At 44.6% G+C, this 144179-nt stretch overlaps 1 long non-coding RNA gene across 1 annotated transcript; it reads right to left on the bottom strand.

Annotated features, from left to right (window-relative positions):
• Positions 1 to 21272: 21272 nt before the first annotated feature.
• On the bottom strand, positions 21273 to 93493 carry LOC141132657 (uncharacterized). Its single transcript, XR_012242948.1, has 3 exons — positions 91658 to 93493; positions 67643 to 67683; positions 21273 to 23180 (listed from the first exon to the last, which is right to left on the bottom strand). It is a non-coding gene; the product is annotated as an uncharacterized lncRNA (long non-coding RNA).
• Between the last annotated feature and the right edge of the window lie 50686 nt (positions 93494 to 144179).

Below are 144179 nucleotides of genomic sequence, written 5' to 3' on the forward strand. Positions count from 1 at the left end.
GTTAGCCGACTCATCAGGAGCGGATATTGAATATCTGTAAATAATGGAGATGTTCTAAATCAAAAAATGGGGCCCATGATATGGAAAGTATTATATGTAAAAAGATATATATAGAGCATAGAGATGGTCAAATCCACAAACTTACATCCCATTGGAACACTGAACTCCGAATAATCCCGGTGTGCAGGGGTCACCATATCAAGCCTCCCTGGGAGCTGAGGTATAGAAGTCCGCCCATAAGTAACAGGCCCACACTGAAAACGTCCCCAACCAGGAAACAAATGTAGTATATTGGGTATTGTGCCAATAGTGGCCAGTAAATCTGTAAGATAATTAAAAATATTGTATATGATACACCCGGCAGCACTGTCAAGCATAGAGAAAATAGGGATACATGGAGGAAAAAAGGTAAAAATAGGGTGACAAAAGTGCAGGATGGGGTGTAGGTAGTGATATACCTGCTGGATAGTGTGCAAAGCAGAGATAAAGGTGGGATGTAAAAGGGACCAGTGAGAATTCTGAAAGAATAAGTAAGCAAACACTGGGAGCGTGCTTACAGAGAAGAAACCTATTAGGTGATGTTCATGAGACAACGATACAAGTGTAGAGTGAAAAAAAGGTGAAAAAGTAGAATATAAACAAGCTGTGACATATAGAATTTATCTCTGCTTTGCACACTATCCAGCAGGTATATCACTACCTACACCCCATCCTGCACTTTTGTCACCCTATTTTTACCTTTTTTCCTCCATGTATCCCTATTTTCTCTATGCTTGACAGTGCTGCCGGGTGTATCATATACAATATTTTTAATTATCTTACAGATTTACTGGCCACTATTGGCACAATACCCAATATACTACATTTGTTTCCTGGTTGGGGACGTTTTCAGTGTGGGCCTGTTACTTATGGGCGGACTTCTATACCTCAGCTCCCGGGGAGGCTTGATATGGTGACCCCTGCACACCGGGATTATTCGGAGTTCAGTGTTCCAATGGGATGTAAGTTTGTGGATTTGACCATCTCTATGCTCTATATATATCTTTTTACATATAATACTTTCCATATCATGGGCCCCATTTTTTGATTTAGAACATCTCCATTATTTACAGATATTCAATATCCGCTCCTGATGAGTCGGCTAACCGACGAAACGCGTCGAGCTGTTGAGGATGTAACCCCTCACATTTCCACCAAGATTTTTATGAATTTTACTGTATATTACAAGTTATACTCATGAAATATGTATTATTGTCCCCTTGTTATGGCAATTATGTTTTACACTCTGTTTATATGTATGCAATTTACTTCCCAAGATGTCTGCATATGCACTGAGCAATTTTTTGTTATATATAACGTTACGCAACTTGATACTCATGTACATTAAAAGTATTTATTTTTACTCTCAAATTTGTGTTTGAACCTGCCTCATTTAAAGTCCCATACTCTTTTATTATTTTTTGAATTCTCTTCATTTGCAGGGATTTCCTCTCACTTCCTGTTTTGGATACAGGACAGGAAGTGAAGGGAAATCTCACCAATGGGACAAAGATGGCAAAAAATAAACCTTACATGAGTTATAACCCTCCCTTAGGCCCCTTTCACACTGTCGGACCTTTCAGGTCCGCCAACAAAACTGACATGTTAGTCTATGGTGCAATGGATGTCAGTGGTGACATGTCCATTGACATCTGACCCAGTCCGATCCGCTAAAATCAGACGGATGGCCCTACGTTCAGTGCAGAGAGGCACCTGTCATCCGCCCGCTCAGCGGGGATCAACGGAGAGATCTCCTGCTGAGCTGGCGGACTCTGGTGGACTCCGTGGCAGCGGATCCGCCTGGTGGAAATGAAGCCTTACACTATCCAAAATGAAAAAAAAAGGTTTTGCCTATAGTTCTACTATAACCACTTAAGGACCGGAAGGATTTGCCCCCTTAATGACCATGCAATTTTTTGCAATAGAGCACTGTGTCGCTTTAACTGACAATTGCACGGTCAATCGACATTGTACACAAACAAACAAAATTAATGTCCTTTTTCCCCACAAATAGAGCTTTCTTTTGGTGGTATTTGATCACTTCTGCGGTTATTTTTTGTGCTATAAACAAAAAAAGAGCGACAATTTTGAAGAAAAAAACCCCATTTTTTTTACTTTTTGCTATAATAAATATCCAAAAAAATAAATAAAAAATAACAAACGTCTTCATCAGTTTAGGCCAATATGTATTCTTCTACATATTTTTGGTAAAAAAAAAAAAAAAAAATCGCAAAAAGCGTATATTGATTGGTTTGCACAAAAGATATAGCGTTTACAAAATATGGCATTTATATTATTAATTCTTTTTTAACTAGTAATGGCGGTGATCAGCGATTTTTAGCGGCACTATGACATTGCGGCGGACAGGTCAGACACTTTTGACACTTTTTTGGGACCGTTGACATTTATACAGCGATCAGAGCTAAAAATAGCCACTGATTACTGTATAAATGTCACTTGCAGGGAAGGGGTTAACACTAGGGGGCAATCAAGGGGTTAAGTGTTCCCTAGGGAGGTGTTTCTAACTGTGGGGGCAGTGTAGTGACAGGGAATATAGAGAGATCTAAAGCTCTGAAGAAGAAGGGACACCTTCGAAACGCGTTAGCCAGCAGCGGTTCGTACGTCCTTTTCCTAGGACCTGGAAACTGCTACCAGTGGATTAATCGCCTTGAGACTGTACACAGTGCGATAATTTCTTTCTACCTTTGTGAGTAGATTTTAATCTTGTTTTTAATAAATGTTTCTTAAGGATAATGCACTAGGCCGGTGTGCTCTTTGTCTTTCTTATTGTTTACTACTAGGATAATCCCATCCTGGAGAGCAGCAAGGCCAAAGTTCACTGTCCTTTCTGAACCCTTGAGATCATCCAGCCTACACACCTGTGCGCAAGAGTATTTGCTTCTATAGAGAGAGATCGCTCTTCCTGATCACTTGGAACAGCAGATCTCTCACTACTTCCCTGACAGAATGGGGATCTGTCTGTTTACATTGACAGATCCCAGTTCTGGCTCTCTGAGGAGCGATCGCGGGTCGCCACCGGACATCGCGGCTGCCGGACAATCGCATCGGCTCCGGCATCGCGGCGCATGTGCCCCCTAGAGCTCTTAAAGCAGCCGATGTACACCTACGGCGATTCGTGCAGCCCTGCCAACTTGACGAAGTATAATGATGGTGGCTGGTCAGCAAGCGGTTAAAGAACATCTAAACCCAAGAGCGAAAGTGCAATATTGCATCTTACCAGCCCCTAAATGTGGTGGCTGCATTTGTTTTCTTTTCCCTTTATTTTCACCTGGTGATTCTGACAGTAACACACTTTCTGTCCTAGGATGACAACAATTACTCATTGTACAAAAAACAGGACTGGACTATCATCCCCCCGACCCTTTCTGATGTTCATAATGTAACTGATAGGAGTGCAGCACAGGGAGTTAGTAGTACACAAGATTTATGGTAGGATCAATTGATATTGTATGCATTTGTCCCAATTCAGGTAGGGAGAATCGGTAGTCTCAGTAATCTTTAGTAAAGGTAACTAAGTGAACACATGCAACGGAGTAAAGTGAAAAATTCTTTGGCACAAGCGGCGTCAGATGTTATTGTGCCCGCACTAGTGGGTCCCCACTGGGCAAATCCCTGGAGCCAAGTGCCTGAACTTGTTCCAGCACTGGGCTCCGCTCTGGGACTCAGCCTTGATTCGCCATGACATAATAATGAAAAAAAGAAATCGCATAGCACACTGGCATAAGTGCAGAAATTCTGATGGACCAGTATGCTTACTAAAGGCCCTAACATCATGCCCATGGGCACCTGGGGCCATACAATGTAAAATTTAGACATAAATTTCCCCTTCCAGGAGCCACAGGTGCTGCTTACAGCTGCCCACCCATAGAAATCAATGTATGACAATATCAATGTCCCTAGATGCAGACAGTATGCATCCAGTGTCTTACATTTGTAAGCATGTGTGTGTTTCCACAAGTACCAATGTATACCCACGTGCAGCCATTGATTTCTATGGGCAGCTGTACACAGTCCCCGTGGCTCCAAGCTGGGGAAATATGCCCGAATTTTACATTGCATTGCTCCAGGCACTTTTCTGCATTAGGTAGCTGTTGCTAAATTGCACAGGAATATTGCAGATCAGATTGTAGGATATGTACCTCTGCCGGGTTAGCCCCCCCCCCCATATCAAAATTTTTGAAAAAATCTTATGCAGTTTGTTAGATCTTTGTTAGATCAGGTTAGATCAACCGTTGTTTGCGTTAGATCTCACACAGAAGAAGCGATATTAACAGTTATTTGCTGGGGAGGGGGCTAACCCGTCATCAGCCCCCCCTTATCAAAAAATTGACCAAACAGTTAGCTATTTTGGAAGCAATTTGTTAGATCCGGTATGATCAAGTGTTTTTAACGTTAGATCTCACATAATTAGAGACTTATTAGGTGATTAATGAGGGGGGGCTGGCCCCCCCTTATCAAATTTTCGGGCCAAAAATCATTCAGGCTAATAGATATTCGTTAGATCCGGTAAGATCAAGTGGTTTTAACGTTAGATCTCACATCATTTCAGAGATATTCCACATCAAAATAGAGATATTAGGTGGTACATATGGACGGGTTAGCCCCCCCTTATCAAATTTTCGGGCCAAAAATCATTCAGGCTAATAGATATTGTTAGATCCGGTAAGATCAAGTGGTTTTAACATTAGATCTCACATCATTTCAGAGATATTCCACATCAAAATAGAGATATTAGGTGGTACATATGGATGGGCTGGCCCCCCCTTATCAAATTTTCTGGCCAAATATCATTCAGGCTAATAGATATTCGTTAGATCCGGTAAGATCAAGTGGTTTTAACGTTAGATCTCACATCATTTCAGAGATATTCCACATCAAAATAGAGATATTAGGTGGTACATATGGACGGGCTGGCCCCCCCTTATATTCAGCGCAATGAAAATCACACCCAACTTTTGCTGCGGCGCAAAAACTTTTCCTCAGCTGCGGGGGCCCAACTTATGATCCTGCACACAGGCCCACTGCTTTCAGAAAATGCCCCTGACCTGAGCTCATCATTGCACATCCATTCCAGATGCTCGTATGTGACATCACATACATCCCACGCATCACATACATCACATACAAGCACGTGGGCTGGATGCGAGAGGTGAATCAGCAGGATGAGTGTGCCAGGACAAGTAGATGTGTCTCATCTCTGCTTCCTTTTACCACTCTGCATATCACACATATCATAGATGAGAAGAGGGTACAGTGGTGGGAAAAATGAGCAGGAGGGGTTTAGATGTGGGACAGAAGAACAGGAGGGTACAGCCGTGGGGCAGATGTTCAGGGGGGGTTCAGTTTTGGTGCAGATGAGAAGGAGGTTCAGTGGTGGGACAGAAAAGCAGGGGGGGTAGAACAGTGGGGCAAATGTGAAAGGAGGTGTATTGGTGGAACAGATGAGCAGGAGGTTACAGTGGTGGGGCAGAAGAGCAGGGGGTACAGAGGTGGGGCAGAAGAGCAGGGGGTACAGAGGTGGGGCAGAAGAGCAGGGGGTACAGAGGTGAAACAGATGTGCAGGAGGTACATTAGTAAGGCAGATGAAAAAGCGGATTACAGTGCTAGGGCAGATGAGAAGGTGATTCAGTAGTAGACAGAAGAGCATGGGAATATGGCGGTGGAGCAAATGTGCAGAGAGGTACAGTGGTGGGGCAGATGAGAAAAATGGTACATTGATGGGGTAGATGAGCAGGGGGGTTACAGTGGTGGGGCAGAAGAGCAAGGGGGTACAGTGGTGGTGCAGATGTGCAGAAGGTGCAGTGGTGGGAGGGATGCGAAGGGGGTTCAGCAGTGGGACAGAAAAGCAGGGGGGTACAGTGATGGGGCAGATGAGCGGGGGGGGGGTTTAGTGTTGGGCCAGATGAGAAGGGGGTTACAGTGGTGGGAAAATGAGCAGGAGGGGTTCAGTGTTGGGGCAGATGAGAAGGGGGTTTAGCGGTGGGACAGAAGAGCAGGGGGGTACAGCGGTGGGGCAGATGTGAAAGGAGGTGCATTGGTGGACAGATGAGCAGGGGGTTACAGTGGTTGGGGAGAAGAGCAGGGGGAACAGAGGTGGGGCAGATGTACAGGGGGGTACAGTGGCGGGGAAGAGGAGAAAGGAGGTACATTAATGGTACAGATGAGCAGGGGGTTACAGCGGTGGGGCAGAAGAGCAGGGGGAACAGAGGTGAGACAGATGTGCAGGAGGTACAGTGATGGGGCAGAAGAGAAAGGGGGTTACAGTAGTGGGGCAGATGAGAAAGGGGGTTACAGAGGTGGGGCAGATGAGAAAGGGGGTTACAGTGGTGGGGCAGATGAGAAAGGGGGTTACAGAGGTGGGGAAGATGAGCAGGGGGAACAGAGGTGGGACAGATGTGCGGGAGGTACAGTGGTGGGGCAGATGAGAAAGGGGTTTAGAGTGGTGGGGCAGATGAGAAAGGGGGTTAGAGAGGTGGGACAGATGAGCAGATAAGTTCAGTGTTAGGACAGATGAGAAGATGGTTCAGCAGTGAGACAGAAGAGCATGGGGGTACGGTGGTGGGGCAGATGTGCAGGGGGTTACAGTGGTGGGGCAGATGTGCAGGGGGTTACAGTGGTGGGGCAGTTGAGCAGGGGGGTACAGTGGTGGGGCAGATTTGTAGGTGATACAGTGATCTGAGGTGTGAAGGTGTATGAATTGGGGTTGATCTGAGGCGTGAGAGTGCAGGATGTTAATTTCTCACTACTAAAGTAGTTTACAGCATTTACTTTATAAAAAATCCTTTTCGTGATTGAGAATGTGAAGTTGACTTTTTTGTTATAAAATCGGCACGCTCAATTTCTTTGAAAACATTTTTCGGCACACTGCTCAAAAGGCTGCTTACCTCCTGGCCTATCAGTTTTTATTAAAGATGGAAAATGGGCTGTGGAGCAAGACCCGCTGTCGCCCAAAACTATTTTCTCATTTTCAATAATCAAAGAAGGTAAGGAAAAAAGGATGGAAAAGGTAAGAGGAGAGAAGGGGGGGGAGGAGTAAGGCTGGGGGGGGGTGAAATGGCATTGGTTCAGGATAACTATGGTGAACGGGCTCCGGAACTTGTCTGTGACATTAAGTCCCAAGAAGGGCAGTACCCTCTGCGGAAACGACAAACTGGTTCCATAGTCCCCAAGTTTTAGAGTATTTTTCCTGTTGGTGTTGTGCAGTGAGTACTAGATCTTCCATCTCATTTGGAATGGAGTTTTTATAGAGTTTGGCTCAGATGGAGGAGACATGTAGCAGGAAAAAGCTGGATCACCAGGAACCTTGTATTCCGTAAATTTTTGCGTGGTTTATCTGTCTCGACCAAAATATGTGAAGTAGTGTTCCTCCATCCCCCTGGCATCTCCAACATTGGTCAGTAGTTGCAGGGTGAGGTACCACCTTGTTAACAGTTTATAGCTGGTCTCTTTAATTTTCGTACAAACCGATGATTTCAACGAAAATCTGAGGACATGTTGTATCTGAGCAGATGTAAATGTACGCCCCAGCTTGCTTTCCCATTTGTTCAAGAACGGTAAGGCCCCTTTCACACTGGGGCGGTGGGGGCGTCGGCGGTACAACAGCGCTATTTTTAGCGCTGCTGTACCATCGTTCTTGTAGCTGTATTCGGCCGCTAGCGGTGCGATTTTAACCCCTGCTGGCGGCCGAAAAAGGGGTAGCCTCCCTGGCGGTTTTCCCGAGTGTGGCTCGGGGTTAAAATTCAGGACCATTAGCGGTAACCCCGAGCCATGCTCGGGATTGCATCGCAGGATCCTGGTGCCTCCTTACTTACCTTGTCCCCGGGATTCTGCGATGTCCCCCGCAGTGTCCGCGGGCTGTGTCCTGTTCCGAAGCCTCTCTGTGCCAGGCTCCGTTCCCTGCGAGCGTCGCGACGCACGGGGGCGGAGCCTGGCAGCAAATTCAAAAAAATGTAAAAAGCATAACACATACAGTACTGTAATCTTACAGATTACAGTACTGTATGAAATCATTTCACATCCCATTTGTCCCCAGTGCTCTGGCCCATGCCCTGCATGCAGTTTTATATTGCATATACTGTTCTTTCTGCCTGGAAACTGGAGATTGTCCATAGCAACCAAAAAGTGTCCCTTTACGTCAAAAATGGCTTTAGACCAGCTAGAAAACAGCGATAGTAAATTAGAACACTTGCAGAATTGAGCGATAGTGAATCGTATTTTTAGCGCAATACCGCCTGCAAACCGCCCCAGTGTGAAAGGGGTCTAAGTGTGGTTGTTCAGCCGGACAGTTCAAGAGGGCGTATGTTTTGGATAGAGCCTGTGGAAGGGAACCCTCTTTGGAACAGTATGCTTCAAAAGACGTCAGGGGACGATTAAATCCCTGTGGATTAGGCAAAGTATTGAGAAAGTGTTGTAATTGTAGCGCTGTCCACAAGGAAGTTTGAAGAGCTCATTAGCACTACTGTGGAAGGCCATTGGCCTCCCGTTAGGAAGTGGGATGCCTGGACCCTACCTGTTTGGCTTAGGGTCCGAAACATTTGGGGTTCCAGACCAGGGAGGAACCACGGTTTTTCTATGATAGGGAGCAATGGGGAATCAGGGAAGAAAGCCGGTTCTGTGTGCTGACCTGGGAGCATATGCGGAGTGTTGTACCCATTATGGGGTGTGACTTCAGCACAGGCGGTAGTTGGTCATAGCACCACAGAGCCCCTGGCAGCAGAATGTCAGTCTGGGCCTGTTCCAGTTGTGCCCACAATTTAGAGCAGCGATGCCAAAATTTATTAATTTTAAGCTACTGCCACAGGGGCCTAACTTCTCATATAAAATAACGAACTGTTATGTATTTATCATAGATTGAATAAAACATCTCACTGATCAAACTGCAACAAGCTTTTATCCCTACTTACATTGCAATTATTACTGATTTCTGCCATGTGCATGCTAGGTTTAATGCAATAATAACTTCATCTAACAATTATCTACTAACTTGGATGTTGTTATTGGCAAAGAATATGAAATCTCTGAAATGATGTGAGATCTAACGTTAAAACCACTTGATCTTACCGGATTTAACGAATATCTATTAGCCTGAATGATTTTTGGCCCGAAAATTTGATAAGGGGGGGCCAGCCCGTCCATATGTACCACCTAATATCTCTATTTTGATTTGTAATATCTCTGAAATGATGTGAGATCTAACGTTAAAACCACTTAATCTTACCGAATCTAACGAATATCTATTAGCCTGAATGATTTTTGGCCAGAAAATTTGATAAGGGGGGGCCAGCCCGTCCATATGTACCTATTTTAATGTGGAATATCTCTGAAATTATGTGAGATCTAACGTTAAAACCACTTGATCTTACCGGATCTAAGGAATATCTATTAGCCTGAATGATTTTTGGCCCGAAAATTTGATAAGGGGGGGCTAACCCGTCCATATGTACCACCTAATATCTCTATTTTGATGTGGAATATCTCTGAAATGATGTGAGATCTAACGTTAAAACCACTTGATCTTACCGGATCTAACGAATATCTATTAGCCTGAATGATTTTTGGGCCGAAAATTTGATAAGGCCTCATTAATCACTTAATAAGTCTCTAATTATGTGAGATCTAATATTAAAAACACTTGATCATACCGGATCTAACAAATTGCTTCCAAAATAGCTAACTGTTTGGTCAATTTTTTGATAAGGGGGGGGCTGATGACGGGTTAGCCCCCCCAGCAAATAACTGTTAATATCGCTTCTTCTGTGTGAGATCTAACGCAAACAACGGTTGATCTAACCTGATCTAACAAAGATCTAACAAACTGCATAAGATTTTTTCAAAAATTTTGATATGGGGGGGGGGCTAACCCGGCAGAGGTGGATATGTAGCCAGTCTTAGAGCGCATACACATTTGAATATTTTGTGCAATATGTTTGAGTCATTTGATTATGTTGGAACACTTCTAAAAATGCTTTTATGTTTCTAGTTCACACAAGAATAATTCAGCATGTTTCCAGTGTCCTGTGGTGTGTTTCCAGGCTTATTTCTGTGTGGTCAGCACATGTGACCGAAGCTAATAATACTCTATGGAAACCTTGTAAACGTATCCAAACACATGTAGACTGAAATGTATAACAAATGCACTGCTGGAAATTATTGAAGGACTCCAGTATGCACTAATAACATCTAAACAGCCAGAATAACACTTAGCCACTTTAAAAAGCTTGTTCTAAAAACAAAAAAAACCCTAAATTTTATGAGGTCCCCATGCTTCTAACAACCCATGGGAAAGGTTAAAGTTCTAAGTCTTCTCTGTGGTTCTCTAATACTTAGTGTGCTTGATCCATAGTAAAGTGTAACAACTGGTGTTTTCCGAAATACAGCACCCTTGACACTTCTTTAGATGTGCACTGAGCTACTAAAGTGGTAGTAAAATCAAAACTTTGACTTTGCCCTACAGTAAAACTATAAAAAGTCTTACCTGTAAGTGACTTTGAAATGGCTTGAATGTGTGCCGTTTAGTAGATACTGTCATCGGTTTTAGCTGGTGATGTAATTGGCATAGGTGCAGTGCTCTCTGCATGCACAGAACACTGAGGGTGCCGTGGATGCAGATAGCTCTGTGCCACTATGGTGACTCTCGTGCATATGTGCAGGAGTGACATCATCATGGCCTGTCCATTCACATGGCCAGAGTACATGAACCTGGAAGGAAGCAGTGACAGTATGCCGCTATAGGGCCCCATTTGTAAGGTAAGTCTGTCATAATGTACTAGTATGTGGTGCATACTAGCACCTTATGGCATTACCCTGCAGGGGACATTTACTTTTTCCTAAGTTTGCTACTGCTTTAAAGGGGTTGTAAAGGTAAAAATTTTTTCACCTTAATGCATTCTATGCATTAAGGTGAAAAAACTTTTGACAGTACCGCCGCCCCCAGGCCCCCCGTTTTACTTACCTGACGCCTTGAATCTTCGCTGCTCATCCTCGTCATCTTCATTGCAGCTCAGCCTGGTCGCTGATTGGCTGCAGTGGATGGATTGAAAGCAGCGCAGCCATTGGCTCGCGCTGCTGTCAATCACATCCGATGACGCGGCGTGCCGGGGGGCGGGGCCGAGTGATACAGCGAGCGGCTATAGCCGCCGGCTGTATCACGGGAGCGCGCCCGCAAGCACTCACCACCGTGCGAGGGAGCTCGCATTAAGGTGGTAAATGCTTGCGGGGAGGAGCTGAAACAGCCACCGAGGGACCCCAGAAGACCAGGTTCGGGGCCACTCTGTGCAGAACGAGCTGCACAGTGAAGGTAAGTATAACATGTTTGTTATTTAAAAAAAAAAAAAAAATTAACTTTACAACCCCTTTAAGCTGTTTAAAGTGACTGGGGCCTACTGAAGGTGAAGGGCATTTGTCATGAAATATATAATGTTAGTGGCTTGTCTGTGCTGGTTTCATTACTTTGTGGGTCATTGACCTGGAACAAGCATACAGAAAGTGATGTCAAAGAAAAGTCGGGACTCCTGATGTGTGTTTTTTTATCCAGGTCTTAGGATAATTCTAATATCCAGGCAAGTAGCATTTTCATAAGAAAGAACTCTGGGGGGGAGGATCGAGGATTGCCTAGTACAAAATCTCATATCGCTTGAAGGTCTTTGTGAAATGTTGATTGGTTAAGAGCATCAAGTAGAGCCAACATATTTTGAGGGTAAGGCTCCACTCTTCTTCAGGGCTTGGGGGCATTGGCTGTTATTGGAATCACAATAAGATGCAATAGGCCCAAACTTTATAAAGAAAGGGCCAGTTTACTTTCCTTCAGACTTTAGGGTGGGGGGGGGGGGCAGACTGTGCTCAGTGGGCATAAGCAATGTCTGATCTTTGGTATTAGGGGGAGAAATAGTTTGTATCAGTGAGAGGAATAGTGCCCTATCATTGGTGTTAGCGAAAGGAATAGTGCCCCATTGTTGGTGTCGGTGGCAGGAATTATGCTCCATTGTTGGTGTCAGTGGCATTAACATACCTTCCAACATTTTGAGATGGGAATGAGGGACACCTACTTGCAAACATATGTAGGCATAGGATACGCCCCCCCTAACACGCCGCCTTAAAGGAGAATTAACCAAAAAAAGGTTAATTAAATCCACAAGGACTTTTTTTTACCATTCCTATTCCTTTGTATTGGCTTTAAAATTTACAAATGCAGCAATTTAGAAATTGGATGAAAGGTTTAGCATTGGGAAACAATTTTGAAAGATAAAAAATGCAATTTAGATGCAACTATATGGATCAGACCAAAATGAGGGACAAATGAGGGGCAAAGATGGACAGAGGGACATTGCTCCAAATCAGGGACAGTCCCTCCAAATCAGGGACAGTTGGGAGCTATGCATTAATAATGCTTCAAGGGCTGGATAAAGACAAGCAAAGAGCCACACACGGCCCCAGGGCCACAGTTTGGAGACTAGCAGACTAGTAAAAGACTGCCAGATCTTATTGACACCATGAACTCTGCCGGCATTAGGATTTGACATTTTTTTTATCAAGCCCGAACATACAGCAGGTCTCCTATAACATCGCATGGTGATTCTAATGACCTCAACTGCTCAAGCCTTAAGGAGGCCCTTCCCCCAAAACACGTTGGCTCAATTTGATTCCCCTTAACCAAAAAACATTTCACGAAGACCTCTGAAGTATATAAACATTTGTACTACACAGCGCTCTTTTTCTTGAACATGAGATCCAAAGCTTTTATTAAGACAATTCTCTTCAAAGCCTTTTCTATTGATATTATAGTATATATTGCCATGGTGTTAACTTTGCCTAAATGTTTAAGCACATCTTCATATTTTCGAAAACAGCTTCCCTCCTGCAGCTGGTGGTAAAATGTCTCCTCATGCATACCTTTATTCTCCATGTCTTTCGGCCAGTCACATGATGTCATGGGGTATCCTTGCTCATCATCTTGGGGTGGGCAGTGGAAGGCCTTCAATACAACAGGGAATGGCAATGATACCAGTGCATCCCTCTGCAGTATTGTACTGTGAGCCCAGGCCTATATGGTGATGCATTTCCCAGTGGGTGTGTCCATGACAGCCTGGGCTCTCAGGAAGTTGGTTGGATGATACTGGCCATTATTCAGCTTTCAAGGGGACAGGTGGCTGGCAACAGAGCGGTGTTACTGCGAGGGACAGTGCAGGAGATAAGGAACGTGTTGCAACATGAACTGCAGTTTTGTTTTTTTGGTTTTTTTACAGATCTTGGGCAATTTAGTAAAAAAATAAATATATATATAAATATGAAAATGCACTTTAACTAAAGTAGTCGGGAGAAAGTTCAGAGAAAGGTTAGTTTGTGGTTAAGTTTATAATTAATTTTATACTTAATTTTACGTTGGCCACAACATATTGATATGATTGTTCAGTACTATGATCAGTTTGATTTTTTGGTCTACAATGTCAGAAATCGACCAGTTCCCAATTTTCCTTGCATAAGTGATTATACTGAAATCAGATCAGGCTGAATTTTTTTTTATCTCATTGGCAAGGTTTGCTGCAACCTAACAAATGATTTTAAACAACTTCAAGTAACTGTAATTAAAAAATTGATTATAAGGCACATATTGAGCAGGAGCTATCTGTTAAGTACAACCAAGTTAAACACTATAGTATGCCTTGCGGGCCACTGTCTCTTTACTTCAAAATTTTAAACAAATAATCGATATAGCAAATGAGCCCTTGGAGGCGAAGGTGAGTGTACGCCAACCCCCGACTCAGAGGCATATTGGTGTGGGGCCCGCAACAGGTTCTAAGACAAGATAGGAACAATTACCGTACATCATGGGATACGGTTCCATTTTCCAAAAATAGACATATCAACTCTGTAACAGCTACATAAAAAACCTAAGAAAGTGCCTTCAAAGTATAATAGTCAGCACACATCAGAGGAGGAAGTAATGGAACAAAGAAAAGGGAAGAGAAAGAAAAAGAGCAAGAGGGTAAGAAAGAGATGAGTAGACTGGACCCACTTAATCTGACCACCAACCACCGCCGCCCCCAAGAAAGCCCACCTCAAGATGGTAGCTGGAGGTAATTAATCTAGGTGCCTGTTTGTTGCCTAGGATGTTGCCTAATGTTTTGTGAACCATATTCCAAGAGATATTTTGTGAACATATACCGACTTTAGGGTCTCCGCTCCAGCATGTCCCCCATTCGGTATGTTCCACTGAAGGCTAGGAGTTCGCCCTGACTCCATGTAATCCACAGAACAAATAGAGAAAAATCTCAGCCACTGCACACCATATAAGCCCAGGGTGTATTAAGTGATAGCAACCTTAGCCTAACTCCATCCTGGCCACGCCTCATGAGATGTTTCGCTCCATGGGGCTTAGTCATTGAGGTCAACAGATTTGCGTTTGCTGTCATGCTAGCATGCACGACAATGGAAATTACCTTATTCTCTATGGTGCCTGTTCACATCAATGCAGCATGGTGCACAATGTTTTTTGGAAAGGTACAGGTGTTTCTTTTAGTGCAATAGTGTGTTTTTGGTCCCATAGACTTAAATGGGAGCGCATGGAGAGTGCATGGAGAGCGCATGTAAAATGCATGTACATGTTTTTGGCATAATTTTGGGGTATAAAATCTATTTCCCCCTCCTACAAGAAAAACCCATGAAGCATGAAAACACATCAAAAACACATGTAATGGTGCGCCACAAAAACACCCTGAAAATCACATGATTATCAGGTGGCACAGTGGTGTAGTGGGTAGCACTCTCGCCTAGCAGTAAGAAGGGTCACTGGTTCGAATCCCGACCACGACACTACCTGCCTGGAGTTTGCATGTTCTCCCTGTGTCTGCGTGGGTTTCCTCCGGGTACTCCGGTTTCCTCCCACACTCCAAAGACATGCTGGTAGGTCCTGTCTAAATTGGCCCTAGTATGTATGAATGTGAGTTAGGGACCTTAGATTGTAAGCCCCTTGAGGGTGTAGGGACTGTAGGGAATGTGAATGTATAATGTATATGTAAAGCACTGCGTAAATTGACAGCGCTATATAAGTACCTGAAATAAAATAAAACGATTATGCAGCAGCACTAGTTTAAGCCTAAGCTAAAACACAGGTATACCTATGGATATTAACAGCTCATTCATTGCAGTCTGCACACAGATAATTATTTAGATTCAAGTTTTTACATTACCTGGCGAGAGGCAGACACTGGGGTTTATTTACTAAAGGCAAATTCACTTTGCACTACAAGTGTACTTGGAAGTGCAGTCGCTGCAGATCTGAGGGGGACATGCAAGAAAAAAAAAAAACAGCATTTTTGCTTGTACATGATTGGATGATAAAATCAGCAGAGCTTCCCCTCATTTCAGATCTTTCCCTCTGAGGGAAAGATCTGAAATGAGGGGAAGCTCTGTTGATTTTATCATCCAATCATGTACAAGCAAAAATGCTGTTTTTTTTTTTCTGAACTTCTAAGTGCACTTGAAGTGCAAAGTGGATTTGCCTTCAGTAAATAATAATTTTTCTGAACTTCTAAGTGCACTTGAAATGCAAAATGGATTTGCCTTCAGTAAATAACCCCCTATGCTCTCCAATAATTGCAGAAGTGACTAAACCACAAAGGAAATACATTGTGAGAGATAGAAATTATTGTGAAATCATGCTGAAGACTAGGCATGAGCCTAACACCCCCCGTTCGGTTCGCATCCAGAACATGCGAACAGGCAAAAACTTTGTTCGAACACGCAAACATCGTTAAAGTCTTTGGGACACGAACATGAAAAATCAAAAGTGCTAATTTTAAAGGATTATATGCAAGTTATTGTCATAAAAAGTGTTTGGGGACCTGGGTCCTGCCCCAGGGGACATGTATCAATGCAAAAAAAAGTTTTAAAAACGGATGTTTTTTCGGGAGCAGTGATTTTAATAATGCTTACAGTAAAACAATAAAAGTGTAATATTCCTTTAAATTTCGTACTTGGGGGGTGTTTATAGTATGCTTGTAAAGTGGCGCATGTTTCCAGTGTTTAGAACAGTCCGAGTGCAAAATGACATTTCTAAAGGAAAAAAAAGTTTTAATTTAAAACTACTATCGCTAGCGCCGGCTATAATGGATTGTCGGTCCGGCAATACACATAAAAGTTCATTGATAAAAACGGCATAAAATTTCCCCACAAAGGAACCCCGAACCAAAATAAAAAAAAAAAAAAATGTGTGGGGGTCCCCCTAAATTCTATACCAGGCCCTTCAGGTCTGGTATGGATATTAAGGGGAACCCCGCGCCAAAATAAAAAAAAATGGTGTGGGGGGTCCCCCTCAGGATTTTAAGGGGAACCCCGCGCCAAAATTTTTTTTTAAATGGTGTGGGTTCCCCCAAAAAATCCATACCAGACCCTTATCCAAGCACGCAACCTGGCAGGCCGCAGGAAAAGAAGGGGGGACGAGAGAGCGCCCCCCCTCCAGGCCACATGCCCTCAACATTGGGAGAGTGCTTTGTGGTAGCGGCTCCCCCAAAGCACCTTGTCCCCATGTTGATGGGGAAAAGGGCCTCATCCCCACACCCCTTGCCCGGTGGTTGTGGGGGTCCGCGGGCGGGGAGCTTATCTGAATCTGGAAGCCCCCTTTAACAAGGGGACCCCCAGATCCCACCCTCCCTTGTGTGAATTGGTAATGGGGTACAAATGTACCCCTACCATTTCACAAAAAAAGTGTCAAGAATGTTAAAAAAGACAAGAGACCTTTTTTGACAATTCCTTTATTAATGTCTTCTTCTTTCCCAGCTTCTTCTTCCATCTTCTTTCTTCTGGTCTTCCTTCGGTGTTCTTCTTCTTCCTCCCCCGCTTCTTCCTCCGCTGCTTCCTCCGGTCTCTTCTTCCTCCGGCTTGTTCCCCGCTTCGTCCTCCGCACGATCCGCCTCAGTGGGAGTCTTGTATGGTGTGCTGTGGCTGTGTGACGCTTCTGTTGAGGTGACAGTTCTTATATAGCGGAGGGCGGGGCCACCCGGTGACCCCGTCCCCCTCTGACACACGGGGACTTCCCTATGGCTTTCCCCATGTTGTCAGAGGGGGGCAGGATCACCCGTTTACGTAAATAGGGTGACCCCCCCCCTGACAACACGAAGAAAGCCATAGGGGAGTCCCCGTGCGTCAGAGGGGGCGAGGTCACTGGGTGGCCCCGCCCACCATTATATAAGAACTGTCACACAGCGGAAGACTCCCACTGAGGCGGATCGTGCGGAGGAGGAAGCAAGAAGAAGAAGCCGAAGGAAGATGCCTGACGAGAAAACCAGGGGAAGAAGCGGAGGAAGAAGCGGGGGAAGAAGAAGATGGAGGAAGAAGAACGACAACGAAGGAAGACCAGAAGAAAGAAGATGGAAGAAGAAGCCGGGAAAGAAGAAGAAATTAATAAAGGCATTGTCAAAAACCGTCTCTTGTCTTTTTTAACATTTTTGACACTTTTTTTGTGAAATGGTAGGGGTACATTTGTACCCCATTACCAATTCACATGGGGGGTGGGATCTGGGGGTCCCCTTGTTAAAGGGGGCTTCCAGATTCCAATAAGCCCCCGACCGCAGACCCCCACAACCACCGAGCAAGGGTTATGGGGATGAGGCCCTTCTCCCCATCAACATGGGGGCAAGGTGCTTTGGGGGGGCCGCTACCCCAAAGCACCCTCCCAATGTCAAGGGCATGTGGCCTGGTACGGTTCAGGAGGGGGGGCGCTCTCTCGTTCCCCCCTCTTTTCCTGCGGCCTGCCAGGTTGCGTGCTCAGATAAGAGTCTGGTATGGATTTTTGGGGGGACCCCACACCATTTTTTTTTATTTTGGCGCGGGGTTCCCCTTAAAATCGGTCTGGTATGGATTTTGAGGGGGACCCCACGACATTTTTTTTTTAATTTTGGCACGGGGTTCCCCTTAATATCCAAACCAGACCAAAAGGGCCTGGTATAGAATTTAGGGGGATCCCCACGCATTTTTTTTTATTTTGGTTCGGGGTTCCCCTGTGGGGAAATTCCATGCCATTTTTATCAATGAACTTTTATGTGTATTGCCGGACCAACAATTCATTGTAGCCGGCGCTAGCCATAGTAGTTTTGAATGATTTTTTTCCTTTAGAAATTTCATTTTGTACTCGGACTGTACTAAACACAGGAAACATGCGCCACTTTACAGGCATACTATAGACACCCCCAGGTACGAAATTTAAAGGAATATTACACTTTTATTGTTTCACTTTAAGCATTATTAAAATCACTGCTCCCGAAAAAACGTCAGTTTTTAAAACTTTTTTTTGCATTGATTCATGTCCCCTGGGGCAGGACCCAGGTCCCCAAACACTTTTTATAACAATAACTTGCATATAAGCCTTTAAAATGAGCACTTTTGATTTCTCCCATAGACTTTTAAAGGGTGTTCCACGGCTTTCGAATTTGCCGCGAACACCCCAAATTGTTTGCTATTCGGCAAATGGGCGAACAGCCAATGTTCGAGTCGAACTCATGTTTGACCCGAACATAAAGCCCATCTCTACTGAAGACACTTGTATTCTTTCTAGAATAAAAGTAAGCATATCATTTTAACCTTTCCCTACTCCAACCAAAATGAAAAAAATAAAAAGTTTTGGTTTTAGATACACTTTAAAGCAGAACTAATCTGTATCTGAGCACCACAAACTGAAAAAGCTATTTAATTAATTTTTAATATTCAAAGTAAGCTTACCCATAGCTAACCATATCCCCATGCCTTATTTTGTTGAGAAATCACTTTGAAAAGCATTCCCTAGCATTTCTGGCTGTTGCCATCTTGAGTGAGGACAGATAATTCATGTAGTATTTACTTCCTGGAATCCGTTTGCCTTTAGCTCGGGCATGCAGGCAGGAGGGTGTGTTGGGAGGAAAGTGCACCCCTGTGCCTTTAATGAGGGGTGGTTCTCCCTCCAGACTTACCTGTCCTCTATCTATCTATCCATTATTATGCATGTGCTTCCACTGTGAAGGCTCTCAAAAATGTATAGAGTTAGGACTGCAGATAATACTGGGGTGCCGTGAAGTGGCTCTGCAGCTTAGCTTACATGTATATTTGCAAATGTGTGCAAACTAAACCCCTGTTATTAATGCAAACTGTTAGACAGGACAATTTGGTTGTTTGCAGGCTGGTCGGTGAGTTGAGCTGGGAATTTTTTGGGGTTTTGTTTTACGTGCGTTGCCCTTTTATGTGCTCTTTGCTGCAAAAGCCAGTTATAGGTGGGGCAGTGGCCATTTGTTTGTACAGGATGGTGTTCTTAGCTGAGAAAACCCTCCTGTCATCCTGCACTGGGCGCTTGTTCAGCTCATCTGAATGCCTTTAATCCTGGCAGGAAAAAGGCTGCTTAACCACTTGCCGACCGCTGTCAGCATATATACAGTACGTCGGCAGAATGGCACGGCTGGGCAAAGTAACGTAAAGTAACATAACTGCCACAAGCTCCGTGACCATGCCCGTGGGACCCGCGGACTCGATCGGTCGCTGGGATACCCGCGATCGTGTCACGGAGCTAAAGAATGGGGAGATGCCGATGTAAACAGCATCTCCCCGTTCTGCCTAGTGACAGGACACCAATCGTCTGCTCCCTGTAATCGGAAGCAGCGATCAGTGTCATGTCACTGCTAGCCCATCCCCCCCACAGTTATAATCCCTGCCCAGGACACACTTAACCCCTCCCCGCCCCCTAGTGGTTAACCCCTTCACTGCCAGTGACATTTTTACAGTAATCAATGCAATTTTATAGCATTGATCGCTGTATTAATGCCAATGGTCCCAAAAAAGTGTATTAGAATTATCCGATGTGTCCGCAATAATGTAGCAGTCACAATAAAAATTGCTGATCGCCGCCATTACTAGTAAAAAAAAAATTATTAATAAAAATGCCATAAAACTATCCCCTATTTAGCAGACGCTATAACTTTTGCGCAAACCAATCAATAAATGCTTATTGCGATTTTTTTTTTACCAAAAATATGTCAAAGAATACGTATCGGCCTAAACAGAGGAGAATTTTTTTTTAATATATTTATGGGGGATATTTATTATAGCAAAAAGTAAAAAAAAAAAAAGTAAAGAAAAAAAAAAGTAAAAAAAAAAAAAAGTTTTTTTTCAAAATTGTCGCTTTTTTTTGTAAAAACCGCAGAGGTGAACAAATAACACCAAAAGAAAGCTCTATTTGTGGGGAAAAAAGGACGTCAATATTGTTTGGGAGCCACTTCGCACGACCGCGCAATTGTCAGTTAAAGCGACACAGTGCCGAGTCGCAAAAAAAAAGGGCTCTGGTCAGGAAGGGGGTAAATTCTTCCGGGGCTGAAGTGGTTAACTACTTGCCAACAGTATATGTACTGCAGTGGGGCGGCTCATACAGGCACTGTACCTGTACATACCTGTACATAGCGGCTTTCTTCCGGGTTCCCCCGCCCACTGGCTCTGCTGTGATTGAACACAGAGGGACTTAGCACATCCCAGCCAATGATTCATGGTCAGGACCTGCTGATAGGCTGTGTCCAATCACACCCCAGAGCCCTGTGTTGACAATCAGCACAATATTAGCACCGATCATTGTATTAGTGTCACTGGTAATGTCAGTGTCAGTTAGCCAGTTCCCACAAAGTGCCAGTTATGCCGCGTACACACGGTCGGACTTTTCGTCTACAAAAGTCCGACAGCCTGTCCGACAGACTTCCGACGTACCTTCGGCGGACTTGCGGCAGACTTTGTTACGAACGGACTTGCCTACACACGACCACACAAAAGTCCGACGGATTCGTACGTGATGACGTACACCGGACTAAAATAAGGAAGTTCATAGCCAGTAGCCAATAGCTGCCCTAGCATGGGTTTTTGTCCGTCGGACTAGCACACAGACGAGCGGATTTCGGGGTCCGTCGTACTTACGACGTAAAGATTTGAAGCATGTTTCAAATCTAAAGTCCGTCGGATTAGAGGCTAAAAAAGTCCGTTGAAAGTCCGGAGAAGCCCACACACGATCGGATTACCAGCCACCTTTAGTCCGTCAGCGTCCGTTGGACTTTTGTAGACGAAAAGTCCGACCGTGTGTACGCGGCATTAGTGTCAGATTTTCCACCTAACTATCACAGTCCCACTTTAAGTCACTGATTTCCACCATTACTATTATAAAAAAAAATCCATTATATATACCATAGTTTATAGATGCTATAAGTTGAGGTATACGAACTCAGCGTTCGTTGGATTGACGCCCACACTCATTTTACAAAAGTGAGTGCATCCCCCTTCTGTGTCCTGTCCCTTTTTCCACTCTGGCCGCCACGGAGTTATACTATATACTGTCTGCTTATGTTTTTTATATACCATCCTGCACACCCACCACCCAAATCGCCTGAACTACTGGATGGGACTCTTGCCTGCTGGTGATTTGTTATTGGATTACAAGCTGTTGTCTTGCAGCAGTAAGGTGAGCTGCTTGTGAGCACAGAGGTGTCCCCACTGAAGACTTTTTTCCCCTTTCCTGTTGCTTGTGGACTTGCCTTTTTGGAACTGATGACTCATTGTTTGAGCACTTTGTACTACAAGGTGGTGGGACTGTTCACCATTTATTTATTTACTTGGAGTCACTAATAAGAATTTGCTGAGTTAGCACATATGTGCTAGTATGATACTAGCCCTTTTGCACTGAGATTCCTTTTTTTTTCGTTTCAGTATTTACAATATTTTTTATGTGCTAGTATGATATTAGCCCTCATGCACATGGACTTTTTTTGATTTATATTTTTATTTGGTTCAATATATATATATATATATTTTTTTTTTTTTTGTACCCACACTGTATTTGTCACTCATTTTATAGCTTTTTATACGTTTTAGGCAATTTTGTTTCCTCAGTCTATTCGGATTTAGTGCCCATGTGACCGCACTTTATTACATTTCATTATACTGTTATATTTTGTATAATTTTTTCATTTTGCCTTTTTGGAACTGATGACTCATTGTTTGAGCACTTTGTACTACTAGGTGGTGGGATTGTTCACCATTTATTTACTTGGAGTCACCAATAAGTATCTGCTGAGTTACCACATATGTGCTAGTATGATACTAGCCCTTTTGCACTGAGAATTTTCTTTTCTTTTGTTTCAGTATTTACAATATTTTTCATGTGCTAGTATGATACTAGCCCTCATGCTTATTATACTTTTTTAAATAAATTTTTTTATTTTTTCACTCACCTCTCTATACATTTGAGCTAGCCCCTTCCCCTTCCCCTTTTTAGCACAGCGCAATCACCACTCACTTTATTCATACCACTTCTGTCTGTTTGGATCAGCCATTTAGGTGTTGCAGCAGTGCCCCTTAGCATAGGTATTTCTGACAGCGCAGGAGTTTCTTCATCATTTATTAATTTATTCTGGTTATTAGAATGCAATAACACACAAATGCGCCTAGTGTTTAGATATATTTACTTACATTTTAAAATGCCTGTAAACACCAATGTTGCATCTATACATAGGCTAAAATAGAGGCTGAAAAATAGACATGCCAAACACCTAAAAAAGCAGTGTTTTTTAATAATGAGGCAGTTTCTAGCCACATTTCAAGAACATACTAGTTAATAAATTGCCCTGTGCAATAGGGCGAGTAGATGGTGTGAGTGCAAGCTGTGGGGTTCAGAAACAAACGTGAAGTGCTGCGTAATATGATGGTGATATATAAATAATGGAAACAAATAATACCTCTAAACTGTACACACAACTAAAACTCCATTAGGAGTGGACCAACACCCATTAGCGCCGGCTTTTATGATGGGAAGAAAGGTCTTCTTTCAGAAGGCTTTGTACATCTTTGAGTGTGAATAATGCAGTTCCCGTACTTGTTTTGTCTGCTTATCACCCTTAGCACTCACATACCATGTGAACAGTTTATGATGTTATTCTTGAGAAATAAGGAAACACATTTTCATCTGTGGACAGCAAGAGAGAGGCCGAGCAATAATTTACTGGAATTCTCTTGCCTTTATTGACTCCTGCTAAGACTTAGATCTCTTCCTCTTTGTCCTGGTGGGCTGTAAGAGAATTTTGGGAATTCTCTTGACGTCTAGCAGAACAATGTATTGTCAAGAAGTTTTAGAGCTGCAGGGAGAGGAAGTTGTAGAAATGTGTTTACAAGTTTTTATTAGCATCATACATAGCAGAGCCAGGAAATAAAACAGGACACTTTATGGATTTGCATAGAAGTAAAAAAAAAAAAAAACAGATGACAAGCTTGTTTTCTGCAGGATCATTTCATTAGATATGCATCTTACTACTTTCTTTTGGAACAATTAATTGGACAGGTTAGAATTTGTGTTCTAGTCATAATCATCCCAGTTCACCTAAGAATAAAAGGTACTGGCAGAGTCTGGTCACCTCCTTCTTCTTCTGTGGAAAACCAAGTATTTATGTTTGTTTGAGCAAGCAAAAAAAAAAAAAAAAGGGCTTACTATGCTGATTGGTTCATGGGAACACAAATTTTCATGGTATTGGGTTAATTCAAACAAGTAGGTATTGAGCCAGTACAATGGCTAAGTGGTTAGAACTTCCATCTAGCAGCACTAGCCTCATCAGTTCAAATCCCTGCCATGGCACTACCAGCCTGGAATTTCCATTAATGCAAATAAGGAATTGGGAATGCAATAAGAAGTGTTAAAATAGACCACAAAAGGCAGAGGAGAATGAAAAAAAATCCCAAGAAATTTTTTAAACATATTAACAGTAATGCTGCATACACGCGATCGGAATTTCCGACAAGAAATGTTCGATGTGAGCTTGTTGTCGGAAACTCGACCATGTGTAGGCTCCATCGGACATTTTGTTTCGGAATTTCCAACAAACAAAATTTGAGAGCTGGTTCTCAAATTTTCCGACAACAAAATCCGTTGTCGTAAATTCCGAGCGTGTGTACACAATTCCGACGCACAAAATTCCACACATGCTCTGAATCAAGTACGAGACGGAAGCGCTCGATCAGGTAAAACTAGTGTTCCTAATGGAGATAGCACATTCGTCACGCTGTAAAGTTTTTCATCTTTTAATGCAGCGCATTCTCTTCGTCTTTATAATGCTAGAATAATGAAGTTGTTTTGCTGCTGATATTTACACAGAGTTCTGACAAACTTATTTCTTTATTATTTCTCGTGATCTCATGAATAATCTTTTTTTTTTTTTTTTTTTTTTTTTGCCAGATCTCCAGAATAATGTTTTATTTTTTTTTTTATCAAGATCTGTGTTTTTTTTTATTTTTTATAGTGATCTCCATAATATTTTTTTTGTGTGTCAAGTTACCACAACACCATTATTATCTTGTATTTTTTAACCTCAGAGATTGGTTGGTGTTGGTGTGCCTTGTTTTTTTTTTTTTTTTTTTTTTTTATTTAATATATTTTTATTAAAGTGAAATATAACAAAGATATACATATATCTCAGAATGATTGCATTCTTGAAAACACAGCAACAAGAGTTTCAGCACTCACAGATTTCAATGAGTATTTATAGGTTAACCCTCCAATAATTGGTTCGGAAGCGTAACAAAGTGTTGGTATAGCATAGGGTTAATACTTTGTGAGCACTTGAAATAAACCAAGATAAGTGTAAACAGGAAAAAACCTTACTTTGGTATATTAAAAACTAAGAGATAAATAATAACAGAAAAAGATAAAATTAAGAGAAATTTTATGAAAGAGGAGAGAGTAGGAGAATAAGAAAGGTAAGAGAACAGAGGGTAGGAGGGGGGGTATGGGGGGGGGGGTTGTAGCTGGTATGCATGTCTACACACCAAAAGGGAGTTGGCTAAGCTTAGACTAGAGGTTTAAGAGGTTTGCGTTATAAGTTCCTTATAAGCAGATGTGGATTGAAATTTTTTCCAAGAATCCCAGGTTAGAGAATGTTTCTTAGAGGTACCTCTAATGTCGTGGGTGATGCTCTCCATAAGATGTACCTTATCGACCATTTGTAACCAATCTCTTGTAGAAGGGATTGTTGGTTGACCCCATAAAGTAGGGATTAAAGCTTTGGCCGTGTTTAGTAAATGAGGAATAATTGAACGTTTATATATTCTTATGGGAGTTTTGGTGGAATGAAAAAGAATAGTCCACGGGTCGTTGGGTATATTGACATCTGAGATCTGTAATATTAGATTGCGGATAGTGTCCCAATAAGGTCGGATGAGTGGGCAAGACCACCAGATGTGTGCGTGAGTGGCTTTGTTCCCACAGTTCCTCCAGCATAATGGGGAGCTGGCGGGGAACATTTGTTGTAATCTGACTGGGGTATAGTGCCATCTCGTAAGCAATTTATAATTGACCTCTGACATTTTTGAGGCCAATGAGGAGGTGTGGGCTAATTGGAGGATCTTTTCCTTTTGGTTATCTGTAAGGGAAGAATCTAGGTCATGCTCCCATTTGGCCAAGAATGGTGGGAAGTTGGGGTTTTGAAGTGTAATGAGAGCTTTGTAAAATAGAGAAATTCCATGTAAAGGGGGATCTTTTGGATAGAATATTTCTTCTATGGTATTTAATTCACTCAGACCTCTGAGCGGGTTGGGTAGGGATCTTAAGAAATGTTGTAATTGGTGATATCTCCATTTATCTAGAAATGTGGTGGGTTTAGGGGCAAGTATCACGTGTAATGGTTTGAGTATGTTGTCACGGAGGACATGGTGTAATAGAAGAGGTTCTTCCGTTCCCCATGATTTAAAGCCTGGATCTAATAAACCTGGTAAGAAATATTTATGATTGAGGAGAGGTAGTAGAGGAGAATCATACTTCCATGAGAATTTTTTGTGTAGGGCGTCCCAAATATCTAGGGAGGATATAGTGAGAGTCGAGGTAGATCGAGCTAGGTTCCTACAAGAACGGGGTATCCAGGGGGCTACCGAGAGATCCACACCACTTAAAAAGTGTTCAATTTGTACCCATAGTTTCGATCTAAGAGCGTATTTCCAATCAGCCAGTCTGGACAAGATAACTGCTTGATAGTATGCCTTAAAATTAGGAAGTGCCAGACCGCCTGAGCATTTGGAGCGAAATAGTAGCTCTCTCGATATCCTGGAGTGACCGCCCTTCCAGATATATCTGGAAATCAGAGTTTGTAATATAGTGAAGAACCCCACTGGTACTCCCATTGGAAGCATTTGAAAGAGAAAAAGGATGCGGGGTAGTATGTTCATTTTGATTATGTTCACTTTCCCCAACCATGTGTGTGATAAGTTGGACCATTTTCGTAGATCCTCCCTGATCCTATTTAGCAAGGGAATATAATTATGTCGAAATAAAGAATGGAGATTGGGAGTCAGATATATACCTAGGTATTTCATGCTTTTTAATACCCATTTAAAGGGAAATAGGGGCTTAAGGGAGAGAGCTTCGGACTTGGAGATATTGATGTTTAAAATTTCAGATTTGGATAAATTTATTTTGAAGTTAGAGATGGATTGAAAGGTAGAGAATTCAGACATTAAGTTGGGAATTGAGATGCGTGGTTGCTGGATAAAAAATAGTACGTCATCCGCATATGCCGCGTATTTATGGGATCTTTTGCCTATTTGTATGCCTTTGATATTAATATTATGCCTAATTGTAGCTAGGAAGGGTTCTAAGGTGATAGCAAAGAGGAGAGGGGAGAGAGGGCAACCTTGTCTGGTTCCATTATGTAAGACAAAGGGGTCACTCAACGTCCCATTAATTCTAATTTGTGCTGAGGGGTTTGAATAAAGGGATGAAATTCGGTGGAACATCCTAGGTCCCAGCCCAAAGTGGCGTAAGGTCATCTTAAGATATTCCCAGTCCACCCTATCGAAAGCTTTTTCAGCATCAGTGGATAGGAGTAGGGCGGGCTGGGCGTATCTCCCAACGTATTGGATTAGGGATATTGCACGAAGTGAGTTGTCTTTTGCTTCTCTATTGGGTATGAATCCTGATTGGTCTGCTGATATCCAGCTGGGCAAAAGAGGGAGCAGCCGGTTTGCGATTACTTTAGCAAAAAGTTTGATGTCAACGTTAATTAGTGATATTGGCCTAAAACTGTTACATAGAGTGGGGTCCTTATCGGGTTTAGGGATGACAGTGATGTGAGTTGATAGAGATTCTGGGCGTAGACCTGAAGAGTGAGATATAGAGTTTGCATAAGCGGTGAGACGAGGGAGCAGGATGTCGCTGAATGTTTTATAATATGAAATGGTGAACCCATCCGGTCCAGGAGCTTTGCCGGATGGGGATGATTTCAATGCTACCAGGAACTCCTCTACCGAGAAATCCTCTTCCATTTCTTTGAGGGCAGATATGGGCAATTTGGGTAGGTTAGCTGCTCTCAAGTAGGAAAGCAGGCGGCTTCTTCTCTCTTTTTGTGGTAGAGAAGACAGGTCATTTTTAACATTATATAGGCCTTCGTAGTACTCTCTAAAGGCCTTAGCAATATCTGGGGTTGCATGGGCTAAATCCCCTGTTGGAAGTTTGATTTTGGGAATAAAGGACTGTGATTGTTTAGTCTTTAAAGACCTGGCTAGCAGCTTGCTTGGTTTGTTACCCCATTCATAAAATTTCTGTGATAGACGTTGGAATTTTCTTTTAGTATCTAAATTGAGAAGGGATTTTAGTTCTTCACGTTTGAGTGTGAGGGATTGAAGGTGCTCATTATGCATGGAGAGTTTGTGTTGTTTGTCTAGAGCCGCTATTTGCTGTAGAACCTGATCAATTTGTTGACCATGCTCCCTCTTTTTCCTAGCCCCGAGCTCAATAAGACGACCCCTAATAGTAGCCTTGTGGGCTTCCCATACAACAGAGGGAGAGGTGTCAGAGGGTTTATTTTCCTTAAAATATTGTGAGAGATGAGAGGCTAACATGGAAACTTCAGCTTCATCAGAGAGAAGGGAATCATTGAGTTTCCAATTGTTAATGCGTCGTGGTAAGGAAGGCACGGTCAACGTCAGTGATACAGGTGCGTGGTCTGATATAGATGCGGTGCCAATGTGAGCAGATTGCAGGAGGGGAAGATGAAAATGATCTAGGAATATATTATCTATTCTGGAATAGGATTGATGTGTTGTGGAAAAGTGTGAATAATCCTTCTCCTTAGGGTGGAGAAGGCGCCAGACATCCATCAATTGAAGATCCAGGAGCTTTTTTTTAACAAGTTTCAGTTGTTTGAAGGAAATATTAGAGCGGCCTTGGGATGTATCAATTGTTGGATCCAGTGGCATGTTAATGTCGCCCGCTAGGATAGTAAGGCCTTTGGCGAAGTTTGAAAGTTTAGTTAGTGTTTGTGAGAGGAAGGTTGACTGATTTTGATTAGGACAGTACACGTTTGCAAGAGTACATTGAGTGTTACCTATGAAGCCCTTTAAGAAAAGGAAGCGACCATGGTCATCTGCCAACATGTCAGATAACCTAAAGGATACATTTCTGCAGAATCCAATGGCCACTCCTTTAGCTTTATTAGTGTCTGATAAACTATAATACCACTGTGGAAAGTGGGATGAGGTTAGCTTAACGGGCGTTGTGTGAGTTAAATGCGTCTCTTGGAGAAAAGCAATAGAACATGTGGCTCTTTTAAGTTCACGTACTAATTGGTGTCTTTTAGCAGCAACATTAAGACCCCTAACATTATACGATATAACCTTTAATGTAGCCATTGTTAAAGCATAGTACGTACCTTCAGCCTATATTTCCATGCATACCAGCTAAAGGGGGGGGGTAGAAAGGGAAAAAGGAGAGGGTTTTTTTGGAAAGAAAGAGAGAGAAAAGAAAAACAAGAAGAACACATGTGAGAATCACATATATAAGTTAAACAACTTGTGGGAAACACATATTTATCACGCAGAAATCTGCAGTGTTCCCATTGGGGAGAGAGAGAACTAGAGGCCAGCCCAATCCCTAAATGAGAACTGGATAGGGCAAATATAAGGCCAATCGTTCTCGCCAACCCCAGAAGGAAAGGGGGTGTCAGGGTTGCGCTGTAGTGGAGGAGGGCAAGCAGAGGAAGTGTGTCCCCACAGCGCGCGACCTATGAGAAAACGAATAACTTATAACTATAAGTAAATAATTAGTTCCATTTAGGAATGTAAATATTACCAATTTGTAACCTGGATCAGTTTGATCAAAACATAACCCCTAGGCAATAAAGTGCAAACTAAGTCGGTACTTAAACTACGTACCCAAGAGTAAAAGGTAACAAAGCACGTTGGTCATTACCACTGTATGATGGCTTCGGCCATATTTAGACAGGCACAGTAACAAAAAAAAAAAAAAAAAAAAAAAACCCAACTGCGGCCGAAACCTGACTTAGTATTAACAACCTGTAGGTAAAAGATTATCCATGATAAGAAAATTAGTATGTGTAAAAAGTTACATATTTCAACCGTGCTTTTGTGCTGAGCCTGGAAGAGAGGTACGCCTTTTCTTTGAGGGGGTCTTTCTCCAGGGTGGGTCCGGTAGGCTCAGAAATTTAGGGATTGGGTCTTGCCAGCCTGGGAGTTCCATGGATGGAAGATTAAGATCTTGCAAGAAGGTTGGGAGTTCCTCCGGAAATCTCAGCGTGTGTGACCGACCATTTTTTGTGGCAATTAGGCAGGCTGGGAATCCCCATCTGTAGGTGATCCCGTCTGAACGCAGGTGGTCAAGGAGCGGTTTCAGAGCTCTGCGGCGGTCTAGGGTTTCCTTAGAAAGGTCTGGAAATATGGTGATGACTGCTCCGTCAAAGTCTACGTTAGGCAAGCCCCGCATCTTCATCATAATAGCATTTTTGTCTTCAAAATAATGCAAGCGACAAATAACGTCTCTGGGCTGATCTGACTTAGCATTACGGGGTCTTAGGGCACGGTGTACTCGGTCAAAGCGTAGCGGTGCAGTGGCTGAATTGCCTAAGATGGTATTAAAGATGCCTCTTATAGATGGTTCTAGGTCATTATCACCCGTTGCTTCTGGCAGACCTCTGACACGAATGTTATTTCTACGGTTACGGTTCTCGAGGTCTTCGAGTTTATACAGGGAGGCACGGTGGGCAGAGGCCAACTGGGTAACAGTGTCCTGTAGTTCTTTAATAGCTAAATCATGTGTGTCTTGTCGCTGTTCCGTTTCCTCAACTCTGGCCAGGATATGTGTCATGTCGGATCTGACAGCAGATATCTCCTTTTTTATGGATTTCTCCAGACTGTGAAACATTCCTGCAAGTTCTTTTTTGAGGCCGCTCATTAGCGTGTTCATTTCGGAACCCACAGGGGATCCTGGATCATCCATGAGGTCTGAGCAGTATGAGGAGGTCGGGGAGCTGTCTCGCACAGATGCAGCGTGAGATGATGGAGAGACGCTGGTCCGTGAGGTTCGGACCTGCTCGTCTCTTGCGTTAGCCAAGTACTGTTGAATAGAGCCAGTGGAGACTGGAGCGGGCAGAGATCTTTTACCTGGACGTTTACCCTTGGCAGACCGGGGTTTAGGTGTTTTGGCGGGCATTACTGGAACTATACGGTCGATCGCCGTGGGGGACGCCCCCTACTCACATCTGTTTAGAGACATGTTTCCATCATAGTATGCAAGCAGTGTTAGAAGTGCTTCAACAGTCACATGGAAAAGCGATGATAGTTGTACTGATGGAGGTTTATGGGAGCAGAAGCTATGTGTAAGATATAGTAGTAAGGAATTGGTTTAGGAGTACTTGGAGCACCAAGATGGCCGCCAGCCTCCAGAGGTAGGCCAGAAGGAAGACTTTGTTTGCGGAAATAAAGTATGCGGTCTGTCACTGTATGAGGGGGTAAGTTGATGGAGTGAATGTTCAGCAGTTCAACAGTTATATTATTAGCTGGGTAAGGCTAGCAGGGGAGATGATTTGGAGTACCAAGATGGCCGCCGTCTTCCATAGGTAGGCCGAAGCCGCGGTCTTTCCTGAGATTCGCGGCCGGCCAAGTAAGCACCGTTCGCTGTGGGCCTAAGACAGCGCCGCGGGGCACCAAAACTGAGGCCCTGGCGGAGTGGGAGCGTGCTGATTCGGGCCAGTGGGACTCTGCAGAGGGATGGGAAGGCAGATGCCTCTATACTCACTGCGCCCGTATGTAGGAGAGGCCGTTCCCATAGGCCGCAAGATGGCGTCCGGCGGGGAGCAGTCCGAGGCAGAGAAGGAAACCCCCAGGTAGCTCCCCTCAGGCATCCAAGGCTCCCCCGACTGCCGACGGCGGCACGATCAGGCAACCAGGCACAGGCTCCTCTGGTCTGCTTGGCTGTAGGATCAATGGGCGGCACGTACGGAGCCCTCAGCAGGCCTCAAGATGGCGGCGGGCACACAGGGCTCAAGTCCAGCTGGAGGCCCGGGGTCAGACCAAACGCGGCACTGGTGGCCAATTTCCCCTGCCAGCCACAGCGGAGGTAGGCTAGGCGCTTCTGAGGGTGGAAAGGTGCTCCACGGATTGAGGATGGGCTAGGATGGCGTTGGATGGGAGTATGTTGAGCGGAGCTCAGCTTCCACACGTCCTTCTCCTAGCTCGTCCGGACACGCCCCCTCTTGGTGTGCCTTGTTAATTTGACATTGTCTTTTTGAAATGTACCTGCCTACTCACAAACTGTCCTTTTTGAACTAAAACACATAGCCAAGTATTTGTGAAAATAAACTTGGCATTTATTAGGGGTCATAACAAAATAAAGAGGAAGGCAACGCTGGATAAACTGGTGAAATTGGCGAAGCCTTTGTACCCCAGGGCACACATCAATTATTTGACAGGCAAAATTGGTAGCTTGAGGAGTCCATTTAATAGGGAGCACAATCTGGTCCAGGACTCCGAGAGATGGGGAGCAGCAGCAGATGACATGTATGTCCTGAGGCTGTGGTCTTACAACAGCCTGAGTCTTTTGTCAGATCAGACTGAACCCAGGCCATCACTCTCTTGTCTTTCTTCCATGCTTCCTTCCACACTTGCTTCCGGGCTGTGGCTCAGGTTGGAGCTGTGGCAGGAGTTGGAGGAGGAGGAGAATTGTCCAACTCACACAAGTGGGTTTAGCTTGTGATTTTGCCCCTCAACCCCTTATTTAGGGCCAGATAGATCACTTCCTTACAAAAGAGGTGTTGGCCCACCTCTATTTCCTGCATTTTGCTGGCTATCATGCAGGCATAGGCCTCTTGAAGATTGGGGGTGGTTCTGAGGGCAGCAGTAGCCTCCCGAATCAAAGAAAGCGCTGACTCCTGCACGTTCCTCCCCTTCCTGGTACTTTTTGTTGGACGGCAGAGGGGAGGAACCTGTGATTCGGTCAGGCCCAGCCACCTTTTGGGTACCACTTTCCCCCGCCACCTCCTGGCTGCCACTTTCCCCTGCCACCTCCTGGCTGCCACTTTCCACAGCCTCCTTCTGGCTGAGGCTTTCCTGTGTATGAAAATGGGACATAGTTTTAGTTTATTGTTCATCAATCAAACACAATTTTGAGAAATATGTTAAACAATGCTATACCTGACTCAATCTGGGCTCCTCCACATCTTCTTCCTGGGTGGAAGGCCCAGGTTGGACTTTTGAAGCCTCATCTGAGGTGGAAGGAAGAGTGGAAGGAAATGTTGAAGGAAGGGTTGAGAGTGATGACCTGATTCAGTCTGGTCTGACAGAAATCGCAGTCGTAGTACCACAGCCTGGGAACATAAACGTCATCTGCTGCTGCTCCTGATCTCATGGAATCCTGGACCTTCTTGCGCTCCCTATTATATGTGCTCCTCAGGCCACCAATTTTGGCCTTCAAATAGTTGATGTTTGCCGTGGGGATCTGTGGCTTCACCAATTCCAGCAATAGATCCAGCGCTGCCTTCCTCTTTCTTTTATTAGTATAAAAGGGGTGTTTTACCTGCCACAGACAGGGCAGCTCTCTGCACATATCAATGAATTGGGGGAGGAAGTCGTGATCATTGAATCTATCCATTTTATCTGCAAGACACAACACAAGACAAACCCTAATGTCAGGCTAAACTCTCCTAATCTTGTCCTAATATAGGCCTCAATCTAGAAGCAGTATAGACCACTGATGCCCCAAGTTAAAATTGTACCTTCGCTATCACGATAGGCGCTTCTGCTACTCCGTCCTCCGCCCACAGATCGTACGTACAACGCATGCGTGTTACGCTTTATACACACTGTGCATGCGTGAAACTCCGCCCACCCCTGGCCTTCTTTCTAGTATATTCCCTGCCCCTTCTCTTTCAGCACAGTGGGAGAGCACATGTCGAAGAAAGAGCAGGTGCATGCAGAAGAGAGCAGCAATGAGGAGGACGATGAAAGCCCGGAGCCACAAACGTCCCAATCCAGGAGATTTAAGGCCTCAAATATGTCCTTTGTAGAGATGGTGGAGATGGTGGACATCTTGAAGAGGGTCGACTATGACGGGAAGCATGGACCTTACCCAAACCCAAATGTGAGAAAGACCAAGATCAAGGCTAAAGTTGTGAAAAGCCTGCAGAAAAATTTTGAGGTACAGCGATCCAAGGATCAACTGAGGAAACAATGGTCAGACCTCAAATTGAGGTAGCAGGATCAGTACAGAAGGATCAAGAGAGTGCTGCAAAAAAGTACGTTTTTGCCATGTGTTCCTATTATTATTATTACGTTCGTGCTGCTCCATGTGCTTTTCTTTACTGTTGTACAGTTTAAAATGGCAAGTTTCAGGTTCGTGGGCACAGTAATCGTTCCTAGTAAACATCGTTCGTTTGCCCACTAATACAATGTTTTTGGCAGATGCACGTTAACTACATTTGTTCATGCCTATTTGTATTAAAAGAAGTTTATTACATTGTTGTCTAGATGGGTTTGTACCTAGAATGAAATGCAAACTTGATTCAGTGTAAGGAGAGGACACTTAGCAGCTGTTTACACATCTGGACGCACTAGTGTGGGACACCAGAACACCCTTTTTAGGGTGTCCCACACAGGTGCTCCAGTGGATACTAGGGGTGTCTCCATGTGTGAAACTTGCACTAAGAAAAGGTAATTATTCTAGCTTTAAGAAAGGGAAAAAAATCATGTTTTCAGCTTGGAACTCTGCCAAAACAGACAATTGTACGACACTTCAAGCAATGTTTCATATTCATATTTCTGGCCTCGAATATCTGTGTGCTAAGTATACCTATTTTTTAATTCAAATAGGGAGAAAAGACTCGGGACATCTGAGGTCACCAAGGACCCCCAACCTCCAAAAGAAGGGGAACTCACAACACAACAACCTCAGGATGTGGAGGAAGGAGAGTTTTATGAAGTGGACGAAATAGTGACCACAACAGGTGAGTGTCTGAGACCACAGCTTCAGGTAATAGATGGATGCCTGCATATTTATAATACATGGTGTGTTTTTTTAATTTTAGGTGATGTGGATGTTGTGGAAGAAGAATCTCATTTCACAAGTGCAAGTGCACACATCCTCATCGTGGATATCATGGTGTGCAATCATGATTTACAGAAGATCAAGGAAGACATCAATGATGTGGAAAAAAGACTCAAAAACATCATTGATGTTTTAGGCAGAATCTAAAACACACCAAAATCATTCTAGTTTGTTTGTATTTTTCTTATTTTCACTCATTTTAAATATTTTTTAGAAAGCCAAATTTTAAAGATGAACACAGTTTGTCAACATGTGCTATCTGCCATCACGGGATATCAAGGTATGCGTTTTGTGGGTGCTACCCCTTCTTTGCAACTAAAGTAGATGAGAGGAAGGGGTTGCACCCCCGAAACACGTCCATTGATCTCCCATGATGGGAGATAGCACATGTTGACATTAGGCATGGGATCAGGAGGGAAATCCACATTTTGACTCCCAATTTGTGTGCATCTTCAAAATTTGGCTTTCACAGGGGTGACATCACCCCATCTGATGAAGGCAATATCAACACAGTTTGGACATACTAATGTATGATATTGCCTTCACTTTGTCAAAGTTGAACTTTGTAAGTTCCTGAGTTGTGTATGTTTATGGTTTTAAACATGCCTGTTTAACCCAAAAAAGGCTATTTGTACTGTCAAACCTAAAAATGTTCTACAACAAATATGTTGGTTTGTTCAAAAACCCTTTTCTAACGCACATGTCAATGTGCTTTGAGTAAAATGTTTTCTAGTGTGTCTTCTTCTTTCAATACTCAATACCAGTTTTTGGAACAATTTGGTGTTTACAGTGACAATGGAGGTTATTTACTAAAGGCAAATCCAGTTTGCACTACAAGTGCACTTTCAGTGCTGTTTCAGTGCACTTTTAAGTGCACTTGCAGTGCACTTTCAGTGCAAAGTGGATGTGCCTTTAGTAAATAACCCCCACAGTGCTCTAAAATTTGCCACAATCAGGCCAGTTTGAGGACTCAAAACAATTAATGGTGCTGAGAAGGATGTGTTTTTTATCATTAATGCATTACATACATTAACAACAAAAACATTGTGTGTGTAGCAGACCCACAACATAATAATTATCTGAAGAAGAGATTGTCACCTCATGTGTCAACTAAATTATGTTTGCACTATTGAAGAAAATGGCCAAAAAGAAAAGCCCAATGGAGAACCTAGGAGACAGCTAAAAGAAACACAAACAGTAAATCAAATGAAATATTATTTAATTTTAACTAAATTAAATGGACGTGTTTCCCATCAATTGCCCCTCCTCAGTTGGGAAAGTCCCACCGCTGGGCAAATTGGGAAGCCACAGTCTGGCATTCCTGTGGGTTTGAAGGAAACTGTGGAGTCAAACAAGAAAAAAAAAATAGTACTTTTGCACATAACATTGCAAGCAGATTGGACACAAACATTCTTGGCCAACATAAGTAGAAAACATTTATTTTAAGGAGTATTTAAAGACAAAAATATAAGGTCCACTTATCAGATTCCTCACCCTCTCTGATGGCCCATTTCAAAATTAAAGGGGGGAGATGTTTTGGACAGGTAACCCTCTCCACTTCATTGAGAGCTGAATGCATAAATAATTTGTGTTACTTTAGCCAGCCCCTCCTTACTTACACTATTGGCAGCCCACTGGACAAGTCGGAAGTGTCATAATCCAAAAATATGAATACACACTGTACAAATGGAAGCACATTTTTACATTCTGCTAGTACCTATCTAGATAATAGGAGAACAAAACTTTAAACAATACCATTTGAAAGTATTCAGGCAGGCCCTTTCACTACATGCTTTGGTGAATTCATCCATAAATATGACCACAAAAGAGGTAGGTATAGTGTGTATGGGTTTGGCAAAGTCAGCAGATAGAGTATTGTTATCGGTTGACTTAGCGGTTGGGGGGGTGGGAGGGTTCCAAATGAGTTTGGGCCCCCCAAAAAAATTCTTGCACTCTGCCTGAATTTAAAGACAAAAATAACATGTGTACACATTCAAGGGGGTGTTTAGGGTAAAGCACTGAAATGGAGCTGACAAAATACATTGTTAAGTGATTAGGCTAGGTGTGTATGGGCCCAGGATAGCATGCTGGGGAGGTTAGTGAAGGCAAATATGCATGAAGGACAAAAAAGGAGCATTAAAAAATTCAAGCATGCATGAGGATAAAGAGGACATTCACAGCATATTACAATCATGGTCATTATGGAATGATAAAAGAAATACAATACATTAGAAAACATTAAATACATAGAATGTGATGTTAAAGGAGGAAACTTACCCTAATATAGTCCTTCTGCAGGACCTGAATGATGGCAGAACAGGTGTCTGGAATAATGATCCCCAGAGCCTGGGGGGAGATGCCTGTGGAGAACTTGATGTCCTGCAGACTTCTCCCCGTCGCCGAGTACCGCAAGGTGGTGATGAGCCTTTGCTTGGGAGTGATGGCTTGCCGCATGCAGGTGTCCTGCTTTGTAATATAAAGGGACAGCAAAGCCAACAGTCGGTGAAAAAGGGGGTCCATCATCTGGAGATAATTCCTAAAATCATCAGGATTATTCTCACGGATCACCCGCAACAAAGGCATGTGCAATGTGCACGCTGGAGCAACCAATTCTTCATCCATGAACTCCTCCCTGCCCTGTTCATGGACTGGACTTGGGTCAAAGTAAGAACCCCAACACCAAGCCCCCATATAGCACGAACTCTATGACGAGTACGTAACCACAACATGGCTTCAAAACGGTCGGCTGGTCAGAACGAACTAACAGAACGCACTGAAAATCAGAAAGAACCTGACAAGAACGCACTGAAAATCAAATATGTACTAGAAATAGCACGTACTGAAAACCAGATACGAACCCACAAGCACAAACTGAAGAGCAGTAACGATCAGAAAAGCACGAGGCTGAAAAGCGCAAATCATCTCTCACCAAACTTCTAATAACACGAGATTATCAGAAGGAGCCCAAAGCATGGTGCACTGGCTATTGAACTTCCTTTTTCTAGTCCCGTTGTACGTGTTGTACGTCAGCGTTTTCTAGCCGATCGGAATTTCCGACAACATTTGTGCGACCATGTGTATGCAAGACAAGTTTCAGTCAACATCCATCGGAAATAAATCCACAGTTTGGTTGTCAGAAATTCCGAACGTCTGTACGTGGCATAAGAAAGTGAGGAAAGAGCATATTGGCCCCATAAGAGATGATGAAGGGACTTTAGTTACAAAAGACAAGGAGAAGGCAAAAGTTTTAAATACATTCTTCTCCTCAGTTTTCACAAAGGAAAAGGGGGAATATAGTAACCAAGACTGTAATGTTAATAACACGTCACAGAATGTATCCTTGTGGCTAAAAGAAGCCAGGGTCAGAAATAGACTTGAAAAACTTAACATAAATAAATCAACAGGACCAGATTGCTTACACCCAAGAGTCCTTAAAGCAGAGTTCCACCCAAAAGTGTAATTTCCGCTTTAAGGCCTCCTCCCCAGCTCCTGTTTGTGACACTGAGCTTTTGGGGAGGAGGGAGGGAGCAGATACCTTAATTTGACAGGTACCTGCTCCCACTTCTGTTCCGGTCACCTAGGCGATTGGAAGCAGAAGTTCTCCTTCCCGAAGTCTTCTGGGACATGTGACAGGTCCTAGAAGACTTCAGAGCCAGTCACAGACCGCAGCGCCGCTCGCGTATGCGCAGTGGGCACCCGGCTGTGAAGCCGCAAGCTGTCACAGCTGGGTGCCCATAGTAGAGATGCCGGAGCCGCCGAAGGAGGACACAGAGAGAACACGGCTGAGGTAAGTGCGCCGCTGGACCGTGAGACAGGTGGCTGTTTATTAAAAGTCAGCAGCTACACTTTTTGTAGTTGCTGACTATTGATAAACAAACAAATGACTGGAACTCTGCTTTAAGCAACTCAGTCAGGTGATAGCTAGACCATCCTTCCTAATTTTTATGGACAGTTTACTCATTGGAATGGTACCAGCTGATTGGAGAAAAGCCAACATGGAACTTATATTTAAAAAAGGGCCGAGATATATCCCTGGAAACTACAGACCAGTCATTCTAACATCGATAGTTTGTAAACTTTTGGAGGGGATGACAAAGGACTATATCAAAGAATTTGCTGATGAAAACGGTAACATTAGTAGTACTAATCAGCATGAATTCACGAAGGATCGTTCTTGCCAGACAAATCTGTTAACATTCCATGAGGAAGTGAGCTGCCATCTAGATAAAGGTAGGCTTGTGGATGCGGTGTATCTGGGTTTTTTAAAGGCATTAGATACAGTTCCCCATAAACCTTTACTTTACAAACTAAGGTCTGTAGGCATGGACCATAAGGTATGTACCTGGATAGAAAACGAGGTGTGTCAAAAGGGTGGTGATAAATAATGAGTGCTCAGAATGGTCTGGTGTGGTAAGTGGGGTACCCCAAGGATCTGTCCTGGGACCAATTCTGTTTAATTTATTCATAAATGATATAGAGGTTGGTATAAAAAACTCAATATCAGTGATTGTTTATGATACAAAGCTAAGCAGGGCAAAAACTTCACAACAAGAGGTGGAAACCTTACAAGAGGACCTCAACAATAAAATGGGGAGGGCAACTACATGGCAAATGAGGTTTAATGTTGAAAAATGAGTGATGCATTTGGGTGCTAAAAATATGAATGCAAGTTACTCGCTAGGGGGAGAACCACTGAGGGAATCCAGGATGGAAAAAAGACCTGGGGGTCCTAATAGATGACAGGATCAGAAATGGCATGCAAAGCCAGCAAAATATTAGCATGCATCAAAAAGGGGATTTGCTCCAGAGATAAAACAATAATTCTGCCACTCTACAAGACTCTAGACCTGCCGCATCTTGAGTATGCCATGCAGTTCTGGGCAACAGTCCTCAAGAAGGATGTGCTGGAACTGGAGAGAGTCAGGAGAAGAGCCAATAAAGGGACTAGAGGACCTCAGCTATGCGAAACGACTACAAGCATTAAACTTATTCTCTCTGGAGAAGAGACGCTTGAGGGGAGATATGATAGCAATATACAAACACCTTACTGGTGACCTTAGCATAGGGAAAAAACGTTTCAGTGGAAGGGAGGTTAAAAAGACACGCAGCTTTTCATTGAAACTGGAAGAGAAGCGGTTTAACTTTAAACTGCGTAGAGGGGTCTTTACTGTCAGAGCGGTTAAGATGTGGAATTCCCTTCCACAAGCAATGGTATCAGCAGGGAGCGTCCATAGTTTAAAGTGACACTAAAGGTATTTTTTTTTAAAATAACAAACATGTCATACTTGCCTTCACTGTGCAGCTTGTTTTGCACAGAGTGGCCCTGATCCTGGTCTTCTGGGGTCCCTCGGCGGCTCTCTTGGCTCCCCCCCACATCAGATAACCCCCTAGGTAAAGCGAATTTGAGTTAGGGACCTTAGACTGTAAGCTCCTTGAGGGCAGGGACTGATGTGAATGTATAATTTATGTAAAGCGCTGTGTAAACTGATGGCACTATATAAGTACAAAATAAAATATTTGCCATAGACCACTAATTTGCCCTGATGGATGAACTAATCCACTCTGCAGATTGTCCACTTGTACTGATTACAGGAACCTTTCTTTGGGCATTTATTTATTACAGGCAAATATATAGCACTGAAAAAACCACACAGTGCTTTTTACATTCTGTACATTCATATTCCAATCTGACATGCATACATACATACATACCTCCCAACTTTTTCAGATGAGATTGGGGGAGACCTATTAGCAAAAGAATTGTAGGCATAGGATACCAGTGGTGGCTGGTGGTATATATTTGGGGGGGGACCCTGAGCTCACCCTTTTTTGAAGCCAATTAGAGTCTCAGGCTCTAATCATGTGCTGCAAAAAAAAAAAAAAAAACTCTCCATTGGAATTCATGCTTCCATTGCCATGTATGTAAATTAGGGGGCGGGGCATAGCTTAGGGGGGCATCACCCTGCTTCCCTTATGGACGGGCCGCCGCTGATACACCCTCTGCCATGCCCCCCTAAAGGAGAATTCTACAAACGAAAGTTTTGCTAAACCACACATGCTTTTTTTTTAACCACTACTATTCCTTTATATGGCTTTTGAAATTTACAAATGCAGCAATTTAGAAATTGGATGAAAGGTTTAGCACTGGGAAACACTTTTTGAAAGATAAATAGTGCATTTTACATACAACTATATAGATCAGAACACAGTGAGGGACAAATGAGGAGGAAAGAGGGATAGAGGGACTTTGTTCTAAATCAGGGACAATCCCTTGAAATCAGGGACAGTTGGGGAGATATGATACATAGACTAGGGCCAGTTTAGACAGAAGCTAATTAATCTACCAGCATGTCTTTGGAGTGTCGGAGGAAAATCAAGCAAGCAGAGGGAGAAAATGCCAACTTCTTGAAGGTAGTGTACTAGCTTGAATTCAAAACGATGACCCTGTAGGCAAGTGCAGCTAGCTAGTCTGCTACTAGGTGACTCTGTCCCAGAATATGGTCTGGTTATAGAAGTTAGGTCATCAGGTGCTAGGCCCCTTTTATTTAGAGCCCTCCTGCAGTGATGTCATGGGTGAGTCAGTGCCCACATATTAGCCAGGTTGGGAAGAGCTCTAGTGTGGGTGGGGGCATGGGAACCAAACACCCCAAATGTAAGCAGATGTAGCCAGCAAGTGCAGGTCCTGGACAGGGCTGGAGGCTGGCGAGTGGAAGTCCTGCACCCAGGAGTGCCGGCTGTGGACTTCCTGATTCTTATGGAGGTGGGGGCTAGGGCAGATTGCAAAAGGCCTTTTAAATCTGGCCAAGAGTTCCCTGAGTGAGGCTATTACCCTGGAGGGTCCCAGGAAAGGTGTACCTATGGAGGAGGCGACTAAATAGATCCCATTCCAGTGAGTACTAATGACCCAGGGTGGAGGGAGAGACTGTCAGAGGGAGGGTGGCTTACTTTGATGGTTGTACGATGCTTTCACGTGTGACTGCTCCTGGACCATCCACTAAACATGATTGACTATGTACTGTCAAGCAACCCCGAATAGTATGTCAGTGTGATGTGAAAGTTGTGTCATTTTCCAGGTACCATCAGTAAAGTGCAGCAACCCTGTTTATGTGTGGACTTTCTTTTCTTGGGAATATAAACGTCAAGGGATGGGAATGTTGTATGGAGGCCTCTGGCACGGAGTGGGGCACAATATAGCAGAGAGACTAATCTATACATATATATATATATTACCCCTGCCCTAAACCAATATATAACAAAAAATAATATAATATAGTTAATCAATAATAAAATAATGAATACAACTAGCTCAAAACACAGTGATTAATCTGAAAAAGAGCCGCTGAACACCAATATGTGTAATAATTTCACATAAATCATAAAATGAACCAGAGAGTATGGTGCAGTGCTCTCTTTAAGCAATAAATAACAAACTTCTGACTAAACCAAACATAAATAATACCGTGTCATGCGTTTTGAAACCATATACAAGTGATAAGTGAATCAGTATAAACTTTCAATATCTAAATAGAGAAAGTCCCAAGATGAAAACACTGTGACTGTGTCTTTAAGAGTTATCCACCATGCCTTCTATAATCTTCATATGCTTGTGAAACACCACCACTGTGATACACCAGATGGAATCTTACCTTTTGAGATGAACCCCACTACACATATAAATAGGAGGTCAAACAGAGCTTTATGATATAGATAATTCACCCTTTGGAGAGTTTGCAGACTCTTCAGCAATCCATCAAACAAGAGTTACAATGGCTCCCACTATACATGACTCCAATGCAGGCCATTACATAGGTAAAGAGAAAACTCCACAGTGTAAAACCATAAAAAAATGTATTCAACAAGTTAAAAATGCACTCACAATATGATAGGAGATGAGGGGCATTTAATGACACAGACTTCTAAGCAAACAAGATGGCACCCCGGGTACTTCCTGTGCGATGGTGTCATGTACGTTTCTCCCATCTGATGTGTTGCGTCCCCCTGGACTTCTTGCAGATTGAAAGAGTTTGGTTCCGCTTTAAAGCAGAACTACACTGCATCTGATGTATACAAACACTATTTAAGGTGGTTCTAAAGGATATTTTTTTTCTAAAATAAAGAACATATATTTAACTGCTTTGTGCAATGATATTGCATAGAGTGGCCCCAGTCATCCTCTTTTGGGGTCTCCTGCCTGTGCTCTCCACTGCAAATTATGAAATAAAACAAATGCTCCAATTGAAATGGATAAATTCCCCAATAGTCTATCAGGACAAATCCACATGAAATTCAAATGACAGGAAAAAGGTCTTGCATGCAGTATCCAATTGCGCTTACCAGAAATAGTGGACCTCTGCAAAGCAGGGGTCAAACTCACATGTATCCCTGCAGGGATGATGATAGTTCCTGGTGGTGTCACTGAAAAGGATCACTGCAGTATGGAAATCCAAATATCCAGATGAATGAGCCAGCCTTCCAACAGGGAGATCCCAAGGATGTAAACCTCCGGATTGGAGGTGTAGAAAAGGACCGCAGGTATTCACGCCTTCATTCCGCCAGCAGTTGTCACCTCCCACCTCCCTACCTCCCTACTTCCTAGTGGAAGTAGGGAGGTGACAACTGCTGGCGGAGCGAAGACTTGAATACCTGCGGTCCTTTTCTACATCTCCAATCCGGAGGTTTACATCCCTGGGATCTCCCTGTTGGAAGGCTGGCTCATTCCTCTGGATATTTGGCTTTCCATACTGCAGTGATCCTTTTCAGTGACACCACCAGGAACTATCATCATCCCTGCAGGGATACATGTGAGTTTGACCCCTGCTTTGCAGAGGTCCACTGTTTCTGGTAAGCGCAATTGGATACTGCATGCAAGACCTTTTTCCTTTTATTTGAATTTCATGTGGATTCGCCCTGATAGACTATTGGGGAGTTTATCCATTTCAATTGGAGCATTTGTTTTATTTCATAATTTGCGCTGCACTTATACTTTAATACTTTTGTTACTTCTCAGGCATATGTGATTACCTGTAGTGTTCAGCTTGCATTTTTTGCGATTTTCTATATGTGTTTGCGCTGATTGTTACCCCTTGCATTTCATGTGCTCTCCACTGCTCCTCCTCCTCCCCCTCGGCAAGCTGTGTCCTAAGGGGGCACTCCTGGCTCGTTTTCTATTGTCATTGATATTGTATGATCATACAATATATTATTTACAGCTATTTTGAGTTGTTTTATATCCCAGTTAATAATATTGCTGCTATTATGAATTTAGCATGCTAAGTCATTTTTTTCTAATATGTACTTCTTATTATCTATAGAACATAATTTTATTTTACTGCTATATCATGTTTTTAAATTTTTCGATGGAAATGTTTGTATGTCTAACGTGAGACAAAACATTACATTTATCTATATATCCTTTGTATTGTAATCCTCAGCCCTGATGAAGGCAGCAAGTTTTGGACCCTGAAACACATTGGCTTCCTCGCATATACAGTATCTCACAAAAGTGAGTATGCCCCTCACATTTTTGTAAATATTTTATTATATCTTTTCATGTGACAACAGTGAAGAAATGACACTTTGCTACAATGTAAAGTAGTGAGTGTACAGCTTGTATAACAGTGTAAATTTGCTGTCCCCTCAAAGTAACCAAACACACAGCCATTAATGTCTAAACTGCTGGCAACAAAAGTGAGTGCACCCATAAGTGAAAATATCCAAATTGGGCCCAAAGTCTCAATATTTTGTGTGGCCACCATTATTTTCCAGCACTGCCTTAAACCTCTTGGGCATGGAGTTCACCAGAGCTCCACAGGTTGCCACTGGAGTCCTCTTCCACTCCTCCATGATGACATCACAGAGCTGGTGGATGTTAGAGACCTTGCGCTCCTCCACCTTCCGTTTGAGGATGCCCCATAGATGCTCAATTGGGTTTAGGTCTGGAGACATGTTTGGCCAGTCCATCACCTTTACCCTCAGCTTCTTTAGCAAGGCAGTGGTCGTCTTGGAGGTGTGCTTGGGGTTGTTTTCATGTTGGAATACTGCCCTGCGGCCAAGTCTCCTAAAGGGAGGGGATCATGCTCTGCTTCAGTATGTCACAGTACATGTTGGCATTCATGGTTCCCTCAACTGTAGCCCTCCCAGTGCCGGCAGCACTCATGCAGCCCCAGACCATGACACTCCCATCACCATGCTTGACTGTAGGCAAGACACACTTGTCTTTGTACTCCTTACCTGGTTGCCTCCACACACGCTTGACACCATCTCAACCAAATAAGTTTATCTTGGTCTCATCAGACCACAGGACATAGTTCTAGTAATCCATGTCCTTAGTCTGCTTGTCTTTAGCAAACTGTTTGCTGGCTTTCTTGTGCATCATCTTTAGAAGAGGCTTCCTTCTGGGATGACAGCCATGCAGACCAGTTTGATGCAGTGTGCGGCATATGGTCTGAGCACTGACAGGCTGACCCCCCTTTCAACCTCTGCAGCAATGCTTGCAGCACCCATACGTCTATTTCTCAAAGGCAACCTCTGGATATGACTGAATATGCCACCGAGCACGTGCATTCAACTTCTTTGGTCGACCATGGCGAGGCCTGTTCTGAGTGGAACCTGTCCTGTTAAACCACTGTATGGTCTTGGCCACTGTACTGCAGCTCAGTTTCAGGGTATTGGAAATCTTCTTATAGCCTACGCCATCTTTATATAAAGCAACAATTTTTTTTTCAGATCCTCAGAGAGTTCTTTGCCATGAGGTGCCATGTTGAACTTCCAGTGACCAGTATGAGAGAGTGAGAGGGATAAAATCAAATTTAACATTCCTGATCCCCATTCACATCTGGGACCTTGTAACACTAACGAGTCACATGATACCGGGGGAGCGAAAATGGCTAATTAGTCCCAATTTGGACATTTTCACTTAGGGGTGTACTCGCTTTTGTTGCCAGTGGTTTAGACATGAATGGCTGTGTGAGTTATTTTGAGGGGACAGCAAATTTACACTGTTATACAAGCTGTACACTCACTACTTTACATTGTAGCAAAGTGTCATTTCTTCAGTGTTGTCACATAAAAATATATAATAAAATATTTACAAAAACGAGAGGGGTGTACTCACTTTTGTGAGATACTGTACTTCCACCCAATTTGTATTGGAATAAATTGGAATATGGACCACAAATGTATGGCATGGTGCTTCAATTTCAGAGCCACTTATTTAAATATAAAAAATATAAATATAAAGGGCCAGTTGTGAAACAATTGGGACAGGCAATGTGAATCCAAGAAGGATAGTTGGGATTTCCATTGTTTGCGCCAAGTGCATTGTGGATTCAGTTCTCAGAGTATCTGCAACAAATTGAATTAACTCCACCAACACTGCCAGGTACCAGCTGAATCTCTTTGTGCAGAATAGATCTAATCAGCAACTACGGCAACAAAAGCGCCTTTAATTGCTTCCTCAGTTTTACAAGACACTTCCACAAATTCTTTGCCTCAGATCTCCAGTGTTTTAGAATTTTGGCTCCGAGGACCTGAGCACAATAGAACAATAAGAGTACAAAGTGTGTGTCTCATTCCTGAAGCCCTACTAAAGGAGAAATTGTACAGCTCCGCATTTTGGCAACAACAGAGCCAAGGCCCAGACATGTTTTACATTTGGTACCTTTCCACGAGCAGGCCTGACATCAGGCATCCCCTTTAGGAGGCTGACATAGCACTAGGGAAGGAATATTTAGCATTAGCAATAAGGGCACTTTCACACTGAGGCGCAGGGACGTCAGCAGTAAAGCGCCGCTAGTTTTAGAGGCGATTTTCAGCCGCTAGCAGTGCACTTTTAACCCCAGCTAGCGGCCGACTAAAGGGTTAAAAGCGCCGCTACCGCGGGGCTTTGCAAGTGCTTCGGTGGCGCTGCCCATTGATTTCAATAGGCAGGGGTGCTTTAGGAGCAGTGTATACACCGCTCCTAAAGCGCCTCAAAGATGCTTTCGCACCACTCCAGTGTGAAAGCCCTCGAGCTCTCACATTGCAGTGACAGGAGAGGCGCCTTGCAGGCACTATTTTTAGCTCTATAGCACCCGTAAAGCGCCTCAGTGTGAAAGTAGCCTTAAGGGAACATATCAGGATAGTAATATGACTGGTGGCAAATGTCACCTTGTCTTTAAAGTGATCTTTTTTTAACATGTTTTATTGGAAGTTAAGTAAAAAAAACAGAGGGAAACTTCACATTACAAGAATAGGCATAAGCAAATTCATGTACATCAACACATCAGATAATATTCTCAATTAACAAACGCCAACTAAACCTGGTCTTAACCTTTGTGTAAAGTATATGAATTTGAATTCACAAATACTGTAGCTATGCACAGAATGTGGCATATCTCCTACAGACAGTGTTTCCCAACTCTGAGAGTTTATTGTTTAATGGTAATAAAGAGATTAGAATTATATTAGACATCCTACACCTTGTTATATTTCCGTGGGCAACCCCTGTGTTCATACAAGACTTTCATATACGGTATATGAAATGTGATTAATTGCACAAAGTCATTGAGAGAAAAAAGGGGGAGTCCATTTGAGGGCAATTTGTTTACGAGCTAGAAACAACGTTTTTCTCAAAAGTGTCATCACATACCTAGGGCATTGCTTATCGTCCAATAACCCAAGAAGACATATTTCTAGTGTAAGTGCTACAGTAGGGTAGAGTAGACTATAGAGTAGTACAGTAGACAATAAGGCTACAACCTGTAACCAATAGCGCACTATTGACGGACAGGACCGTATCATATGATTAATGTCTGCCCCTGTTTAACTACATCTTAGGCAGTTAGAAGTAGCAAGTATGCGCTCGGGGATGAAGTAGGTTTGGTGAATAATATAAAGTTGAGTAAGTTTAATACTAACAACAGGGGAGCCCGTGAGATGAGAAGAGCAAGACTCTTTCTATCCTCGTCTATCAGGCCCGGAAAGAGGACCTGCCAGCGCGTCGTAGCAGGGAGCAGTGCAACATGGATTTTAGGGCTCAATAAATGACAGAGATTAATCCATTAGGGTCTTGTGGTCCTCTATAGAAATAAGTGGAGCTGGGAAAAAGCAGGTTTTTCCACAAAGGCAATACCAAAAGCACATCCGTGTATGGGGCCAATTTTTTAGCTTCTTTCTATGCTGACCTAGCTAAGCTAACCAAGTTAGGGATGGGTACCTTCCAGTGGCAGCCGCTCATGCAGGACGCAGGGGCGCCACCCCCCTAATCCATGCGTCTCTGGCCCCTAATTTACATGCAGACAACAGACTTGGGGGGCACACCCTAAAAATGCATTTACATTCAAGATGGTGCTGTTATAATGCCCTGTACACACGATTGGACATTGATCGGACATTCCGACCAGGGCTGGTACAAGGGGGGGGGCGGAAGGGGCGGATGCCCTGGGCGGAAATATTTACTGAAGGAAAGGGGGCGCATGTGAAGTGCTGGCTGTGGGCTTCTAAAACTGTCTGGACACATCAGCCGCTAATACCTACGCCTGCAAAGATGTGCTGAGTGCGCTCCTGCACCCAGCACAAGCCTAGAACAGATAAGCGCTTCACCTATTTACTCCCCTGTCAGTGGAGATACTCCCCCGGACAGGCACTTGGTATTCCCTGCCCAGCGTCACACACTGAGAGGCTGGCCGGAGGCGGGATGGGAGCAGTGGCGTGGCGTTGCTATGGGGATGGGGGGGGGGCGACCGCACCTGGGTGACGCCATAAAGAAAGCTGGCAGGTGTAGTGGGTGCTGTCAAGCCCCCCTCCCTCCACCCCCATCAGTGAAGCTCTGATAGCGGCGGTGTGACAGGGTAGAGGCGAGCTGCGGGATGTCAGAATGTTTCCCCCACTCGCCCCCCTCCTTTCTCCTGTCAGCAGTGCGGGAGGAGAGATAGTGGCTCTCTCATTAGGTTTGCCACCCAGCTTCCTGCCCGCTCTTTTCCCCTCCCCATTGGCCACAACGCAGGGCCAATCACAGTGACCCATTGCTCTCCACAGGGAAGAGACTACAGCTCCCAGCATGCACTCTGCTGGGGGAAAAAAGAGAGAGAGCCCGGAACCCAGAAAAAAGCTGGGGGAATGAGTGCTATACTTTAACTGCTCCAAAAGACAGAAACAGAGAGAGAGGAGTGTACCTGGGGAAGCCAAACAGAGAGCCATGCTGCTAACCAGAGGAAGCCACGCTGCTAACCAGCGTCACCAGAGAGAGCCACGCTGCCAAACAGCGCCACCAGAGTGAGCCACGCTGCTAATCAGAGAGAGCCACGCTGAAAACCAGCATCACCAGAGAGAGCCACGCTGCTAACTAGCGCCACCAGAGAGAGCCACGCTGCCAAACAGCGCCACCTGAGTGAGCCATGCTGCTAACCAGCCCCACCAGAGATTGCCACGCTGCTAACCAACCCCACCAGAGAGAGCCACTCTACTAACCAACGCCACCAGAGAGAGCCACGCTGCAAACCAGTGCCACCAGAGAGAGCCACGCTGCTAACCAGCGCCAACAGAGAGAGCCACGCTGCCAACCAGCACCACCAGAGTGAGCCACGCTGCTAACCAGCACCACCAGAGAGAGCCACGCTGCTAACCAGCGCCACCAGAGAGAGCCACGCTGCCAACCAGCACCACCAGAGAAAGCCACGCTGCTAACCAGAACCACCAGAGAGAGCCACGCTGCCAACCAGCGCCACCAGAGAGAGCCACGCTGCTAACCAGCGCCACCAGAGAGAGCCACGCTGCCAACCAGCGCCACCAGAGAGAGCCACGCTGCCAACCAGTGCTACCAGAGAGAGCCACGCTGCTAACCAGCGCCACCAGAGAGAGCCACGCTGCTAACCAGCGCCACCAGAGAGAGCCATGCTGCTAACCAGCGCCACCAGAGAGAGCCACACTGCTAACCAGCGCCACCAGAGAGCCACACTGCTAACCAGCTCCACCAGAGAGAGCCACGCTGCTAACCAGTGCCACCAGAGAGAGCCACGCTGCTAACCAGCGCCACCAGAGAGAGCCACGCTGCTAACCAGAACCACCAGAGAGAGCCACGCTGCTAACCACAACCACCAGAGAGAGCCACGCTGAGCCACTACCAGGGTACAGACGTGCTACACTACTGACCAGAGTCGCCCAGGGCAACACAGAGTGAGCAAACATCTAGCTGGAGGGATCACTGCGGCAGTTTCCCTGGGTCTGGTAAGAGGGCCTGTCGGCCATTATCTTTTACTGATCCTAGGGACTGAGCCATTAGGAACTGCCTAACCTGCTATCCTCTAGCCCTAATACTGCCTCTGCAGGCTAGAGGATAGCAGGTTAAGCAATTACTGACTACCACAATGAGCTCCAATGCTGTGTTGCTGGCTCGAAAATATTGTGTGTGTGTGTTTGGGGGGGGGGGCGCCGTTTGCCATCTTCGCCCTGGGCACCTTGTCCCGGCACTGGTTCCGACAACAAAATTCATCAGATTTTTTCTGATGGATGTTGGCTCAAACTTGTCTTGCATACACATGGTCGCACAAAGTTGTCGGAATTTCCAAACATCAAGAACGCGGTGACGTACACCACGTACGACGGGACTATAAAAGGGCAGTTCAATACCAAGCACAGCACCCTTTGGGCTCCTTTTTCTAATCTCGTGTTAGTAAAAGTTTGGTGAGAGATGATTCACGCTTTTTCAGACTCGTGGTTTTCAGTTCGTTTTTCTGCTGTTCAGTTTGTGCTTGTGGGTTTGTATCTGGTCTTCAGTGCATGCAGTGAGTTCCCATTGGTTTATTCAGTGTGTTCTTGTCCATTCGTTACTGATTTTCAGGTTGCTCTTCACAGGCCTTGCTGTTCTTCAGTGCGTTCTGTTACTTCGTTCTGACCAGCCGACTGTTTTGAAGCAATGTTGCGTGTCCATACTCATCGCAGAGTTCGTGCTGTGCAGGGGCTTGGTGTTGGGGTTCTTACTTTGACACAAGCCCAGTGGACCAAGAATTTGTTGCTCCAGCGTGACCAATTCTGTCACATGCCTTTGCTCTGTGAGATCCGTGAGAATAATCCTGACAATTTCAGGAACTTTCTCAGGATGACGGACCGCATTTTTCACCGTTTGTTGGCTTTGCTGACCCCTTATATCAGCAGGCAGGATACCTGCATGAGGCAAGCCATCACTCTGGAGCAGAGGCTAGTCGCCACGCTGCGGTACTTGGCGACGGGGAGAAGCCTGCAGGACCTCAAGTTCTCGACAGGCATCTCCCCCCAGGCTCTGGGGATCATTATTCCAGAGACCTGTTCTGCCATCATCCAGGTCCTGCAAGGTAAGATTTTTATCCTTTAACATCACATTCTGTGTATTTAATGTTTGCTAATATATTGTATTTCTTTCATCATTCCCTAATTACCATGATTGTAATATGCTGTGAATGTCTTCTTTGTCCTCATGCATGCTGGAATGTTTAATGTTTTTTTTTTTTTTCCTTCATGCATATTTGCCTTCACTTACCGCCCCAGCATGCTCTCCTGGGCCCATATCCACCTCGCCTAGTCACTTAACAATGTATTTTGTCAGCTCCATTGTAGTGCTTTACCCTAAACACCCCCTAAAATGTGTAAAAATCTTATTTGTGTCCTTAAATTCTGGCAGAGTGCCGGAGGCATTTTTTTGGGGTCCCAAACTCATTTGGAACCTTCCCTCCCCCCAACCGCTAGGTCAGCCGATACCAATCCTCTATCTGCTGACTTTGCCAAACCCATATACATTATACCTACCTCTTTTGTGGTCAGATTTATGGATGAATCCCCCAAAGCATGTAGTGCAAGGGCCTGCCTGAATACTTTCAAATGGTACTGTTTAAAGTTTATCTATCCTATTATTATCTTGATAGGTAATTGCAGAATGTTAAAATTGTGCTCCAATTTGTACAGTGTGTATTTATATATTTGTATTATGACACTTCTTACCTGTCCAGCCAATAGTGTAAGTAAGGAGGGGCTGGCCAAAGTAAAACACATTATGTATGCATTCAGCTCTCAATGAAGTGGAGAGGGTTACCTGTTCAAAACATCTCCCCCCACCTAAAATTTTTACAATGGGCCATCAGAGGGGGTGAGGAATCTGAAAGGTGGACCTTATATTTTTGTCTTTAAATACTCCCTAAAATAAATCTTATACTGAAGTTGGCCAAGAATGTTTGTGGCTAATCTGCTTTCAATGTTTATGTGTAAAATGACAAATTTTTTTTTTTCTTGTTTGACTCCACAGTTTCCTTCCACGCCACAGGAATGGCAGACTGTGGCCTCCCACTTTGCCCAGCGGTGGGACTTTCCCAACTGAATAGGGGCAATTGATGGGAAACACGTCCACATAGTCCCACCCCCCAACTGGGGGTCATACTATTATAACTACAAGGGGTTCAATAGTATTGTGATGTTGGCGGTGGTGTCGGCTACTTACGAGTTACTGTATGTGGACGTGGGGAAGAATGGCCAGATGTCGGATGGTGGAGTCATCGCCCAGACCGAGTTCTACAGGCGCCTCCAGAATGGCAGCTTGGGCTTGCCACCTCCAGAAGACAATGTGGAAGGACTCCCATTCGTCTTCGTTGCGGATGAAGCGTTTGCACTGGGGGACCATCTTATGCGGCCATTTCCTATGGGGACCCTAACCCCGGACCAGAGGGTTTTTAATTACTGGCTGGCCAGAGTCAGAAGAGTGGTGGAGAATACGTTTGGAATAATGGCCAGCCGGTTCCGCCTATTTCTTACACCGATACACATGGTGGAATATAAACTCAATCACATCATCCTGTGTTGCTGTGTTCTCCACAAATTTTTAAGGAGAAATTCTTTCAACTATGCTGCCTCAGTTGGGCCTGAGGCCCTAAATCATATTAATGAACCAACCCTAACGGCGCTTGAAACCGGCCGTCCTGGCTTGCCCCCCCCAGAGTGCCTGCGAGGTCCGTATAAGATACATGGAATACTTTGCGGGTAGGGGGGCCATCGATATGCCAGACATCGTCTGAGACATTTTTTAAATAAAAATATATTTGAAACTGAAAAAATATTTGCTTTGATTTACTGCTTGTCTTTCTTTTAGCTGTCTCCTCGGTTATCTTTTATTAATGTTCTACTTTTTTGGCCTTTTTCTTCAACAGTGCAAATGACATTTCGTTGACACATGAGGTGACAATCTCTTCTTCGGCTAACTATTATTATTATGTTGTGGGTCTGCTACACACACACCTTGTTTTTTTTGTTAAAGTATGTAATGCATTACTGACAAAAATAATAATCATTTGCAACACCATGACCGAAATTTGGGGAGTCATGAAAATGTGTAAAATTGTGTAAAATTTGTGTAAAATTAGAAAGCACTGTTGGGTGTTATTGACTAAAGGAAACTACACTTTGCACTACAAGTACACTTGAGACTGCACTGAAACTGCACTTGTATTTCAAAGTGGATTTGCCTTTAGTAAATAACCCCCATTGTCACTGAAAACAACAACTTTACTAAAAAAAAATGCTTTTGAGCATTGAAAGAAGAAGCCACACATTGTTGATTATCAATCTTCTTAATCCAAGCACAATCACATGTGCGTTTATAAAAGGGTTTTTGAACAAACCAACATGTTTGTTTTGTAACATTTTTTTAGGTCACAGTAATGATAAATGGCCTTTTATAGGTAAAACAGGCATGTTTAAAACCATAAAACAATACACAACTCTGGAACTTACAAAGTTCAACTTTTATAAAGTGAAGGCAATATCAGACATGAGTATGTACAAACTGTGTTTGATAGTGCGTTCAGCAGATGGGGTGATGTCACCCCTGTAAAAGCCAAATTTAGAAGATGCACACAAATTGCCTAATGTCAACATGTGCTAGCTGCCATCATGGGGGATCAATGGATGTGTTTTGTGGGTGCAACCCCTTCCTCTCAGCTACTTTATTATTGAGGAAGGGGTTGCACCCACAAAACGCGTACATTGATCTCCCGTGATAGCAGATAACACATGTTGACACACTGTGTGCATCTTCTAAATTTGGCTTTTAACATACATAAAAAATTTTTGTCACAAAAAACAGAAGAAATTTAGGGATTTCTGGGTGTTTTAGATTCTCCCTAAAACATCAATGGTGTTCTTCATTTTGTTTTGAGCATCATTGATGTTTTGCTTTATGTTTTCTAAATCTCTATTACACCTCATTATCTCCCCGATGAGGATCTGGGCACTTTCACTGGTGAAATGACATTCCTCTTCCACAACATCACGATCACCTACAAAAAAACAAAAAAAACAGACCATGTATTATAAAGATGCAGGCATCCATCTCTTACCTGAGGCTGTGGTCGCAGACACTCACCCATTGTGGTGACAATTTCTACAATGTCTCCCTCCTCCTCCTCTGGTTGGGTTTGGGGGATTTCCCCTTCTTCCTGAGGTGGGGGGTCCCTGGTCTCCTCTGATGAGTGGTGTCCTCCGAGTCTACTTAGCACACAGATATTTGATGGCAGAAATAGGAATATGAAACATTGTTTGGAAGTGGGGTACAATTGTGTGTTTTGGCAAAGTTACAAGCTAAAGATTTTTTTTTGTCCTTTGTAAAGCTTGAATACTTACCTGTTTTGTGCAAGCTTCACAGATGGAGACACCCCTATAGTATACACTGGAGCACCTGTGTGGGCCCCCTAATAAAAAGGGTGCTCTTTTGTCCCATACTAGTGCTCCAGCGTCCAGATGTGTAAACAGCTGCTGAGTGTCCTCTCCTTACACAGAATCTAGTTTGCATTTCATTCTAGTTACAAACCCATCTAGACAACAAACTTTTATTAACAGAAGTAGGCCAGAAAAACCGTATTGAACTGCATCTGGCCAAAACATCGTATTTTAGTGGCCGAACGAACAATGTTTCCTACGAACGATTAATGTGCCCATGAACATGAAAGTTGCCATTTTAAAATGTATAACATTAAAGAAAAACACATGGAGCAGCACGAACGTAATAAAAAGAAAGAATAGGAACACAGGACAACTACTTACTTTTTTGCAGCACTCTCCTGATTCTTCTATACTGATCGTGCTCCCTTAATTTGAGGTCTGACCACCATTTCCTCAGTTGATCCTTGGATCGCCGTACCCCAAAATTCCTGTGCAGACTCTTCACAACTTTAGCCATGATCTTGGTCTTTCTCACATTTGGGTTGGGGTAAGGTCCATGCTTCCCTTCATAGTCGGCCCTCTTCAATATGTCCACCATCTCCACCATCTCTACAAAGGCCATATTTGAGGCCTTAAATCGTCTACGGGATCGTGACATTTCTAGCTCCAGGCTTTCCTCCTCATTGCTGCTATCATGCACCTGTTGTCTCTCCGCCATGTGCTCTCCCCCACTGCGCTGAAAGAGCAGGGGCGGAGAATAGACTAGAAAGAACGTCAAGGGCTGGTGGAGTTTCACGCATGCACAGTGTATATAAAGCATAACACGCGTGCGTCCTACGTACTATCTGTGAACGGAGGAAGCCGTGCTGGAAGCGCCGATCGTGATAACGAAGGTACAAGTTTAACTTGGGCCTATACTGCTTATAGATCGGGGCCTATGTTGGGACAAGATTAGGAGAGTTTAGCCTGACATTAGGGTTTGTCTTGTGTTGTGTCTTGCAGAGAATATGGATGGCTTCAATGATCAAAACTTCCTCCCCCTGTTCATAGACAAATACAGGGAGCTACCCTGTCTGTGGCAGGTGAAACATCTGCAAAAAGAGACAGGCAGCGCTGGAGAAACTGCTGGAGTTGGTGAAGCCGGTGATCCCCACGGCAACCATCCCCTATTTAAAAGCCAAAATTGGTGGCCTGAGGAGCACTTATCTAAGGGAGCGCAAGAAGGTCCAAGATTCCCAGAGATCAGGAGCTGCAGCAGATGACATTTATGTCCCCAGGCTGTGGTACTATGAGAGACTTTGTTTTCTGTCAGAGCAGACTGAAGTCAGGGAATCCCTCTCAACCCTTCCTTTCACCCTATCTTCCAGCCCAGCTGAGGCTTCCAATGTCCAACCTGGGACTTCCAGCCAGGAAGGAGTGGAGGAGCCCAGCTTGAGCCAGGTATAGCACTGTTCTACAGATTTCTTGGCAAAACATAAAGGATTTTTAATAGATGTTATTATTGATCACTAATTGCTGATTTAATAAAGGCGTTTACATATCACTAGACAGTAGTGGGCAAAAATAATTGGAACAAGAATGAAAAATGCTGGGCTCAGAATGATAGTCTTTTCTATTTATTAACATTCAATTTGCAACAGTCATGAGATGAAAATTGTGTGTTATTGATGAAGAAAAAACTAAAACTATGTCCCTTTTTCATACACAGGAAGACCTAAGCCAGGAGGAGGCTGTGGAATGTGGCACACAGGAGGCGGCTGTGGAATGTAGCAGCAAGGAGGAGGTGGGGGTTAGTGACAGCCAGGAGGTGGCCGGGCCCAGTAGGAGCCTCACAGAATCGCAGGTTCCTCCCCTCCGCCTTCCAAACAAAAGACCCAGGAAGAGGAGTAACGTGGAGGAGTCAGCGCTCAGGCTGATTCAGGAGGCTTCTGTGTCCCTCAGAGCCACCCCCACTTGTGAAGAGGCCTTTGCCTCCATGGCTGCCACCAAACTGCAAGACATGCAGGAGGGCCAACGCCTCATGTGTGAGGAAATCATTTATAAAACATTAAATAAGGGGTTGAGGGCCCAAATCACACCCAACACCCACCTGTGTGAGTTGCATCATCCTCCTCCTCCTGCCACAACTCCAACACCACAGACACAGCCTGGAAGGAAGAGTGGAAGGAAGACAAGAAAGTGATGGCCTGGGTTCAGTCTGGTCTGACAAAAGATGCAGGCTCTTGTATGACCACACCCTGGGGACATACATGTCATCTGCTGCTGTTCATGATCTCTTGTACTTCTGGACCAGATTGTATATAAATATGGACTCCTCAGGCCACCAATTTTGCCTGAAAATAGTTGATGTGTGCCCTGAGGGCGAAGGCTTCGACATTTTCTGCTGTTTCTACAGCGTTGCCTCCCTCTTTATTTGGTTAGGACCACTTAATAAAGGTATTTTTGGGAACGAATACTCGCCTATGTGTGTTTTCCTTCAAAAAGGACAGTTTGTGAGGAGGCAGGTACATTTCCAAAATACAATGTGAAGTTAACAAGGGACACCAACACCAACCAACCTCCTTGAGATTAAAAAAGACAAGATAATAATGGTGTTGTGGTAACTTGACACACAAAACACACCCAAAACTATTCTGGAGATCACCAAAAAACAAAAAACAAAAAAACAAAAAAAACACAGGAGGAGATCTGTATTTTAAAAAAGTACAACGAATACCAAAAAAAAAAAAAATAATAATAAAAAATAAAGAAATTTTCGGTAGATGTGAAAAATAAAAATATTATATTCATGAAATCACGAGAAATAAAAAGAAAGAAGTTTGTGAGAACTCTGTGTGAATATCAGCAGCAAAACAACTTCATTCTTCAACAATTTAAAACATTGCAGCGTGATGAAAGTGCTATATCTATTACGAACGCTAATTTTACCAGACCGAGCAGTCCCATCTCCGAATTTATTCTAAGCATGCATGGCACTTTGTGCGTCGGAATTGTCCACACACGATCGGAATTTACGCGAACGGATTTTGTTGTCGGAAAACTTTATAGCCTGCTCTCAAACTTTGTGTGTCGCAAATTCCGATGGAAAAAGTCCGATTGAGCCCACACACGGTCGGAATTTCCGGCAACAAGCTCCGATCGCACATATTCCGTCGGAAAGTCCAACCGTGTGTACAGGGCATAAGACCGACAAACAGAAAAATAGATTACAGCGCACACATACAAAAATGACATTTAAATCCTGCAAGCCTATTTAAAACTCCTAAACATATTCAAAAATATGAGGATTTGGTCACACCATATGGCCATATTGTGCTAAGCCCACTACTACGTCAAAGTATCCCATTATCAGTGGCTCTTACACTATTCATAGAATGAAAGATCCTGCACCTCAACCATGGGAGACAAACTCTTCTTTATGGGAGAACTGAAAGGACTCCTCCTGTAACACAGGTAGAAACTAATAAGAGGTAATGGCGAGGGGTGTGTGCCCCCCAAATCTGTTATTTGTATATTGTAAGGGTCCTGACCAGATCCCTTGTGCTGGAGCATCCCACCCCCCGCCATTACCTCTTATTAGTGTCCATCTGTGTTATAGGAGGAGTCCTTTCAGTTCTCCCATACAGAGTAGTTTGTCTCCCATGGATGAGATGCAGTAACTTTTATGACTGAGGGACCTGCAGAATGGAGAAGCTCTGATTATCTATAAAACATTAAACACTTGACCAATCCCCCCTTCCAAAATGACCAGACATATTTTATTTGGAGTTGAATGGCCATAGCAGCCTATTATTACAAACCTTTAAATACAACATTTCACACCCGCAATCGCTTGTGACAGTGCAAGAACCAGGATCTGTGTGTAAACACGCAAATCCCGGTTCTCTCAGGGGAGAGGAGACAGATCGTGTGCTCCTACTAAGATATACGCTCCTTCACTTCCAGTTTTAGATGCGCACCCAAAGGACCTTCAAAACACACATACACATTGTATTTTTGCAGCATTTACCAGAAGTAACCCCTCAATTCCTTTGTCAACCGCTTCTTCTGAAGCCTTACTGGCTGTAGTTACCGCACACGCCGCCAGATGTTGACTGGAGGAATCCAACGGTCCCGCACCCGATCCCTGCTGAGCTGTCAACTAACCCCCCGAAGCCCCCTTGAATAGAGAGAAAATAAGAACAAGAAAGAGGACATGAAACAAAAGGCTCACCTCGCTGCCTCTGTCCTTCAGGACATCCAGCTGCAGATCCGGATCCCCATGCAGCTAGCGGCAGTTCACCATCTTCAGAGCTGCTGCGCACCCCTTCAGAACGGCTCTGTTCACCAAGTCATGCTGTCACTCTCTCCCCTCAGCAGGCTCCAGGGTGCAGTTGCCGGCCCCAGAGTCCGGCGGGTGCCTGCTGATGATGTCATCAGCCGCCGCTGCCACAGCGTAACCCCCGGGCACTCCCTCTCCTACTTCCATGCTGGGCTCTGTGAGGGGTGAAGGAAGCCTCACCACACCCGGCTCCTTCCATCCGCGGCGCACGCTCTGCGATGCCTGAACACAGGGGAAAGCTGGCACTGTCGCTGGAGGCCCTGGCCGCTCCGGGGACCTGGTTAGCACCTGGATAGACAAACATCCTGGTATATCATAGATAACATAGATACACTATAACACTACAGCGCCACCTGCTGCTTAGACAGGCATAATGCATATGCAGTATATCGTCAGTTTATAAGCAACTTTGCTGTTGTACTTTTCCAACTCCCCCCCTCTCTACCCACTACAAGACACACCCTCTGCCTTGAACTCTTCAATCTGCTAAGCAGCCTGCATCATATCAAAATCACCCACTAATACTCCGCCTCTATTGCAGGCTCCAATTATGCTGGCCCCCCTCCTAGTTTCACTCACTCGCTCCAGGCCATATACTTTCTATGAATAGTGTAGGACCCACTGATAATGGGGTACTTTGACGCAGTAGTGGGCTTAGACCTATATGGCCATATGGTGTGACCAAATCCCCAAATGTTTTAATATGTTTAGGTGTTTTAAATAGCCTTGCAGAATTTAAATGTCATTTTTGTATGTGTGCGCTGTAATCTATTGTTCTAATTTACATGCAGGGTGCAGGGTGAATTTCTATGGGGTTTTTTTTCATTTGAAGCACATGATTAGAGCCTGAGGCTCTAATTGGCTTCAAATAAGGGTGGACTTGGGCGCAGAGCAATATTTGCTAATGTCTTCCTGCTTCTCCTCCCGGCCAATCAGGAAGCCAGTCCTGAGACCCGATCCCTGGCCAATCGGGTGTCAGGACCCACTTCCTGTTCGGCCAGGAGGAGAAGCAACGCCTGTTATGCCAGGAGCCTGGAGCGAGGAGCAGCCCCCTAAGGTAAGGCCAGACTGATCGCCGCCTTACCATCCGATTGCCGCTTTCCCGTCCGATAACCTCCTGGGGGGGGTGGTGTTGGTTGTGTGAGTGAGGGAGACAGGTTTGCTTGCTGCCCCCCCCAAAAAATTATTGAGCCCCAGCCGCCACTGCTTCCCCTTACTTTATGTGAGGATGCAATAGGGGCCTCTAAACCAACTTTTAAATCTGAAAGAAGTAGGATAGGAAGAAAGTGGGCTTCTGCCCCTTATGGTGGAAAAGAAGAAACCCAGGGTTGAAGATGTTTCAGCTGTCTTGCCAAGTAAAACAAATACACATCTGGTAATGCCATTTCAGCCTTAGAAGCTGATTGGCTACCATGCACAGCTGTACCAGATTTTGCACTCCCCAGTTTTAGTAAATCAACCTCTCATTTAGGGCTCCTCCAGAAGTTGCTATAAGTTTCTTGAGCTGTGGCTCAAAGGCTTCAGCTCCCATCTGATGGTGCTTGCATAGTTCTGGGGCCAACACCACAGCGGCATAACATCAAGGATTTTTATAACTGTCTGAAAGGGGAACATTTTTCCCACTGGCACCAAAATTCTTTGGTTCCCAGAAGTTTGAAGATTATTTCAAGATTTCCTTTGAGTGACAGCTCTGAGTCTGCTGGGGCCTGCTGACATCATATCCAAGATGGCAGCGCATAGCAGCAGTCTCAGGACTTTTGAATGTCTATGCTGTAAATCTGTTCTGTGCGAATTGGCTAAAAAAAACAAATATTATTAGGTTAATTCTGTGCTATGACTAAGCAACTAGCCATGATGTGAAACGCGTTAGTTGGTTTTCCCTGTCTTCTATGCACAAGATTTGACTGTTTTTGGATTTTAATCGTTTAAATAAAGATGCCTTTAGCGGTGTGCGGCCGTCCAAGAATTTTTCCTTTCTTCTTAATTCCTGTGCTGATTGAATGTTATAAATTGATTAAAAATTGAAAATACTGTATTTGGCCACTACTTGGTACTGAGTATGATACTTGGCACCATCTAGTGACTAAACATTATATTTTCCATTTTAAATCAATAAAAACATTTGGCCAACACAGGAAATAGCCTAATAACATTTGTTTTGCCCCATTTGAACAGAGAGCGAATGTACATGCACTTTTTCTGGGCTTTTTGCTATGCAATTTTTTAATATAAATACATGTCTGTGTGTATGGGATAAAACTATGAGTTTTCTTTCAGTGAAGAGTGTTAATAGCTGGAGCGTTGCCTGAAGCCTGGACTAACAGCTATTTTTTTTTCTATTTTTTCATATAATTCTGGTTTTCTGAAGCAAGGCAGCTTTGAGGCGCTTGTATTGGTAGTGCTAAATATATTTAAAACACATCATTAGTGAAAAAAAGTTTCTTTAGTGATACCGATGCTGCTTGCCAAGTTTCACTTGCTAACTTGCCAAACATTGACAAGTAAGTAAACAGACAAAGGAGCATAATCATTTTTTTTTTATATTTTGCCCTACAAAATAGATCAGTTAATTTAACCACTTGACCCCTGGAAGATTTACCCCCCTTCATGACCAGGCCCTTTTTTGCTTTCTGGCACTGCGTTACTTTAACTGACAATTGCGCGGTCATCAACACTGTACCCAAATGAAATTTATATAATTTTTTTCACACAAATAAAGCTTTCTTTTGGTGCTATGTCATCACCTCTGCATTTTTTATTTTTTGCGCTACAAACAAATACCAAACATTTTGAAGAAAAAAGCTATTTTTTTTTACTTTCTGCTATAAAACCTATCCAATAAAAAAATTAGAAAAATCAAATTTCTTCATAAATTTAGGTCAATATGTATTTTTTGGGTAAAAAAATCACAATAAGCGTATATTGATTATTGGATATATACTGGAATTTTTATTTATTACATTTTTCTACACTAGTAATAACGGTGATCAGCGACTTATAGCAGGATTGTGATAGTCATGCTGGCAGTCTGACACTAACTGACACTTTGTGGGGACCAGTGACACTAATACAGGAATCAGTGCTAAAAATATGCACTGTCTCTGTACTAATGACATTGGCTGGGAAGGGATTAATATCTAGGGCAATCAACGGGTTAAATGTGTGCCTAACAATGCTTGATGCATTCACTGAGAGGTGCTTTTACTAAGGGATGTGCTGGGTTTTTACTCCCTGCTTTGCAGGGAAACAAAAAACCGGCACATCCCTATTGACAGGACAGAGCTGTGTATTGTTACATTCACAGAGCACTGTCCTGTCATCCTCTTCGACGATCAGCAAGTGCCGGCAGTCAATCATTGGCCGGGGCCTGCTGATCGGCTTGTGCTGTGACTAATCACAGCACAGCCAGCGTGGCCCCCTACCCAGGAGTGCTTGATCATGTATCTAGCATGTTATCCAGTGCAGGAAAGCCACTCTACTGACGCACTTTTACCTGAGGCCGTGGGCAAGTGGTTAAAGTGGACCTAACCTCAAATCAGAACCCCCTACCCCCCCACATGCACACATACCTTTCCATCTCACACATTGTAAAAGCACCAGCCTCGTGCGTTAACCAAAATGCCATTTATTTAGAAGATAAAAATAGGTAATTGTACTCACAAAGGGATATTAAAGAAAGGCTCATCATAAATATTCACAACAATGACAACCAAAACCACTGTGTATGTCTCCAAATGGACTGGGAAGATGCCACAAAAGTCTGCAGATTCTAACACATTTTGACTGTGGCACCTCTTCTTCAGAGCTCTGAAGAAGAGCGACCAGCCTCGAAACACGTTACCTGTCCTGCGCCTCACCATTGTGCATGAGTGAGATCACACTGCACTTTAAGACTGGTCTCATGGGTTGTGGGTGGGGAGTGGGCCAAACTTCTGTAATTCTTGTCTTTCTTTGAGAAATGCAGAAGTGAGAGCAGGTACCTGTCAGAAAAAGGTACCTGCTCCCCGGGGGGGGAGCGCCAATAGTGTTACAGTGGGGGGGAGGAGTTGCGGAATGTTCGTGTTTGTAAGTGAAGTTTTGCTTCAACGTCTGCCTGGATTTCACCTTTAAATATGTGTGCAAAGCTATAATGCTTTTGACATTGAACACATGCAAAGAAAATAGAGTGAAAAGCAGTCTGGGCTACCCATAATTACACCAGATAATAATCCGACTGGTCCATTGATTGCAACATCTAAAAATTGTTTTTACATTGATGCTGAATTTGCAGTGGCCGGTCAGTGTCGGAGTAAGTAGGGTCACCCCCTCCCCCATACTCCACTGCTGCTGAGAAAGAGAAAATAAATCATGTTTTATGTCAGCATGTTACCAGATCTCCCTTCCCTGGGTGTAATCAGAAGGAACACATGTAGACAAAGCTTTTTCCTGTTTTCTAAAAAATCTCATACATGCGGTCATTCTACGCCAAACACCAACTGACAATTGTACAGGGAGGAAGAACAAGATTTATACATTTACTGTTCATGGGCCTCATTTAAAGCCACACTCCAGCCAAATATTTCAAATATTTTGTAGTTGTATATTATTTTTTAATAAATTATGAAGTGTTTTGTCATGCGCAGCTTGCATAAATACCAGAATGAGTATCGAAATCAGAGGTGGCATGTGGAAGCACTAAAAGCCAATCAGATTCTGCTGCATGTACATGCGCTGATAGAAGGAGAGAGCAGAGCGAGCAATGTTTCTGACTTATCAGTGTGTTGCTTTACTATCCTTTCAGCAGGCTTTGATCAAAGAGGTGACACCACTGCAACCCTTAACTCCGAGAGAGAGAACATGTCATTCTCCTGGCTGTGCGGTCTGGCCGGGGTCTATGAGTCTCCCGAATGTGGCCCTTTGCTGGCCTTTATCCGACCTTGGGGGCACTATTCCTTCCATTGAGACCAAATACGGAGCACTTTTCCTCCCACTGACAACAATGGGGTACTATTCCTTCCACTGACACCAGAGATAGGGAACTAATTCTCCCACTGACACCAATAATGGTGCACTATTTTTCACACTGACACTAATGATGTCATTTTTTTTTACTCCCACTGACCACCATGCCTATGGCATTGTTTACTCCCATCAATGCCAGGGCCTTTTCTACTCACAGTCTGGCCCCCCTAAAGTTCGAAGGGCAGTAAACTGGCCCTTTGTTTCGAAATTTTGGAGACCTCTGTCCTGTAATGAGATACCAGCTTAGGGATGACACAATCTTAAAAAATCTGGGGCCTATGCAGCCCAGCGGGTCAGGCGAAAAACAAACACCTGACAAATCAAGCGACACAAGCGATGTGGATGCAGGAAACTTTCCCGCTGTGCTATTGTTCTCTGACAGGGGGAACCCCCCCCTGCCAAAATACACTGATCAGCACTTGCAGCTATTGGCTGCAGGTGCTGATCGAATTCTGGTTTTCCAGCATGCTCGCTCAACAGAAGCCCATCATTAGACCTGCTTCTGTTGAACAGACAATGATACACAAGCATCTAAACGTTTTGGTACGTGTGTATCCGGCTTAAGATATATTGTTTAACCTCAATGTAGAAAAGCAAGGTCACTGACCAGCATATGCTACCTATCAGGTGGATTACAAGATTAGCTATGAATAATTACTCCTGTTTCACCAGATAAGATGTTAAAAATTAATACATTTAAAAATAAATAAAGTAAAAAAATATATATCTATTTTATTATTATAAAGGGTTTATATAGCGCAGACGGTTTGCGCAAATATATATATATATATATATATATATATATATATATATATATATATATATATATATATATATATATGTATATATATATATATATATATATATGTAGCACTGCTTCCCCCTGTTTCACCGGCACCGGGTCTAGGGTTCCGTTGAGTTTACTCCTGGACAACACATGCACCAACACTGGAGTACGTTTTCAATGCTTTATTAAACAAAGACTTAGGAAGTAGCAGGAAAGAGGTAGAAAGGAAACTTGTAGAAGAAACTCAAATATTCTCTGGTAGGGTTCTCTTGACAAAATGTCCTGGTAGAATTCAAATACTATTTGAAATGCGCTCCCCTCGTGGGACACACTTCTTGCTCGTCTGGATAGGCCTCTCTCACCGGTCTAGTAGCCAGTACGCAGCATGAATCAAAGTCTCTGCCACAGACTTGTTTGGGAACAAAATCCGTACAATCCTCTGCCACAGGATGTATAGGTTTCTCTATAGTGAAAGTCAGTCACAGTGCTTGAACCTTTAAGCCGAGCCGGCAACACTATGCTGTATAATTACTTTTTGGATACGTCCTCCAACCGAGTCACCAGGCCCCTCTATAGACCAGCGCACCGCATTATCTCTCCAAGACGGGTCCTCCCCTGGGATCTCCTCGGCTGTCCAGCTTCGTCACACAGGACCGACAGCTCAGGACCATTCCTCGGCCCCGGTGGTAGGCTCCAGACAAGCCTCTGGACCCACCCCTGCGCCCTTGTATCGTGGGCCTCCCGAACGGAGGACCACTAGGTAGCTCCTTAACGCATATCTGTCGGCCAGGAGGGCCAGCAGGTGGCTGTAAAACGAACCCCAAAATATGGCGTCTGTCCCATAAATACCCTTGCCCAGCATGCAACTTGGAGGACCACCTCCACCGAGCATGCCTCCGGGACAGAGGAGCATCCATTCGCTTCAACACGTTGCCTTTCCAACCCTGACCAATGGCAACAGCGACACCCACCGGTCAGCACGGAAATACACACGTCAGTCAAGCTGGAACAGAGGCAAACTTTAACCTTCCTAACGCACAATTCACTAAATTTACCTTACATGCGGTCGATTGCAAATCTACCAGCGCTACATATATATATACAGTATCTCACAAAGGTGAGTATGCCCCTCATATTTTGGTAAATATTTTATTATATCTTTTCATGTGACAACACTGAAGAAATTACACTTTGCTACAATGTAAAGTAGTGAGTGTACAGCTTGTATAACAGTGTAAATTTGCTGTCCCCTCAAAATAACTCAACACACAGCCATTAATGTCTAAACCGCTGGCAACAAAAGTGAGTACACCCCTAAGTGAAAATGTCCAAAGTTGGCCCAATTAGCCATTTTCTCTCCCCGGTATCATGTGAAACGTTAGTGTTACAAGGTCTCAGGTGTGAATGGGGAACAGGTGTGTTAAATTCTGTGTTATCACTCTCACTCTCTCATACTGGTCACTGGAAGTTCAACATGGCACCTCGTGGCAAAGAACCCTCCGAGGATCTGAAAAAAAGAATTGTTGCTCTACATAAAAATGGCCTAGGCCAGTGATGGCGAACCTTGGCACCCCAGATGTTTTGGAACTACATTTCCCATGATGCTCATGCAATCTGCAATGTAGTGGAGCATCATGGGAAATGTAGTTCCAAAACATCTGGGGTGCCAAGGTTCGCCATCACTGGCCTAGGCTATAAGAAGACTGTCAAGACCCTGAAACTGAGCTGCAGCATGGTGGCCAAGACCATACTGCGGTTTAACAGGACAGGTTCCACTCAGAACAGGCCTCGCTATGGTTGACCAAAGAGGTTGAGTGCACGTGGTCAGCGTCATATCCAGAAGTTGTCTTTGGGAAATAGACGTATGAGTACTGACAGCATTGCTGCAGAGGTTAAAGGGGTGGGGGTCAGCCTGTCAGTGCTCAGACCATACGTCGCACACTGCATAAAATTGGTCTGCATGGCTGTCATCCCAGAAAGAAGCCTCTTCTAAAGATGATGCACAAGAAAGCCCGCAAACAGTTTGCTGAAGACAAGCAGACTAAGGACATGGCTTACTGGAACCATGTCCTGTGGTCTGATGAGACCAAGATAAACTTATTTGGTTCAGATGGTGTCAAGCGCGTGGTGCAGCAACTAGGTGAGTAGTACAAAGACAAGTGTGTCTTGCCTACAGTCAAGTATTATTATGGTGGGAGTGTCATGAGCTGGGCCTGCATGAGTGCTGCCGGCACTGGGGAGCTACAGTTCATTGAGGGATCCATGAATGCCAATATGTACTGTGACATACTGAAGCAGAGCATGATCCCTTCGGAGACTGGGCCGCAGGGCAGAATTCCAACATGATAATGATCCCAAACACGACCACTGCCTTGCTAAAGAAACTAAGGGTAAAGGTGATGAACTGGCCAAGCATGTCTCCAGACTTAAACCCTATTGAGCATCTGTGGGGCATCCTCAAACGGAAGGTGGAGGAGCGCAAGGTCTCTAACATCCACCAGCTCTGTGATGTCATCATGGAAGTGTGGAAGAGGAAGAGGACCCCAGTGGCAACCTGTGAAGCTCTGGTGAACTCCATGTCCAAGAGGGTTAAGGCAGTGCTGGAAAATAATGGTGGCCACACAAAATATTGACACTTTGGGCCCAATTTGGACATTTTCACTCACTTTTGTTTCCAGCGGTTTAGACATTAATATATATATATATATATATATATATATATATATATATATATATATATACACTATCTTGTTCACGTTTAGGCTGAACGCTTTCAAATGTACAATTAAAAAAATAAATAAATAAAAAATGTATTAAATTTAATTAAAAATTTACTTCAATTTTTTTTAAAAGACCACACACAAACTTACCTCTCTCACCAGCAGGTGTCACTAGTTAATTTACAGAATGTCCATATGTTAGGTTTCTATTTTTCGAGGGTTTCAAACAGGATTCTCACTGCTTTCTCCTAAGACGCATGAATTTTTCTAATTGGATGCAATCGGAAAAATGTAAAAATCCTGGAAAAAAGTTGTATGAAAACATTTGTAAATAGACCTTTTTGTGAAAACTATACTGAAAGGCAGTAGTGCCTACTAACCTCCATTGGCATAAAATGCCAGTCTGTTCTGATTTGTTTTGTATCTGCAGATATGACTGTAAGTTTACTATCATTCACCAAACTGTTACTGCAAAAAAACTTTAAAAGTCTAAGTTTATTTTATTTATTTTTTAGCTGATGTTAGTTGATATTGTGCTGCTGGATCAGGTTTGAATTGACAAAAGTTATAACCAATTAGTTTTTTAGGGGTTAGATTAGGCTGGATGGGATAGCCTAACCAGAGAAGGGTCTTTATAAATCCGTGTAAGTGAAGGTGTAAGAGCACCAAAATGCAAAGATCTGAAGGCAAACTGTTCCAATATTACCTGTTTTTTGAGCACAATAATGCTCAATACTAACCAATGCGATTTGGTGGTCTCTGAGTTCCTCCTTCTTCGGGGCTACAACAAAAATCAAAACATAAAGTATACATAAGTCTCAGTTTGTATTAATGGATCTAAAAACTGTGTAGAATGATAAATCTCCATAAAAATACAAAAATGCATAAAAATGATACATGTACAAATTTAATTTTACCTTGAGGCTCCATGCACACTGGAGCTCATAAACGGCCATTTTTTGGAGTTTGGACATTTTTTTTAACAGCCCATAAACTCCACTCTATGTTATCCTATGTATTCATTCACACATGGAAGTTTTTTAGCTTTTATCAGCAGTGGAGTTTATGGGCTGTTCTCTGAACGCCATAGGCTCCATGCACACTGGACGTTAAAATAACGTTATACAAAAATGCCAGTAGCTTTGCAGTGAGTCTTTCACCGTTTTTTTATGTTTTTGCAATAGCGTTTTTTAGCGTTTTTTTTTATCCAATGGATCAAAAACGTTAAAAAACGATGGTGAGCCACGTTTTTTAGCGTTTATTGACGTTCATCAGTGTTTATAAGCATTTGGCGTTTTTTGTGGTCATGGTCAGAAAAACGACTCCTGAACGTGATTTTATGGCGTTCAGAAAACAGCCCATAAATGCCACTGCTGATAAAAGTTCAAAAACGTCCAAGTGTGCATGGACACATAGGATAACATAGAGTGGAGTTTATGGGCTGTTAAAAAACACCCAAACTCCAAAAAACGGCAGTTTATGAGCTCCAGTGTGCATGGAGCCATAAAATCACATTCAAAGTGCCATTTTTCTGTCCACAAAAAACGCTAAACGCCGATAGACGCGCATAAACGCACATAAACGTGCGTTAATTAGCATTCGGCGTTCTATTTTTTCAATGCATTGTGGGAGTTTGGGAATGCATTGTGGGATTTTTGGAGTGTCCTCCATCAAAAACGCCCATAAACGCTAACGTTAAAAAACGCTCATAAACGTGCATAAACACTAGTACAAAACACTGTTAAAAGAGTGTTTTTCAACCAGCATTTTCTGGCAGCAATCTGGCGTCCAGAAAAAGCTTTTTTGAGCTCCAGTGTGCATGGAGCCTAAATGCACCTGCTTGGCGATCAGTTGTGAGAACACCAGCAGAGGTTCCAATGCAAGTAGGCAGCCCCATTGAAAGCAATGGGAGGCTGCAGGCTCCCGCAGCTAATAGTGCCCACTCGCTCATGCAGCGATCACATGCGATTAATCGGCCCTGGACGCAGGTAGGCTTTCAATGGGGCTACCTACTTGCAGCTAACCACGGGAATCCCCACTGGGTTTCTCGCAGTTAATCACCAAGCAAGTGCATTCGCAAATGTGAATGCACCCTTAAAGAATATGTTACCGCAACATTTCATATTCCTGATATGTGCCCACTGTACCATGTACTTGTATGAAAAAGTATCCTGTTATCTTTGTATTGCTTCCTTTGTGTGAAATACCTGGTGTTCCTGCCAGTCCCTCCGGCACTAGGCATGAGAACACAGCATGGCCAGTTTTCCAGCTGTGCTGAGAACTCAGCCTGCTCTACTCCAATGATCAGACTTGTACTGACACCCCCTCCCCCCTGCATAGTCATTCACTGGGAAGACCAATGTGAAGCTGTCTCACCCCAGCTCTCTGAGCTCCTTATGCAGCAGAAAACAGAGAATATGTTTTCACTATAAAAAAGGAGAAAAAATGTATTAATAATTATGATTATACAGGATTTATATAGCGCCAACAGTTTACGCAACGCTTTACAATATAAAAGGGAGACAATACAGTTATAATACAATAAGATACAAGAGGATTAAGAGGGCCCTGCTCAGAAGAGCTTACAATCTAATAGTATAATGTTTATATCTGTACACAAATGTTTTGCCTTTCATTCCTATTTTAAACTGAACGGGTTGTTTTACAAGGTGAGGGTTTACATATACTATAACCCTTGCAATGTAAAGAGGGGAGGTAAAGTTTGCCTCAGCTCCATGTACAGGAGAAGACGCTGCATTGTACAATGCTGTTGGAATATTCTCAAACAGGGCGTTTTACTACCCACTGCAATATGCTTCAACGTTATATAATATATCAGAATTTAAAGCATATATGAAAGTAGTCTACTGCTGCAGTACATGTACATTTCCCCATGTTTTATCCCTTTAAAGCCTCTGCAAGTACAGAAAAATAACTTAAAACAAACAAGGCAGCGCTACATAGCAAAACACAGTCCGATTATTCCAGGTGTGCTATCATACAAAAGTGCAACACAATCCAATTATTCCAGGTGTGCTATCATACAAAAGTGCAACACATTCCAATTAATCCAGGTGTGCTATCATACAAAAGTGCATACATATAAAAAAATCAAAGATGAACTGAAAACGTATGCTATATCAGCTCCACAAAATATGTATTGAAAAAGTCCAAGCGGTGTTTGATTCCCACAATGAGATGAAAAGCTGTCACCAACACCTCCACACGTGAAAAAATGGGGGATAAGCATGTCCCCCTTTGAATCAGACTCTTACCAGAAATAACTGGATAAAAAGCATAAACACCAGAACTTTACTTGAACGCTCTCTCTGGAGGGTTTTCTTCCCAGATCCTGTTGCAGCCGGGAGGGTGGATCACACGCTAATGAGCTCACTCCAAAACAAAAGAAGAACTCCATAGTGTAATCCCGTTTAAAATAATTTTTTGTATTCAAACTTCCCCCCCTTTTAGGACGCATCGGTTTTTATCCCCGGAAAGCCAATCGCTGGCTCTAAAAAACGGTACCGGGATGATGCCTGCAGCTGCGAGCATCATCCTGGTATAATCCCCAAAAGTCGAGGCCACACATCTGTGTACGTTCGGTGGGAAGGGGTCTATACTGATGGATAGGGGTCTGTACTGAGGGGGTTCTTTACTGATGAGGGGGGTCTTCACTGGGGGAGTGTCTATACTGATGAGGGGGGGTCTGCACTGGAGGGGGTCTACACTGATGGGGGTTATACTGATGGAGGGGGGTCTGCACTGAGGGGGGTCTGCACTGGAGGGGGGTCTGCACTTAGGGGGTGTCTATACTGATGAATGGGGGGTCTGCACTGAGGGGGGTCTATACTGATGAAGGAGGGTCTGCATTGAGGGGAGTCTATACTGATGGAGGGGGGTCTGCACAGAGGGGGTGTCTATACTGATGGAAGGGGGTCTCCACTGAGGGGGGGGGCTATACTGATGGAGGGGGGTCTGCACTGAGGGGGTCTATACTGATGGAGGGGGGTCTTCACTGAGGGAGTGTCTATACAGATGAGGGGGGTCTGCACTGGAGGGGGTCTGCACTGAGGGGGGTTTATACTGATGAATGGGGGGGTCTATACTGATGGAGGGGGGTCTGTACTTAGTAGAGGGGGTCTATACTGAGAGAGGGGGGTCTGAACTTAATGGAGGGGGGTCTGTACTGAGGGAGGGGGGTCTGTACTGAGTGGGCACTATAGTTGGTGTTAGGGGGGGTGACACCATTTGTTTCCACACTGGGTGCCACCAACCTTAGTGACACCACTGGATAACACAGGAAGTGTGCACTTGACAGCTCTGAATTTCTTACAAGGTCAATGGGTACTTTTTTGCACTTGTCAAACAGATATAACAAAATGCTTTCAATGGTAAATTTAACATCGAGCAAATGCTGGACTATATCATATGATGTTGGGGGAGGGGGGGTTATATTATTGAAATGGTGGTGGAGTGTGATATGTGACCATGGATAGGGTTGGAAGTTTCTATAGCAGGGGTGTTCAACCTGTGGTCCACAGCGCCCTCTAATGTGGCCTGTGATCTCAAACCAGGAAGTGCATGGTTGAGCACCCCTGGCCTAAAGGCTCCTGAGATATATATACTGCATATATACTGTATATATGTATAAACAACAATAATCAGAGAACTTTTTGTCACTAAAGCCTCGTACACACGATCGGATTTTCTGCAAACAAAACCTCAGACTTTTGTCCGAAGGCGTGTGCCTGGATTTTGTCTTGCATACAAACGGCAAGGAATTGTCAGCCAACAAACACGAACGTAGTGACGTACTATGTTGTTTTTCGGCTCTTTAGCGCCACCCTTTGGGCTCCTTCTGCTAATTTCGCGTTAGTAGAAGTTTGGTGAGTGTTGATTCACGCTTTCATTTCGTGCTTTTCAGTTGGCGCTTTTCAGTTTGTTTCTGAACGGCCGTTCGTCAACCAGATGTTGCGGAATCGGAGGAGATAACGTGTTATTTATTGTTGGCCTTGGAGTTATTGCTTTGACCCAAGTCCAGTCCAGGAACAGGAGGAGGAGGAGGAGTTCTTGGACCAAAAATTGGTTGCTTTATTAATCGTGACCAATTATGTCATATGCCTTTGCTGCGGGAGCTCCAGGAGAATAATCCGGATGAATTTCAGAATTATCTCCAGATGACGGACCCCGGCTTTCACCAACTCTTAGCATTGCTGACCCCCTATATTAAGAAGCAGGACACATGCATGAGGCTTTTATTTTATTTTTTGGTTGAATAATAATGATTTGATTTGTTATATTTTCTATATTTTTGGATTCATAGAATGCACTTTTTGGTTAAGTTCTATTGGCAGATAGCATGTCTAATTTTATTTGTTTTCTTTTTTTAATGCACAATAAAAAAAATTGTGTAGAATAATACTTGGCTATGTGTTTTACTTCAAATGACAGTTTGGGAGTAGGCAGTTACATTTAAAAAAAATACAATGTAAAATTAACAAGGGACACCAATATAGTTGTATTTTTGATCTTAAAAACTACAGGATAATGGTGTTGTGGTAACTTGCCCAAAAAAAAAAAAAAAAAAAAAAAAAAAAAAAAAAAAAAGCATAATAATATTATTCTTGATATCACTAGAAAAAAAAAAGGCATTGAAAATTAGTTTGCAAGTTTGCAGTATCACCAGCAAAGCAGCTTCATTAGTATCCCATTAAAAAGTAAGAGAATGTGCGCTGCATTTGGAGATTTCATAATTTGCCACGTCATGAATGTTACTTCTCCATTATGAATGCTAGTTTACAAGACCGACCGCTTCTGGCTCGTCCTTGCTTCCGAGCATGCGTGTTTGTACTTTGGACTTTTCTATGACGGACTTGTGTACACACGCTCGGAAAATTTTAAAGCCTGCCATCCAACATTTGTTTGCGGAAAATCCGACAATTGTTCGATGGAGCGTACAAACAGTCGGATTTTCCACCAACAGCCTGTCATCACACATTTCCCATCGGAAAAACCGATCGTGTGTACGGGGCTTTAAGCAGGCAGTTAAGTAAAGGAAATCTTAGAGCCAAAAAAACACACTATCCAATTTTGTTATATTTCTACCTAATTTTCTTAGAGCCAAGATATTATTAAGGTTTTAAAATATACATTTAATCCAACTGACTATAAAGAATTACTGTCCATTGTAATCTAAAAAAAAAAAGATAAATAAATAAAAAAAAAGTTATTCTGGACTTGGACCTACAAAATTGTACAGTTGGTGTTTTTCCCTCTGGTGCTTAAACAACTTTTGGAGCAGAGCTCACTTTCCTTCTTAGCAGAAAATAGGAAAAAAATACTGCTTGTTTCCTGTAATTAATGTTTCCTTAAAAAAAATTGAGATGCTTCCAAAATCGTCACATGCAAAGTTTCACATGTACAGCCACTGAGAAGAGCAACACTGGCAGTTTTCACTCCTAGCTGAAAGAGTTATTAAAGTTTATGAATATTTTTAGATGGAACAAATTTACTAAGAAAAAAAGATGATGGTCTTTTTTTTTTTTACTTTATCATGTGTACCTTATCCAGTTTAGGTTAAAATGAAATAGTGTAGATGCAAGTGTAGCCCCTTTACACCCCACCCCCCATGGGGTGCAGTTTTGCAGGGGGGAGTCTTGACTTTCATTGTGGAGAAATAAAGATGATGGGCACCCATCACTTTCAGATAAAAATAAAGAATAACTTTCTTAGCCACAGTCCTTGGAGAAATGGGCATATCTCACAGATGCTCTAAGCCATTGGTCTCTAAACTGTTGCCCAGGTGCCAAATGCGGCCCTTTGCTTGCCTTTATGTGGCCCTTGAGGTACTTGCCTGCCACTGATACAGGGCACTATCCCCCCACTGACACCAACAATGGGGCACTATTCCTCCAACTGACACCATTAATGGTGCACTATTCCTCCAACTGACACCATTAATGGTGCACTATTCCTCCAACTGACACCAACAATGGGGCACTATTCCTCCTACTGACACCAACAATGGGGTACTATTCCTCCCACTGACACCAACAATGGGGCACTATTCCTCCCACTGACACCAACAATGGGGCACTATTCTTCCCATTGACACCAACAATAGAGCACCATTCCTCCCACTGACACCAGTGTTGGGGCACTATTCCTCCCACAGATCCAATTATGAAACGCTATTCCTTACCCTGATACCAACAATGGGGCACTATTCCTCCCACTTATACCAATGATGGGTCATTGTTTACTCATGCTCATTTTCTACTCACACTGGCCTCAGTCCAGCCCCCTCGAAGTCTGAAGGATAGTAAACTGGTCCCTTGGAAAGTTTGGAGACCCCTGCTCTAGGTTAAGGTAGAACTCCCCTACAATATACATTTAAATATAGCAGGAAGCCATTTCCATTCAATACTAAAACTCCAGTGCTATTATTCTTTTAGTGAACATATGTAGTATCTTTAGAAGAATTTACCAGCATTACCTGGGACTCCCATACTGGGCTGTACATTAATAAATCTTCAAGACATGTCCTCCAGGAGAATCTACCACCATTAACTGGGACTCCTATTCTGGTCCACACTCTTCAGGAGCAGCGTTATCTCTTTTCTCATACAGGCAAACCTAGTACAATCTAGCTAGGCCTCAACAGGCAGACAAACCTGAACGAGCAACTGCATCACATTCACCCTCTCCAGGTTGTAGCCCAGGGGACAGAGAGCTTGCAGCAGTTTACACCAAATATTTTTTACCATTACCTAGCATGCGCACTGGTATTGGAAACTCCTAGTGTTTGGCTGAAAATATTTAAATATTGATAAGGCAGACTTACTGTGAATCCTTCTACTAGTGCCAGAGATGCTAGTGACACCTAGTGGCAGAAGGAAGAACTGACAGACAGGCCGACTTAGGGGCAACTGAGCAAGGCAAAACTACAAATTAGCGCTGGCTGGTGATAACCAGCCAGACTAGATTTAAGAGCAGTGATGTCAACCTACCAGATCGAAATTTACTGACACAACACCCAAAATATACTGGCCCAGCCAAGTTTTTACTGGCATTTACAACATTTACAAAATTACAGTTTTAAGTGCAAATTTCAGTATTTACTCTACAAACAGATGCAATTACCATTTTGATTTATAGTAGATATTGAGGCAAAAAACATATTTCTATTTTTATTTTCGATATAGTAAGTAAGTAGCTCAGGGACAGGACTCAGGAGGGCAAGATATTAGAATGGGCGGCACACACACATGAAATTGACTCTCACAGTGACTGACAGCTGTGTGCAGCAGCACAGATGATGATGACACCTCACCAACATGACACGTCACCTCCTGAGTCACAGTGACAGTCTCTCTCCATACAAGGTGATCTCTTCAGTCCACACAGCACTGACAGTCGGGTTTGTCTTGCACAGATGAGGCTCTGGCTGCTCTGCTCGGCTCCCTTGCACCATCACATCACACAACAACCTCAGGCACCACCACTGCCAGACATAACCCCGCCAGCGCCACCTGGACACACTGTAGCCGGCACTTGGGAGGTCTTGGCTGGCTCGGGACCAGAACTGCAGTATCGAGCTAGGCGTTATTTTTTACTGGCAACTTTTTCCTGTCACTGGCATTTACCGGCAGGAGAAAGGTGCCCATTTTTTACTGGCTACCAATAAAAATACTGATGGTTGGCACCATTGTTTAAGAGTCACTCCAGCATATGACAGGGTGGCTACACAGGCTTGCAAAATTTGTGGTCATGGTGAAATATGATCAGATTTGATAAGCAAAAAAACATTTTTTTTGTAATTTTGGATAGAGTGGGAACACATTTTTTAAAATAATAAACATGCTCTGTGCAATAGTTTAGCACAGAGCAGCCCTGAACCTCCTCTTCTGGGGTCTCCCGTCTGCGCTGCTGGATCTTCCTCTTCTCCGAGTACCCCAAAAGCAAGTTGCTTGCCATGGAAGTACTCGAGCAGGCTCAATCCCAAGCCGAGCTACCTGGGGTCATAAAAACAGTGCAGCTGAACCCCACCCCTGCTCACAGGATTTGATTGACAGCAGCAGGTGCTATTGGCTCCCACTTCTACATGAGAGTCCTGAGAGGATAGAGAGAGCGGAGAGTGCTGCTGCTCTCGGGCACAGCGCTGGATTGAGATTGGGTTCAGGCAAGTATTTGGGGGGGACTGAACACTGAAGGTAAAAAAGAACTTAAAGTGGTTGTAAACCCTGACATATACAGTGGGGCAAAAAAGTATTTAGTCAGATACCAATTGTGCAAGTTCTCCCACTTAAAAAGATGAGAGAGGCCTGTAATTGTCATCATAGGTATACCTCAACTATGAGAGACAAAATGTGGAAACAAATCCAGACAATCACATTGTCTGATTTTTTAAAGAATTTATTTGCAAATTATGGTGGAAAATAAGTATTTGGTCACCTACAAACAAGCAAGATTTCTGGCTCTCACAGACCTGTATCTTCTTCTTTAAGAGGCTCCTCTGTCCTCCACTCGTTACCTGTATTAATGGCACCTGTTTGAACTTATTGTCAGTATAAAAGACACCTGTCCACACCTCAAACAGTCACACTCCAAACTCCACTACGGTGAAGACCAAAGAGCTGTCGAAGGACACCAGAAACAAAATTGTAGACCTGCACCAAGCTGGGAAGACTGAATCTGCAATAGGCAAGCAGCTTGGTGTGAAGAAATCAACTGTGGGAGCAATAATTAGAAAATGGAAGACATACAAGACCACTGATAATCTCCCTCCATCTTGGGCTCCATGCAAGATCTCACCCCAAGGGGTCAAAATGATCACAAGAACTGTGAGCAAAAATCCCAAAACCACACGGGGGACCTAGTGAATGACCTGCAGAGAGCTGGGACCAACATAACAAAGGCTACCATCAGTAACACACTACACTGCCAGGGACTCAGATCCTGCAGCGCCAGATGTGTCCCCCTTCTTAAGCCAGTACATGCCCGGGCCCATCTGAGGTTTGCTAGAGAGCATTTGGATGATCCAGAAGAGTATTGGAAGAATGTCATATGGTCAGATGAAATCAAAGTAGAACTGTTTGGTAGAAACACAACGCGTCGTGTTTGGAGGAGAGAGAATGCTGAGTTGCAACCAAAGAACACCTACTGTGAAGCATGGAGGTGGCAACATCATGCTTTGGGGCTGTTTCTCTGCAAAGGGAACAGGACGACTGATCCGTGTACATGAAAGAATGAATGTGGCCATGTATCGTGAGATTTTGAGTGTAAACCTCCTCCCATCAGCAAGGGCATTGAAGATGAAACGTGGCTGGGTCTTTCAGCATGACAATGATCCCAAACACACTGCCCGGGCAACGAAGGAGTGGCTTCGTAAGAAGCATTTCAAGGTCCTGGAGTGGCTCAGCCAGTCTCCAGATCTCAACCCCATAGAAAACCTTTGGAGGGAGCTGAAAGTCCGTGTTGCCCAGCGACAGCCCCAAAACATCACTGCTCTAGAGGAGATCTGCATGGAGGAATGGGCCAACATACCAGCAACAGTGTGTGACAACCTTGTGAAGACTTACAGAAAACGTTTGACCTCTGTCATTGCCAACAAAGGATATATAATAAAGTATTGAGATGAACTTACTTATTTTCTACCATAATTTGCAAATAAATTCTTTCAAAAATCTGACAATCTGATTGTCTGGATTTGTTACCACATTTTGTCTCTCATAGCTGAGGTATACCTATGATGACAATTACAGGCCTCGCTCATCTTTTTAAGTGGAAGAACTTGCACAATTGGTGGCTGACTAAATACTTCTTTGTCCCACTGTACCCAGTGAAGTGACTGGCCTCAGGTGATGCACAGAAATCAAACAAAGCCTCCTACATAAGTTGTACCTGTTTATCTGCAGTCTTCTCTTCTCTACCTCTGTTCAAAGTCCAGAATTTATAAAACTTGTCTGAGCTGTCAGAAAACAGTGGGAGGAGAGCTGAAGTTAAACTCTGTAGAGCTCAGTGAGGACAGCTCTGAGAACTGAAGGGAAGAGACATCCCCTTCACACAGCACACAGGAACAGAGCTAAGGCTGTTAATCTGCTGGAGCTTCCTCCCCTGTCACCTTTTTTCTCCTAGGCTACTTTCACACTGAAGTGCTTTACAGGCGCTACAGCGCTAAAAATAGCACCTGTAAAGAGCCTCTCCTGTCTCTCCAGTGTGAAAGCGGTGCACTTGCAGGATGGTCAAAAAAGTCCTGCAAGCCGCATCTTTGCAGCACTGTAGGAGCGGTGTATACACCGCTCCTAAAGAGCCCCTTCCCATTGAAAACAATGGGGCAGCGTGGCCAAACCGCCGCTGCAGGTGGCTTTAACCCTTTTTCGGCCACCAGCTGGGGTTAAAACCACCCCGCTAGCAGCCGAATAGCGCCGCTAAAACGGCGGTAAAGTGGCGCTAAAAATAGCGCCGTTTTACCGCCGGCGCCCGCCCGCCCCAGTGTGAAAGTAGCCTTAGTGTCAGGAAAACTTGTTAGAAGTGATTCATGCTGATAGCAGAGGAAGATAGCAGAGGCAGAAAAAAGGCACTTAGTGCTCTTGAGACAAATACACACTATAGAGAAAGATATGCTCTGTTTATATTTCACTTTAAGCCTCTACAACCACTTTAACTTTCTGTCCAGGAGACAGAGCAGCAAAAGACAGAAAATCCCTCCAAAAGCTACAAAATTTCTATCTTAGACAGTTGTCACCAGCAGTGATGAGCTCAGACGCGTTTGGATTAGGATCCAAACCCAGGTGTGTGACCCCACCAGGAAGCTGCTGCCTGCACGAGCCAATCACATTCTGGTGACTAGTGATGAGTTCTCAGGCATGTTCTGACTAGGATCCAAATCCATGTGTGTCAGCCTGCCAGAAAGTTGTCACCTTTACGAGCCAATCACCTGTGGCCAATCCATTCTCCACCCTGCAGCCTCATGTATACACTTCCATTTTATAAGCGCAGCTGCAGGCGGGTAATGGATTGGCCACAGGTGATTGACCGGTAAAGGTGACAACTTTCTGGCAGGCTGACACACATGGATTTGGATCCTAGTCAGAACATGCCTGAGAACTCATCACTAGTCACCAGAATTAGCATCCCAAGTGGAGGATTTTCCCTCACCTCCTGCTCTATTGACAACTACAATTTGGAATCTCACTCATTTTCTAAGTGTAGCGCTCTGCTCCTGATGGGCAGGTGCTATCTATGTAAATATAAGTTGTCTGAAGCTGTAGTTTAACTCAGACTGATTATGGTAAATTTCCTGGTTTCTGTACCAGTTCAGCTGGGTTGTGTCAATTTCCACTTGGCCATGGGTGTCGCTGTGGCCACCGGTAAGTGTTGGAAATGCAACAGGCTGGATGCATTGGGTACCCCTTTTACTCAGAAATAACCCGGTGGAAGTGGTTCACTCGCCCTGCATTCTGGGTAAGGGTATTTAAGGTACAGGTGCCAATTGGTCGGGGTTTGTTGTTCCCGACCTGAAGGCCCTCCTGGTCCAGGGTGTCCCAGGCAGCTCTACTGTCTCGGGGCGGCTGGCCTGAGGCTGTGTTTGCTGCAGACATCATTTAATACTCTTTTTTCCTCCTCATCATTTTGACCCCTGTGACGGACATGAGGTAACGGTAAGCCCAATCTAAACCAGCAGCTCCTTCGGGGGTAAGTGCTACATGTGGGGGCTCGCCTGGGATTTGCTGTTACCTCTCGCAACCTAAGGAAACTGTTCACCAAAAAAAAGAGGTTATGGACTGTGCCATTTTTTTCCAAAAAAAAGGAGTTAATTGCGGGTCACTACCCGGCCACGTGAGCTGTGGGCGGAGCCAAGAAAGCCCAGGAGCTACGTGACTAAAGAAAGCCAGTGGGGGGAGTTCATCTGCCTGCTTGCTGCGTGAGACACTGCGTGTGTGTGTCTAAAGATTCAGAAAGAAGGATTTGACTCTACAAGCATGTTCCAAATGCCAGGAATGCAGTCGGTCATGGGGCCTAGGATGTTCCCTGTGGGTACCGCTACGAATGTCAGACTGCCTGGAACTTTGCTTTCGGACATTGGTATTCGCCTGAAACCACATGGGCGTTTCATACTGTACACGGCAGGAAATGTCGAGGCTCTGTGTATGTTATGCAACAGGTGCGAGGGACTGGTCGTAAACCCCCGTCCATTCACCAGATGTCTACACTGCGGGGAGTACCTGTTCACTGTAGAACAACCCATCAAGCCACCTCGTGCCTACCAGATGGACTGGGCTACAGGCATTGCCATTGAGGAAACCGCTATGTTTGCTCCTATGGTGAGGCCTACGCTTGTCTCAGCGGCTACAACGAGTACTCCGGAGGGAGATGACGTTGTTGCTGCTACCTCTACTTCTGCAAACCCTATTGTATCTGCACAAAAGAAGGTGGGATACGTAAAAGCCTCCCGCGGCCGCGGACGAAGCCTACCTCTAATGCCGCGTACACACGGTCGGACTTTTCAACCGAACTTGTCCAACGGACGCCGATGGACCAAATCCGGCGGACAATCTGATCGTGTGTGGGCTTCACCTAACCTTCAGCAGACTTTTCCAGTCGCAAATCTGACGGACTTTAGATTTGGAACATGCCTCAAATCTTTACGTCGTAACTCCGCTGGACCCAGAAATACGCTCGTCTGTATGCTAGTCCGACGAACAAAAACCCACACTAGGGCAGCTATTGGCTACTGGCTATCAACTTCCTTATTTTAGTCCGGTGTATGTCATCACGTACGAATCCGTCGGACTTTGGTGTGATCGTGTGTAGGCAAGTCCGGTCATTAGAAAGTCTGTTGAAAGTCCACCAAAAGTCTGTCGAAAGTCTGTCGAAAGTCTGTCGGACGGGCTGTCGGACTTTTGTAGCTGAAAAGTCCAACCGTGTGTACGCGGCAATAAGACTACCCGAACCGGATCCAGAGAAAGAAATCGCTCCTGAGGAATCCACGACAGGAACGGGTGAGAGATCTGGGGACAATGTACATAGAGGGACTGTTTGTAAATATGTGCCCACGGAGGAGTTACGGGACTCTGAGTTAGATTCCCTGTCAGATGTTTCCGGGGATGATGACCTGTTTAAAACCTTATCGCAGGAGATGTTATGGGCGAATAGCAATGATGTCGCCTCAGCTTTTGCTTTTTCCGATTGGGTAGCTATAGACTCGGGAAAGACATCACCCAGTGTGGAAACTCCTGTTATTACTAATTAAGTTTTGGCCAGGGGTACCAGTTCCTTTGGGTCAAAAAAACTGTCTACAAGCGCTATGGTGTGCAAGTCACCAGCCTCATGTGTACCCCCTGCGTTGGGAAGCAACAGGGCTTTGCCAAGGTTAGCCCGATCTCAGAGGCTGCTCAACAAAAGGGTGGCTACAGAGTATGGACTAGAATTCCCTTATGTTCCCAAAGAGATCATGCAGGAGATTGAATGCAACCGGGAGAAATGGTACAGTGACGCTGTTTGGGACTATTTAAGGGTACCAAAACCTTTCTGTAAGGCAGGTTACTCTCCCACTATGGATGACCATTTCAACGGATGCCTTTTACATTGGAGTTACGGAAGACACATTCATGCTGATAAAGTGATCATTTGTCGGCTTGGCAAAGACAATGTGGTGTACTTTATCACTACCGTGGATATGCAAGGGAAGACCCTGACTTTGCCGGATCCTCGCTTTTACTGGTGATCAGTTACAGTGACTGTTTTGTTTGATGTTTTTTGAAAAAAAAACCTTTTATGCTACAAGGACTGCGGGGTATATAGCTAGGTAGTGTTAGCTAATGGAGAACTTTGAGCCAAGATCTTCTACCTACTCCAGTACTTGCATCAAGGACTTGTGTCACAATGCCTTCTGCCACTAGGTGGTAGAAGTTTGCACAACAAAGGTTTAACTCTTACATTTAGTTGTTACATACGGGAAAAAAAAAGGGGAAAGACAATTTTATCTTTTGGGAGATGAAGCTTTGCTTCCTACATTGTATAATGATGCGTGTATGTTGGTTCTTCTATGTGTTTTATTTCAGGTTCTGGTTCAACTGGATCTTCTGTCAAGCTGCTGGAGAGTGGTTGGCTTAGATAGAGAGTTAGATGTTGGGAACTATGTTGCTGTAATTCTTCTATGTGTGCTAATGTTAAGTCTACATTTTGTTGTTACTCTACCCCCTCCCTTTCCTATCCAAGTTTTTGGGATTCAGGTATGAACTCTCGGGATTGAGAGTTTATTTTTTTTTTAGACGATGGGGACATCATCTATTGCGGTGGGGGGGAGTATGTAGCGCCCTGCTCCTGATGGGCAGGTGCTATCTATGTAAATGTAAGTTGTCTGAAGCTGTAGTTTAGCTCAGACTGATTATGGTAAATTTCCTGGTTTCTGTACCAGTTCAGCTGGGTTGTGTCAATTTCTACTTGGCCGTGGGTGTCGCTGTGGCCACCGGTAAGTGTTGGAAATGCAACAGGCTGGACGCATTGGGTACCCCTTTTATTCAGAAATAACCCGGTGGGAGTGGTTCAATCACCGTGCAATCTGGGTAAGGGTACTTAAGGTACAGGCCCCAATTGGTCGGGGTTCGTTGTTCCCAACCTGAAGGCCCTCCTGGCCCAGGGTGTGCCGTGGCAGCTCTGCTGTCTCGGGGTCGGTTGGCCCGAGGCTTTGGTACTACAGAAGTAGGCCCAGGAGTTCTGGGGCCTGCTGATCCAGAGGTTGGTCCTGTGCTGTCTTGCCTGCGGGGAGAAGCCGATCGATTAGAGGAGACCAGGGGAGGACTTCTCTAGAGGTGACCGAGCCAAGTATGCTGGTATCTCGGGAGGAGCCTGGAAACCCAATCGGGGGATGCGACCTGGATCATCTAACTCACAGTATCGCCGGGTCGGCTGATAGAATCTAGTACTGTGCAGATAAACTTTAAATCTAATCAAAGTTCAGTTACACAATCCTGTGGCAGAGGATTGTGTAACGGCCGCAACGATTATCTGTTTTTTTCATCAAGTCTGCGGCAGAGACTGTGTTCAAGCATTGAACCCGGCTGCTAGGTCAGTGAGAAAGGCCTATCCGGTGATTGCAATAGCCAGTTGAGGAGACCGTTAGTGCTCTGGATAAGTAGAAATACCCTGACTCGCAATCTAAGGTACCTGAATCTCCCTTAATCCTCCATCCCTATTCTTTTGGCTTCAAAGATTAAAAGAATTGCAACGAAAGAAACTAAGTGTTTGCTGCAGACATCATTTAATACTCTTTTTTCCTCCTCATCATTGTGACCCCTGTGACGGACACGAGGTAACGGTAAGCCCAATCTAAACCAGCAGCTCCTTCGGGGGTAAGTGCTACATAAGGTAATCTAAACTTTAGCTTAAATGTGTGGGGGGAAAAAATTATGCTCTTGCAGGGAAAGGGTTAAACGGTACGATTATGGCTTGTTACAGTAATGTGTTTTTTTTATTATGAATCAACAAGGTCTGAGAAACTTCTGAATGACTAGAATCTTACGATGTGATTTTGAAACATATGGGGGTGGATTATTGGAATAAAGGTTAAAGGGGGTAGTTTGTGTTTTGGGTGGGGTGACAGAAGGTTGGTTTCCTAAGGATTCCACTCCCAGAATCCTAATCTCCGGGCCTGACTCAGGTCAGAGACATGAATCACAGGCAGGAATGAAGGGCTGGGCTGATTAGGATATTGCACTAGATACTAATCTCAGACGGGGTGGGATATACCATAGCTGGAGGACAAACACATGAGTAATAGAGATCAGTAACCTGGCCTCCTCCATTGAAATGGAGTTTACATTACGGTTCCTGTATGTTGGACAAACCTAAGCTTCACATATATAGTGTAAGTTCCTCTTCTTTATTACAAGGAACAGTTTACGTGTGTTTCTCATTTCTATGCTGTTATGTCGGAATATACTACAGGGTCGATGAACTGCGTTGTATGATATTACCACAATTTACCAGAACTTCCGTCCGGAAGACATTATCAAGATGAAAAACAACCTTGTGTTTTTAACCACTTGAGTGCCAGCCTGTATAAACTCCTTCATTGCCAGACCATTATTCAGTTTGCAGTGCTGTGATACTTTGACTGACGATTATAAAATTGTAGAATTTTATATTACTTTTTTGAGACAAAGCTTTGTACTGGTGGTATTGAATAACTGCTGTTTTTTTATTTATTTATTTATTTTTTTAAATATATATCAGAAAAAGCCAGAAACGTGGGCTTGCTTACACTTACCTTTTTTTTCTTTTACGCAGAGACACAGAGAAAATCACAGAGACAGTTTTTGACAATTCCTTTATTAACCATTTCAGCCCCGGAAAATTTTACCCCCTTCCTAACCAGAGCACTTTTTCTGCGTCGCTTTAACTGACAATTGCGCGGTCGTGTGACGTTGCACCCAAACAAAATTGACGTCCTTTTTTCCCCACAAATAGAGCTTTCTTCTGGTGGTATTTGATCACCTCTGGGGTTTTTATTTTTTGTGCTATAAACAAAAAAAGAGCAACAATTTAAAAAAAAAAAAAACGCATTATTTTTTACTTTTTGCTATAATAAATATCCCCCAAAAATATATAAAAAAAACTATTTTTTTTCTCAGTTTAGTCCGATATGTATTCTTCTACATATTTTTGGTAAAAAAAAAAATCGCAATAAACGTTTATTGATTGGTTTGCGCAAAAGTTATAGCGTCTACAAAATAGGGGATAGTTTTATGCCATTTTTATTTTTACATTTTTTTTATTAGTAATGGCGGTGATCTGCGATTTTTATTGTGACTTCGACATTATGGCGGACACATCGGACACTTTTGACACTATTTTGGGACCATTGTCATTTATACAGCGATCAGTGCTATAAAAATGTACTGATTACTGTATAAATGACATTGGCAGTGAAGAGGTTAACCATTTGGAGGCAATGAAGGGGTTAAGTGTGTCCTAGGCAGTGATTCTAACTGTGGGGGGGCTGGGCTTCAAGTCACATGACAGCAATCACTGCTCCCGATGACAGGAAGCAGTGATCTCTGTCATGACACAAGCCAGAACAGGGAAATGCCTTGTTTACATAGGCACTTCCCCGTTCTGAGGCTCCGTGACACGATCGCCGGGAGACCGGCGGACATCGAGTCTGCCGGTGCCGCGGGCACGGTCGCGCCTGCTATCCCCGCCTCTTAAAGGGGACATACAGGTATGCCCACTGCTGCCATTGTGCCGACGTATATCGGTGTACAGCGGTCGGCAAGTGGTTAAAAAATTAAAAAAACAGTGCCCCCCCCATGTAAACCCATCGTCAGTCTTGTCACCACTGCCCCATGACCCCCACAAAATAGGGGATAGTTTTATGCCATTTTTATTTTTACATTTTTTTTATTAGTAATGGCGGTGATCTGCGATTTTTATTGTGACTTCGACATTATGGCGGACACATCGGACACTTTTGACACTATTTTGGGACCATTGTCATTTATACAGCGATCAGTGCTATAAAAATGTACTGATTACTGTATAAATGACATTGGCAGTGAAGAGGTTAACCATTTGGAGGCGATGAAGGGGTTAAGTGTGTCCTAGGCAGTGATTCTAACTGTGGGGGGCTGGGCTTCAAGTCACATGACAGCAATCACTGCTCCCGATGACAGGAAGCAGTGATCTCTGTCATGACACAAGCCAGAACAGGGAAATGCCTTGTTTACATAGGCACTTCCCCGTTCTGAGGCTCCGTGACACGATCGCCGGGAGACCGGCGGATATCGAGTCTGCCGGTGCCGCGGGCACAGTCGCGCCTGCTATCCCCGCCTCTTAAAGGGGACGTACAGGTACGCCCACTTGCCCACTGCTGCCATTGTGCCGACGTATATCGGTGTACAGCGGTCGGCAAGTGGTTAAAAAATAAAAAAAACAGTGCCCCCCCCCCATGTAAACCCATCGTCAGTCTTGTCACCACTGCCCCATGACCCCCACACTGTTTTTTTTACAAATACTGCATGCAATACCGCTAACTAAACCCTGGTGGTAAATATCACATGTTTTGTTTACTCTCTGGTCCATTTGTGAATTGGACTTAATAGCTTTTTATGCAATATTTACTGCCACATTTTAAATTTTCCGGTAAATACCGCATGATCGTTATCTTTTTTTATATGAATTGAACTTTATTTACCGCATGCGATAATTTATGGAAACGAGTAATATGATACCCTTATCGCATGCGGTAAAGAGAATCAACCCCTTAAAGTATTACTGCACAAGATTTACAGTAGTAAAATCAGTCTGCAGTAAAGCATGCTTTTTATACTCACTGTGAAACCTAAGGGGTTGAACCTCCGTATTGCTGTTTGATTCTGTTTTCTCTGATCCCCCCTTCTTTTACTGTCCCCAATCCACCTCCAGATAGTACAGAGTCTTGGGGGCACTCTGCACATGCTCAGTTTGGTGTGTATTGCTAGGGCGTTTTTTGCTAGGGTTCATGTGATCAGCACAGGGCCAATCAGCACTGTCAAGACAGGGGGTCAGGAGTCATGCAGCCTCATAGAGCAGTCAAAAGGGAATGAAAACTCCTTCTACAAGCTTTAACCAGTGCTCAGCCGGGCACTGAGAGAAGTCTCAAGGCTGATGGGAAAAGGTATTTAGCAATTTATACGTACTCAAATAATTGCATTTCCATGTGAAACCAGATATAGTAAATGCAGGGTCCTGGGTTTAATAACACTTTAACCACTTTAGCCCTGGAAGGTTTTACCCCCTTCCTGACCAGAGCACTTTTTTACAATTTGGCACTGCGTCGCTTTAACTGGTAATTGCGCGGTCATGCAATGTTGTACCCAAACAAAATTTGCGTCCTTTTTTTCCCACAAATAGAGCTTTCTTTTGATGGTATTTGATTGCCTCTGCCATTTTTATTTTTTGGGATATAAATGGAAAAAGACTGAACATTTTGAAAAAAAATTATATTTTCTACTTTTTGTTATAAGAAAAATCCAATAAACTCAATTTTAGTCATATATTTAGGCCAAAACGGAAAATTGTATCAAATACATACCGTAATTTTCCTTCCCTGACGCAAAACCATGGCAGCATACTAGTGATAGAGCTCCGCCTCTTGACCACTCCCTCAGGACCAGTGAAAGCATAAATGAAGGCATGGTTAGCCGCCACCCCATTCTTTGTAACAAGCCACATACCGGAACGCACATGGGTGGGCTCATATGCTGCCATGGTTTGGCGTCAGGAAAGGAAAATTATGGTAAGTATTTGATACAATTTTCTGTTTTCCTGATGCCAACACGGCAGCATACTAGTGATAAATAACTAGCTGATAGGGTGGGATCTATTTGTCAAACCAATCTTCTAATTAGGATGAGACAGAGGACTGAATAGTCCTTCCTACAAAGTCCCCTGATGACAAGGCCCCCAGGTCTATTCCATCAAGTTTGAGTAGGAATGTTGGAGCGACCATGATACCCCTGTACAGATGGGCACCATAGATTCTTTTGAATGTGTTGCCTATGAGGCCTTAACCGCTCTGGTAAAGTGCTCCACCACCGCTGACGGAGGCTCGCGACCTCTAGTCCTATATACACAACCAAACCTGCTAGGATCCAGGCAGTAACCTCTTTCCCTTGATGATTCCCAGCTGGAATGACAAAAGGTTTATTTAGATGACCTGAAAGGGACAATTGTGGACAGATACTAGTTTAAAGTTCTGAAAATGAACAGTACGTGTGACTTTCCTGTGTGATGTTCTGGAAAATTAGGTAATGTCCAGCTGTCAGTTAAATAGCAGTCTGTTGCTACGTTTGATGCAGGATGATCTACAAGACCCAACTCTACTCTTTCTGGAAAGAAAGGAATATATATATATATATATACATATATATATTTATATTGCAAGAACTTTAAGCAGAAGGTTATCAGAGATTCAAGTTCTTGGAGCTTCAAAGTAAAAAAAAAAAATATATATATATATATATATATATATATATATATATATATATATTTTTTTTTTTTTTTTTTTTTTTGAAAATATGTGGAAGCCATGGATAGAGAAAGTGGGGCGCCCCTAATAGTGGGCAAGGCGCGGATTAGACCAAGAGATGGGCTTAACATAGATATATGGGTAATTGGAACCCTTGATGGCAATGAGTGCTACAGTGAAGTGGTTTTGATATGTATATTTTTAGCCAAACAAATAATCTAGATGGGCGCATGTTAAACATTGGGGGAGGGTGGGGGGGGTGGACTTGGGAACAGGTAATTTTCTCGTATAACACCGGTTAAGTCAGTAGATGACGGGCATGGGGAGCCCATACGTTTGCTCTTATATACCCTTCTTTTTTTTTTCCCCTTTCTTGTTTCTCTTTTTCCTTCTACTCGTTCCTTTTTTCTCCAAACTGGCTCAGAAAAAGATAAGCTTCACTTGATATCGGGCCTTAGCATAGCTACAGCTGAGCTTAGGAGGTTGGAGAGATAAGGGATTTGCTGGTAAAGCTATGTAATAAAGTTTTTATTGTGTTGGCATAAAAGGAAATGAGGAAATGCATAATCCACTATGATGTGAACCTGAGAAGGCGACAGTTAATGAACATCGAGCTGATTTAGCCCTCTATTTATTGGTTGCTTAAGTGGAAAAAGGGGAAAAAAAAGAAATTTATAAAAAAAAAAAAAAAAGGAAAAAAAAAAAAAAGTTCTTGCAATTGATACTGCCTTGTAAGTGATGGCCTGAACCGAACACTGCTCTGTTGGAACAAACGGTTAAACGGATATGAGATCCAGCAACTGCAATAGATCTTTCTTCCTTGGTGACCGACTCCTCGCGACTGCCCTCAAAAGATGTGCAAACTGAAGGAATCTTGGCCCATTCAAATGTGTTATTGCCAATATATATATTTTAGGATAGGCTAAGGCCTGGAGAAAGTATAGAACAGCTGACACTGGAAAGGGCAGTAGGATCAATGTCTCGCCCTACCAAGAAAAAGCAAACTTGTTCCAGAATTAGACCTAGATGTTGTAAGTAGAATGTCTTCTCACACACAACATAGTAGAGATCACTCTGGAGTGAAACTGGAGCAACCGGAATTGCTCATCCTCCCCCTTGAGTGCCCCTGCTTGCAGCCCCAGTCTGCGTATGTTATAGAGGGGAAATGTCTTCTGTATCCTGAAATGAATGGCCAGGGAAAACCAAGGGCCTCCTGGTCAATATGGAGGACTGGCTATGACAATTATGTTCTCCCTTGACAGCCTCAAGGGGAATATCATTTATGGGAAATGTTGGGGAAAAAAACATATAGGTTAGATTGCAGTCCCAGTGAGAGACCAGAGCATCTGCCCCTTGCGCCTTGGGGTACAGAAACAAAATCAGACCAAAGTTTGTGATTACTGTGGGAAACGAGGAGGTCTGTCTGTGGTAGGCCCCACCTGTGGACCAGCTCAGAGAAGACCTGGGTCGTAGACCCACTCATTGTGCTCTGGGAAGCTTGTACTTGTTAAAAAGAAAAATCCGCTGGGAGGTAAACTGCTTCCAAAACTTTGCTGGTGATCTTCCGCCCCAGGCGTTATGTGTTTTACTTCTCTCAATAGCATATTGCTGCGAGTTTCATCCTGGAGCTGAATATAGGCGACTGCTACCCAGTTGCTAAACTGCAAGGAGATTGGTCCTCCTTGACTATGTGTAGTAGGGCCAAAGTGCTAAAAGGGCTGTTTGAACCCCCAGCGCGTTCAAGATTACCCTCCAGTGCATTCAAGATTACCCTCCTTGGCTGGGAATCTCTGCTTGCCTTGACCGAAAGTCCCTCGCAGTGCATCTTCCCGGCTGTCTTACAGACATGATTCGTAGCAATTCTCCAGTCTAAAGGTCCTAACGGACCGAGACTTCCTGAAGGTCTTTCCATCACCGCGGACTACTACTCATACTGAGTAACACTTATTAACTGTGTTCTATCCTGTTTCCTCCCTTGCACTAAGAATTCTAGTTGAAATTTGTGCAGGTGCCCATGCACCCCAGGAATCATCTATATGCAGGATGACGTTGTGCCCAAGTGACTGAGGCACTGAGAAGCCACCAAACAAGCAGAAATATTGGTCCTCAGAATTCTGTTCCTGACTGTTACCACTTCCTCTGATGTAAAAACAGAGGAAATAGCAGAGCACTCCCCTGGGTACACCAACCATTGGGATGGGGAAAGTTTGGCTTTTCTTTCCCTCTAAAGTGTAAGGATAGGATAAGTATCCTGACGATCCAGCAACAGCCTCCAGCCATGTGGTTATACTGTTTAATGGACTCCGTCTTAAAGATCTCAAAGAGGGCACAAAAGGGTTCGACCTCTTCCGTTCTGCAACTGGACACTAACCAACCTCCCCTGCAAGCTCCGAACAGGATTGGGTAGAAAATCTGCAATCCCTCTTGAAGGAGGAGCAGTGAGGAATCTCCCGAAGTGACCATGAGTGTCTGATACATTCATCCAAGGCTCTATACAGTATGCTGTCCAGAAACCCGTGAAGTGTGCCTTCTAGGTCTTACCTTAAGAGTCTGGGTATGTACTTGTGTGACTGGCTCACTGATTTTCCCAGAGGTCTGCACTAAAATACAAGTTAGATTTTTGGCATCCACTGCTACAAAAATATCATTTTTTGCAAGATACTCCCAATAGGAAATCATGTCTAAAGGGATGCGGACCCTGCCACTCTCCTCAGAGTCCTGCAGGTGCAGCAGCTGGTTGATAATTATTAAACCATTCCCATTAGACTCACCCAGTACGTGGGCTGGATATTGCTGGTCTGCCGGCACTTGCAGATGCTACAGTATGTAGGAGCAGGTTGACCTTTAGCTTGTTCAGGGTACACAGTTTCGACAGCCTGTTTATACTGGCATTTTTCTCGTACCCTTTCCATTCTTCCCCACTTTTGTTTCTAGGAAGCAATACGTAGTCCAGGGTCTCAACCATATGGCCTCCCTAGCCGCCAAAGTGCTAGGGTGCTCTATCAGTGGTTATACAAGCAACTAGGGGGGACTTCCTGGTCAGCCTCCCTATTTTGAGTAGCAGACTGCTGCATCTATAATATATGTAGCAAGGACCCAGGACTTGTTCCGTCCAATGAGAACCTCCAGAGCCATGAGTTGTCGACCTTCCTCCACATAGAGTGGGTCGTAAGGCATAGTAGGTGCAGTGCAAAGTAGATTCATGGGTGCCAGACACCTAGTCTGTGCCACCTGTCCAGGATTCAGCCGGACAGTTCGGGTTTTGAATCATGTGTCAGGGTTTCAGTCCACCTGAGACCCGGACATATTACCCGGACCAGGCTGTGGTTCCCCAAGTAACCAGATAGTCATACACAAATCTGTTGCCGCCGTAGGCGGCTGTTTGGCCTCACTGAAGGGTAATGATGTCAGCAAGGGCAATTTGGCTACACCCACTAGCGCGCTCTGAGCGCTACATTACCACTCTCCTTGGGGCACCCAAATGTGTCTGTGTAATGCTAACCCGGCAAACTCCCGGACTTCTACAGGACAGCCACGTAGGGAAAAGCATCCAGCAAGATGCCACATCTGCACATATAAGAGCGCTGTCTCCTATGGCAACAGTCTCCAACAGTTTCCAATACAAGTGTAACAGTTGCTTCAGGTAATTAAGGCAAGATCAAAACAGAATCTTGTGCCATTCTTATCAACAATAAAGACATTTGGCATTACCTGTATACTCCTTTAGGCAGTGTCTACTTACCAGCCTCCTGGGCATAGATACTGCGCCACAGGCCCTGCAGGACTCTTGCTGGGGCGCTGGCTCTGGGGGAGAGGAGCAGAGACGTCTTCCTTGGAGCTTTTCTCCTGAGTGGGAGCGCCTTTTTTTTTTTTTTTTTTACACTGGGCATGGTCATACTGATTGCTGAAGTCCCCGGCTGATCTTCCAATGGGACCCTTTGGGCGGGTGGCTGGGATGAGGTAAACTCAAACAAGGAATCTCGTACTACCTTCTTCAGTAATGATGAGACTTGTGCAGTGTCCTGTTCCCTGTCTACTGCAGACTCCTCTAGACAGTCTTTGCACACCAATTTATTGGATAGGGGGACTGCGCCACAAGCCCAGCCTGATTTCTTGCTGGGACGCCTGTATTGCTCTGGAGAAGAGGAGGCACGACGTGCCCTTTTGGAGCTCTTTTTTTTTTTACCGGGAGCGACGTCTAGAGCTATGCTAATTTGGAGAACGCCTGTCCTCTCTTGTTCTTTAACTCTGAGAGCGTGAGCGTGCGGAACTGAAACATATCAAAGCAAACCGCATTAGAGGGCACTCTTTTAAGGACACCTGAAAACTTACCAACTGGTGGTCCCCCTACCTTAAGTATTGAGGGTCTTACATAAGTGGTGGCTGACTCATGGTATTAGAGAATAAGGGATGGCCAGCGGAAAAAGAGAGATAGCTGAAAAGAGAAACAGAAGGATGGAGATTGCCAGTAATCTTCTAACATGAAAGTCTGAAAACTACAACAAAGCAAACAGCTGAAACAAACCAAAGGAAAAGAATGTACCCTTTTTTTTTTTTTTAGGTACAGAAAACTTTCCTACCAGCAGATGGCGACACAGAAGGTTGCTGAGACTGGATCCAGGAACAAACTTCACAGTCTGAAGACCCAGTCAGGAGGCTGTATATTGCCCATCCTACAGCAGCCCACTGACACTCTTAGGTGATCCTGGGACAGGCAGAACCGCCCCCAGACTCCTCCTGTTGTTTGTGGGCAAAATGAATTGCTTTGCCCAGAACCAAAATGGCACCCAGAGCTTCCGTCGGCCAGTGCTCATGTGCGGACCGGGCGCAGCCCTGTGACATCATCGGGAGCACCCTAGGCCGGCAAATACAGTGCTGGGCGGCCGCCCCACGCCTATAGGGAGACCCTGACACCTACTGCACAGTGCGGCCCGCTCCTCGCTCACCCGGAACCTACCTAAAGCCAAATAAGAAGGGAGAAGAGCAGGAACTGAATAAAACAGGTAAAGTCATAGCCTAACGGACAAGAAAGCCCCTAGAAAAGGAAATGACAGGCTGGCCCCCCCAAAGCTCCGGAACCAAGTCATGCTGAATGGCAGATTTCGTTCCTAAAGAGGAAACACTGCAGGGACCCATCAAGACCACACAGACGAGGGTCTCTCAGGCTTATTAGCGCGATGTTAGCAGCCCAAGCACTGAGACTACGCACTGGGAGAGGCTTGAACCCAGCCGGTTACTGCTCAGTGGCAGGGTGGGGGACATAAAATTCCTTCATCACTGGTGCGTGGAGGTATGAGGAAGAAAAGAAGAATGGGGTGGCGGCTAACCATGCCTTCATTTATGCTATTCACTGGTCCTGAGGGAGTGGTCAAGAGGCGGAGCTCTATCACTAGTATGCTGCCATGTTGGCGTCAGGAAAATGTATTCCGCCACGTCTTTGGTAAAAAAATGACAATAAGCGTATATTTATTGGTTTGCGTAAAAGTTATAGTGTCTACAAACTAGGGTACATTTTCTGGAATTTACACAGCTTTTAATTCATGACTGCCTATCTCATTTCTTGAGGTGCTAAAATGGCAGGGCAGTACAACCCCCCCCAAATGACCCCATTTTGGAAAGTAGACACCCCAAGTTATTTGCTGAGAGGCATGGTGAGTATTTTGCAGCTCTCATTTGTTTTTGAAAATGAAGAAAGTCAAGAAAATTTTTTCTTTCTTTTTTCAATTTTCAAAACTTTGTGACAAAAAGCGAGGTCTGCAAAATACTCACCATACCTCTCAGCAAATAGCTTGGGGTGTCTGCTTTCCAAAATGGGGTCATTTGGAGGGGTTTTGTGCCATCTGGGCATTCCATGGCCTCCGAAACCGTGATAGGCAGTGAGGAGTGAAATCAAAAATTGACACCCTTAAAAAGCCTGAAGGCGGTGCTTGGTTTTCGGGGTTCCGTACGCAGCTAGGCTCCCAAAAAGTCTCACACATGTGGTATCCTCATGTATACTCAGGAGAAGCAATAGAATGTATTTTGGGGTGTCATTTCACATATGCCCATGGCATGTTTGAGCAATACAACTTTGTGCAAAAAAAAATTGTCTTTTTTCCTGCAACTTGTGTCACAATATAAAATATTTCATGGGCTCGACATGCCTCTCAGCAAATAGCTTGGGGTGTCTACTTTTCAAAATGGGGTCATTTGGGGGGGTTTTGAACTGCCCTGGCATTTTATGCACAACATTTAGAAGCTTATGTCACACATCACCCACTCTTCTAACCACTTGAAGACAAAGCCCTTTCTGACACTTTCTGTTTACATGAAAACATTTTTTTTTTGCAAGAAAATTACTTTGAACCCCCAAACATTATATATTTTTTAAAGCAAAGGCCCTACAGATTAAATGGTGGATGTTTCATTTTTTTTTGCACAGTATTTGCGCAGCGATTTTTCAAACGCATTTTTTTGGGAAAAAACACACTTTTTAAAATTTTAATGCACTAAAACACACTATATTGCCCAAATGTTTGATGAAATAAAAAAGAGAGCAGGGGGGACAGGGGTGCTTTTTTTTTTTTTTTTAATTATTTTGTTTGCTTTTTTATCTTATTTTTAAACTGTTCCTTTCATTTTTTTTAATCATTTTTATTGTTATCTCAGGGAATGTAAATATCCCCTATGATTGCAATAAGTAGTGACAGGTACTCTTTTTTTGAAAAAATTGGGGTCTATTATGCCTCGTTTCCACTGAAAGGGTCGGTTCAGGTCAGTACAGTTTGGAAGGCCTAGAATGGTCCGGCCTATTCAGGTGAGCGTTTCCACTGCAAGTGGGACCTCCAGGGGCCATACTTGGGTTTAGAAAAAATGGCTAGCATGGCGTCACATGTCCGCCAATCAGTGGAATGTATCATAGCTCCGTCCTAACCGAACCGTACCATTTTCTATGGCCCCACATCTGAAGCAGGACCCAGAATGGTGCGGTTCGGTTCGGTTGCATGGGCCACTTTCATAATGGAAACACTCAAAATAGCGTACCGAACCGATCCGCTCAGTGGAAACGAGGCATTAGACACTAGATCTCTCCTCTGCCCTCAAAGCATCTGACCACACCAAGATTGGTGTGATAAAATGCTTTCCCAATGGCGCTGTTTACATCCGGCTTAATCTAAGTCATGAAATGTATTTATTTTATTTATTTCAGTTATTTATATAGCACCGTCAATTTACGCAGCACTTTACATATACATTGTACATTCACATCAGTCCCTAACCCTCAAGGAGCTTACAATCTAAGGTCCCTAACTCACATTCATACATACTAGGGACAATTTAGACAGGATCCAATTAACCTACAAGCATGTCTTTGGAGTGTGGGAGGAAACCGGAGTACCTGGAGGAAACCCACGCAGGCACAGGGAGAACATGCAAACTCTAGGCAGGTAGTTTCATGGTTGGGATTCGAACCAGCGACCCTTCTTACTGCTAGGTGAAAGTGCTATTCACTACACCACTGTGTTGTAGCTTCTGGTTTCTTAGGCCATAGAGATGATTGGAGCCGTTTTGGTCTCTGATCAGCTCTATGGTCAGCTGGCAGAACCACCGGCTGCATTCTCAGGTTCCCTGTTGGGACAGGAGAGCCAGAAAAAAACATGGAAGACGGTGGGAGGGGGGGGGACATTCCCTCCCACTGCTTGTAAAAGCAGGCTAATTAGCCACTAGGATTGCTTTTACATGAAAGCTGACCGCTGACTGAAAAGAATGATACCAAGATGATACCTAAACCTGCAGGCATCATTCTGGTGTAACTACTCAAAGTCCAGCAACATACCAGTACATTGCTGGTCCTTGTTGGGCATATATTGTAATCTTTTTTTTCATGCAGCCCGTGGGCTGAACGAAAAAAAGAGATTGATTGGTAGGTATGCCCACCATTAGAATACCTCCCTTCATCCACCCACTTCTAATGATGGGCATACATGCACCTTTTTGTTTTTAACTGTGGTGGTGAAATCACCTCCTACAGCGCTGGAGTCACGGCTTTATGTATCGTGGGAGCAAACGCTGTTGCTGTCAAGATAAATAAATCTGCGCTGCAACTGAATGGTATACCTGCTAAGCAAATGATGGTCAACAATAAAACAGTAACAAAGTAACATTACAGTATAACAGTAAGACATACCATACCTGCAAAGCAAATACAAAAAAAATAGTAAAAAATTAAACATTTTTTAACGCAATCTGTGCCTAAAATATATATATGCCGAATCATGGGGGCATCTGCCCACAAAAGTTAGGAGCAAATCGCTCCTCCGCCCCTGCTGCCCCCATGCTTCAGCATATATGCTCTTTTTTTTAACTGTGGTGGTGAAATCACCTCTGACAGCGCTGGAGTCACGGCTTTATGTATCGTGGGAGCAAATGCTGTTGCTGTCAATATAAATAATAAAATACAATAAAACACAGTAAACAGTAAAGTATAAAAAAAAAATTACCTACCTGAAAAGCAAGCATGATAAAACATAATAACAATAAAACATTGCAGAATAGAATACAGTAAAAAAGAGCAGAACAATAGAGAGAGAATAGAGAGAGAGAGAGAGAGAGAACAATAAAATGAAGGGCTCTGACGATCTCTTCCTGGAATTTAAGGAAGGATCCAGTCCGTCCTGAAGCTCTGTATAGCACATGAGCGCTCAGCAAACCCAATTGAAATAAGTATACAGACACTTTCTTGTACCAGCGTCTGGCCTTACGGGTAACTAGGTACGGTGCCAACAACTGGTCATTGAGGTCCACCCCTCCCATATTTTGGTTATATTTGTAGACACAGAGGGGTTTCTCCACAACACCAGTCGCCGCAGGAATTTGGACCGTCGTGTCTGCATGAAGGGAGGTAAGAAAGAAAACATTCTTATTATCCCTCCACTTCACAGCGAGCAAATTATTACACTTGAAGCAGGTTCTCTCCCCCAGCCAAAGACGGAATCTACAAGCCGCTGGGGAAAGCCCTGGTGATTAGGTCGCACGGTGCCACATGCTCCAATCTGATGATCAAACAAGTCACTAAAAGTGGCACGCTCGTGTAATAATTGTCCATGTAAAAGTGGTACCCCTTTCCGAATAAAGGTGACACCAAGTCCCACACAATCTTGCCAGCACTTCCTATGTAATCTGGGCAGTTTGGCGGCTCTACGTGGCTATCTTTTCCCTCGTAAACCATAAAACTACATGTATAGCCTGTGGCCCTGTCACAGAGCTTATACATCTTGACCCCGTATCTGGCACGCTTGCTGGGAAGATACTGTTTGAAAGACAAGCAGCCAGAAAACGTAATCAGGGACTCATCAACGCAGACAACTTGATGGGGAGTAAACAAGTCTGCAAAACATTGGTTGAAGTGGTTTACGAGGGGCAGAATTTTGTAGAGCCAATCGTATCCAGGGTCTCCATGAGGACGACAGAGTTCATTGTTGTTGAAATGCATGAACTGCAAGATCTGCTCATATCGTGCCCTGGTCATGGAGGCAGAGAACACGGGCATATGGTGAATTGGGTCAGTGTACCAATATGTTATGCCCTTGAGGAGGGATAGGCTCAGAAAGATCTTAAATTCGGAAACTGTAATTGGTTTCCAATCTCTGGCAAGGGAGGACTGGGGAATAGCGGCGAGGTATTGACCAGCAGACAAATTGCTTTGGTCCACAATAGATCTATAGAGATCTTCGGTGAAAAACAGCGAATAAAAATCAAGTGACGTAAAATCAACTGTTTCCACCTGCATGCCGGGTTGGCCAGTGAATGGGGGAAGTACGGGTGCTGCAGAAGTGGTGGGTTCCCAATTCGGATTGGCGAATGCAGCAGGAAGGGCACCATGGGCACGACGGGCCTGTGTTCGTCTTCTTGGTGGCTGCGGGACACTACTTGTGCTTGCCACCTCTCCAGCTTGGACTGCACTTATGGGACTCGCCACGTCACCACGTGTTACTGCAGTGCTGGTTTGACTACGACCAGGGTGTACTAGGCCGCTGGTGCTTGCCAGTTCACCAAAAGTAATAGCGGCACTAGTACTTCTCTGCTCCATACGAGAGCACTGCAGTTCTTGTATCCCAACAGAAGAAGAAGATTGGGGTCTGGTACGCCTGACTTTGGCAGGGACCACAACTCCGTCGTCAGAGCTATCTGTCATGGAGCCGCTGTCGTCTACAGGATCATATTCTGAGCCTGAATCTGACAGATGAGTGACTTCCTCTTCACTATCTGTCATGCTCAGAAACGTGTAGGCCTTTTCACTACTGTATCTTCGATTTGCCATTTTGGGCTCTAAATTTACTGATACAGTAGTGAGACTCACAGATAAAAAAGCTTCTAGACTGTCAGCAAATGTAACAAAAGCTACCAAAAAAACTGTTAGATATCGCAGGGATCAGGCCTGACTCTGGGAAAGGCTGCAGTTATGTGTGTTTAGTGTTTTGTGACAATGATCCATACCTCCCAACTTTTGAACTTCAGAATGAGGGACACTTATGGGAGGAAGTGACCGACGGCACGCTACGTGCACTGCGGCAAAAACAAAGATTCTTATTGATGCATACAAAACCCCCAGCACAGTCATTTAAAAAAATAAGAATAAAAAGCTTCCATTACAAATGATTTTGCATAAACTATGGAAGTGTGCGTTACACAAAGTGTGGAAGGATTCAGGAGTGCGTTATGTACAGAGTGCAGGGTTCAGGAGAGGGCTAGATACAGAGTGCAGGGTTCTGGAGTGTGTTATGCACAGGGTGCAGGGTTCTGGAGTTACATATAGAGTGAAGGGTATTGGCGTGTGTGATGTACAGAGTGCAGGAGAGTGTTAGGCACAGTGCATGGTTCTGGAGTGCGTTACGTACAGAGTGCAAGGATTCAAGAGTGCTAGGTACAGAGTGCAGTCATCCATCCACATCTCACTATTGCCCTTCTCCTCAACTATAACCTCTGACCTCCCCCCTCCCTACACACACATACAACACACACACACATAACACACACATACCACACACTTTTGTAAAAGTAGCACCTTTCTGTAGATGTCTTCTATCCAGTGCAGCCACAGCTTCCTTCTCCTTTCAGTGCACTGGGTATCTTTGGCTCCTGGACTCCTGGAGCAGGAAGGGGATAAGGATTAGGGGGCAGCTCACCCCCCCTCCTCCCTCCTTCCTCCTCAAACACGCTGCAGTCAGCCTTTCACTTGTCCCGACTTTAGTGAAGACTGCAGAGCAGAGAGGCTGTTGAAGGAGCTGAGCTGTTACTTTCACTTTCAACTACAGAAGCCAGGCTTCTGTGTTTAAGTGAAAGTGGGGAGCTGCCTATGAGTGCAGGGCTAATGGAGGCTGAAAAAACCCTGGGGGGAGAGGAATAGACAGCTGATCCTGACCCTCTGCAACTCTGTCCTGGCCAGCAGTGTATGAATGCCGGTGTTATGTCACCGGCTCTTTCACTATGCACTGGTTTGACAGAGGGGCGGGTCTGGGTAGAAGTCCTAATGCCGCGTACACACGGTCGGACCTTTCATCTACAAAAGTCCGACGGACGCCAATGGACCAAAGCCGGCTGACAATCCAATCGTGTGTGGGCTTCCCCGGACTTTCAGCTGACTTTTCCATCCGCAAATCTGACGGACTTTAGATTTGAAACATGCTTCAAATCTTTACGTCGTAACTACGCCGGACCCAGAAATCCGCTCGTCTCTATGCTAGTCCGACGGACAAAAACCCATGCTAGGGCAGCTATTGGCTACTGGCTATCAACTTCCTTATTTTAGTCCGGTGTACGTCATCATGTACGAATCCGTCGGACTTTTGTGTGATCGTATGTAGGCAAGTCCGTTCGTTAGAAAGTCTGCCAAAAGTCCGTCGAAAGTCTGTCGGACGGGCTGTCGGACTTTTGTAGCCGAAAGTCCGACCGTATGTACGCGGCATAAGAACCCCTACCCGACATCACACTCTCTCTCTCTTTTTGACAGGTGAAGTCTCTCATTGGGGCTGCACAGTGCACATCCAGCTGACTTGCTAGCCAATCCCTGGCTGTACTGGATGTGCACACTGCTGCAGGTCCTATTAGGAGAAAAATTAGCTTGTAGTCAATGTGGGACAAATCACTTGTATGGCGGGATAGCAGGACAAAGATGTCAAAGCGGGAAAGTCACGCCCAATTCGGGACTGTTGGGAGGTATGGTGATCGATACTGCACTTGGGTGGGCTGGGCTGGGCGGAGGGGCAAAACGCAGGTGCTAGCAGGTATCTGGGCTGATCCCGCTAACACTGGGTTTTTGGGAACCCTAAACTGCTGGGGACGCTAGCATAGATCTGATCGATCAGATATTGATCCGTTCAGATACTATACCACTAAGGGAGGTGTATGCTGTGTGCGTGGGTGTTAGCGGTACTGGCACTAACCTGACGCTGACCCTAAAACCTAACTGATATCACCTGCTGGGCGATCAGGGGGTTAAACCTTTATTAGGTAATAAATGGCGGGTGCCCTGACACTATAAAAAACAAACTAACTAACCAGCGTCACCTGTAACAGTTATACGGTGATCACTGGTGTAAGGGTTAACTGGGAGGCAATCAGGTGGTTAAAACCTTTATTAGGTAGTACCCTGTTTCCCCGAAAATAAGACCTAGCGTGATTGTCAGTGATGGCTGCAATATAAGCCCTACCCCCCAAATAAGCCCTACCCTGTTTCCCCGAAAATAAGCCCTACCCTTAAATAAGACCTACAAGGACTTTAACTAGGGCTTATTTGGGGGGTAGGGCTTATATTGCAGCCATCACCGACAATCACGCTATTTCTTATTTTTGGGGAAACAGGGTATATGGGGGTACCTGACGCTATAAAAAGCTGACGGTGAACTTAAATATTTACCTGGCTATCTAGCATCACCTGTGACTCTAATACAGCGATCAGAAAAAAGATCGCTTAGTGACACTGGCGACAGGGGTTAACTGGGGGGTGATCAAGGGGTTAAACCTTTATTGGGGGGGTACCCTAGACCTAAAGGGGCCTACCACTAACTGCCCTACTACTTATAACAGTCACAAATGACACCAATGCAGTAATCAGTAAAAAAATAAACACTGCTATTGGTGTCACTGTGACAGGGGGGTGCAGGGGGGGTGATTAGTGTGCCTGCGTGTTCTACTGTTCGTGTAGTGTTGGTGCAAACTTACTTGATGTCTTTTCTCTTTGGAAGCCTGAACAAAAAGGCTTCACGAGGAGCGATGACATCACTTCCTTCCATTACAGAAGCAGAGGAAGCATTCCATTCGCCAGGAGCGATCGCGAGGGGGTGGCCATGAATCAGTGGCCTTCCCCTCAGCACGGATCGCTACTGAAGCGATGCCGACCGCCTGGGGCACCCGGGGGGAGGCGAGTAATGTACCCATACGTTACTCTGCCTGCCCGTGCCATTCTGCCGCAGTATATCTGCGTGAGGCGGTCAGCATGTGGTTAAGCTGGTCGTACACTGTTCAGGAGGGACCAGCTGAATTTCAATCAGTATGGGGCAGCCCCAGCGTATGCAACTTCTTTATCTTTTAATCCTTGGCTATGTTCCAGTTTAAGCTGGTTCCATGACCACTGCCCCAGCTTTCCTGTTTCTGGTGGGCTCCTTTCTCTTGTAGAGTCCTATGGAGCCGCCCTTGCATGCAAGGACTAGAGCTGTTCTTTTTACACCATGTGCATCAATAGAAACACACAGCCCCATTGGTTAGGATGTCAAGGCACTCCGCTGCTCCTCCCTTCTCCCTTATCCAAGTTAATAGGCTGGCTGCAGAGTTTTTTTAGTTTTGGATAGAGTGGAGAGGGATTAGAATCCCTGTCAGTTTTTATTGCTGTCTGTGCCCCCATTCAGGAGATTCGCCCTCTCTATTTGTACTATTTACTATTACCATTGAAAGTGAAAGTAAAAGAAAATCCAGATTTTGGGTTTCCCCAGAAAAGTAATAGAGGGAAAATCTTCCAATGGGGACACACGTTCTGGTGTTCTGGGGGTCCCCAAGGAATTCCCTTAATTTGAGGGGATTTCCTTTCACTTACTGTTTGACTATGGGACAGGAAATGAAGGGAATTTTCCGCAATGGGACACAGATGGCGATAACAAATCTGAAAGGCGTTATCTCCCTCCCTGGCTCTATCCAAACTGAAAACATTTTTTTGCCTATGGTTCTACGTTAATACTACTTTAAGACCCCACCCCCCTCCCCTGTGATCTGCTGTTCCTTCTTCCTGCTGTACTTATAAACTTTCAGCCTATTTACAACAAAGAAATTGCAGCTGCCTCCATTGTGAGTGGACTGAATCTAAACACTACTAGTGTTTACACTTATGATTTTGGTTGTTCCACAGCGATCACATGGTACAGATCCATTCTGAGTGGCTCTGTACATCATGACTGTGATCTGACCTGGCCAATGACTGGTCACCTGAGTGAGTTTTCTAGAGCACCATTTATAAATGGCACTCAAGAAATACATGTCCACCTCCCCTCCATTTTTTTACAATATGGCGGTGTGGAGGTGGGTAAAGCAGAACTCTATGCAAACAGATAAATACACAGGAATAGTCTGTTTTTACTTGCCAAAAGATTTGAATTTCTGTAAATCAAGTTGTGAAATTTATAGAGCTCTGCCACAGTACATAAATGCACATCACAAGGGGGTTGGCTGGAAGAACCAGGAAGAGAAAGCAATCCCCCTGATGATGCACCATGGCACATGAATATGTGTAGGTGATTGCCCTGAAGCATCATGGGATGCATAATGTCAGTTTTCCAGGAGGTCTCAGGAGGCTGCCGAATTTCTTCATAGGCGAGATATTCAGAAGTGAGGGGCCCTAACATTAAAAAAGCTAAATATATATATATATATATATATATATATATATATATATGAGAATGTATGAAATGAGGGGGGGATTTAAATTATGGACATTGAATGAAGAGGGTGAATGTAATTTTGAATTGCATCCTTCAATGAATTCTGAATAAATTCAAATGCACCTCGAAGCAAGTAGGAAAAACATGAGGGCGAAGATTGCTGCACGAGTTATCACTTCTTATAATACCTCTAAGCTTCAGACCAGTGGTAACTGTAATGCCATGTACACACGGTCGGACTTTTCGGCTACAAAAGTCCGACAGCCCGTCCGACAGACTTTCGACGGACTTTTGGCGGACTTGCGGCAGACTTTCTAACGAACGGACTTGCCTACATACGATCACACAAAAGTCCGACGGATTCGTACGTGATGACGTACACCGGACTAAAATAAGGAAGTTGATAGCCAGTAGCCAATAGCTGCCCTAGCGTGGGTTTTTGTCCGTCGGACTAGCATACAGACGAGCGTATTTCTGGGTCTGGCGTAGTTATGACGTAAAGATTTGAAGCATGTTTCAAATCTAAAGTCCGTCAGATTTGCGGCTGAAAAAGTCCGCTGAAAGTCCGGGGAAGCCCACATACGATCAGATTGTCAGCCAGCTTTGGTCCATCGGCGTCCGTCGGACTTTTGTAGACGAAAAGTCCGACCGTGTGTACGCGGCATAAGTTTTTCTGATGTCTTCTGAGAATGCAGGAACAAGTGAAGATAAAATATGAACTTCTGAGAAACAAATGTTTCGAACGAATATTGTGTATGTGCAGCCAAACATTTTTATGTTTCCATAATTTTTATTGAAATGTTGTAACCACTTAGGCTCCAGAAGGTTTTACCCCAGTCATGACCAGGGCATTTTTTTGCTATTCAGCACTGCGCTACTTTACCTGGCAACTGTGCGGACATGCAACGCTGTACCCAAATGAATTTTATATCATTTTTTTTCCACACAAATAGAGCTTTGTTTTGGTGATATTTGATCACCACTGGGTTTTTTTTTTTTTTTATTATATAAATGATAAAAAGGCCCGACATTTTTTAAAAGGAAACAAAACAAATCCAATAAAAAAATTTAATAAAAAAAAATTATTTTCTTCATAAATTTAGTTCAAAATGTATTCTTTTTACAACATGTCTTTTGTAAAAAAAAAAAAAAATCCCAGTAAGTGTATATTGATTGGTTTGTGTGAAAGCGTGTACAAACTATGGTATATATACTGGAATTTTTATATTGGGACTGTGATAGTGCGTAATCTGATACTAACTGACACTGGGGGGAACTGATCCCCATGACTAAGCTCCGGGGGGCGGAGTGAAACACATTGGGGGCGTGGCCTGGTCTGAGTCCAGGCTCAGGTTGCCACTTCACTCATCTCTGTAGGACTCTATGGATGTGCGGCATTCAGGGGTCACCCTTCTTTCCTTGAGCTATTACAGGAGCCAGGATGGGCTCCATCCCCTGCCAGCACTCTGAGCAGCAGTTGCGGATGCATTGGTTGGCATACCCCCTCTTACCAAACCTGAGCGGCACATTATCCATTTACAGGTCACTGGAGGGGACTGAGTAACTGACTCTGACATCACCAGTGACACTCATACAATGATCAGTGATAATATTATACACTGTCACTGTACTATTGACAGTGGCTGGGAAAGGGTTGACATCTCGGGGCAATCAAAGCGTTAACTGTGTAATGTGTGCTGCTTTTAGACCCCTTTCACACCGAGCCGCCTATAGCGTCGGCGGTAAAACGCCGCTATTTATAGCGGCGTTTTACCGTTGGATTTGCGGCGCATTTCGGCCGCTAGCGGGGCGCTTTTACCCCCCACTAGCGGCCGAGAAAGGGTTCAAACCGCCCGCAATGCGCCGCAATAGCGGCGTTTTGCCGGCGGTATCCCAGCGCTGCCCCATTGATTTCAACACACCGCTCCTTCACCGCTCCAAAGAAGCTGCTGGCAGGTCTTTTCCTGACGTCCTGCCAGCGCAGGAGACAATGCTGCAGCTGTTTGAGGGCAGATTGCAGGCGCTATTTTTAACGCTATAGCGCCTGCAAAACGCCCTTGGTGTGAAAGGGGTCTTACTAATAGATGTGGCTGTGTTTCCTTTCTGCTTTGCAGGGAGAAAACACAGCCACATTGCTGCTCTGGGGACAGAGCCCTGTGTTGTTAGTAAACACAGCGTTCTGTACTGTAATTCACTAAGCCGATCGGCAGGTCCTGGCCATAAATCATTGCCCGGTATCTGCCAATTGACTTGTGCTGTAGTGAATGACAGTACAGACAGGGCAGTGGGCGCACGTGGGCGTCCCCTACTAGGAAATGGTGGATCATGTGCATGTACGTGATCCAACGTAACAAGGCCGTCCTGCTGCAGTAAAAAGGCGATGGGCTGTCCGCAAGTGGTTAACTAAGAACAGCGGAATGTTTATATTTTCAAGGGTTCGGACGGTCCGCCATAAGTAGAGTTGAAAAATCTGACCATAGGCAAGTGCCAGGTGGCCAGTCAGGTGGTTGATAAAAAATGAAAACCCCTCAGTATACAAGCAATTACAGGCATACCCCACTTATAAGTACGCAATGGGGTTTATTTACTAAAGCTGCAAAGTGCAAAATCAGGCTCACTTCTGCATAGAAACCAATGAGCTTCCAGGTTTTATTACCAAAGCTTAATTGAACAATCTGGGGTTAGAAGCTCATTGGTTTCTATGCAGAAGTGAGCCTGATTTTGCACTTTCCAGCTTTAGTAAATAAACCCCATTGTGTAATTAAAAGTGGGATATGCCTGTATAAAACATGAGAGACAAATGGAGGTAGAAGATAAATAAATGGAGCTCGGAGAATAGGAGTGCGCCTATAGTCAGTCATGTGTGCTTTCGATGTGTATTTATTTCACCTCTTAGTGACCTTTAACATCTTGACAGTAAGCTTTCATAGTTCAACACATGATTTTATAGAATGGAAAATGATTTCTATAATGTTTCCTACTTATAACCATAAACATATGACTGGGCCTGCTCACATGTAACTGTGTCAGTCTGTGCTGTTTTCTTGTTAAGTGACGTGTTCAAAGACTTGTGATTTACAGAGCGTGTAAATGGTTTTCATTCTTATAGGCAGCATATATGCTGCTCCAGACCTAAGGTTCACATGGAAGCAGGCGGCGTTTAACCCCTTCACACCTAAGGGTAAAACAAATCGAAAAACCTAAGCTCAATTTTGCAACTTTGACATGTGTTAGTAAAACTGTACATATCATCACAACCATAGGCGTGTGCACAGGGTATGCCAGGTGTGCCTGGGCACACCTGGCATACCCTGTATGCCTGGGCACACCATAATCACCCTGTGTGGTGCAGATTCCCCCTGTTTAGACCCCTGATATTTCCCCAATGGAGCTCCTAAAAAAATTGTGAAAAAATAATAAAAATAAAAACTGACACTGTCCACTGCCCTACTTACACCAATCTCTGCCCTACTGACACCATTCACTGCCCTACTGACACCGTTCACTGCCCTACTGACACCAATCTCTGCCCTACTGACAGGATTCACTGCCCTACTGACACCAATCTCTGCCCTACTGACACCGTCCACTGCCCTACTGACACCAATCTCTGCCCTACTGACACCGTTCACTGCCCTACTGACACCAATCACTGCCCTACTGACACCGTTCACTGCCCTACTGACACCAATCTCTGCCCTACTGACACCGTTCACTGCCCTACTGACACCGTCCAGTGCCCTACTGACACCGTCCACTGCCCTACTGACACCAATCTCTGCCCTACTGACACCGTCCAGTGCCCTACTGACACCAATCTCTGCCCTACTGACACCAATCTCTGCCCTACTGACACCGTTCACTGCCCTACTGACACCGTTCACTGCCCTACTGACACCGCCCACTGCCCTACTGACACCAATCTCTGCCCTACTGACACCGTTCACTGCCCTACTGACACCAATCTCTGCCCTACTGACACCGTTCACTGCCCTACTGACACCGTCCAGTGCCCTACTGACACCGTCCACTGCCCTACTGACACCAATCTCTGCCCTACTGACACCGTCCAGTGCCCTACTGACACCAATCTCTGCCCTACTGACACCGTTCACTGCCCTACTGACACCGTTCACTGCCCTACTGACACCGCCCACTGCCCTACTGACACCAATCTCTGCCCTACTGACACCGTTCACTGCCCTACTGACACCGTCCAGTGCCCTACTGACACCAATCTCTGCTCTACTGACACCAATCTCTGCCCTACTGACACCAATCTCTGCCCTACTGACACCGTCCACTGCCCTACTGACACCAATCTCTGCTCTACTGACACCAATCTCTGCCCTATTGACACCATCCACTGCCCTACTGACACCAATCTCTGCCCTACTGACACCAATCTCTGCTCTACTGACACCAATCTCTGCCCTACTGACACCGTTCACTGCCCTACTGACACCAATCTCTGCCCTACTGACACCAATCTCTGCCCTACTGACACCATTCACTGCCCTACTGACACCAATCTCTGCCCTACTGACACCGTTCACTGCCCTACTGACACCAATCTCTGCCCTACTGACACCGTCCAGTGCCCTACTGACACCGTCCACTGCCCTACTGACACCAATCTCTGCCCTACTGACACCATTCACTGCCCTACTGACACCAATCTCTGCCCTACTGACAACATTCACTGCCCTACTGACACCAATCTCTGCCCTACTGACACCATTCACTGCCCTACTGACACCAATCTCTGCCCTACTGACACCATCCACTGCCCTACTGACACCAATCTCTGCCCTACTGACACCAGTTACTGCCCTACTGACACCGTTCACTGCCCTACTGACACCAATCTCTGCCCTACTGACACCGTTCACTGCCCTACTGACACCGTCCAGTGCCCTACTGACACCGTCCACTGCCCTACTGACACCAATCTCTGCCCTACTGACACCGTCCAGTGCCCTACTGACACCAATCTCTGCCCTACTGACACCAATCTCTGCCCTACTGACACCGTTCACTGCCCTACTGACACCGTTCACTGCCCTACTGACACCGCCCACTGCCCTACTGACACCAATCTCTGCCCTACTGACACCGTTCACTGCCCTACTGACACCAATCTCTGCCCTACTGACACCGTTCACTGCCCTACTGACACCGTCCAGTGCCCTACTGACACCGTCCACTGCCCTACTGACACCAATCTCTGCCCTACTGACACCGTCCAGTGCCCTACTGACACCAATCTCTGCCCTACTGACACCGTTCACTGCCCTACTGACACCGTTCACTGCCCTACTGACACCGCCCACTGCCCTACTGACACCAATCTCTGCCCTACTGACACCGTTCACTGCCCTACTGACACCGTCCAGTGCCCTACTGACACCAATCTCTGCTCTACTGACACCAATCTCTGCCCTACTGACACCAATCTCTGCCCTACTGACACCGTCCACTGCCCTACTGACACCAATCTCTGCTCTACTGACACCAATCTCTGCCCTATTGACACCATCCACTGCCCTACTGACACCAATCTCTGCCCTACTGACACCAATCTCTGCTCTACTGACACCAATCTCTGCCCTACTGACACCGTTCACTGCCCTACTGACACCAATCTCTGCCCTACTGACACCAATCTCTGCCCTACTGACACCATTCACTGCCCTACTGACACCAATCTCTGCCCTACTGACACCGTTCACTGCCCTACTGACACCAATCTCTGCCCTACTGACACCGTCCAGTGCCCTACTGACACCGTCCACTGCCCTACTGACACCAATCTCTGCCCTACTGACACCATTCACTGCCCTACTGACACCAATCTCTGCCCTACTGACAACATTCACTGCCCTACTGACACCAATCTCTGCCCTACTGACACCATTCACTGCCCTACTGACACCAATCTCTGCCCTACTGACACCATCCACTGCCCTACTGACACCAATCTCTGCCCTACTGACACCAGTTACTGCCCTACTGACACCAATCTCTGCCCTACTGACACCAATCTCTGCCCTACTGACACCAATCTCTGCCCTATTGACACCGTCCACTGCCCTACTGACACCAATCTCTGCCCTACTGACACCAATCTCTGCTCTACTGACACCGTTCACTGCCCTACTGACACCAATCTCGACCCTACTGACATTGTCCACTGCTCTACTGACACCATCAGTATATATACACATGCACACACATGCAATGTTTGACATTTGGAGTGCACACCCTAATGCAATAAGCTGCGCACACCTATGGTCACAACTACTTTGTGTATCCAAGTGGATTATACCTTTATTTTTTCAGGACAAATTGGGTTTTCATTTGGTGGTAAATGGTAATCTTCTGATTCTGATTTTTTATTACTAAATTAAAATTGCCAAAAATAGTAATATATATATATATATATATATATATATATATATATATATATATATATATATATATATTTTTTTTTTTTTTTTAATTAGCTATTATCATAATTTGCCACCAAAGAACAACCGAAAAATAATTCTCCTGCTCCTGACAATTGCAGTGATAGTTGTTGTTTGTATCAGTAGTACAGCCCAGAATGAATGGTGCGCATTTTGCATTTTTTTTTTATCCTGCCTAAAACACACTGATACAAACTTTACTTTAATGTGATTCATGCATATTTTTATTGCTACCAGCATATATACTTTGAACTGTGTTCAACAGTCTTACTACCTATGTATGTTAATTTACCTCTGCTATTTTTGATTATGTATGTACTATGCAATGTGTAATAAAATTCTCTTAAATTCACCCTATTACTCTTTGGGCTGTCATATGCTTCACACAAAGTCCCACATTCCTGGTATATGGTTATATACCCCTTTTTTTCTACAAACTAACTAATACCAATAAAACATTTTTTTTTTTAATTCTACACAAAATATGCTAACTGTGACCTTTGACCCCAACCTTTACTCTAACAATAACCCTGGCAACCTTGATCTTGTTATTTTTTTATTCTTCTTTTTTTTTTTTTTTATTTGATTATTATTTTTATTTTATTGTTTTACATACTTAGATTGTTTCAAATTCCTTTCATGCAAGAAGAGGAAGATACAGTGTATCATTCTCTTCAATCAGACGAGGAAGAAAACCCAGGGGCGGGCTCACAGTGACTGATCACTGTGATAGCCAATCAGAGGCTATCACAGCGATCAGGTGACCCAGAACTGACAGTCCTAGGTCCCAATCATTAGTATGGGGCACTGGGCTCTCGTTGAAACCCCAGTCTCTGTGCTGAGAGCGTGCTTTGAGGCGGCATATATGTGTACGGTCAGCACGAAGGGGTTAAACACTGCTGACAATAGCCATTCAGAGCCTCGTCATTTTTAGAGGAAATTAAAGTGTATCTCAACCCAAGAACAAAAATGTAATATACAGTATTGCACTTTACAAGTCCTGTACCAGACATGGTGGTAGCGTTACTTTTCTTTTTGAGGCATTTTTCCTTTATTTTTACCATGTGATCCTGCCAGTAACACACAAAGGGGTCTATTTATTAACAAATTTGCTGTGGGAATGTCTCAATCATTTACGCATTTGTCACAAATAATCCCTGTAATTTGCCGAATATGGTTATTTCCTACGACAGTCAGCTCTATCTAGTAGCCGGTTTACTCGGCTGCCAATGGCACCAATTTTAAAAAACCCCTAGAATTCCAAAACGCCAATTTTTTGCGTTTTGAATACTTTTATGTGCAAAGGAGGGATCTGGGGTCTTTTACAACCCAGATCCCTCCATAAAGAGTACCTGTCACTGTCACAGGGAATGATTACATTCCTCGTGACAGCAATGAAAGTGTTCCGATTTTTTTTTTAAAGAGACAGTGTAAAAAAAAAAAAAAAAAAAAATAAAATAAATAAGATCCGCGCACCAAAGAAAACGCATACGTAAGCCGCGCCCGCAATTGTAAAAGGCGTTAAAATCACACATGTGAGGTATCGTTGGCCAAGGCATCTTAGGACTCAGGACACACTGGCCAATCGTGCCTTCCGTCCGTCTGGGGGGGAGGGGGGTGGATGTCGTTAGTTTGCTGCCCTCCCCCCCCGAAATATTTAGCACCTGCTGCCACTGTGTAAAACTCTCTTACAAAATCACAAAAGGGAACGTTCGTTCCCACCACGTGAGATCTGAATGGGGGGAGTTAGGGACTACATTATGGCAGCAACACTGCATTTCTTCCATAATATGAAAGAGAAAGAAAGGTAAAATGATCCCTCTGCTAGCTGAGGGTCAGGGGTGATCAGGGCTGCACGCCTGCAGTCCATAGTAATTATATGTCTACAGACAAGTCAGCTATGAATAGCAATAGTTGGACATGATCTGTTGCGTGTTCTGTTTATACTGTGGTATGGAACATCTGGATGGCCAGGCACTTGTTTTCCAGTGGCGTCTAAACAAACTGCTCCAAACAAACAACGTAACTGTCTAAACACTGAAAATGTTCTCTCATGGTCAGCTAAAAACCCCACCGAAAACAGACCAAAAACTCCCAGCCTATCCCATCGCTTCGCTTTCTCTTCTTTCTAAAAAAAAAAAAAAAAATCAGCACAAAATGTTGGAAATGGACACATGTACTCTGAGTTTTTATTGGGCTCTATCACATGGGTGGACAGGGGCATTCTTACGTCACCCGACCACCAACCTGCAGGCGGATATAGCAGCCGGCGGAGACTGTACACGTACGCCAATTTCAGAACAACTTCTCAATACAAAATCCTTTTTCGGCTGAAAAAAAAAAAAAACAACCAAAAAAATAAATAAAAAAAGCCAAAAAAAAAAAACAGCCAGTGATCCACCATGGACTGGTTTTTAGAGGGTGTTTGAAACTGGTTTCCCATGTAAAGGCAGCCTTAGATCCAAATGAGATATATAGAAAATACTGCAAAATTGAAGCATATGACTGAAGCTTCTAAAAGTCGAATATATACATTTAAGGGAGCTACTGTACCTGGGTTTGTATTTCTGCCCATCCAGTTCTGAGATTTACACGGCTCTGTCACACAGCACATCCCTGTCTGGCAGAGTAGGAGACCTGATTTTCTACAATTAATTAACTTGTTTTGTCTCTCCCGCAGTCTGTAATTGGACATCAAAAAATAAGCAGCAGACTTGTGGTCAAGTACTCGCCGATACTGAGTACTGATACCTTTGTGGTGTGATTTGAACCCATACAAAATGAATGGGCTCAAATCACACTGCAAAGAATCATATGTGATTTGAACAGCAATGAGGTGCGTTTCCTGCCCGAATCGTAAGCGGTTTCCTGCACCGCTCCTGTGTGAACGCAGGCTGAAGTCACTATGACAAGCCTGGGTTCACATAGGAGCAGTGCAGGAAACCACATGCGATTTGGACAGGTATCGCATCGCACTCCTGTTGAAATTGCATGCAATTCTTTGCAGTGAGACCATTCATTTTGTATGGGCACAAATCATACCGTACAGGTATTGGTTTCAGGTATCGGAGCATCTTAATTAGTACTTGTGAAAATGCTCAGTATGGGCACTAATACCGGTTTTGGTATTGGTGCCACCGTAGTATGTACCATGCTTGTAATACATTCCCCTCACACAAGCAGGAAATGACATTTTCAGGGGGCATTCTATATATCATCTGTATAGAGAACACCTCCAAGTAGCCATATTGCATTTTGTAGAAAATTACAGAGCTGCAGATTAAAAAGGAAGAGTCATTTTTAGTAACATTCAATTACAATATGACTTGTGTCTCAGTTGTATACACTATATTATTATTATTTTATTTATTTGCTATTTTGAAAGAAAAATTTAAAGTGGATTTGCCCTTTAAATATGTATGAAAGAATGCAGTGCTGCATAATGCATGTTTTATATGTGCCATTCAGCTAAAACAGAGGCTCCTTTCATTCTATAGAAGTTCAAAGAGTAACCCAATGCATACAGTGGTGATTAAACATAAAATTCTTATAATGCTAAATAGACATGTGCAATTCGTTTAGTTTCAAATCCGTTTTTTAACAAATTTTTGACAAATTAGTTAATACCGAAATCCTGAATTTTCTAATTTTCAGATTTCCGAAATTCCGAATTTCGGAGACTTCGAATTTCCGAATTCAGAATTTTTGGATTTTCGAGTTCTGGAATTCAGAATTTCCGAAAATTCGAAAATTCGTAAATGGCAAAATTTGAAAATGCAGCTTGATGCGGTGCGATTAAAAAAAAAAAAAGGGTTGGGATTTTTTTTTTTTGTGTTTTTAACGGGTAGGGCAGGTAAAAAAACACGCATGTACAGAACTGAATCGAGCCTCATATCACAATCCTGTTCTTACATCAGAATCCTCTGCCCCACCCCCCCTTCACATCAGTCACTCCCCCTCACATCAAAATCCCTCCTTCATATTACGGTCCTCAGCCCCCCTTACATTACTGTCCTCAAACCCCCCCCCCCCACATTACTGTTCTTAGTCCCCCATTACTGTCCTAAACCTCCCCCAATTACTTTCCTAATTTCCCCCCTTAACTATCCTGAGTCCCACCATTACTGTCCTCAGGCCCCTCACTTTACTGTCCTGAGCCCCCCATTACTGTCCTCAGTCCCCTAAATTACTGTCCTAAGCTCCCCCCTTAACTGTCCTGAGCCCATGCATTACTATCCTGAGCTCCCCTTTAACTCTCCTGAGCCCCTCCATTGTATTTTTCAGCGGTCCCAACAATGTCCTTTGCCCCCCTTCACATCGCCCCCCTCCCTTTTCTGTCCTACCTTACACAGACAGGGAGGAGGACAGGAGGCACAGCAAGTTTGGTCAGAAGATGGGAGCTCTAAGTTGGTGATTGGCTGCTAGAACCACCCTGCGTCCTAGCAACCAATCACCTGGTTGTTATTTCAGGCAGCCCCCACCCTCCATCCAGAGCTGTCCAGCCTATCACTGTTGGCTCTGTGAGAATGAGAATGACAGCGGTGGCAGGGACAGCTCTGGGCAGAATGTCTCCTAAATAGTAGTACCACCGCAGTCCGGATAGGACATTGACTCGGTCTGGACTCAGACTGCAGTCCACCATTTAGTGATGCCAGCTTAAAATCAAAAGCCTGGTATTTATGACAGCTATTTTATCCAAGGAAAATTCCCAAAACATGGCCTGTTGGGGGTAATTGAGGACTGAGGTTGAGAATCACTGCTCTAAAGCATCACTACTGGGAACCAATGCTGTAATCTGTCACATTATTTCCCCATCCATATTCCCCCCTATACAATGAGCTGTCCTCTCTCCAAACTTAGCAATGAGAATATCGCATACTAGTGTCATCGCATTCCTAGCACAACCCGCACTGCACCTACTTTTCTTTGTTCTTCCTTAAGCTGCTCATACACAGCTCAGATTTTGGACATATGCTACTGAATCGGCTGAAATTTGGACCATGGATGTCTCTTTGATGGCACTTCCCAGCTCGACAAAGTCGATTTAAAATCAAAGGAAATAGTTGTCCTGAAACTGAGTGCGTCCTACCAGAAGTTCAGGTATTCAGACATCTGCAGATGCTGCGGCTGTCACAATACAACAGTTGTCAGTGGAGCTTCCTCCATCCATGATATTTAGCTTGGCTGGAGGAACCAATTGATTTCTCTCATTCAGCCTGGAAATCTAATGCCCCGTACACACGGTCGGACTTTGTTCGGACATTCCGACAACCAAATCCTAGGATTTTTTCAGACGGATTTTGGCTCAAACTTGTCTTGCATACACACGGTCATACAAAGTTGTCGGAAAATCCGATCGTTCTGAACGCGGTGCCATAAAACACGTACATCGGGACTATAAGCGGGGCAGTGGCCAATAGCTTTCATCTCTTTATTTATTCCGAGCATGCGTGGCACTTTGTCCGTCAGATTTGTGTACACACGATCGGAATTTCCGACAACGGATTTTGTTGTCGGAAAATTTTATATCCTGCTCTCAAACTTTGTGTGTCGGAAAATCCGATGGAAAATGTGTGATGGAGCCCACACACGGTCGGAATTTCCGACAACAAGGTCCTATCACACATTTTCCGTCGGAAAATCCGACCGTGTGTACAGGGCATAAGAGTGTGTGACTAGCCTGGTGCTGTATTTCAGGTCCTACATCTGATGTTTAATAGAGAGAAACTTGTTACCAACCCTACTTGAGTGTTAGTTTCATGTGTATAATGAAGGACATAGACACTTTAAAAAAAATTTGATTTAAGAAAAAAGACTGTGGTTCCCCTTTAAGAAATAAGTGAAATATTTGATGTTCCTTGTGTTGCTACATTCTGCCCTTTTTTGTGAAACTCTGTAAGTAATGCATAAAAGCTGTTTCATGGCTAATTTTGAAACTTGTTTCACTGTGTCATTTTTCCACTCGTTCTTCGACAATGGATGCATTGTACTGTGTAAGATGCAATTAATTCAAATCAGATCACTTCCTACAATGAGAAGCGTTCTCGGGCTGCCATGCCCTCTCGCCAATTCCCCTCCCCCCTTTTTTTGGCTTCTTTATTTGGCTGTAGCACACCTGCAATGCAAAACTCTAGCTTACTATCATGTCCCCACCCCGATTACCTTCCTAGTATGTCAGCCTTAAGCCTCGTACACAGGATCCAATTGTTGGCCAACCGAGCGTCAGACTTTTGTCCGAAGGGCGTGTGCCTGGATCTTGTCTTGCATACTAACGGCACAAAATTGTCGGCCAACAAACACGAACGTAGTGACGTACTACGTGGAATTTCAGCTCTTGAGCGCCACCCTTTGGGCACCTTCTGCTAATGTCGTGTTTGGTGAGCATTGATACCGATGTACTTTGGACTTTTGTGTGACGGACTTGTGTACACACGATACGAAAATCTGAAACTAGCCTGCTATCCAACATTTGTTGGCCGAAAGTTGGACAATTGTCTGAAGGAGCATACTAACAGTCGGATTTTAGGCAAACAGTCTGTCATCACACAATTACCTTCTGAAAATCCGATCGTGTGTACGAGGCTTTAGGGTGCCAGACTACAAGACACGATTTGGCTGCACAAGGTGAAGTGTTTTAAAGGGATTTAAATTGGTTTAGTGGATTTGGACATTTTGAAAAAACTTTTGCAGTGCTTTATCTTTATATTTGTTCTGTGCAAATGGGGAAAAAAACGTTGTTATTAGGCTATTTCCTCTGCTGATTGTCTGCTTTTTATGGAATTAAATAGGAGAATGTTGCAATTGGCCACTGGTGGTGCCAAGTATCAAATTGTTGCGGAGAAGCATGGGGGTAGGCAAGTGGTGATGGACCTTTCCTCCATGTTCCCTGTTAACCTGTTGGGCGCCAAGTTCTGGGCCACATGAGAGGACTATCCTACAACCCCCCCCCCCAGGATGGGTTCTTTTGGCTATGCCAGGATGTGTGTGGGGTCACAGATCCTAGGGGTAAAACACCTCGCCCGAAGTCGTGCTCACCAATGCCCGGGACCAGGCGGGGTCATGTGAAGAATCAAACATTAAGGCAGCCCCCCTACTCACAGATTAGCCACTTGTGTGTAGTGTTGTATGCAGAGTCCCTCCAGTAAAATATCATCCGTTGTCCTACACACTTGTACAGGTGTATGTGTTGCATTAGGAGGGGTATGCAGAGACTATGCCCACTCCATCAGTTAGTGTGCCTCTGTTATGTCACTCCCAGTAACAGAGTGGGGTCCCGCCAAGCACTTAGTGTGGACCTCATACGTGCTCCCACTTAACTCCTGCGACCTAGTGACCTTGCCATGGACCCCTGTAATGCTATTCTGCTCCCGGTGACCGGCGGGGTTGGACAACTAGTGAGGAAGGTGGAACACCGACCCTTCACTTAACCACTCCAACGACTGGTTGCTTTCCTTCTGTGGTTATACACGGCAATTTTTTCTTCTTTTAGACGCACAGGCGAACCTTGCGTTGCAGTGATGTTTCACAGACCCAATGTGCTACTTCAGACCCTGATTCCTTGGAAAGATGCCAGGACCCAACATGCACCCCTTGAGTAACTTCAGACCAGGCCTTGAGCAGTTGAAACAACTTTACTGAACTTTTGGCAGAACGTGTATAACATGCAGTAACGTACTTTTCATAACTGAACCTGCTGCCCCATTAAAAACAATGGGATACTGCCGGCTCCCACAGCTAATCGTGGCTGCTCGCATGCAGCGATCACATGCCAGTGATCAGCCCTGGATGCAGACTGCCTTCATGTGAGAAAATGTGAGTGGAGTCAATAATCTGAAGAAATTGATGCCTGTTCACCTTTCTATATAAGGAGGGAAAGAGGGCGGGGGGGGCGTCAGCCATATTGTCAGATTGAGACATTAGGGAGAGCTGACAACTCCCTTATTCCCAATTTGAACAAAAATGTATCTCCTCTCCAAGGGATAAGGGACTGATCTCTCGTATTTACCACTGCTTAAATGAATTCTCCATCACAGAAAAGTCAAAGCCAATGCTTCAATGGGAAATTGAATCTTTTGAACTACCAGAATAGACCACTATGATCCAAAACCTACTGAAATGTACTCGCTCAATTTCAGTGAGAGAAACAGCCATCAATTTACACACAAGATCGTACCTAACCCCGTATAATATAAACCATTTTATCCATCGGTATCTCTCACATGCTTCGGGGGATGCCCAGATCAAAGTACCATTTTACATACCTTCTGAAACTGCAAAAATTTGAAACATATATGGCTAAAAGCAGCTGCTAAGATTGAGCACATTATAGGCAAAAAAATTCCCCTCACCCCTCAGATGTGTCTATTGTTTGCATTTACAGTATACCTAATGTACCCATACATAGTATTAGACTAATACTCACACTGTTTAACTAAATTCATTAGATGGTAGCTTTTAATTGGCATTCATTGACGGTTCCTTAGCCCCAGGTGTTGAATAGAATGGAACAAATAAGACTCTCAGAGCGTATCCACCTTACCTTCTTTGACACCATGCATATACAACCTTATAGGAAAAATTATTCTCATATCTTATTTTTATTGCTCTATTGTTGTATTGCTATGTTTTTCTAATTTTGTTGTTTGTTTATTTTTTATTATATACCATATACCTTATATTAATTTCATATTTGATATACTTGCTCTACCTTGTTTCTTTTAAAACATTTGTACTAAACTATGACCTTCTACAATAATAAAAATCGTTTGTAAGCAAAAAAAAAAAAAAGTTGCCAGGTGATAGTTGCCTTGGTCAAATTTTAGGAGATCAATTGATTCCTGTCTAACTCTGGACTTGTTGCAGCCTTTCTCTTCTGTCACTAGGTGGCACTATGTTAGTGGCATTAGATAAGACAGGGGCTTTGCAAGCTCAGCCATGATTGGATGGGTGTCTCAGCCAATGAGCAGGGATCTTCTTTGGTCCCTTGGCCTGCTGGGGGAGGTAATAGTAATAGTTTTACTATTTATTTGGGTGGAGTCAGGTGATCGGGGTTCTGTGCCACCTGGATGGCTGTCTGGGTGGACGTGTGTTATGCTGCCCTGAGTTGCTAGGCCGGAAGCCTGAGGCCTATCCCAGGGACACCTGGCTTCTAGGTTGCCTGAGGCCTATCCAGGAGCAAGAGAATCAACATAGGGTTGGAACTACTGGTTTGTAGTCCAACCAGAAGTAGTGGTTCAGCCAGACGGGGAACCAGCTGTAGTTGGAGGTAGAAGGGGAAGCTGTCGCCACTAAGGGACCATCCACCTTGTTACCGGAGACCACTGTGAGTAAACTGAAGCCAGTACCTGAGCAGTCTTCTCTCCAGCCGGGGACAGTGAAGAAGTGGGAAAACTTCAGCAAGTGCCAAGCCAGGGACCCAGCGGGACAGCAGAGGTGACACTTGCGGAGCATCAGTGGGTGCCAAGCCAGGGACCTAGCGGGTCAGCAGGGGTGACGCTTGAAGAGCATCTGGGAGTGCCAAGCCAGGGACCTAGCAGGGAAGCGGGAAGCGGAGGTGACATTTGAGGAAGATACTGAGTGCAAAAAGTGGAAGAGCTCAGGGGATCCAGTGGCTATTGGACCTAAAGTCTAGTAAAAGACTGGGAGTTCATTGAGTGAAGATCCACAGTGAGTGACTGCGGAGTAAACGGAGAACTGTTTGTGTTGCCAATAGTTGAATACAACTACTGTTAGTAACTGCTACAAGATTGTTGCCATAGGACACAGCGGTCCTACCTATACAGAAGTGGTGTCCGGCTGGAGGCCTTCACCTGTATAGCTGTCTACCTATAGAAGTCTCGGAGTCTGCCAATTATCATTACATCTACCTAAGGGTGTCCTGGCCCTAACCCTCTCTTCCCCAGTAATGTTCAAGAGACAATAAATCTCTTTGTATTCAAAAAGTGTCTGGCGCCTACAATTTCATCTTGCATTACACCCACCATGCCTTGTAACCCACTCTACACAGAAGGATGTCAGCTGTCCCTGACTCTGGAGGTCACCACTAGGCCTCGGGGGCCCCGGGACTTTGCTTTCGATCCACGTATGGGGACACCGGTTGTACAGAAGTCGAACTACCGATCAACTTCTGTTCAACCAGCCTGTCAAGTACATGCCGTTTAATCAGTGCCACTGGCTATAGCCTGCAACACTGATCAGTGTATTCTGATGGTGGGGATGTCTCCCTGCCATCAGAATACTATAGGTCAGCGGGAGTAATTCTCCCATCCACCTTGAATGTGGGAATGGGGGAATCAGGTCAGTTTTTTCTTTCAACCCGCTGGTTGAATGAAAAAAAAACTGAATCATCTATATGCTGCTTTGGGGGACTCTGTAGCAGACGTGGTGGTACTGTAGGGGATAAGGTTTCTAGAGTCACTCGGGGGGGCTGAAGAAGATGAAAAGATAAGGAAATGTTTGAAGTCCATATCAGGCGAGCAGCCTGGGGTGACAACCATGGCTCCCTCCATAGATAGAGTGGAGGGATGTGCCGTTACACCTTTAACAATTATACATCACAGTGTGCATTCCAACAAAACTGTGATTACATTGTCCACACACAATGGGCCAAATTATCTGATTGGTAGTGTGTAAACAACACGCAATCACTGTTTTGTTGGAATGCATACTGTTACATAGTGATTGTTAAAGATGTAACAGAGTATGTTATAGTATTTAACCACCTCAATACAGGGCACTTTCACCCCCTTCCTGCCCAGGCCATTTTTCAGCTTTCAGCGCTGTCGCACTTTGAATGACAATTGCGCGGTCATGCTACACTGCACCCTAATGAAATTTTTATCATTTTTTCCCCACAAATAGAGCTGTCTTTTGGTGGTAATTGATCACCTCTGGGGTTTTTATTTATTGCCCTATAAACAAAAGCAGAGGGACAAGTTTGAAAAAACACAATATTTTTTACTTTTTGCTGTAATAAATATCCAATTTTTTTTTTTTAAACAAATTTTTTCCTCAGTTTAGGCCGATACTTATTCTTCTACATATTTTTGGTAAAAAAAAAAAAAAATTGTAATAAGCGTATATTGATTGGTTTGCGCAAAAGTTATAGCGTCTACAAAATAGGGGATAGATTTAGAGCTTTTTTATTTATTTATTTATTTTACTAGTCATGGCAGCGATCTGCGATTTTTATTGTGACTGCGATATTGAGGTGGACATATCGGACACTTTTGACACATTTTTGGGACCATTCACATTTATACAGCGATCCGTGCTATAAAAATGCATTGATTACTGTGTAAATGTGACTGGCAGGGAAGGGGTTAACACTAGGGGGTGATCGAAGGTTTAATGTGTGTCCTAGGGAGGTGATTCTAACTGTGGGGGGGGACTGACTGGGGGAGGTGACTGATCGTTGTCCCTATCTACAAGGGACACACCATCGGTCTCTTCTCTGACAGGACGTGGATCTGTGTGTTTACACACACAGATCCACGGTCCTGCTCAGTTACTGGGCAATCGTGGGTGCCCGGCAGACATCACGGCCGCCAGGCACGCGCACCGGGTCCCCACGTACACGGCAGGCGCGCGCGCCCCCTAGTGGCTCAGGAAGGCGATCATGTCATATGATGTCCGCCCAGAACGAGAGCTGTCTCGTCCCACCGTCATATGACAGTGGGCGGTCAGCTAGTGGTTAAAGAGATAAGCACTTTCAGCAGCTGAGGTAGGCCGGCCTACACAGATCGAATTTCTTGAAACAACCCGTGGTTGCAGGAAAGAAACGCACTTGATTGCCCCATCAACTCAGGCAGTGTTGTTGCGAGAATCCCTCCTGCTGGGCCATTGTCCTCTCCCAGCAGGGGAGGCGGGAGTGGGGGGGGGGGGGGTCCCTGCCGGGAGAAGACAGTGATTATCGCTAGCGGCTTCAGCAGCCGCTAGCAATAATCGCAAAAGAATCCGGCAGGCTGGTTGTACCCAAGTTTATCGATCGATCAACTTGGTATGTTCAGCCTGCCCATTAACGGTTTGAATCCGATATTCGAACCATGTGTGGCTGGCCTTACTGAGTGTGCAGCTTCCTTAGCGTTTAATCCTTGCCTGTGTTCCAGTTTACATTGGTGCCATGACCGCTACCCTAGGTTTTCTGTTTCAAGGTGGCTCCTTTATTTTGCATCTCCCTATGGAGCCACTCTTGCACGCAGGGCCTAGAACTGCGTCTCACTACACTGTGTACATCAGTAGAAAGACACAGCCTTATAACCTAGGATGGCAAGGCACTCCTCTGTTCCTCCCTCCTCCTCCCCCTGGCTCCAGACTGCACTGCCCACTGGTAAAGTGGAACTTCACTCTCTCAATCAACATTGATTATTTGTAATCCTCAAACTGCTAGCATTAGTGAATCGATAGGAAAGTATATCATATTTACTTATTTTAAACCTTTTTTTTTTATTTCTTTAGTTACTTCCTGGTTTTTTACCTAGGCAAATTATGTCATACATCCCAGGAGTCTTCAGGAGAGGAGCAGGGGGTTTTCTCAGCTAAGCACACTCCCCTGCATTTATGCTTGGTTTGTAGTGCCCAGATGCAGTGACCATCTGCTTTAAAGGGTAAGTTCACACTTTTTTTTCTTCTAAATTCCCATAACCCTGGTATTTAGCGTCAAAGTACAAACGTCCGGGTACGTCGTTTTGTGTGAAGTAGTTAAAAAACGTGCACCTGGGAATGGGTGGGTAGATGATGCAGGGTGTGTGCTAATGAGGTCAGCTGGTCAACTCCTTCCTGTGTCATGACCTAAATTCTTATCAGGAAGAAAGACATTATGAATGGAAACGTGGATTAGGACAAAGTAAGTGACTGTTGATTTAATGGAAAGCTTTAAATTTTTGCAAAAAAGTACATGAATGCTATACTGGTGCATAGGGGAGCTGGAATTTAGAAAAAAAATGTACAAATGTGAACTTACCCTTTAACCACTTGCCGACCGCCTCACGTCTATATACGTGAGCAGAGCGGCACGGGCAGGCAAAATCACGTACCTGGTACGTGATTGCCTTCCCGCGGGCGGGGGGTCCGATCGGACCCCCCCCCCGGTGCCATCGGCGGTCGGCATTTGGTTGGGAGCGATGAGGGACGAGGGGGAGACCATCCGATCGTGGCCCCCCCCTCGCGATCGCTCCCAGCCAATGAGAAACATCCCCTGCCTCTGTAGAGGCAGAGGATGTGATGTCATCTCTCCTCGGCTGGGCAGTTTCCGTTCCAGCGCCGAGGAGAGAAGACATGTAAGTGCACCAACACTCACACACAACACAGTAGAACATGCCAGGCACACTAAACACCCCCAATCACCCCCCCCTGTCACAAACTGACACCAAGCAGGTTTTTTTTTTTTTCCTGATTACTGCATAGTGTCAGTTTGTGACAGTTACTGTGGTAGGACAGTGAGTGTTAGCCCCCTGTAGGTCTAGGGTACCCCCCTAACCCCCCCCTAATAAAGTTTTAACCCCTTGATCACCCCCTGTCACCAGTGTCGCTAAGCGATCATTTTTCTGATCGCTGTATTAGTGTCACTGGTGACGCTAGTTTGGAACGTAAATATTTAGGTTCGCTGTCAGCGTTTTATAGCGACAGGGACCCCCATATACTATCTAATAAATGTTTTAACCCCTTGATTGCCCCCTAGTTAACCCTTTCACCACTGATCACCGTATAACTGTTACGGGTGACGCTGGTTAGTTCGTTTATTTTTTATAGTGTCAGGGCACCCGCTGTTTATTACCGAATAAAGGTTTAGCCCCCTGATCGCCCGGCGGTGATATGCGTCGCCCCAGGCAGCGTCAGATTAGCGCCAGTACCGCGAACACCCACGCACGCACCGTACACGCACCGTACACCTCCCTTAGTGGTATAGTATCTGAACGCATCAATATCTGATCCGATCAGATCTATACTAGCGTCCCCAGCAGTTTAGGGTTCCCAAAAACGCAGTGTTAGCGGGATCAGTACAGATACCTGCTAGCACCTGCGTTTTTCCCCTCCGCCTGGCCCAGCCCAGCCCACCCAAGTGCAGTATTGATCGATCACTGTCACTTACAAAACACTAAACGCATAACTGCAGCGTTCGCAGAGTCAGGCCTGATCCCTGCGATCGCTAACAGTTTTCTTGGTAGCATTTTGGTGAACTGGCAAGCACCAGCCCCAGGCAGCGTCAGATTAGCGCCAGTACCGCTAACACCCAAGCACGCACCGTACACCTCCCTTAGTGGTATAGTATCTGATCGGATCAATATCTGATCCGATCAGATCTATACTAGCGTCCCCAGCAGTTTAGGGTTCCCAAAAACGCAGTGTTAGCGGGATCAGCCCAGATACCTGCTAGCACCTGCGTTTTGCCCCTCCGCCCGGCCCAGCCCAGCCCACCCAAGTGCAGTATCGATCGATCACTGTCACTTTTTTTTGTAGCGTTTTGGTGAACTGGCAAGCACCAGCGGCCTAGTACACCCCGGTTGTAGTCAAACCAGCACTGCAGTAACACTTGGTGACGTGGCGAGTCCCATAAGTGCAGTTCAAGCTGGTGAGGTGGCAAGCACAAGTAGTGTCCCGCTGCCACCAAAAAGACAAACATAGGCCTGTCGTGCCCATAATGCCCTTCCTGCTGCATTCGCCAATCCTAATTGGGAACCCACCGCTTCTGCAGCGCCCGTACTTCCCCCATTCACATCCCCAACCAAATGCAGTCGGCTGCATGAGAGGCATTTATATGTCCTCCCGAGTACCCCTACCCAACGAACCCCCCCAAAAAAGATGTTGTGCCTGCAGCAAGCGCGGATATAGACGTGACAGCCGCTATTATTGTCCCTCCTGTCCTGATAATCCTGGTCTTTGCATTGGTGAATGTTTTGAACGCTACCATTCACTAGTTGAGTATTAGCGTAGGGTACAGCATTGCACAGACTAGGCACACTATCACAGGGTCTCCCAAGATGCCATCGCATTTTGAGAGACCCGAACCTGGAACCGGTTACAGTTATAAAAGTTACAGTTACAAAAAAAGTGTAAAAAAAAAAAAAAAAAAAAAAAAAACACAAACAAAAATAAAAAAAAATAGTTGTCGTTTCATTGTTCTCTCTCTCTATTCTCTCTCTATTGTTCTGCTCTTTTTTACTGTATTATATTCTGCAATGTTTTATTGTTATTATGTTTTATCACGTTTGCTTTTCAGGTATGCAATTTTTTATACTTTACCGTTTACTGTGCTTTATTGTTAACCATTTTTTTGTCTTCAGGTACGCCATTCACGACTTTGAGTGGTTATACCAGAATGATGCCTGCAGGTTTAGGTATCATCTTGGTATCATTCTTTTTAGCCAGCGGTCGGCTTTCATGTAAAAGCAATCCTAGCGGCTAATTAGCCTCTAGACTGCTTTTACAAGCAGTGGGAGAGAATGTCCCCCCCCCCACCGTCTTCCGTGTTTTTCTCTGGTTCTCCCGTCTCAACAGGGAACCTGAGAATGCAGCCGGTGATTCAGCCAGCTGACCATAGAGCTGATCAGAGACCAGAGTGGCTCCAAACATCTCTATGGCCTAAGAAACCGGAAGCTACAAGCATTTTATGACTTAGATTTCGCCGGATGTAAACAGCGCCATTGGGAAATTGGGGAAGCATTTTATCAAACCGATCTTGGTGTGGTCAGATGCTTTGAGGGCAGAGGAGAGATCTAGGGTCTAATAGACCCCAATTTTTTCAAAAAAGAGTACCTGTCACTACCTATTGCTATCATAGGGGATATTTACATTCCCTGAGATAACAATAAAAATGATTTAAAAAAAAAAATGAAAGGAAAAGTTTAAAAATAAGATAAAAAAGCAAAAAAATAATAAAGAAAAAAAAAAAAAAAGCACCCCTGTCCCCCCTGCTCTCGCGCTAAGGCGAACGCAAGCGTCGGTCTGGCGTCAAATGTAAACAGCAATTGCACCATGCATGTGAGGTATCACCGCGAAGGTCAGATCGAGGGCAGTAATTTTAGCAGTAGACCTCCTCTGTAAATCTAAAGTGGTAACCTGTAAAGGCTTTTAAAGGCTTTTAAAAATGTATTAATTTTGTTGCCACTGCACGTTTGTGCGCAATTTTAAAGCATGTCATGTTTGGTATCCATGTACTCAGCCTAAGATCATCTTTTTTATTTCATCAAACATTTGGGCAATATAGTGCGTTTGAAAAATCGCTGCGCAAATACTGTGGGAAAAAAAAAAATGAAACACCCACCATTTTAATCTGTAGGGCATTTGCTTTAAAATAATATATAATGTTTGGGGGTTCAAAGTAATTTTCTTGCAAAAAAAAATAATTTTTTCATGTAATCAAAAAGTGTCAGAAAGGGCTTTGTTTTCAAGTTGGTTAGAAGAGTGGGTAATGTGTGACATAAGCTTCTAAATGTTGTGCATAAAATGCCAGGACAGTTCAAAACCCCCCCAAATGACCCCATTTTGGAAAGTAGACACCCCAAGCTATTTGCTGAGAGGCATGTCGAGTCCATGGAATATTTTATATTGTGACACAAGTTGCGGGAAAGAGACAAATTTTTTTTTTTTTTTTGCACAAAGTTGTCACTAAATGTTATATTGCTCAAACATGCCATGGGGATTTGTGAAATTACACCCCAAAATAAATTCTGTTGCTTCTCCTGAGTACGGGGATACCACATGTGTGGGACTTTTTGGGAGCCTAGCCGCGCACGGGACCCCGAAAACCAAGCACCGCCTTCAGGCTTTCTAAGGCCGTAAATTTTTGATTTCACTCTTCACTGCCTATCACAGTTTCGGAGGCCATGGAATGCCCAGGTGGCACAAAACCCCCCCAAATGACCCAATTTTGGAAAGTAGACACCCCAAGCTATTTGCTGAGAGGCATGGTGAGTATTTTGCAGACCTCACTTTTTGTCACAAAGTTTTGAAAATTGAAAAAAGAAAAAAAAAAAATTTTTTTCTGGTCTTTCTTCATTTTCAAAAACAAATGAGAGCTGCAAAATACTCACCATGCCTCTCAGCAAATAGCTTGGGGTGTCTATTTTCCAAAATGGGGTCATTTGGGGGGGGTTTGTGCCATCTTGGCATTTTATGGCCTTCAAAACTGTGATAGGTAGTGAGGAGTGAAATCAAAAATGTATGCCCTTAGAAATCCTGAAGGCGGTGATTGGTTTTCGGGGCCCCGTACGCGGCTAGGCTCCCAAAAAGTGCCACACATGTGGTATCCCCGTACTCAGGAGAAGCAGCTGAATGTATTTTGGGGTGCAATTCCACATATGCCCATGGCCTGTGTGAGCAATATATCATTTAGTGACAACTTTTTGTAAATTTTTTTTTTTTTTTTTTGTCATTATTCAATCACTTGGGACAAAAAAAATAAATATTCAATGGGCTCAACATGCCTCTCAGCAATTTCCTTGGGGTGTCTACTTTCCAAAATGGGGTCATTTGGGGGGGGGTTGTACTGCCCTGCTATTTTAGCACCTCAAGAAATGACATAGGCAGTCATAAACTAAAAGCTGTGTAAATTCCAGAAAATGTACCCTAGTTTGTAGACGCTATAACTTTTGCGCAAACCAATAAATATACGCTTATTGACATTTTTTTTACCAAAGACATGTGGCCGAATACATTTTGGCCTAAATGTATGACTAAAATTTAGTTTATTGGATTTTTTTTATAACAAAAAGTAGAAAATATCATTTTTTTTCAAAATTTTCAGTCTTTTTCCGTTTATAGCGCAAAAAATAAAAACGGCAGAGGTGATCAAATACCATCAAAAGAAACCTCTATTTGTGGGAAGAAAAGGATGCAAATTTCGTTTGGGTACAGCATTGCATGACCGCGCAATTAGCAGTTAAAGCGACGCAGTGCCGAATTGTAAAAAGTGCTCTGGTCAGGAAGGGGGTAAATCCTTCCGGGGCTGAAGTGGTTAACTCTTTCCAGGGAAAACTGTAGGTTCAAAGAAGCAGTGCTGAGCGATTCGTAACCTGTTGCATTGAGTCCTGGTTCACAGTGGTGTGCAGGGGCATCGGGAGGGGGTGGCTAGACATGGCTGAAGCCCCGAATGTGCTCCCGAAAAGCCCCGAGCCTCAGGCATGCAGCTCACAATTGTAAGCCCCAAGCGCTGGGACCAATCTGATCCCGAGCGCCGCTGAGTTTGGCTGAGTGCCACAGCAGGTCCCGCCTTCTGGAGCCTGCATCGCCTATGATGGACGTCCCCCTGGTCCAATGCTGGGACCGTGGAACGTGTGAAGTCCGTCATAGGCGCTGCAGGCTCCAGAAGGCGGGAATTACAATGCGGCCACCGCGCCTCATCCCCGCTCGTGCGGGCCGCTTTACTCTCCTCCTCTCCTCCTCGGCTCCTCCTCTGACTGACTGACTGCCTGGCTGCTGTGACACCGCACACCACGGCTGAGGTAGGTCAGACAGTGTATGTAAATGTCAGTATATGTGGGTCAGGCAGGTCACTATATGTAAATGTCAGTGTAGGTCGCTACCGTCAGTGTGTGTAGGTCGCTACCGTCAGTGTGTGTAGGTCGCTACCGTCAGTGTGTGTAGGTAGGTGACTACCGTCAGTGTGTGTAGGTAGGTGACTACCGTCAGTGTGTGTAGGTAGGTGACTACCATCAGTGTAGGTAGGTCGCTACCGTCGGTGTAGGTAGGTCAGTGTAGGTAGGTCGCTACCGTCGGTGTAGGTAGGTCAGTGTAGGTAATAACGAAAAGGGGGTGGTGGCGTTTCCTAGTTTGGGTAAGGGTACCAGTTGATGGTGTAAGCTAAACTTAAATGTGATAAAATTATGTATAAATATAGTGCTCAGTGAACTATCGATACATGACTGGTATTTATGGCTATTATTCACTTAAGCGAGATGATCCTGCCATAAACTTGCCTCATCTCCACTCAGTTAGCGTTTTCCACTAGTAAGTGTGACCCAATATATAAATCTCTAGGTAAACACTGGGTTAATAGAGCTCCAAATTACCAATCCTAAGTGATTATATATTTGTGAGAGCTTTGGTGAATACATACACACAAAAATGAAATAATACACACTTATAAAAAACCTTATTAAGGGAAATAAACCTTAATTAAAAACCATATAAAAATATATAATGAAAAAATGTAAATACACATATGCCTAATAATAGTCCATAGATATGTAAAGACCCCACTCGGGGTTATTGGCACAATTGGTGAATACGAGTGTTTCAACAGGTCTTAGTACACCTGTGCATAACTAATAGTCCATTGGGTAAATTAAATCTTCATTCATAGTGATTAGCATAGAGACAGTGACTGTGAGTGTTTTCAGGAGTTCCACTTGTGATTTCGTGCTCCCCCTCAAGAATCCCCACTCACCAGATCCCCTCACCCCCACGGGGGTAATGCGCTTATCTTTAAGCCCACCACGGTTGCTCCACCAACCTCGTCCAAAGATCTGGGATGTTCCACCTTCTTTATCTGATGTAAACACTCAGTCACTGTCTCTATGCTAATCACTATGAATGAAGATTTAATTTACCCAATGGACTATTAGTTATGCACAGGTGTACTAAGACCTGTTGAAACACTCGTATTCACCAATTGTGCCAATAACCCCGAGTGGGGTCTTTACATATCTATGGACTATTATTAGGCATATGTGTATTTACATTTTTTCATTATATATTTTTATATGGTTTTTAATTAAGGTTTATTTCCCTTAATAAGGTTTTTTATAAGTGTGTATTATTTCATTTTTGTGTGTATGTATTCACCAAAGCTCTCACAAATATATAATCACTTAGGATTGGTAATTTGGAGCTCTATTAACCCAGTGTTTACCTAGAGATTTATATATTGGGTCACACTTACTAGTGGAAAACGCTAACTGAGTGGAGATGAGCCAAGTTTATGGCAGGATCATCTCGCTTAAGTGAATAATAACCATAAATACCAGTCACGTAGCGATAGTTCACTGAGCACTATATTTATACATAATTTTATCACATTTAAGTTTAGCTTACACCATCAACTGATACCCTTACCCAAACTAGGAAGCGCCACCACCCCCTTTTCGTTATTACTTTGTGTTTATAGACCCCTCAGGGGAGCTATATTAGGGGAGGCAGCATACCTAGACAGACCCCTAAGCGCAATTATTTACCTTTCTCTTGGTCAGTGTAGGTAGGTCACTACCGTCGGTGTAGGTAGGTCACTACTGTCGGTGTAGGTAGGTCGTGTAGGTAGGTCACTACCGTCGGTGTAGGTAGGTCGGTGTAGGTAGGTCACTACCTTCAGTGTAGGTAGGTCAGTGTAGGTAGTTCACTACCGTCAGTGTAGGTAGGTCACGGTCCAGCCAAAAAAAAGGCCTGCGTCATGTGTACACCACCTCGCCCCCCCCGTTTCCGGCCTCGGACTTCGGGCTGAAGCCCCTGGTCTTTTTGCCACCTAGCAACGCCCCTGGTGGTGTGATTTGGCAGTTCAAAATCGCATGACAAGATGCACCCTATTGCAGGCAATTGAACCAGTCAAATCCTTGCGGCTCAAGTCACAGCGGCTTTGAAAAAGATTCCTGCACTACTTTCTTGGGATTTCATTGCGACTTGCATTCTGTTAAATGAAGTCGCAAGCCTCAGTGAAATCGGAGGTGCAATTTGCACTGATCTGCGGCTTTGAAATCGCACTGAAGTAGTCTGATTTCAAAGCCACACTGGTGTGAGCCAGGGCTAAAAGTTGTAAACTGCAAGTGCTGAGGTAAGAAATTCAACAAATAGTTTATTATGGAATGTTTTTTTTTTTTTTTTTTTATTGTGCTCAATGTGTTAAACTCCTGAGGATATAACACCACTTTAAGCTGCAGTATAATACAGTTGTAGTTCTGAGTTTAGAACACATTTTATGATTCTCTTCTTTTATCATTCTCCAAGCATGTAAACACATTCATAAACCCCTCCATCAGCTGTTTCCGATGCAATCCTCCCTTCTCCAAAACATACTGCCCAGGGCTTTTTTTCTCAGAGAATAGGTGCAGGAACCCACCCTCCCCAGTCAACTCCCTGCCCCCAATACCGCTATTCCTTGGGAAAAAGAAGTTAAGTGTTCTTTACCTTCTCCCTCCCTGTCCACAGCTCACCCCTCCCACACACACAGGTTACCTTTTCCCTCCATGCACAGCTTACCTTCTCTTCTCTCGTCCACAGTTCACTCTCCCCCAGCTCACTCTCTCCACAGTTCAGCTCACCATCTCCACAGTGCTCCCCCTCCACTCACAGGTTACCTTCTATTCTCTCATCCACAGTTCACCTCCCCCCCACAGCTCACCCTCTCCACAGTGCTCCCCCTCTCTCTACAGCTCACACCCCCTCCACTCACAGGTTACCTTCTATTCTCTCATCCACAGTTCACCTCCCCCCCACAGCTCACCCTCTCCACAGTGCTCCCCCTCTCTCTACAGCTCACCCCCCCTCCACTCACAGGTTACCTTCTATTCTCTCATCCACAGTTCACCTCCCCCCCACAGCTCACCCTCTCCACAGTGCTCCCCCTCTCTCTACAGCTCACACCCCCTCCACTCACAGGTTACCTTCTATTCTCTCATGCACAGTTCACCCCCCCCCCCACAGCTCACCCTCTCCACAGTGCTCCCCCTCTCTCTACAGCTCACCCCCCCTCCACTCACAGGTTACCTTCTATTCTCTCATCCACAGTTCACCTCCCCCCCACAGCTCACCCTCTCCACAGTGCTCCCCCTCTCTCTACAGCTCACACCCCCTCCACTCACAGGTTACCTTCTATTCTCTCATCCACAGTTCACCCCCCCCCACAGTTCACCTCCCCCCCACACAGTTGACCTCCCCCCACAGCTCACCCTCTCCACAGTTCTCCCCCTCTCTCTACAGCTCACCCCCCACAGATCACCCTCTCCACAGTTCACCTCCCTTCCCCCCCACAGCTCACCCTCTCCACAGTTCACCTCCCTCCCCCCCACCCTCTCCACAGTTCACCTCCCTCCCCCCCCCCCACAGCTCACCCTCTCCACAGTTCACCTCCCTCCCCCCCCACAGCTCACCCTCTCCACAGTTCACCTCCCTCCCCCCCCACAGCTCACCCTCTCCACAGTTCACCTCCCTCCCCCCCCACAGCTCACCCTCTCCACAGTTCACCTCCCTCCCCCCCCACAGCTCACCCTCTCCACAGTTCACCTCCCTTCCCCCCCACAGCTCACCCTCTCCACAGTTCACCTCCCTCCCCCCCACCCTCTCCACAGTTCACCTCCCTTCCCCCCCCCACAGCTCACCCTCTCCACAGTTCACCTCCCCCCCCACAGCTCACCCTCTCCACAGTTCACCTCCCTCCCCCCCACCCTCTCCACAGTTCACCTCCCTTCCCCCCCCCACAGCTCACCCTCTCCACAGTTCACCTCCCCCCCCACAGCTCACCCTCTCCACAGTTCACCTCCCTCCCCCCACAGCTCACCCTCTCCACAGTTCACCTCCCTCCCCCCCCCACAGCTCACCCTCTCCACAGTTCACCTCCCCCCCACAGCTCACCCTCTCCACAGTTCACCTCCCTCCCCCCACAGCTCACCCTCTCCACAGTTCACCTCCCTCCCCCCACAGCTCACCCTCTCCACAGTTCACCTCCCCCCCCCACAGTTCACCCTCTCCACAGTTCACCTCCCCCCCCCCACAGTTCACCCCCCCTCCATCCACAGCCAGCTCACCCCCTCCTCCCCCACATTTTACAATTCACATTACCATGCGCAGTCCCCTCCCCCCACCCACAATTCCCCTTGTAACATCTGTCAACATGTCACCTCTGCACACCCCCCCATGCACAGCTTACACCCCCAGTCCACAATCACCTCTGCACTCCCATCCACAGCTTATCTCCCCCCCTTCACGTTTCACTTCGGCTCCCCCATCACCAGCTCTAACCCTCTACAACCCCCCATCTTCCACCTCTGCACCCCAAGCTCCCCCAGCACTCTTGACCCTGTACAAATTCCCCTGTTCACAACTCTCACTTTGCACAATCTAACCCCCCCCCCCCCAGCTCTGACCTCTGCAGAACATCCACAACTTCAGTCTCTACTCTCTCTGCACAACCAGCCCCTCTTCCTCCCCCTTTCCCTCCACAGCTGTCTCACCTTCATTAGAGCCGTGCAGCAGACTTCCTTTCTGTCAAATCAGGCTTTTATTCCCCCCCTCAGCATTGCATAGTAGCCCATTATGTGTCACTTACCTGACACAGGAGCCTGCGATGTCCCCGATTTCCTCACTGGCAGCAAGCGTCCATTCTTCACCCCTCTGCCTTCCGGGGCCGCGAACTCTGGCTCTGTGACTAGCCGGAGTAGCGTGACGTTATTCCCACGCATGCGCGCGGGAGCCGCCAGTCACGGCATGACCCCAGCTTGAAACGGCACGGCGTGCCCTTTCAAGAGTGTGCATGCGCCGAATATATCGGCGCAGGTGCAGAAGATGGCATCGTTTGGGGAAATAGTAAATATCTCCTAAACCTAAACCATGTAGGTTTAGGAGATATTTCAAGCACCTACAGGTGAGCCTTAATCTAGGCTTACCTGTAGGTGAAAGTGGTCTGTAAGAGTTTACAACCACTTTAAGGCTCCCTGCTACACTGATCTGACAGACAGCAGGCAGGGATAGCTGCCTCTGAAATCCGATTAGTCAGCTGTGGAGCACATTCCCTGGATGCTTAGCATACAGAAGCTGGTGGAGGAAGTGAATGGTATAGAAAACTTCCTCTACCGGCTTCTGTTTTATGTGACATGCTGCAGAGGAGAGGGCTGCCTGAGGTGACCGAACTGTGTTCCGGCAGAAAAAAAGCCCTGATACTGCCTAAGCACACTGTTTTGATATGTAAATTTTGACTTTTCCCACAAAGTCAACAGCTAAGACCCCCCCCCCCCCCCGGGCATTTATCACCTATCCCACTGGCTGCTGCTATATGGATAAAGCAGTGACGCATGGCTGCCACAGGAAAGAAAAGTTGGATTAAGGCCAGCTTCACACTATGTGCAGTCACAGAGCACAGCAGGGGGTCTTGTGCGTCCCCGATCACCCTTTCAGGTCCGAATTTGTCATGTGAATTGGATGCAAAGAAACACAAATCCAATTCGCAATAGTGTGAACCCAGCCTTAATATATGAACTAATACTGACAAGCCAGCTTCACCTTCTCCCTTCTGTAGGAGAAGCCATGTGACAGCTAACATGGGAATAGCTGGATCTCTGGTGACAAAGCAGAGTTCTTCATTCCTGATCATGCACCAGAGAGATGTTTAGAAGATGAATAATAGGTCATTGGCAGTGCTTTATTTAAACATTAAACTTCAATGCAGGGCGGGCACAAAAAACAAATAAACTTTGACATTCCAGTTTATGAGATCAGCTGATTGGCTTATGCAGCCATACCAACTTCAGAAACTGGAATTCAACTATAGTTTAAATTAAAAAATCTAGGCAGCATTAAAAGCCTTTTGTTCAGAGTTGTTCTTTAACCACTTCAACCTTCACCCCCTTCCTGCCCAGGCCAATTTTCAGCTTTCAGTGCTTCAGTGCTGTCACACTTTGAATGACAATTGTGCGGTCATGCAACACTGTTTTTATCATTTTTTTCATACAAATAGAGCTTTCATTTTGTGGTATTTATTCATCACTGGGGTTTTTTTTTTGCTAAATAAACAAAATAAGCCCTAAAATTTTGAAAACCGTGTTTTTCTTTGTTTCTATTTATAACATTTTGCAAATAAATAATCATGGGACTGTAGGCAGGAATGCCTGGACATCAATGAAAACGAATAGACCAACTTCTGTTAATAAAATATTTTATTGGATAAAACCTGGCTGCGGCATATATTATTGGATTATAAACATATAATAAATAATAAATTACCATACGTATTTATTTCAACCAAGAAATAATTCAATACCAGATATTTCACAAAACTGTCCCCCCTTTACTTAAATAGCAAAGGGGACCATGACACATAGAATAGCCGCAACAAGGGAAGGGGGGGGGGTTCCGCTGTTGATTTTCCTCAAGCGACTGGCCCCGGACCCCACGAACTAGCCCTTTATATAGGGACCCCCTGGAATTTCAGAATGTTCCAGGGGGTCATATGACCCCAGTTGACCTATCCCAACCCTAGGTGTTTTATCCCTAGTTCTAGAATATTCCAGGTCAGCAGACCTGGAAAGCCAATCCCAGACCTTCCCGCCGATTCCTTACAGCAGGGGAGCCTGGGAACTACTCCTGCCACAATCCCATAAGGAAAAGGGGAGCCTTAAAACAGGCTAATCCCCTTTTACCCCCATGGGACTGTAGGCAGGAATGCCTGGACATCAATGAAAACTAATAGACCAACTTCTGTTAATAAAATATTTTATTGGATAAAACTTGGCCGCAGCATATATTATTGGATTATAAACATATTTAATAAATTACCATACAAATTTATTTCAACCTAGAAATAACGCAATACCAAATATTTCAGAAAATACAGCTCAGCCACTAAGACTCAAGCTGAAAAACAATCTGTCTTTAACCACTTGAGGTCCGGGCCATAGCTGAATGATGGCTACAGCGCGGACCTCAATCTCCGGGAGGACGTCATATGACGTCCTCCCCTATGCACGCGCACCGCGCGCACCCTGCAGGGCGCGCGGTGTGCGCGCTGTGATCACCGAGTCACGGAGACTCGGATGATCACAGATCCGAGTAAGGGGCCGGTCCCGGCCCCTTACCATGTGATCAGCTGTCAGCCAATGACAGCTGGTCACATGATGTAAACAAAAGCTCGGTGATCGGTTTCGTTTTCTCCTCACGCTGACAGCGTGAGGAGGAAAAAAAAGCCGATCACCGGCTTATGTCAAAGGGACATCGGTCCCGAAGAGGAAGGAGGCACAGATGCCTCATCTGTGCCTCCAAGTGCCATCTGCCAGTGCCCACAGTGCCCACAAGTGCCACCTATTAAAGCCCACAAGTGCCACCTATCAATGCCCACAAGTGCCACCTATCAATGCCCACAAGTGCCACCTATTAAAGCCCACAAGTGCCACCTATCAATGCCCACAAGTGCCACCTATCAATGCCCACAAGTGCCACCTATTAGTGCCACCTAGCAGTGCTGCCATCAATCAGTGCCCAATCAGTGCCCATAACCGCCACCCATCAGTGCCCATAACCGCCACCCATCAGTGCCCATAACCGCCACCCATCAGTGCCCATCACTGCCTCCTATCGGTGCCCATCAGTGCCGCCTCATCAGCGTACATCAACGAAGGAGAAAAATTAACTGTTTGCAAAAATTGATAACAAAATATAAAAAAAATATAATTTTTTTTTTTTAATTCTGTCTTTTTCAATTTTTTTAACAAAAAATAAAAACCGTAGAGGTGATCAAATACCATCAAAAGAAAGCTCTATTTGTGGGAAAAAAATGATAAAAATTTCATTTGGGTACCGTGTTGTATGACCGTGCAATTGTCATTCAAAGTGCGACAGCGCTGAAAGCTGAAAATTGGTCTGGACAGGAGGGGGGTTTAAGTGCCCAGTAAGCAAGTGGTTAATATTATTTCACAAAACTGTCCCCAAAAGACAGGAAGGGGTTGTTTCAACCCCGCCTGTCACCAAACCTCAGCACGCGACCCTTTCAACACATGACTGGAAAGCAAGGTTCATTATGTCCAGGCCAATGTCTAAAGGGTGTACCCCATCAAATCTATAAAAACCTGCAATTCCTCCCTCAAGATCTACATGATGATAGGAAAAGCCATGTTCCGGGGCCAGAAATTTAGCAATAGCTCTATTAACCCTTTTTCTAACTTTCTCAAAAGGTTTTAAATCCGCAGAATCCAACCATCTTAATCTTGGGATAATTTTCCGAGAAAATGATCACGAACTGTGGGGATGACATTTTCAGAAGATGAATCGTATTTTTAATGCTAAAAATAAGGTCCAATGTACGCATCTGACCCACATCATTCCCTCCCAGATGTAAAATGAGAATGTGAGGAGCAGGCCAAGAAAGATGCAGTGTACTAAACTCAAACAACAATTCCTCCCACCGCATACCCCTACGGCCAAACCAAAAAACTTGGAACTTTTCCGGATCCAGACCCAAATTTGAAGTATAAGAATGATCATTTGCACAATGATGCGCCCAAAATACGAAAGAGTGTTTAATAATCCAGACCATTCCAGGCACACGTATAATAATTAGATAAGAGAATTAGGACGTACATTTAACCACTTAACAACCGGCCCATAGCCGAATGACGGCTTCAGGGCGGTTGCTTAACTCTGGGAGGACGTCATATGACGTCCTCCCGGAATTCCCCTCTCGCGCGCCCCCTGGGGCGCGCACCCGAGCACATCCGTGACCGCCGGGTCCAGAGGACCCGGCGCATCATGGATACCGGTAAATGGCCGCTGATCGCGGCCGTTTACCATGTGATCGCGCCGTCAAATGACGGCGCGATCACATGTAAACAGACCGGCGTCATCCGATGACGCCGGTTCCTCTCCTCCCCTCCTGTGTACCGATCGGTACACTGTGGAGGAGAGGGAGATGGGTGGATGTCTGCAGCGCTGTGGGCTGCATGTGTAGTGCCCACAGCGCTGCACAGAGACATCCAGCCATCCATCCATCCATCCATGCTCAGCCATCCCTTCTGCTGTGCAATACTCTGCAAAGCCCACAATACTCTGCAATAACCCCACAATACTCTGAATACCCCCACGATACTCTGCAAAGCCCCCATTACTCTGCAATACCCCCACAATACTCTGCAATACCCCCACAATACTCTGCAATACCCCCACAATACTCTGCAAAGCCCACATTACTCTGCAATACCCCCACAATACTCTGCAAAGCCCACATTACTCTGCAATACCCCCACAATACTCTGCAATACCCCCACAATACTCTGCAAAGCCCCGCCATACCCCGCCATACTCCGCAATACCCCGCCATACTCCGCAATACCCCGCCATACCCCGCAATACCCTGCCATACCCCGCCATACTCTGCAATACCCCGCCATACTCTGCAATACCCCGCCATACTCTGCAATACCCCGCCATACTCCGCAATACCCCGCCATACTGAGCCATGCTCTATTTCGGGGTGTCATTTTTGCTATGTACATGTTATGTGGTAGAAATATTGTATAAATGGACAACTTTGTGTTAAAAAAAAAATGCGTTTTAACCACTTCCCGCCCGCCGGCCGTCATACAACGTCCTTGACTTTGTGCGGGAATATCTGAATGATGGGTGCAGCTACAGGCATCATTCAGATATCAGCTTTTTCAGCCGGCGATTCCCTACACCATAAGAATGATCATAGCGGCTGTTACACTGCTTGATCGTTCTTACGGGAGGTGAGAGGGGATGTCCCCCCCTCCCATGCTTCTACCGACTCACAGCTACGATCGAAGCCAGGATAGTTTTTTTTTTTTTTTTAAATTTCAGGCTTCCCAGCCTAGAGGTGAGATGTGGGGTCTTATTGACCCCATATCTCACTATAAAGAGGACCTGTCATGCCATATTCCTATTACAAGGATGTTTACATTCCTTGTAATAGGAATAAAAGTGGTCAAATTTTTTTTTTTTTTTGGAAAAAAGCATCAAACTAAAATAAATAAAGTAAAATGAACAATAAAAAAAAAAATAAAAATTTTAAAGCGCCCCTGTCCCTGTGTGCTCGCATGCAGAAGCGAACGCATACGTAAGTCCCGCCCACATATGAAAACGGTGTTCAAACCACACATGTGAGGTATCGCTGCGATCGGTAGAGCGAGAGCAATAATTTTGACCCTAGACCTCCTCTGTAACTCAAAACATGTAACCAGTAAAAAATTTTAAAGTGTCGCCTATGGGGATTTTTGAGTAGCAAAGTTTGGCGCCATTCCACAAGCGCGTGCAATTTTGAAGGGTGACATGTTAGGTATCTATTTACTCGGCGTAACTTCATCTTTCACATTATGCAAAAACATTGGGCTAACTTTACTGTTTTGGTTTTTGTAAAGCACAAAACAGTTTTTTTTCCCAAAAAAACGCGTTAAAAAAAATTGCTGCGCAAATACCATGCGAGATAAAAAGTTGCAATGACTGCTATTGTATTCTCTAGGGTCTTTGCTAAAAAAACATATATAATGTTTTGGGGTTCTGTATAATTTTCTAGCTAATAAATGATGATTTTTACATGTAGGAGAGAAATGTCAGAATTGGCCTGGGTGCTCCAGAACGCCTGAAGGTGCTCCCCTGCATGTTGGGCCTCTGTATGTGGCCACGCTGTGTAAAAGTCTCACACATGTGGTATCGCCATACTCGGGAGTAATAGCAGAATGTGTTTTGGGGTGTAATTTGTGGTATGCATATGCTGTGTGTGAGAAATAACCTGCTAATATGACAATTTTGTGAAAAAAAAAAAAAAGAAAAAAAAAAAACTTGATTTTGCAAAGAATTGTGGGAAAAAATGACAACTTCAAAAAACTCATCATGCATCTTTCTAAATACCTTGAAATGTCTTCTTTCCAAAAAGGGGTCATTTGGGGGGTATTTGTACTTTTCTGGCATGTTAGGGTCTCAAGAAATGAGATAGGCCGTCAGTACTTCAGGTGTGATCAATTTTCAGATATTGGTACCATAGCTTGTGGACGCTATAACTTTCACAAAGACCAAATAATATACACTAATTTGGGTTATTTTTACCAAAGATATGTAGCGGTATAAATTTTGGCCAAAATATATGAAGAAAAATTACTAATTTTCAAAATTTTATAACAGAAACGAAGAAAATTTTATTTTTTTACAGATTTTTCGGTCTTTTTTCTTTTATAGCGCAAAAAATAAAGAACCCAGCGGTGATTAAATACCACCAAAAGAAAGCTCTATTTGTGTGAAAAAAAGGACAAAAAATTCATATAGATACAGTGTTGCATGACTGAGTAATTGTCATTCAAAATGTGAGAGCACCAAAAGCTGAAAATTGGTCTGGTTATTAAGGGGGTTTAAGTGCCCAGTGGTCAAGTGGTTAAAAAAATTTAAAAGAATTCGATCTCCACCTTCCCAAACTCATAATGCGGTCAGAACCAAAACCTAATTTAGCCACTTCCGTGGCAGCACCAATCTTGAAAGAGTGTGACGAGATACGGATTTTTGACAACTTTCATGATTTGCAACATCTGGACAAAACACTACGAAATTGGAACTGTGTGAGAGGAGACAAATCTTGGTGAATAAAAAGAACTCCATCTTTATTAGGACGAATAGCCAAATAGGACGACATCCTCATCACTGGGCAAATCTGAGAACCAGCACAAGATAACAAATGTAACCAAGTACCTTTCCCTGCCTGATCAGTCTTACTAGACCAAATAAAAACTTTTAAAGTAGTATCTTCCAGAATAATATGTTGCAATTGTAAACCAGCAAGGTTTTTTTTTTGCTAATCGACACAATTTCAGAAATCCGCAATGCCGCGAAGAAGGCCAAAGTAAACACTTCATTTAAAAAGAATTGCTTCAAAAGAAGAAAAACACACTGAACTCGTAACAGAGCAAAAAGATGTGAGAATTTCCGGTGTAACAGGACTCCTGTCATCTAAACTAGCATGTCATTTTTTATAACCTTTAAGAGCTTGTTGCACAGAAAAATAGGTTAAACAAGAAGTCAGATTGTTTAATTTTTGAAAAACTGAGATGCCTGCTAAGGTCTTATAAACATGAGACCAGGAATAATCTTTAGACATTAAAGATTCCAGAAATGCTAAAACCATATTTCCCAAGACGTCTTTCAGGACAGCACCTGAGAGATAGTGACTCCTCCCACCGGACCACAGGAAACACCTTCTTCCTCCAGAAATTTAAAGGGAGGCACCTCCCTACCATACCTCAGTTTTTGTGTTTCCCCGGCCCGGAGGGAACATCTTTTGGGAGGGGAGTCAATGTCTCTCATGTGCTCCTGGGAGACGGGGCTTCCTTCTCTTTTTTTTTTTTTCCTCCACAGGAGACCCGCTGTCCTCCCGGCCTACCCAGGCATCAGCAGCATAGGCAATCGGGCTCCTCTTCCCCTCCTAGTGCTCGGAGAGAGCCGAAGATCCAGTGGCCCGGGCGGTCGTAGGAAGCGGCGGTGCACGAGCGCTGCCGCCATATTGGTCGGCGGTCGCGCCAGAAATGACGGAGCAGGTCACTGGGTCAACAAAAACATCATTTCCGGCATGGACGCAAGGGGGGAGGAGGGAGGACAGGTGCTGGTGCCTATTTCCGCTTCCGGTCCAGTGCAGATGCACTATGGGAGTCCGGAAGCGGCGTATCAAGCCACGAGTGGAAAGCTGCACACCAGACATGGAGGAGTCAGCGTCTGCAGCGGTGGGGATAGGCACAGGCACCAGCAAAGCTCAGGTAGGAGCAGCGGTTAAATTCTGCCTTTCTTCCTTTACCTGGTGTTTGGTCTATTCCTTTTTTTCTCTACCCCCTAGTGGCAAGGGGCCTGTCTGGGCACTAGAGGCTGACTGGTTTCTTCTTAGTGCACCTGTGGGTGATTTTTGTGAAACTGAGACTGGGTCTCACTTAAAGGTCCCCTGGTTTTTTTTCCCTTTTTGTTTTTTTCTCACAGGCTAAAAGCTCAGACCCAAAAAATAGATGTCCTTCTTGCAGGGCCAAAATGGGAGAGAATTGGAAAAAAGCCCTGTGCAGTGCTTGCATCACTTCTTTAGTCAAGGAGGAATCAGCTTTGGTTTGTGATGACCTGGTTGCCTCTGTAAAGAAGGAACTATATGCCACGATTCAAGCTTTTCGTGACTCTTTAGTTAATCCAGCTGCTAGTCAGCCATCCACTTCTGAGTCTTCCCAGGGTTCCCTTTCTATCCCGGTGGTGGAAGCTTTACCTGAAGACCCTTCAACCAGGGAAAAGCAGTCCCCTGCTCCTTCCATAAAAGATTCGGAAGAGGAGGGTGAGGAGACTGAGGTGGCCCCTTCTAAATTTAAGCTATCCCTAGAAGAGGTAGACGGGCTCCTTAAAGCTATTCATGTTACGCTTGGCTTAAGTGAGGAACAGAAGGAATTATCTCTTCATGACCGCATGTATGCAGGGTTAAACGAACCTAAGGGGCAGACGTTCCTGGTCCATTGGGTCATTTCTGACGCCATTGCTAAGGAATGGCAAGATCCAGAGAGAGAACCCTTTTTTTTCCAGAACCCACAAGAGGCGTTTTCCTTTTGAGGAGGACCCTGCTGCGGTGTGGAATAAGGTGCCCAGGTTGGATGCTGCATTCTCCCAGGTTTCAAGATCCACAAACCTGTCTTTTGAAGACATGGGGTTTCTGAAGGATCCAATGGAAAAACGCATGGATCTTTTGCTCAAGAGATCGTGGCAATCAATCATGAGCAGCAATGGCCACAACATGTGTAGCCAGGAACCTGGAATACTGGGTGAACCAACTTAGATCACATATAGTGGCAGATTCCCCTAAACAGGAGATCTTAGATTCATTTCCTACCCTGATCTCTGCAATTGCTTATATTGCGGATGCTTCAGCTGAAGCAATCAAAATGTCAGCTAGGTCAGCAGCTTTGACAAATGCTGCAAGAAGAGCTTTATGGCTAAAAACCTGGCCAGGTGATACAGCTTCAAAGAGCAAGTTTTGTGGTATTCCCTTTTCAGGTGACCTTCTTTTTGGTCCTGATCTAGATAATATCTTAGACAGAACTGCTGATAAAAAGAGGTCCTTCCCGGTCAAGAAGAAAAAGCAGGTCCCAAAACGTCTTTTTCGACCTCAAAAAGCTCAAGAGCAGGACAGCAAATTTCAGGGGAGGAAGAAAAATTGGTCCACACAAAAAGCGAGGGGTAAAGGCGTAATTCTCTTCCGTCCTCCTTCACAGGCCGAGAAATCGCGATGACTCGTCCCTGAGGGTTGGCGGAAGATTATGAGAGTTTCTTCCGCAGTGGTCAGGGATAACTTCAAATCAGTTTATTCTGACCACTCTCGCGCAGGGCTATACTCTCGAGTTTTCCGAAAGCCCCCCAAGAAGGTTTCTGGTAATAAATACCCCTCGAGATCAAGTAAGGGCCCTGGCCATGAAGTCCTCTCTCGAGGAACTGATGCAGCAGGGTGTAGTAATCCCAGTGCCTCTAAAAGAACGGCAGGAGGGGTTCTATTCTCATGTCTTCCTGGTAAAAAAAACAACAGGAAGATTTTGATTAATTCTCAATCTAAAGCCGCTAAACATAGCCATCAAATACAGGAAGTTCAAGATAGACTCAATTTTCACTGTCAGAAATCTACTGACTCCAGCTTGTTTCATGGCGTCAGTGGATCTAAAGAATGCATACCTGCATATTCCAATCTCATCCCAGTCCCAGAGGTATCTCAGGTTGGCGGTAAGGATGAAAGACAGGATTCATCATCAGAGCCTCAATTCAGAGCCTTACCCTTCGGGCTATCATCCGCACCCCGAATTTTCACCAAAGTGATGGCAGAAGCCCTAGCTCCGCTTTCGTCTTCAAGGAATCGCAGTCCTTATTTAGACGATCTGCTATTTTTTGCCCCCTCAAGAGAGGAATTGCAGAGCAATTTAGGCAGAGCATGCAGCCATCTGGAGTCTCTCGGATGGATTCTAAATCTCCAAAAATCTTCCCTAGACCCATCTCAGGAGATTCGGTTTCTAGGGTATGTAATAAATTCTGTAGATCAAAAGATCTTTCTTCCTTCAGAGAAGAAGGAAAAAATTCGGAATACAGTGTCTTTTCTGCAGACAAACCAGCATCTGACGGTAAGGCAGGTCATGTCAGCTCTGGGTGTTCTGACTTCATCAATGCCGGCTGTTCAGTGGGCAAGGCTACACTTCAGACGTCTGCAGGCCTTTCTTCTGAAATCTTGGGATCACAATTTGGAATCCCTAGAATCAGAGGTAAAAATTCCAACTCAGGTGAAGAGGTCACTATGGTGGTGGAAGAGGCAGGATATCCTATCGGAGGGGTTTGTCTGGGCTTTTCCGATTGAAAAAAGACTGACAACCAATGCCAGTTCCTGGGGTTGGGGGGCCCACCTAGGAAAGGGTTTCACTCAGGGAAACTGGTCCAGGAAAGAGGCAACAAAGTCCTCAAACTGGAGAGAGCTCAAGGCGTTTGACTTGGCTCTGAGGTCATTTGCTCAGGATCTTCAAGCTCGGCATGTTCAGATACTAACAGACAATGCCACGGCCGTGGCTTATATAAACAGGCAGGAAGGTACAAAGAGCAAATTGCTGCAGGTACTAGCCATGAACATTCTTCAGTGGGGAGACAGACACTTGCTGTCTCTATCAGCAGTCCACCTAAAGGGGTCTCTGAACAGGGTGGCGGATTTCCTGAGCAGGAACACCATTCAGGAAGCAGTCTCCGAAACCCAGAAGTTTTCGCTATGATTGCCGAAAAATGGGGGCTGCCAGAGGTGGACCTGTTCTCCTCAAAGGAGAATGCCCTGGTTTTTCAATTCTTTTCCTTAAACAATCACGACGGGTCACTAGGGACAGATGCTTTGGCGTATCCATGGAAATTCCATCTTTGCTACGCTTTCCCCCCATTCCAGTTAATTCCGTTAATATTAGGGAAAATTCAGAAGGAAATGGTACCAGTCATCTTAATCACGCCCTTTTGGCCAAGAAGGGCATGGTTTTCAACCTTTCTGAGAATGGTGGTCAAGCCTTATTGGCATCTGCCCCTCAGGCACGATTTACTGTTACAAGGTTCCTTAAATCATCCAGAGGTAGCCACTTTGGCGCTCACAGCCTGGTATCTGAAGAGCAGCTCCTAAAAAGCAAGGGTTTTTTCCAACCGGTTGATTTCAAAACTGTTAACAAGTAGGAAAAAG

The sequence above is a fragment of the Aquarana catesbeiana genome, linkage group LG03 (genome assembly GCF_042186555.1).
Source record: "Aquarana catesbeiana isolate 2022-GZ linkage group LG03, ASM4218655v1, whole genome shotgun sequence".
Taxonomy (NCBI): domain Eukaryota; kingdom Metazoa; phylum Chordata; class Amphibia; order Anura; family Ranidae; genus Aquarana; species Aquarana catesbeiana.